This window comes from Rhinolophus ferrumequinum, chromosome 5 (genome assembly GCF_004115265.2).
Source record: "Rhinolophus ferrumequinum isolate MPI-CBG mRhiFer1 chromosome 5, mRhiFer1_v1.p, whole genome shotgun sequence".
Taxonomy (NCBI): domain Eukaryota; kingdom Metazoa; phylum Chordata; class Mammalia; order Chiroptera; family Rhinolophidae; genus Rhinolophus; species Rhinolophus ferrumequinum.
In genome coordinates, this window is record NC_046288.1 from 14,181,436 (window position 1) to 14,325,614 (window position 144,179).

General features: G+C 35.5%; 1 protein-coding gene and 1 pseudogene across 6 annotated transcripts; both read right to left on the bottom strand.

Annotated features, from left to right (window-relative positions):
• Window positions 1-21,258: 21,258 nt before the first annotated feature.
• Window positions 21,259-23,196, bottom strand: LOC117022305 (60S ribosomal protein L32-like; annotated as a pseudogene).
• A 3,070-nt stretch (window positions 23,197-26,266) lies between these two features.
• N4BP2 (NEDD4 binding protein 2) lies at window positions 26,267-98,597 on the bottom strand. 6 transcript variants are annotated; one of them, XM_033106335.1, is made up of 17 exons: window positions 98,368-98,597; window positions 79,061-79,398; window positions 73,991-75,131; window positions 71,096-71,220; window positions 67,531-67,619; window positions 63,462-63,538; window positions 59,099-59,254; window positions 55,092-57,463; window positions 54,357-54,442; window positions 53,785-53,830; window positions 51,948-52,132; window positions 48,833-48,951; window positions 42,356-42,491; window positions 37,232-37,420; window positions 36,120-36,288; window positions 31,313-31,436; window positions 26,267-30,073 (listed from the first exon to the last, which is right to left on the bottom strand). In XM_033106335.1, exons 2-17 carry the CDS (start codon window positions 79,287-79,289, stop codon window positions 30,028-30,030), a joined length of 5,289 nt encoding a protein of 1,762 aa, XP_032962226.1. In that variant the 5' UTR covers window positions 79,290-79,398; window positions 98,368-98,597; the 3' UTR covers window positions 26,267-30,027. The 6 variants fall into 6 exon arrangements, with proteins under 6 accessions (XP_032962226.1, XP_032962225.1, XP_032962227.1 ...); XM_033106334.1 differs by lacking the exon at window positions 98,368-98,597 and adding an exon at window positions 97,508-97,791; XM_033106336.1 differs by lacking the exon at window positions 98,368-98,597 and adding an exon at window positions 76,743-76,839 and having other exon boundaries at window positions 79,061-79,196.
• Between the last annotated feature and the right edge of the window lie 45,582 nt (window positions 98,598-144,179).

Consider the following 144,179-nt stretch of genomic DNA (forward strand, 5'->3'; position numbering starts at 1 on the left):
TTATTGCCACTATACAAATAAGCAAGAGGAATTCCACCCACTACTGAATAGCTGTACTGAAAATGTGAAAGACATATGTAAAAATGGCTTTCATATGTACTCCTGAATAAAGTTCTGGAAGCTGTTACAGACATATACCAATTTATAGAAAAGACATGACACTATCTTCAGAAAATCACACAAGATTAGAATTGATATGGCTTGTCAGTTCATAATCTGAACAGATGGGTCTCTTAAATGAATAAAATACATTTTGTAGGAACATACAACCAATACAAGGAAGTTGAAAACAAGGTGACCAGTAGTGTTTTAATTATGGATAGCAGTTTAAATATTTTTGGCACAAATACTCAGAATACGTGTAGATTTTTGGCTTTGAATGAATGTAGTTTTTCAGGGATTTTTTTTTGTTGTTTTGTTTGTTTGTTTGTTTTTAAGATTCCATTCACAGTATTAAAAAATGGTTAAGAAAATCAGCGGGGACCTCTTAAGCTCAACAGAAAGTAGCAGACTCCTTAAGCTAGTGCTTACTTCAATAGAAAATTTATGTCTGACTTTCCGGCAAATCAAGAATAATTTGGCCATAGCTTTAGGAAGCCAGATGCAGATTACCGATTCCTTCTTCCTTACCAATAACTTCTTGTCTTGGAAATACCCACTTGCTCAAATAACAAATGTTGACTCAACTAAGTAAAATTATGAATTCCATTCACTTTATTACTGATAGAACCTTCATAGAGAGAACTAGCTTGAAACATGTGTGTGAACATTTGTACTTATTTATAAATTGCAATTAGGCCCATAGGTATTAAAGCAAAATGTATTAAAGCATCATGTTATTCAGTTGAGACTTGACACCAGTTGGTATTGCTTATTAGGAAAAACATGCGCTCAGTGAAAGAGAGACAGGTAGGGGAGTAGAGGCAACCACTTTCTTTTAGAAGGCACTGATTTCATTTATGTGCTGCTGGTGGCTCAGTGCTAAGAAGCAGGCAATTTCAGCTCACTATGAATCAAAAAATATTTAATGACATGAGAACATGATCACAACATACTGTCAAGTGAGAAAAAGCAGGATACAAAATTTGAATTTGAATTCAACTTGTTAGATACATATACGCAAATGGTAACCTCTGGGTGACAGGACATGAGTGATTTTTATGTTTTCCTTTTTCTTTTTCTGTATTTTCCAAATTACCTTTTTTTAATCAAATTTATCGAGGAAATAATGGTTAATAACATTATATAAATTTCAGCTGTACAAAATTATAAGTAGATGGCTATATGCTCTATTGTGTGCTCACCACCCAAAGTCTAGTTTCCTTCCATACCACATATTTGGCCCCCTTTACCTAATTCTCCCTCCCCCTATCCCCTTCCCCTATTTGGTAACCACCATCCTGTTGTCTGTGTCTACTGTGTTTCCCAAAAAATAAGACCTAACCGGAAAATAAGCCCTAGCATGATTTTTCAGAATGACATCCCCTGAACATAAGCCCTAATGCGTCTTTTGGAGCAAAACTTAATATAAGACCCAGTCTTATTTTCGGGGAAACACGGTATGAGTTTGTTTTGTTAGTTCATTTGTTACTTTTTTGTTTTATATTCCACATATGAAAGAAATCATACAGTTTTTGTCCTTTTCCATCTGATTTATTTTACTTACCATCACACCCTCAAGATCCATCCATGTTGTCAGAAAGAATAAAATACGTACAAATAAACTTAACAAAGCACGTGAAGGACTTGTACACTGAAAACTATAAGATGTTGAAAGAAATTGAAGAAGACACAAAGAAATAGAAAGATATTCCATGTTGGATTGGAAGAATTAACATTGTTAAAATGGCCATACTACCTAAAGCAACCTACAGATTCAATGCAATTCCTAAAATCCCAATGGCATTTTTCACAAGAGCTAAAAAAATCCTCAAATTTGTATGGAACCACAAAAGATCCCAAATAGCCAAAGCAATCCTGAGAAAAAAGAACAAAGCCAGAGGTATCATACTCCCTGATTTCAAACTATACTACAAAGCTGTCAAAGTAATCAAAACAGTATGGTACTGGCAGAAAAACACACATGGAGAACAATGGAACATAATTGAGAGCCCAGAAATAAATCATACATATAGGGTAACTAATTTATGACAAAGGAGCCAAAAATACACAAGGGAGAAAGGAAAGTCTCTGCAATAAATGGTGTTGGGAAAACTGGACAGTCATATGCAAAAGAATGAAACTAGACCACTATCTTATACCATATACAAAAATTAACTCAAAATGGATCAAAGACATAAATGTAAGACCTGAAACAATAAAATACAAAACACATAGAAGAAAACATAAGCACTAAGCTTCTGGACATTGATCTCAGAGATGTTTTTATGAATTTGACTGAAAAGGCAAGGGAAACAAAAGCAAAAATAAACAAATGAGACTATGTGAAACTAAAAAGATTCTGTACTGCAAAAGAAACCAAGTTAATTTTCTATAATAAGCATCTATTATTTATATGAGCCAGATGGAATAACTATTCTTTTTTTTTTTTAACTGCATTGAGGGAGACTACATAAGTTTTCTCCATAAACCTCGTCACTACATCAGTTGCAATATGATTTGTGCAATAACCAATGATTTTGTAGCAGTTGATTTCGAGGAGAATTACTGAACCACAGCTGAAGCTTGCAAAGTCATCTTCCTCATAATTGAGCCTCTACAGGATCACATTTAGATGATTACAACCAGGTGCAAATTCCACTTCCATATAGACTCCAAAACAAGATTCCAGAGGTTTTTGTGTTCAACCTTATAAGTCCTGTCTTAATTTTCCCTTAAAATGGAAATCATATCTGGGAGAGATATCCTAGGCTATCTAGTAGGCTTATCTTCTCATGGGAAAGATAAAGGAGTACTCAAAAATAAAAGAGTGAAGTTTCCGGGAAACTTATTCAGTGTCTGAGCTGAAAAAAAAAGAGGTAGTGGGAAATGCTTCATGCTTATTAGAGGAAAACATGTTTGTGACAAGTGCAGTCAACGATTGCAAGATTTGGTTTCAAATTAAACTTGCTGTTTTCTTGTTATTATTATTACATAAATTATTATTATAACTGTGCAGTTTTTAATCATTTAGGAGAAAGGGGAGTATTTTTGTAAATGCTCCTTAATAAGAGCTTTCTGTTTAAATGACACTGAGAATTATACATAAAATTTCAAGATTAGTCATAAACAACTGTCTATTTTTTTTACTCTTTTAACCACATAAATCTTTTAAAAAGCAAAATTTCTATTAAAACATTTTTCCCAAATACAAATTTTAAGTTTCCAAATTTTTATCAAAAACAAAATGGTTTTTTTAATGATTTTGAGCAAAACTATCTCTATGGTGTTTATTATTCAAAATATAAAATATTGTTTTTACTCTCTATAATTCCTGTCTTTTAAATTAAAGTAATGAGATTTTTTTAATGGCTTGGGAAGAAAAACCTTAAATTACTAAATTTTCCTTTAACTTTGAATTTTTATTTTTCAGATTCAATTTACAACTTACAAACTATTTTTATGTGTATTATCATATTTGATCCTCACAAGATCACTGTAAAATATCAAAAACCAGTTTTATTATTATTTTCAGCAACCTCATTTTATAAATTAGAAAACTAAAATTCAAAAAGGTTAAACAATTTATATAAGGCCACACAGCCAGTGAATGCAAGAACTCTCTGGATCAATTTACTTCAATAGCATTTTTCCTACCAGAAAATAAACTACTTTTCTCAATTGATTCATCAAAATATGACAAGAGGTACACATTGAAGAGAGATGTGCAAAAAAATTGAGAAAATCTATTATTTTAAAAGGGTCATAGATTTATTAATATAAAGAGTAAGACACAAACCTAAAGTATCTATCCAATAAAATTCTAATTTCATGTGAAAATATTTATTCATATGTCTGAAAGACTACAAATAATTATATCAAATAATAATAGTAATTGTCTCTGAATGGTGAAATTAGAAATAATTTTTTCAGTTATTTTTCTTTAATATTTTGCACTCTGCAAATTTTTAACCATCAGTAATGATTAATGTCTAAAAATCAGAAACATAAACATTACAAAGTATTTTTAATAAAGTGCTATAAACATACCATTTATTCTCTTCAGTGATTCTCGAATACATTTTGTTTCGCTTCAGTTTTTTGGTTTGCTGGGAATTTTTTATTTAAAGAAAAGGCAGATGTGGTTTCGATGTGAAAAAAAAAGAAAGAAAAAAATGTAATGTGAAATCACAGTGCTGTATTTTGAGGACTTGGTTCTCTAGTTTAGCCCATGTAGCAATCTGGGGCAGGTTTTGAGAACCTCACCTGAAAAACCATTTCTGTGGTTTTCTTTGTTTCCGCAATAAGTCCCAATGTTTAACTGTTAATTTGGATGACTACCTTCCCTACTGTCATTTCTTCTTCCTTGCTAAAACAACCTCTATTGGGGGATGGGCAAAGTGTCTTCAATCAGGGGATAAATCATGCTGTCCATTCTAAGATAGTGAAAGAGAGTCTTCTGGTTTCTGGCTTCCCAGCTTCCCTTGCAACTATGGGTACCCATGTGACCCAGTTCTAATCAATGAAATGCTCAAGAATGTATTCCTGAGTGTTCCTGGGAAAGGCCTCAGCAGTCATATCAGGGAGACATGATCAGAAAGCACCTGCCTTCCTTTTATGCTTTGGGTATTATTATGTGAGAAAGTGATGCTCTGAGAACTACAGCAGCCATCTTAGGACAAGTGGGAAAACCAAGAAAACTGCCGAGATGTAGAGCCAGAAGCCTGACATTGTTGACCACTCACCACCTCTTAATTTTTATCAAGGTGAGATAATTAAATCCTGTATTATGTAAGCCACAGTTAATTATTCTAATTACTAATTGAAACTGAACATCTTCTAAAAAATGTAATAACAAATAATGAAAATCTGAAGTTGAAGCTATCAGCATCTCACAAAATGTAAAAAAGTTAACAAATATCCAATCCAAATGGCCAATAGTATAGAATGTCATATAGAAGTGGTTAGGTATAGGGCAGCCGGATGGCTCAGTTGGTTAGAGCACGAGCTCTCAATAACAAGGTTGCCGGTTCAATTCCCGCACGGGATGGTGGGCTGTGCCCCCTGCAACTAAGATGGAAAATGGCAACTGGACTTGGAGCTGAGCTGCGCCCTCCACAGCTAGACTGAAAGATAATGACTTGACTTGGAGCTGATGGGCCCTGGAAAAACACACTATTCCCCAATATCACCCATAAAAAATTTTTTTTAAAAAAAAGTGTTTAGTTATACACAATATTGTATGCAAATATATCTCAATAAAGCTGGAAAATGAAAAGAAATATTTAGGTAGACTGTTTTACTGGGATATTCATGGTCCTTTAAAAATAATGTTTAGAAAGACCACGTGGCCACATGAGATGTTGACGATGTAAGATAATGTGAAAGAAAAAAAAGATTTGGGATTGTATATGCACTGTGATTACAGTTCCAAAGACTGAGGAAACAAACCCAAACCACTAACAGGAATTGTCTTATGGTGATAGGATTGCCAATAGACTGTTTTCATCTGTTCCTCTATTTTCTAAATATTGGGCCTCATAGGTTACAATCTTTACATTAAAAAATATAAAATAAAGTAATTCATAGTGACAGGCAATATAAATCCCTGGAAGAATTTAAATCAAACATAAGAATCTGTTCGGCTCCCTATTGCCAAAATCAAACTTCCCAGCTTGACTTTCAAAGCCTTTGAAAGTCAGCATGGGCTCTGCCTACCTTTCTAGCCCAATCTCCCACCACACATCCTGTTCCAGCCACAGCGAACAGTCTTTTGTGCGTCTGTGTGTGTTCTTGCCTCAACCTGAAAAGCCTTTCCTTGTGTGCAAGGTAAACATTGCTAGCTGTGACAAACACTGATGGTTATTCTCCAAATCCCTTTCCTCAGTAGTAAAAAATAATTTTCAACTGAACACAGTGCAGCCCTGATTAAATACTGTAACTACGTATCAATTCTTTCTTTCAGCTGGATGTAGTCATGTGATTTTGTTCAGCTCTACTGAGGTGTACGCAACCTCCAGGCAATCGTTAGGAGTGTCCTTAGTAGGAAGAGGCGCTCTCTTCTTTGTCTTTTCCTTCTCAGATGCTTATGTTTGAGCAGCCAATTTGGACCATGAAATGAAAGCCGCTGAGTTGAGCTTAGAGGAGCAAGAGAACAGAAGGCTGGGTCCTTGCTGATCGCACTGCTGTCACACCAGCCCTGCAGCACCTACCTCTGGGTTTCATCTGCATGCAAGAGAAAAATAGACTTCTATCTTGCATATCCCACCATTGTTTTGGGTTTTCTGTCACACACAATCTAACCTAATCCTAACTGACGTATTAATTTACGAGATAAGCTAATAGTAAAAGAAGAAGAGAGAGGGGGCGAATAATATGGTGAGAAGCCACGGGCACCAATGACTGATGGGAGGGAGGGGAGATGGTCAAAATTTGGCCAAAGAAGTTTTAAGAATAGAGATGACTAATATGAAATATTGAGTAACTTGTACTCTGTTACAGTGTAATTCCCTAATGTTATCACCAAATCTCTGTAAAAATCTAATACACACAATAGCCTAGAGTGAGCAAGTTTTTTGCAAAATCAAGGAAAAGAGGTCAACACAGAGTAAAACAGTAGCAGAAGTGAAACACCAGAAGGCTGTACACTCAGTGGAAGCTGGAAATCAGAATTTATAATAAGCATAAGCTTCTCCCCAAGCCCCAAGAAAATGAGTATAAATGCTGTATTTCCCACTCAAAATGGAATGATGTTTAGAGCCAATTTTGTACATGTATTAGCATATTGTAATGATATATTTACATACATTTGCATGTCATTTTTCTTTTTAACAGAAATAGAGTCATACTAAACATATTATTTTGCAACTTATTTTTGTTTTCTTTTAACCAGTCACTATGCCATGGATCTTTCCAAATAAACTCATTCTTTACTAACAGCATAGTAGTCCATCATATGGAAGTACCATAACTAATTTAACTAACCCATAATGATGAAAATACACTCTTTTGCTATTGCAAATAATGCCATACTTGTACCAAACAATGTAACACTTGAATGCAATTATGAATGAGCTATTAAGTATTCCAGTGGAATAAATGACAGGAAAAGACTTTGCAGGGTTTCAGAATAGGTATATTATTTTTATCACAGTAGATGTTACCAAATTATATTTCAGAGAAGTCAGTGATGTATAAGACTGTCTATTGGCCTGCACTCTTACCACACTGGATGTTATAAATCTTTTTAGTTTTTGTTAGCTGAAAAGTGGTATCATGCTAATTAATTATTAGTGAGATTCAGCATCCTTTCACATATTTACTGGTCATTTGTATTTCTTCTCTGAAATGCATATTTATATCCTGTGCTTGTTTTTCTACTGAATTTTTTTTATTGTTTTCATATTGTTTTAGAAAAATTGTTTAGATATTAGAGATATCAATAATCTGTCTACATATATTTTACAAAAGATATCTCTAGGTCTGACATTTGTCTTTTAATTTTGTTTATAGTGTCTTTTGCCATGCCCAAGTTTTTAATTTTAGAGATGGCTCAGAAAGACTTTATCACTCCAAAATATAAACAATATTTTGCTATGTTTTAGGATTTGTCATTCTTTCAAAATTACATGGCAAAAACACAGTAGTTAAGAGTTGTCTCGAGCACCAACCTGCATGAGTTCAAATCTTGAAAGTTATTTTCTCTATTTAATAGTTACTGTATTTTTGTGCCTTGATTTCCTCAACTGTTAATGGGGATAATATAAGCATGTATACCTCATAGGGCCGTTGGGAGGATTAAATGAGTTAGTACACGCCAGGTGCTTGGAACACTCCTTGTGGCACAGAAAGTTTCTATAAACATTTGTTACTGTTATTTTACTGTTTCTTAATGACTGTAGTTTTCCAAAATGTTTTAATATCTTATATGACCCATAAATAACCACTCCAGAAACGCATCTAATCCTTATAAATGGTCTTTACCCTTCTGCCACTTGCCCATATCGTAAAACTAAAACTGCAACTAAAGACAGACAGAAAACTGAAGACTGCAAATGAGAAGGGCAGGGTGCCACACAGCAAATCAAACAGAAGTACCACCTGCAAAAATTCAACAAGTTATAAGCAAATAGAAGAGCACTAGGTAGGAATTATGTTTCAACTGTGTGTCTTGCCCGTAGGGCTCTCAAACACCAGCTGCACCAAACTGACTTATCCTATCTGAGGCAAATGTGCCGTTCATATTCAGAGGCAGCTCCTTTCCTATACATTTACCAAGTCTCAGGGACAACAGTGTTCAAACCTCTCAAAAACTTTGTTTAGTCCTGGGCAACTTCGTGTTGTTATGTAGAGAGTGTGATCATTGCCTTTACTGAGCTTTGGAGCTGGAAGACCAAGATAGAGCATAGTTTTTTTAATGATAAAGTGGCCCATGTTTTGTTAATAATCACTGAACTCTATGCAAAAGGCACATGCTACCCTGAGTACTGTTAGTTCTTATAATTCTTTAATCTCTTCCATATCACTGAGTATATTTTTTGTGCCTAAAGCTGAAGGTGTTTTCTTTTCTTTTTCTTGCTGAGTCTTGCAAGAGTTTTCTCTATAACATTTATATTTCTTGAGGAACAACTGTTGTGTTTACTTACCAAATCTTGTTATGTTTTATTTCTTAATTCGTTCATTTCTGATTTTATCTTTCATTTGTATTGACACTGACAGGTGACAAGAAAGATAAAAACTTCTTTTAGATTGTACTCATTTCTGAGCAAACAATTCATCCCCCTGTTACTTTCTTTGATTTATTTTGTTGTTTGTTTTCTGGTTGCTTAAGTAACGTCTTTTTCTTTTTGTTTACTCTCATTTCATAATAAAAGCATTTAGTTGTGGCAATTTTATTTGAATTTCAAAGGACAGGGTGATCCTAGCAGACATCTAGGCTATACATGATTTATAAAAGTAGAATTATCTCTCAAAATAAGGCCTGTGTGCCAGATGACTGTGGAGAAAATGGTAGAATTTAGAACTGGGAGCAGCCTTAAGGAGAGCAAAAGTCCTACATTCTACAAACGAGGGCTCTGAGGACCAAGGTGATGATTTGTTTGATATTATAAAGTCTGATATCTTCTCACTGAGTCTGTGCTCTATCTGAGCAAGAAGTCTTAAAAAGCAAAGCAACAAAGAACTGTCTCTTTCCCTCCCTTCCTTCTCTTTTTCTAACACCAGATAACCCAGTATCACACAAAGAACCTAGTTAACTATTTCCTTTCATTATCAACCCAAATTTGAAATAGCGTGTGAATTCTGTTTTCAAAGTTAAGCTTCAGCTAGGCACTGCCCTAGGCATCCTCCACCCCTCCAGGTTGGAAATTGGAGGAAAATTCTGGAAGACAAAAGAACAAGGCCAACTGTTGGTGATATCTGCTTTGACTGTGAATTCTATTTGCAAGCACAGGGAACTTGAGTAATTAAAGTTAACTCAGTAAAAAAAAGATATGCCACAACTGTTTGGGCCTTTATTATGGTTCCTGTCCTCATATTTTCTCCCATTCACCACAGAGTGATTTAATTGCCTTAATTCCTACAGTTCTTAACTGGAGCTCAGGAAAGATGAGGGCATCCCTGTCAGAATCACCTTGGGCAATTTTTTGTTGAACTTACACACTCTCCACTCCTTGAGAGATAAACAAAATTCTAATCAAAGAATAGGGGAGATAACAAAAGATGAAAAGGAATCTAGGAATCCAGTGTTAGAAGTACTTAGATGGTAGAAGAGGGTAAAGAGGATCAAGTATGTGGTAATGAAAGAAGAACTGACTCTGGGTGGTAAGCACACAGAGTAAGCACACATCATTATGTGATATATAAATGATGTATTACAGAATTGTACACTTGAAGCCTATGTAATTGTACTAACCATTGTCACCCAAATAAATTTAATTTTAAAAAAAGAAGTAATTAGAAATGGGGACAGATGTTCATCATATGACTAACGATGAAAAATTTGATCAGCATGAATGATCAACAGGAAAATAAATTACATTACAATAATCCATATTATGGAGTATTTTTATAACTACTATAATTACTTTTAATAACATGAGACAAGATGCACATTTTAGCTTTCATTGTAAAATGCATGATACAAGAAAAATATATGTAAAATCTGACCTCCACTATTTAAATGTTTTATTTATATGTACAGCAAAGAGGTTGGACAGGAAAATCAAATATTAGCAGATTATTTTGAATGAGCTTAATAGAGGGTTTTTTCATTCTTTTCACTTTATACTTTTTCTTTTTTGTATTCGCAGTGTTGTTCTTACACGCATTACTGCTTTTAAAATCAGAAATACATCAACAAAAGTTTATGGGTAAAAACTTCCAACCTCTACCTTTTATTTTTTGTAATCAGTTCTGGAGAAAGAAAAACAAGAGAAGGTAGGAGGAAAAGGGAAGGGGAAGGAAGGGGAGGGGAGACAAAGGTAGGAGAGGAGAAAGTTGTAACTCGGAGAAAAGGACATATTGCGGGTTCACCAGTAGGGGTGATATTCAAAACATTTAATGAGACTCTGGCCTTGGCTCCATGCAGTGAGAACACAGTTTGACTGTAACTAACTGGTGCACTCACACTGGTGTAGTCCCGCTCAGTACCAGCCTGTTTTCAAGCTCACACAACATGGGAAAGTGTTGCTGGGAATATCCTACCACTTTGAGTCTTTGACTACATTGTCTCCTTGCACAGAACGTTTCCTTCCATCTCCATCTGTCAAAACCATGCTTAGGTACTTTGTCTTCCACGAAGCCTTTCCTGGCTGTCCCAGTCAAAATAAACTTCTTCTTTCTCTGTCTCCCTATAGCCTTTCCTCCATACCTCAGATGTAGTGTTTATCATAAATGCTGCTCCATATTATAGCAATTATGTGTCCTATTGTCTGTCCTGCTATTTCATAAATCCTTGAGGGCAGGGACTGCATCCCCACAGGACCTCGCATGGTAGAAATCACATTTGAGTCCTCATCCAGCTGTATAAAAAGCAAGGACTCTTTGTCAAATTGGGATACTTTCCAGAAAGTCCATGTGGTTAGGGCAGCCAATTATCTTTTACAACTTTGGCTTGCCAATCTGCTCACATCCAGGATCTGAGCAATTTACCGAGGTGTGAAAACAGGTTTCCTAAACCAACCCCTCTGAGGACACAAGGGGCTTAAAGGGGGAGTTCACCTGATTGTAAGGGATGCCCTCTATGGATGGTGAGAATAGAACTAGATATAGGTAGACTGACCCCTTCCTTTGTTCTGGCGTGAGGGCTGGGGGAGCCAACAGGTATCATCAGGGAGGTGTCGACTGGCGTACTCTCAGAGATCCCTACAGGACATACTGGGTGATGGTTTTGCAGAGAGACAAAGAAGTTCTTAGCTTTGGAATATCATCGATTCAATATGATCATTCATTCATTTCGTCAAAACATTAATCCTACCATGGTCAGGCCATGTGCTGGATATTGGGAGATTATAACATATGTTGTTGGAAAAGGTTGCAGTGACATGGTCACTCTCACAGACTTACACACACAGAACTGGGTTAAATTGATCCAGACCCACTAAATTCGTTTGCTACGGTTGCCATAACAAAGTACCACATACTGGGTGACTTAAACAACAGAAAATCATCGTCTCACGGTTCTGGAGAGTGGAAGTCCAAGATCAAAGTGTCAGCAGGGTTGGTGACTTCTGAGGGCTGTGAGGGCAGCATCTGTTCCAGGCCATTCTCCTTGGTATAATTATAGATTATATTATACCATCTTCTCATTATGTCATCTTCTCCTCTTCACATCATCTCCCCTCTACGTATATGCAAATTTCTCTTTTTCATAAGGACACCAGTGTATTTGAATTAGGGCCCACCCAAGTGACCCCATTTTAACTTGGTTACCTCTGTAAAGACCCTACTTCCAAATAAGATCACATTGTGAGCTACTTGGGGTTAAGACGTCAACATGAATTTGGGGAGGACACAATTCAACTCATAATACCTGCCTATATCTTAGGGGGTAATCCAAAGCTAAACCTATATGTCATCAGACAGCTTTGAACTGCTTCTCCGGCCGTGTTGCCTGGGGACTGCCACTCAGCATTAACCCTGACAGCAAAGGCAGCAGAGATGCCAATAACAGCAGCAGGAGGTAAGGTACAAGACGGCACTCCCATCCTGCCAAAGGGGTTGGCAGTCTTCTCCTGGAGCTCAGCTCCTATTTTCCTGTCTAGTTCCTGTCCGCAGAGTTAACCTATAGCAAACACTGACTTGATAGCATGTTCTGGCACCTCACTTTGCAGGGGCTTGCCAAGGGCAGAAAATAGCCTGAGAAAAGTGGAAGCCAGTCCTTTAAACATGCATCCCAGCAAGACAGGTGAAACATATCTAAATGTTTCTACCAAACCCCAACGTCACTGATAAAATCATTAACCTGGACACCACTAAATAAAATATGCCAATCATCTTTTACAAAAATATTAAAACTGAATTATCAAACAAGTTCCAACAAGTAATTAAATCTCTCAATTATAAAAATATATATTTCATACCACTTATTCCCTGTTTTCAATCCCTTTCTAATATACCAAAGGGGAACTAAAGTAGAAAAGACATCATTAAACAAAATGAGGATATTCGAAATACAGTTGCACGTGACACACAATCTCAATTATTTAAGTTAATGCATAATTTGATATAGCTATGGAATAGGAAATGATCTCCTTTTGTAGCATCTGGCCAAAAAGATATAGCTGAAAAAATATATGTAGTCAATAATTTCCCATTAGAGCACAAAAATGTATGAGGCCTGCTGAACTCATGCATGTATCCTTATCAAAAGTCTATCTAGTTAATTTTGTTTTCTTTGTAATCTTTAATTACCACAATGAATATTTACATTGAGATGGTAAGTGTATATAAGTGTGTATAGTGAATAAGTGGGGAAAAAAATTTAAGATTAATGATTGAGGGTGGATTAAAGACTCCAAGTAATCCAGTTGCTAAAATTTGATGTAAAAAAGATACAGGGTTTCCCTTTAAATCCCAAAGTTATCTGGTTAGCATTCTGAACCTCATGAGAAGTGTGAACCAAATAAAAAATACATAAAGTATTACTCTCTTGATGAAATTGTGCAGGGTTCATGGGCTAATTTCTGACATCTAGTGGTAAAGTTGTAATAAGGTCCTCAAATATATGACTCAATTCTGAATTACTGCTAGCATTGGGCAGAGAAGCCATCTCTAAAAGCCATCTCTAAAAGCCATCTCTAAAAGACTAAAAAGGTAAAAAGGTACCCACTGTTTACCTTTAGATTAGAATTACTCTGTCTTCTGAACATGACAATTTCAGAGGGCATTGGTCTGTTTGACCCTGGGTGGTTCCAGAATATTAATGCATTCCTTTGCTAACTTTGCTTAAGCGCTGATTTCAAGCCTTATGCAAGTAAGCCTTATCCAAGTACTCCAGACAAAACAATAGTCCTTAGGTTTGCATTCAGACTCTTTTGTCTTCCTCTCCCCGACCTCTTCAGAGCACTAGTGAATAGGAGAAAAACCCAAAACAAGCAAGCAAGGAGAGGAAAGAAAGGTATGAACAATTTGGTGCCCACGTAAGTGCTAACAAGTGCAGATACATCACTTAATCATACATAATAAAGTGTTTCCCAAAACAGAAAGCAATACTGATATACCAAGAGGAATGTGACATTTAGGTATGTGAAAGTAACCCTTCCACTAACAGTTATAATTAATTAGACTTAAAAATTTGAAACCATAAAGTAGATGTCACTATTCAGACACTAGTCCCACAGGTCAGACATACACCACTAAAGATTGCCAATATGATATCCTTTTTAAAATAATAGCAAAGCAAATGCAAAATTTGGGAGAAACATCCTCATCCCGGAAGCGCACCACATGAGCCAGCACAGGCGGGGGAAGCATGCGAGCTCCGCCAGCAGCCGCACCCACTCAGGCCCCTACTTCTCGTAGATCTTATCCTGCACGACCTTCCTGGCCATGGGACTCAGCGACTAGGAGTAGGTAAAGTGCTTCCGAGGCTGGTTCCTGCTCATGACCACGCAGCATGAAGCCACGGTCAACACAGCCAAGACGCCATAGCTGGGTTTGTTTTTAATCTAATGTGACAGTCTCTGTCTTTTGATAGGAAAATTGAGCTCATTTACATTTAATATAATCACTAATATTGATTTATTCCTACTCTCTTGCTTATGATTGCTATTGAACTTCATTAATTTCCCTTTAATTTATATTTACTACTATGATCAAGAATATTTTATTCCCTTTTCATATTAATTTCAAAATAGTATTGTGCTTTCCCATTTCCACTAGTGGTTGTCTTATTTTTAGCATGCATCATCAAACACATTTTATTATTTGTCTATGAAAAGATATTATTTCCCCTCCATGTTAGTTTATTTCCTGATACTTTCCCTCCACCTCAATAATACTTTTAGAATGCTTTTACTTTCCACACCCCTTCCCTCAACCCCACCTCCTGGGTTTTGCTGAGAAATTTTGCAGCTTTTACTTCCAGGCTTTCATTAGGTAAGTCTCATTTATCTTAGAGTCTTTATTTTAACACATATAGTACACGTTCCCAGTCATTCCATCATTATCCATGTATATTACAAGGCTCATTGTTCACTCACTACTTTTTCCTTTCTACTTCTCCTTGAGATCTCGGTTCTCATTAATTTGTTGTTCGTGTCCACTTAGTTTTGTCAGATGGGGAATATCAGTGATACAGTCTTGGAACCCTTACATTTCTGCATCCCTTCCACCATGGCAGGTGAATGATGCTAGCTTGGAAAGAGACCTCTTAGGTTACATTCTTTTTCTCTCACTAGGTATACATATTATTCCAATGTCTGATGCCAGTCTGATCCTTTTCCTTTGTAAATAATTTCTTCTCCCTGTCTAGAAACATAAGATTTTTCTCTTCAACTCTGGGATTCAGAAATTATGTCAGAATATGTTTAAGTATGTGCCTTTTCTCATCAATCCTGCCTAGAACTTAGTGAGCACTTTTAACTGCAAATACAAATTTTCATTTAGCTCAGGAAAATATGCATCTATTAAATTTGTCTTTTCCTTTGTAATTCTTTCTAGAACTCCTATTACTCACATATTAGATCTTCCAGATCTGTCCTCCCTTCTTCCAGCAGTTAAAGTATCCATTTAAAAATTTGAAAGGTATATTCTTTTCCTGGTAATATTGGATCATCACATATCAGCTAAATTATCTCATTATAACATTTGGTACTAGAAAACAGCCTAAAGTGAAATATCATACATATGTTTTGCACATTAGATATTTTGCACACATGATAAGTCATACTCTATCAAGTATGACATTTTCTACTATATTTTAAAATATGCATCTATTAATTGTGTCTATTAAAAATACTCTAAAAGCAATACACATTTTTTTAAAAATCTGTTCAGACAATGAAAGTAAAATCTCCCTCTTCTATCTCTGACTCCCCAGGCCCACCCCAAGGTGATCTGCTCTTGTTTCTTATAGTACCTTTCAGAAAATCTTCCTGTGTAACAGGTACAAAAATGATCGCTGTGGGAGTATTCATAGTTTATTTACATCTTCCTACCTACTAACAAAAAGTTCTGATGTTTACACCCTGACCCCTTCCCACCTCCTACATTCCTACCTCCCCCTGCCTTATTATGCAGATAGGACAAATGGGGTCGGGGTGGGACTTATAAGTGAAAAACCAAACAAGTTGAGGTAAGAGATTTATATCTAAAAGGCCCAGCCCTATTCACTATATAGAGAGAGGGGGGGGAAAAAGAAATGGAAAGAAAAAGGGAGGGTTGGTAGATGAGGCCTGGCAGAGATATCATGGAGGGTTTTGGTGAATGGAAGAGATTAAGAAATATGGAGTCAGAGACTTTGGAGTATCTACAGGATATGAGAGAGTGGAAGAGAGAAAGACTAAGTGGGAATGCAGAGTTAAAGGGGTGTTTATACAAGCTACCGTGTTTCCCGAAAATATGACCTAGCTGGACGATCAGCTCTAATGCGTCTTTTGGAGCAAAAATTAATACAGGACCTGGTCTTATATTGTATTATATTATATAAGACCCGTTCTTATATTATAGTAAAATAAGACCAGGTCTTATATTAATTTTTGCTCCAAAAGTCGCATTAGAGCTGATTATCTAGCTAGGTCTTATTTTCAGGGATAGAGGGTATGTTTTATATAACTTGTGTTATTCAAAAAATACAAGTGTTTCATATAACTCCTTTGGGGAATACAAATAAAGATTAGAATTACTCTGTCTTCTGAACATGATACTCTCTGAGGTTGTCTTTGGGGCCCAGGATTTTCACCCTATGTGTGGGTCTGCATTTGTGTGTGTGTGTGTGTGTGTGTGTGTGTGTATACACATAGAGATGTATAGCATATAAGTGGATTTATCTATCTAAATATATATATATTTTATATATATATTGTGTATATATATATATATATATATATTCTTTTTTAAAAACACAAATGGGATCATACTGCAAGTACCCTTGTGTACCTTGCTTCTTTTCCCCTTAAACATATATATTGATCTATTTATATCCTGCCTACTAAAAAGATTTGAGTTCGTTTATAATGAAAGCACAGGCACGTGATCTTAAATTATTAACAGGATTCCAAGGACAGGAACCAAGAAATGTAAGGGCCAAGGTATAAACTATATTCAGAAGTTCTAGCAAATAATTTCATTGCATGAGTGTAATAAAAAATTAATAAGATACTTTAAAAATAGATACCTAAGTTACCAAATGCCAGACATTATTTTTGGAAGGAAGAAGTTAATTTTACCCAAGAAAAGACAGAACAATGAAAAGAAAAACTTAGCCCAGAGCTTTTTTAAAAAGACAGTGAGCACTTCTTACATAACAGCTCCATCTACTTCAGAGTTATCACAGAGATTTAGAAGAGTGCTATCCATTCCCAACTGTTTATCTAAACAGGGAAACTGAGATAATCCAAAATAGTTGGTGTAATTTAAGGTCTCTGGTCCCGCTCCCCACACAAGAACGCAGGATATGGTGAGGCCAAAAAGGAACAACAACGGAGCCATAGATAGGGGAGTCATTCCACTGTATTCTCGATGGCGGCTGGTCGAGACACAAAAGCAAACATCCGCCAGTACCCCAAAGAGGCATCTTCCTTCACCCCAGCCTCACTGGGGTGCAAGACACAGGAAGTAGGATCAAGCCATGTAATCCGCTTGCTAACCACACTTGCTAGCTGCAATCCGCCAGCCACTTCTCTACCAACCAACCCACCCCCTAGCGTAGCCGCTGGCAGTTATGTTAGTGGCTAATGGCTAACTGGTAACAGCTGATGGCCACCCAGCCACAGCAGATGGCCATCTGATTACAGCTGATGGCCACCTAATAACCGAGCCTTTCCACGTGAGGCCGAGAGCCTGAAAACTGCTCTCTGGGTCTCTGTCTCCACACTGGGTAACTTTTTACGTGTACTTCATTGGTTTCCATATATTCAGATGGATCAATGAACAGGAAAGAAGTGACTTTAAACAAGTGAAGTGCCACAGCAAAGAATTGTTTCAGGAAGACCTAAGAAACTCCATTTCCCACAGTCATTTCAGCTCCTCCTGATGATTCCATCCATTGCCTCCCTTTAAAACAGAATAATTCTTATAAATCTTTCCTCATAGTGGGGCTGTGTTGAGTCAGGTCCTATCAGTGTGAAGGATGGGGACCATGAAAATTTTTTAAATTATTTTTGACATTTTGGTCTTTCATCTGACTGTCCATATCAAATGTTCCCATTCAAACATTACCCAAAATCATCGTTTATGATCAAATACTCTGGTCCTTATGTCTAATGGCACTTTGAGTCTTTTATGCCATTGTATTGCATCAGTATCAAGAGGATATTATGAAAAATTGGGATTGTCTCCATGACCACAGCTAAACAAATAAAGCATAAACAACCTGCCTTGTGTGTTTTAAAAAGATTAATCTTTTTTTGCCACCCAGGGACTTTGTAGCAGTATGACTGTGTTACCTTACTTGAAAAGCAGTACCCAAACACTTTATTTTAAACAGATTCACATTAACAATTTTTTAGATTCTTCAGGGTTAATGTTAGTTTCTAAGTCAGCTTCCAGTTGTTTCATTTCCTTCACCTGCATTTTATTTGATGTTTGTCTAAAGAGAGGAAAGAGGAAAGCAAATATGAATTGTACTATTTGTAGTAAATCTTTGGGATTTATTGGTAAATTTATTTCAGGGTAGGGGGTTAGAAAAAGAAAAATTTTGTATCTTAGGCTGAAGGTCTAAGTGATTAAAACATTTGACTTGATTACAGTTTGTTCACTCTTTCAAACGAAATTGCTTTGAAAACAAATCAAGAGCAGCTCTCCTCCTCTCCTCCACTAAAGTGTTCAGATGTGACATGCTCAGATGACCCAGCTGGATTCCAGCTGGAGCAGTATGCTACCCTTGTGTTCCAGTGGTTGGTTTGTTCCTTTGTTGTATCCAGCAAAGTGGACACAAACATCCACATGATCCCAAAGACATACCTAGTTAATTCTTGCTTTTTCTGATAGGAATCCAGAAACCTTGAAAATGGATGGTTTGATATTACTGCCAAATAAAAAAAAGGGCCAGGGAATTCTGATTTAGTTTAAAAAAAAAAAATTTTTTTTTTTTAATTCATCATTACTTTCAGCAGACTGACTTTCAATATTCCTCTCCATTCCATTACCTGTCACCTTCCTGGGCAATATATACATAAATGGATGATCCAGAAACTTGGTATCAATTCTGAGACCTTCTCTACTCTTATAACCATCAGCCACAAATCAAACTTTGTTGGGAACAAATATCTACGTCCTAATATCTTGAAATTCTGAAATTCTCTCCTTTCCTACAATCGCCTTCCACTTTCCCTCTCCCTCACACTTTCTGAATCGGGTCTTTCCTTTCACAACACCTTCACTATTCACCCCCATATCTCCAGTCTATCAGTGTCCTCTGGATTCCACTTGACCTCTTACCCAGTCTGTATCTCAATTTTATACACAGCACCTGAAATTCCTTCTCACTTCCTTCCCACACTGACCCTCTGCCATACCTGTTTGTCACTCATTGCTTAATCCAAATGATGTCCCTGTTTCTCCTCCCTGACTCCTGAGAATTGCTGGAGAAAAATTGTTTAGGATACAGATCTCAGTCTAAAATGCGGTTCTGCTATTTATTAGCTGGAAAAGTTTGGGCAAGTGACATACTCTCTCTGAACATCTGTTCCCTAATTTGTAAAATAGGGTATATCCATTAGGGTACTTTCAGCTGTAACAGAAAACCCAACCAAAGGTAACTTAATTGTCTCCTATAACATGGTGGCTTAAGATTGGTTCCATGGTAAATTGAGTGGCTCAGTGACGTCATGAAGAGAAAAGGTTCTTTCCTTTTTATGCTCCACCATCCTTATCATATTGGCTTGGGCCTTGTCGGCAACTGCAATTCCAGGCATTACATGCAGACACAAAGTCTTGGGGAAGAAGGGTGCACTTCCTCCCAGGCGCTTCTCTGTATTAGGGAGGAAAACTTTTCCTATAACCCTCATAGCAGAATTTTAAAGGCCCTGGGGCTTGGTCATATAGCCACCCTTTAACCTGTCACGCAAAGGGAAATAGGGCTGCCAGGATTGCCTTTTTTGACCAATCATAATTCACCCTCTTTGGCAAGATTGGGGTCAGTCTATCCTGGGCACAATGCCACCAGATACCAGATAAGAAAGAATTCGTGTTGGGTAGGCCAGAAACTATGTCATGTGGGCAATAAAACCTACCACACAGGGTGGTTATAAACATTATTTGCATATATTTGCAAAGTACCTAGTGGTCTCTGGCACGTGGTAGGAACGATGGTTTATAAATATGCCCACAAATTCTTTGACCCCCTTTCCTTCAAAAGGTAGAGCTAATTTCCCTACACTTGAATGTGGTCTGAACTTAGTGGCTTGCTTCTAACAAATAGAATTTGGCAGAAATAATAGTGTGAGAACTTCCCACGAGGTGATCAAAGGCATTGCAAGGCCTGTTCTGCTCTCACAGATTGCCCATTCAGGAAACCTGCCATGTTGTAGGGACACTCAAGATGCCTGTGGCGAAGCCTACATAGGGAGAACTTGAGGATTCCCACCAACAACCAGCACCAAACTTACAAGCCATGCAAGTGAATCACCACCTTGGAAGAGGATTCCCCAGCCCATCAAGCCTTCAAACGACTGATACCCCAGGGGAGTCTTGGCAGCAACCTCATGAAACCTCCAACCCAGAACCCCCCAGCCAGGCCACTCCCAAGGATAATAAATGTTTGGTGTTGTTTTAAGCCACTAAATTTGGAGGGTTTTACACAGCAATAGATAACTAACAAATTTTGGTACCAAGAGGGGGTTCTACTCTAACAAAAACCTAAAAATGTGGGAGTAGCTTTGGAACTTGGCAGTGGAGAGAAGCTGGAAGAACCTTCAGGACAGAAGTAGTAATAGACTTGAAGAGACTGTTGAAGCCTGACAGGCTTTGAGGAGACTGCCAGGGAGGGCAATTAAGGGTCATTAGTTTACTGTGACAGCCCAGGGAAAATGTATCTTGGTTTTCTCCTTGATAAATCGTTAAGTCTGAGCTTCTTAGACCGTTGCTGAGGGCGTATGCATAATGGCTCAACGCACAGGCTTTGGAGCCTGATAACCTTGTTTTGAATCCTGGTTTCTCCACCTCTTATCTGTGTAATCGTGGGCATTGCTTAACCTTTGTGCCTCAATTTTCCTCACTGGATTATTCTGATTAAATGTTACTCAATGGAAACTTACAATGGTACCTAGATTTTTCTGTGTCCCTTGGCAGAGTTGATTACAGTTGAGGACCTGCAAACCAGGCATGGGGTAGAAGGCAAGGAAGGCTACCTTGAACAGCTAAGAAAGGGATAAGGTCTTTGTGGTGGGCTACCCCAGTAGGGTAGCATTTCTTAACGTGGCCCACCTGAATCATCTGGGGTGTTAATTTAAAATTCAGGGCCCAACCTTCTGAGATTGATTCAGGAAGTCTAAAGGAGGGCAGAAATCTGTATTTTATTTTATTGTTTGCAGAATTTTATGGTTTTATTAAAACACAATTTGCACACAAGCTGTCTACTCATTTTCTTCACTGCGCAGCTGGGCATTGGGATTGGTGACTCTGATGACTAGTGGGCTGCTCCTTCCACAATGGCTTTGGTGTGTTTTGAGGAGACGATGTGAGCAGTCTCAGCACAGTGAGGTTTGTTGCACATGAGCAGCACTTCAAGCTCCCTTGACTTTGTAGACCAGGAACTTCTGAAAGCCACTGGGCAGCATGTGCTTTGTTTTCTTGTTACTCCCATAACCAATGGTGGGCATCACGACCTGCCCTTGACTCTTCTGTGCACCCTCTTGTCAATGCCTCTGGGTTTCCGCCAGTTAAGCTTAATTTTGACATATCAGTCTGACTGGTGCCCGATGAACTTCTTGGTCCTCTTTTTGACAATCTTGGGCTTCGCAAGTGGTCTGAGGGCAGCCATATTACTGAGTAGGAGATGAGTGCCACCTCCGTAGGCAGCACAGAGGAAGAGCAAAAATTTATTATTTTAACTGAGCATTTTGTAGATTCCTCTGTACACTAGAATTTGAGAAACATTACTCTGAGGAAAAGGGAATCTAGGCAAATAGTCCAGAGATTAATCTGTTTGAACCCCACTATCTTATCGTTAAAATTAAGGCAAAGTTTTCTATTCTTCTCTACAATTTACCATTTTTTATTTCGATATACAAATAAAGTACATTAAATAATATGTATTTGCCATTTAGCAAAATTAATGCTCCTGAAAGATATGCTGCACTTGTCCTGGACTTGTGGTACCCCCTGGCACACCTCTACATACACCAGTTGACATGCAAACCTTTTGTGATACATACATCAACCTATTTTATATCTAGTACCTGGTTTGACAAGTACCATGAGTGTCATAAATACAGACACTTGATAATTCACTCTCTAGCTCCACTTTCTTCTAATGAGCTACTGTAGAGTCTGGAAAGTTTAAAACTACATTTTCTAGAACCCTCTTGCAAGGTGCAAATCTAGATACAAATAGTTTCTACCAATTAGATACTCTCTTACGAGATTTGGGAGGCAGAATTAAGTTGAAGGCCGTCTATCTACTGCTCTGGCTCATTATTCTAAAAAGTCACTATGGAGAGGTGAGGTTTTTCTGCAACACTTTTCTGGTGTCTGGTCACCAGCTCTGGGTATGCTGAGAGCGAGTTGTGGTGATGGTGCCTAGGTGTCCATCTGATTCCTCACCTTTTAGTTATGGCAGAGATGGCAGCTACTGTGACAGGTTAACTCTGCAGTGTCCTGGAAATCATTTCCAGAGCCAAGTCTAGCGTCCACTTCTCCAGATCCTCTACGGACTTTTTAAAAATACTTTTTATGATAAATATTTTCAAAAATAGACATTATAAAGTAATGAACCCCTAGCTTCAACATTTACCAGCTTAGTCCAATCTTATTTCGTAAATACCCCACCCACTTCATCTTATTTTCAAGTAAATCCCAGACATCGTATCATTTTATGTAAATACTTCAGGATGTAGATCTTTTTCAAAAAGTAAAAACTTAAAAAAATATAACCACTGTGAGATAATAGAAAATATATGTTGGGTCTCTGCCCCCCACTCCTCCACTCCCCGTTCCTGGCACAGAGCTTCTGAAACCATTGTAATTTCCTAAGTGTTAAGAACACTAGAAGCATCTCTTGTTCTAATATTTGTCTTTGACACCATCTCTGGCACAGGGCTCCTAAAACCCCTGTAAATTCCTAAGTGGTAAGAGTAGTAGGAGCCTCTTTTATTCTACCGAGGTAAATCTGGGTGGGCTCCTGAATGGGAGCTGGTCACCAGGGACAACTAAAAAGCTTCTGCACAGCAAAGGAAACAATCAACAAAATTAAATGGCAACCTATGAAATGGGAATATCTACAAATTATACATCTGATAAGGGGTTAATATCCAAAATATACAAGGAACTCATACAACTCAACAGCAAAAACAAAACAACAAAAAAAACCATGCAATCCAATTTAAAAAATGAGCAGAGGATTGGAATAGACATTTCTCCAAAGACATACAAATGGCCAAGTATACAAAAAAGAGCTCAACATCTCTAATCATCAGGAATGCAATGAAAACCACAATGAGATACCACCTCACACGATTAGAATGGCTATTATCAAAAAGGTAAGAGAGAACAAATGCTGGCAAGCTTATGGAGAAAAGGGAACGCTGGTACACTGCTGGTGGGAATGTGAATGGGTGTAGCCACTATGGAAAACAGTAGAGGTTCCTCAAAAAATTTAAAAAAGAACTACCGTATGACCCAGCAAACCCATTTCTGGGTATTGATCCAAAGGAAACAAAATCAGTATCTCAAAGAGGTACCTGCACTCCCATGTTTATTGCAACATTATTCACAATAGCCAATGCATGGAAACAAGCTAAGTGTCCATCAATGGATTAAAAAAAAAAAATGTGGTGTATATATACAGTGGAATATTATTTAGCCATAAAAAAGAAAATCTTGCCATTTTCAACAACACAGATGAACCTTGAGGACATTATGTTTAGTGAAGTCAGTCAGAGAAAGACAGATATTGTATGATGTCACTTATATGTGGAAATAAAAATACTGAACTCATAGAAACAGAGAGTAAAATGGTGGTTGCCAGGGGCTGAGGGGTAGAGGAAATGGGGCTAATCAAAGGGTACATACTTTCTGTTATGAGTAAGTTCCAGGGATCTAAGGTACAGCATGCTGACTATAGTTAATAATATTGTATTGTATACTTAAAAGTTGCTATAGGAGTAGAGCTTTAATGTTCTCACCATAACAAGATGATAATTATTTGAGGTGAAGGATATGTTAACTAATTTTACTGTGGTAAACACTTCACAATATATACATGTATCAAATCATCACATTGTTCACCTTAAACTTATGCAACGTTATATATCAATTATATCTCAATAAAAGCTGGAAAATGAAATAACTCCACCACTTCATTTCTTCATCCACCCCACCTCCATACCCTGCAGGTGCTCCTGAATCTGACCAGAAATGGAACTGCCAATTGAGCACGTTCTCTGTTATTTCCCTATCCCAAAATATAGTCGTTCCTTGTATTAAGGGATTTGTTTACATTTTGTTAACTTATTTAATATTAAAATGTTAATAGTTAATTAGCTATTAAAACTCTAAAAAACTCAATTTAAAATGAGATTACTTGGCTTGCTCCAGAACCTATGAAAGGTATGATTGTATAGTTATATATATATATAAGCTATGAATTTGAAGTGTTTAAACTTTTTCCTACATAAAGTCAATGAAATGACTTTCCACTGAAAGTCATTTCAATCAGGAGAGCAAAGTTCAAATTTACTACCTCCAAAAAGAATTACTGATCCCCTCCCTCCCGACCTGGTGCTTCCAGTTCTTTCCTATGCTGTTTCTAGTTCTTCAGTCACATATACATATTTACATATCCCTACCCTGGTTTACCTAGCTTTAAATAACTTATACCAAGTATTGAGATATTACACGTTGGTGTGATTAATAAATGTTTAAGAAAACACAAAGGCAATAATGCAAATATATTAACTAAACAGTATCACTAGAACTAACTTACATACCTAATCTAGTTGCCACAACTGAGTTATCAGATCAAAAGTGATTCCATTAGCAGTTAAGTCATCAACTGGAAGCCCATTCCATGAGCCATGTCTTAGTACTATCAGTTGAATTTTTAAGTTAAAATATATACAACTGTGATTACCTGTGTATTATTCCTAGCACAGAGTAGTCATCAACACAGGTCTGTTGAAGAAATATATCAAGAACTAATTTTTACATTATTTGCATTCAGTGATCAAAAATGACGTGGCAGAGACTGCTGTTCATTCCCCTGATATCCATTCTCTTTACTCCAAGAGAAAGCCCAAATTTTAGCTGAACAGATGGCAGTCTGAAATACAGACAACTTCCCAGCCTCTCTTGCAACTACATGTGACCATGTAACTAAGTTATGGCCAATAAGATAAGTAGAATTGTCCTATGGCAGCTTCCAAAAATCTTCTATAAAAGATTGCTGATTCTTGCCTATGGCTCCCTTCTTCTTTGTACTTCCTCCAAGAGAAGGCAGATGTGATGGTTAGAACTCCAGCCACCCACCCTAGGTTAGGAAAATGAGGCCTACACCTTGAGCAGGATAGAGTGGTGAGCTAAAAGGACCTCAGATCCCCCAAAAATTCATGTAAAAGAGCACGCCCATCAGTCCTAGACTTTATACCTCTGGAATTTTACATTGAGAGAAATAAACTTTTGTCTTTGCTTTTGGGAAAACCCTTACCAGCTTCTTTTGGATAAAGGAGGAAGGCAGATTTATAAATGACAGATTTTCATAGACAAATACTGTGGAGCCACATCTATTTCAGTTGGGGATAATAGGATATTACCTTTTTTTAAGTAATTACTCTTATTCTTATGACAGATGCAGTTGCTCTATACTAGGAGTCTGAGAACCAAGGTTCCTCTGTCACTAACTAGCAAATCCATCAACTTCTCTAAGCCCTTGTAAGATACCTATGTATTATAAGACTCTCTTTAATCTTAAAATAAAACATATATGAATGGGTCCCATAATATAAATCACTATACACCAAATAGTTGATGAGAATAATTATGAAATACCTGTGGGTAGAAACTCTGTCTTACATTGTATCTCCAGTAACAAGTACTAAATAAATATTTTTTTAAAAAATATTTTTAAGTCCTTGCTAAATGAGTGAATTATTCTACTATGGAATTAAATAAAGTTCAAGGGTCTTTAATATTAACTAAAGTATTGCTTGAATCCCTTAGTGACACAACTCTTAATTTGACGGCAGTCAAAAGATATAAGGGTGTATGTCAACTACAATTTCATATATATATATATATATATATATATATATATATATATATATATATATTTACAAGAAGCAGAGTACAGCATTAGGAATAGAGATAATGGACATGTAATGGCTGTGTTCAATATCAGACGGGTAGTGCATGGGGGAGGGAGGTTGTCACTGTGTGAGAGATATAAATGATAAATGTCTATTACATTGTTTTGTGCACCTGAAACTAATAAAAAATGTAAAAAAAAAAAAAAGAGATACAAGGGTATGGGGAGATAAACCTAGCTAATCCATTTATCTGGTTCAAAAGAGGACCCCTACTTGCTACAGCAAAATAATTCAACCTAGAATAAAAGTTGTGGTACAGAAATGAAATTTTAATTTCCCGTTGAAATTATAGCCATAAAATATATTTTAATATTTAAACCACTAACCCTACACATCAAATGAAGGACTTCCTCACACTGGATGGTGGCTAAAGTATTTTATTAAATTAAGCATGTACTTTGCAAATGGTTTCATAAGAAATTTTTTAAAGCAAAGTTATAAAACATTTTCAATAAAAAAGTATAGAGTCAACAGCAAAATTACATTTTCTTTATAGTACAAATAAAAACTTTCGTTTCTGATATACCATCTGAAAATTTTATTATGCATTCTCCAACTGATAGCTGCAATGTTGTATTTTAATGAGAAGTCTCACGGTTAATTCAGTCATTTGCTAACAACAGGTTCATCACTTGGACCATAAAAGTCAACTGCTCAACTTTAAGGAAAATAATAAAATTTGTCATCATATAATGTGAAAGTCCTAAAAGGCTCTTTGGGATGTAGATGTTCTCTAGTCTTGTTTCTCTATTAAATTCTATAAAGAGTCATTAAATAATACTGTAAACTTGAATTACATTATTAAAATAAGCACCATTAACATACATTCTACATAAACTTACTTTACCTTTTAAATGACACTTTTTTTGCCACACATTTAAATTTGTTTAACATGTAAATAAAAATAAGCAATATTTAACCACCACACAGAAAAATTATCAAACTTCACTTCATCGCACAATGGAAAAGCATTTAGAAAAAAGCACTTGGAAAAAACAGCACACATTATTTTTGTGTCTTTTTTATACATTTTGTCATTTTCTTAAATGAGAGCACAGTTAAAACATTGTCAGAGCAATTTCCTGAGTTTCAAAGTTTCCAATTTCTAGCTGAGAAATAACCAATCTTGCTATTATTATGTGTCCTTTTTCTAAGTATATAAAACACTTGAATTTAAAAAGAAAAAGAACAAAATTCTACCATATAATATGCCCTATATTTAAAGGCCGTAGAATTGCAAATAGTATGGAAACACTAATAAATTGAAAAGAACCTCAATTTGAAAATAATATAATCGAGATATATGAACAGCTAATAAATATAAGACAACATGCTTCCATTTCTCAGGTTCAAGGAAGGAAATGTATGGACTAAAAATACTGATAAGAGTCCTCTCAGCCCAACACTACATCCCCTGTGGTTTCACATTAGTTCTCTTTTTTCCCCTGGTACATACTGGTAGGAAACTATTGAAAGATATAAATGTTACAAAAACATTCCAAACTACACAAGAGTTACACTTTTCAAATATGAATACTTTTTCAAAGAGCCATTCTAATGAGTCATTTGATAGCACAAATATACCAACATCTGAAAATGGAAAATCCCCACACTGTCTTTACTTTTGACACATGGGGTTTAGAAATGGGCAGAAGGGAAAAAATCTGATAATCACCAAACTATGTTTACCTTTGGCACATAGGATTTAGAAATGGGAAAAACAAGAAAGGAATAATTACAGAATTTTCTTTCATAATCATGTGGTGCTTAAAGTATGCTAGATGGTGGGGCAGGTAGCAGTTTCAGATTAAACAACTTCATAAAAATACATATAATGCTTAAAATGTGCCTATATACTTATGAATGATGATTAAGAAATACCCTCGATTTACCAAAATAGAGCATAAAATTAAAGTTGATACAATATAAAACATAGCTTTTTTTATTTGGTTTCTGCCCTCAAAAATACCTCACCTCTTGTTCTTGTTGACTGCTCCCACATTAATCATTATTATAATATTGAAATAAGTCTAGCTGAAGTGCTCAAAAGCAATAATGTTTTTTTATAAACTGTGTGAGGAACTATAAAAACAGAAAAAATGAATATGCAGCTGCACACACTCAATTAACTCCAGGTTTTAGTATTGTTAGTCACATTTCTTACATATTAATTTATACGTAAAAATATCTTGTATCATTAACTAATAACTGTAGTTTTGTAAGTTGTTCAACAGAATTGTTTTATTTTTAATGTATACAACTCTTCTACACATTACAAAAAAAGTATGTTAAATTGTTGGCATTTTTTTCTTCTTTTTAACAAATTCTTACAATCTGAAGAATGTGCATAATACTTCAATACCAGTCAGTAACCATTTTTAAATAATAAACATATTTTTATTTTTGCGGAAGTAATATCAACAATATGGTTCTTTTTTTTAAAAGCATGCTTTCATGATATATAAAAACATGTTTTTGAGTTTTATTTTCATTAAAATGTCTGTTCTTTTGGGAAGCCAATCTGTAATTCAGAATTCTTTCAGTAATAGCTCAATTCTATAATTCCTGATCCAAATAAGTGATTTTTTAAGCTTATCAAAAAGCAACACAATTAATTGTTTGTTAACATTATGTATGTTGAAAATATTCTCCGCATCCAAAGTCAAATTTATTTAAGCCATTGTCTCATATTGGGAAATTATACTTTATCACATTAAACTTGTGTAAAGGAAATTACAATTGACACACTTCCAGGACTTTTGAGCTCACTAAAAAACAGAAGTCAATGAAAGTTTTCTTTCAGAAAGTTGGCTTTTTTAAAAAATAGAGGTTAAAAGCTTTTCAGTTGTAAGGATTCCTCTTATGATTATATCAAAAATGTTTTCTATATTTGTTTCTGGTTAGTAGGATTTTCACCCACTACAGTTTGGAAATTACATGCCTCAATATAGAAGATAGCTCTTTAGTACTGTCTTAAATACCACTTACATAGACAGTTTAGAAGCAGTTCTATATATAAATCGGCAACAGTTGGTAGATATCTAATCATGTATCCTTCTCTGAAAACTTTTCTGCCTATGAAAGGTATAAAACTACAATATAATCTCAGACCCCAACTTTCCCCCAGAAAATGCACACACAGAAAAAAGAAACAAAATGTTAAGAGATCAAGGTCATATACAAATACGAAACAGAAGAAAGTGCAATAGCATGTCTTCCTTCCTGTAGGATATGGCAAAATAAAACGTATTTTTTTTAAGTTAGTTGTGAAATCAAAAAGTATTCCAAAGTCTTTTGCTAGCTCTTTCTTTCATTACTGCTACCACTTCTTTTTTTAATACCAGTCTTTGAAAATCATGAACCAGGTCTCAAAGCACTTTAAATACCTCTTACAGACACCTTTAGAACTTCACTAAATGTCAAATAATTAGTACAAAGATAACATTTCGTCTCTCAGAAAGAATCAGCACACTTTAAAACTTTAAAACTGGAGCTGGTAATTTTCTTGGACAATTTGTAATCAATAAAAATTTTCTTTAATATTTTTAACAGACATATTTAGCATTTGACTCAGTAAAAAATTAAATTTCTCTTAAATTTTGAAAAACATCACAATGTTTTTTGTTTTACAACTGGACATTATTTCTAATAAAACACATGTTGACAGTAAAATTTACTAAATTACTGCAAATAAAACTAATTTTAGCCTACAAACCTTCACACTTCTAAGTCAAGGACATTTATTTTACTTGAGCATGACTTTCAAGCACCCTGGTTTAATTTCAGAGAACCTGCAGAAATAAGAGAAGAGTCATTTTAAAGACAAAAATTTCAAACTGGTCAAGGAATATATCTTATAATTAATTCCAAGTGCCTATGCTAAATATAATATTTACTATCAAAGTACTTACTCTCCTTTATTAAGTCAATATCCAGGACCAATGTGTATGCTTATGTTCCTTTTAATCTATTGTCAAAATAAATACAATGCTAAAGCTGAGAGTTACTCCTAACTTAATAGTTATTATAATGTAAGATTTTTCAAAATTCTCAAGCCTTAATTTGATGCTGGATCAAGGATAAGATGATATCTGCATTACATTATTTCTATGCATTAAGGCAGTACCCAAGAAGAAATCTCTAATAGGTAAGTCTGATTAATCAGGCCATGTAATGCTTTCATCTCCCTCACTGTAAAATTTAAAAAAACGCTAGTGTCTAAAATAGATCATTAATCCTAACATGAAAATGTTCTGGTCTAACTACTCCTTTTATAAAAGTACCTCTGAAATGTCATCTGTTTTCATGCTCGGAATTAAAACTACTATTTTCTATAATGTAGGGAAACATTTTATTACATGACATAAACAAAATATGCTACCCTAATTGAAACCAGAAGTAGGGGGAGGAGGGTACTTAATTATATACATCCTCAGGGACTCTGTCAACAGATCTTTATTCTTGGACTTTTCTTGTCATTTCCCGTTATTAAATAATAATCACTTGATGAAAAAGGACATTTCATATTTGTCATTAATGGCATTTTAATTTATGAAGATGTATAAATTCTGGCCGGAATGTTTCTGCTAAAGTTTAAACACATCCAAATTATAACCATTTTTCCAGCACAAGCTCCCAATTCCTTCCAAAATCCACAAATATGTATTTACTTTCAAAGGAACAATTAAACAGTGACCTTAACCTATGGTGTGTGTGATCTAATTATCTTGAATACATTATCAAAGAAATACAAATATACTTATTTTCTTTTAGATTTTAAATTTATGATAGAAATAGTTTTGTCAGATAATAACTTGAACAACAAACACATTTTTCTTTCATTTCTGGTTTACTGGACACCACAAATCCAGCAGGGAATGTTACATCATAATTTAAGCACGACTTTGTGGCTGAAATCAGATGGTTAAAATTTAGTTAACTATTTTAAGAAATCGTTTTGAGCACACTCTTTGTGTTTACTATCAATATATGGGCAATTGCTATTACTGATAACAGAAATCTATACTCACCTGAAGCTATGGCTTGTTAGGTATTTAATGACAGCTGGTTTGATTCGAGCCACTCCTCCCTGGCTGTGGTTTCCTCTCCCGGTAATCACAGAGAGATAGGGCTTACCACCATCCTGCTTAAATTCTGTTACAACAGGAATTGGAACAATTTAACATTCATTTAAATTACATTCTCAATAGAAAACAAACCGTAACTACTCAAACACATATGAAATTATTTTCAAGGGGATTTAGAGATTTTTTTTTTACTTCAAAAAGCCCCAAAATTGATGTTTTTAAATGTACATTTCATCTATGCTGTAACCATGGAAGTCTTATAGTAATGTATCCACTTAAAAGACTTAAGTGAAACTTCTTCCCATGTGGCAAGGGAGATTTCCTTGTGTTATCAGAATTTCTCTCTGAAATAATGATAATTACAATAGTATTAATCATGCCTAAAAATTATTACACACATGGAGCCAGGCATTGTTTTAAGTGACTTATATTTATCATCTAAGAATCTTCACACAACAATCCTATTAATTAAATACTCAGAAGCCAACCAGCTTTCGTCTATTTAGCGGCCGCTAAATGCCATGATATGACTATGGACAAGTTACTTAGCCTATTTGTGCCTGTTTCCTAATCAGCAAAATGGGATATAAAACAACTACTTTATAGAATATTACCCTCAGGAATGCCAACAGCAAGTCCACTAGTTATAGCATGGACTTCAGTCTTACTGTTGAAGATAACCAATTGTTAACTTAAGAAATTCTTCCAAATAGAAGATTTTTAAATATTGAATGAACCTAAGCCTCTTAAAAGACTGCAGCTACTGCTCTGGATATGACCTTGAGAAAATCAAATATATAAATGCTAAAAGTCAATAAAATTTTTTTAAAACCCTGTAAATAATGAGTTGATTTAATGAATTTAATAAATACTTGTTCCTCAGTTACAAATAGCACAAGTTTTGACATTTACATTGAAAACAAATAACATATTATATATATAAAACAAATATATATATATATTCCATATTCTGCTCCTTAAGTTGCCTTAAGACTCCAGCAGATCTACAAACAGATGGTTTTTCAAGCCTCATATTTCCAGGGCAATATTTAGCCTAGAATTTTAAGAGGGTATGTTGCTCTTGCATTTTTAATTCCTTCTTTGCTTAAGATCTCCATTTCTACTCTAATCCATATCCATTGCTTCAAGCAGTATTTTGTTCAAAAGTTCAACTCTCACTGGGTGCTGGCTACACAAGGGTAATCACTTTGTAAAAAGTTTTTATGCTATACAATTATTATTTGTGCATTGTTCTTTGTGGATGTGATGTTACAAATAAAAGTTTACTTAAAAAAAAAAACAACCTTAGATCTCTTAACTAACTATAATTTACTCTCATCACTCCTTCACTACTACTCTCCTCATCAGTTAGGTCAGTCTTTTATACCATCTCACGTTTCAGTAGTTCACTTAGGGCTCTGAAAATGTTCTCTTTGAATCACACACCTCAAGTAAAGTTGGTGTTCAAAGAATGTTTGTTGAATGAATTAACATATACGTTTAGCTTCCCAAATTTCAGGTTTTTCCTGCTATTTATCACCTTTTAAAAATCCTATTTAACTCACTGTTAAGCATATCCCAAATTTCTTATCATTTCAACTGTAAGTATTTCAGTATTTCAGAAAAAACATAACCATAATGTTACCATTATATCTTACAAAATTAAAAACTGTTCAGTAATATCATGTTTCTAAAAATGACTAAGAAATTCCCCAAATAGTCTCAAAAAATGTTTTTACAGTGATTTGTTTGTATCAGAGTTGAAACAAGTCCACATATTGCATCATTAGGTTGATATATTTCTTAAGGAACTTTTCATCTAAAGGTTCTCTCTTCCCCCTGTGTTTTTCTTTACAATTTGTTGGAAAAATTGTATCATTTATCCTGAATTTTCACAGTCTGGATTTTGTTGTGATGGTGCCATTTAACATGTTCCTCTGTTCCCTGTTAAATCCCTAAAAAGTAATAGTCAGATCTAAAGGCTTTGTCTGCTTCAGGTTTATTCACAGGCAAAATACCTTATAGGTGGTGGTGTTATATTTCAATCAGAAGGCACATTTTTCTTAATTCACCCACAATTTTGACAATCATCTTTTATGATTGTCATAAAAGCAATTCAGGGCAGAGCCACAGATTTTCCCCTGGACATATTTCTATTCACAAATACTACCATCTGGTGGTTACTGACAGTAACTACAGGCCACCATAGATGGCAGCAAAATGGGCGTTGGCTTCCAGAAAGGGTTTGTATCTTGAGTCTCACCAAGTTATCACCTTACACAAGTTAAATAACTTTTCTTGTAATTTTTTTTATTGATACAAAATTCACATACTATAAAATTCACGTATTTTAAAATGCACAATTCAGTGGTTTTTAGTATATTATAATGTTGTGCAACCATCAACACAATCTAATTCCAAATTATTCCATTATCTCAACAAGAAATTCTATACTTGTTAGCAATCACTCCCCATTCCCCCCTTTCCGATCACCAAAAATTACTAATCAATTACAAAGGGAGAAAAGTACATTTACATAGAGAAATCTGACAGAGTTCCACCTTAGTTAAGAAATCAAACTTAACATCACTGATAATGGAGCAAAGTGACCGTATAGGTCTCTTGATGTGTTCAACAAGGATGACGTAATATCACCTATGTCGTTATTTTTACCAAGAAAGTTGTAAATTGAATCTAATCATGAGGAAACAATCAGACAAATTAAAAGTTGTAGGACTACCAAACAACTGGCTTGAAGTCTTCAAAACTGTGGATGACATGGAAGACAAAAAGGCAGAGGAACTACTCTATATTACAAGAGGCTACAGACATGGGCAACCAACTGGACCAGGTGATGTTTGCGCACCCTGGATTGAGGGGGATAAAATGACACAACATCTCCATACAACGGGAGAAATCTGAATATGGCTTGTATATTATTGTAATAATGATAAATGTCTTAAAAGTGATAATGGTATTGTGATTATATAGGGAAATGAATTTGTTCTCAAGAGATAAACATGCTGAGGTATTTAGAGGTAAAGCACCACAATGTTTAACCACTTATTTTCAAATGGTTCAGCAAAAAGCAGTTTTAGAGAGATTAAGCAAATATGGCTAAATGTTAACATCTAATCAATCTAGGTAAAGGATACATGGATGTTTACTGTACAATTCTTTTAGCTTCTCTGAAAGTTTTTAATTTTTCAATATGAAAGGTTAGGAAATAATGATAATGATAAGAGCACACATGTTGATATGCAAAATAAAGCTCACTGCAACAATATAACTAAATACCCACTGACAGAGGAATGGATACATTATGATGTATTCACAGAATATTACACAGCAGTTACAGTAAAAAGAACCAGATCCATCTAGATGAGTAGATCTTGAAAACTGTATTGGGTACAAATAAAATAAGTGGCTTATCTGATGACATAATGTGACAGTATATATGTTCATTTTTTAAATCTCACAAAAGGAATACTATAGACTGGTTATGGATGAATGTACATAGAGTAAAGGTTATTTCTGGGCAGGAAGGATGTAGACCAAATAGAAGGATATTGATTTCCACTAGAAAGGAAAGGAAAAAAGAGAAAAGGATTGGGAAGAATACAAAGGGAGGACAAAAATATATATAAAACATTTAGGGTAAAATATTACCACCTGTTACTTGGATTCATAAGTACATAGGTATTTATTATATTACTCTATAACCTTTTCAACATGGTTTTTATGATAAATAGATGAATTTTCAACCTTTTATATCAATCATAATCAAGTATTTAATTAATTACAAGTGATATATGAACTAATAAACCTGTATAAAGTATAGTGTCAAGCTTTCGAAAATATACATAAATTAACCAGAACAATACAGCTGTCAATGACAGGGCAGGGCTATGGAGCCACAAGGTAATAGCTGAGGCACGGGATGCTACGCCTCCACAATAAAAAGGAAGATGAAGAAAAAGCCAAGTTGTGAGTATTCAAAAATACTATAGTAGTAATGAAAGGAGATGACATCTAGTATCAGAGTCTGGGGTGACTAAAAGTGATGGAATTTTTCTATGTGCTACCAACTAATCACGAAAAAGAAACAAGACACTAAACCAACAAGATACTTTAATGTATGTGAAGTACGTAATATGAAATGGAAGCATGAAAAAGAACCTCATCCAAAGCCCTGGGATGAGGTAAAATTTAGGTAAGAGACAAGAAGTCACCTTTCCTACTGACCTGCAAAGACAGAACACAAGCAGAAAGGGAGAAGGGGGTACCATCATAACGCAAACACTGAAAAATCCTGCCTTTGTGATAATTCTGTAAAAATCCTATCACCTGACTTACTTCTGTATTTTGTTAAACATCTATTGAACAACTGACATCTAATAAATTATATCAGCTTTGATAAATGTCTACTGAACAAAGATGTGTAATAGTCCTGAAAGGTCCCATTTATAAGTCTCAGAGGATTCTCAGATTACCCCATGTCCTCCCTTTAACAAATACAACAGAAGAATACAAATATAACTGGAACAGGGAAATAAAAAAGGAACTTTAATGGCCATGCCAATGACTATTCTTCCCCAAGAAGGTTCTCTTGAAGAACAAGCGTAATACAAACATCTCTAAGTGTGGCACAAATCCTCAGCCATACATTCAGGCTCTCTTGAATGTGTAAGTTATGTCAATAGAAGTAGACACATTTTGTATTGAAAATTTGTCATTTTCACGGTCCTACCTTCAGTTTTCTGCTGTAAAACTGCCATCAAATGTTCTATAGCTTCATCCACATGTAGCCCATGGAGGTCTAAAACATTCTGGGGCAGCAGGGAGGCATTGACTTTCTCAAAGATCTCCATGGCAGCAAGGTGATTGGCTTCTTTCATTTTCTGCTCATGGAGACTACCCTTTAATTATAAACATATCACCAGTAAACACTTGTGATATTTGCTATTTACTAGCAGCAATAAGGAGATCAACAGTGTCCCAAATGAAAGGTAGAACAAAAAAGGGAACAACAAATCTAAACAATTTTTAAATGCAACGGGCTAATAAGCAAGAATGCACCAAAACTTAGGTGAATTTCGGTGGATTAGTAATATACTAAATCATCATTGCTAACATATTTTCTGATCCAAAAATCATCGAAAATGGAACTTAAATAAACACTACCCATCTCAAGAAGGAATCCACTGGTTGGTTTATCTTTGATGATCGTGAGTCTCATCCCTTTCAACACCTTGTTGTTACCCCTGAAGCCGTCCCTCAAGGTTTGCCATTAGAGCTTACGGGATGACACCAGTTTGATACCTTTCTCTACTCAATCACAAAAAAGTAAGCCATACAGAACCACAAAACTAAAAAGTAAATCAGACAGGTTTTTTGTAATACCATACCAAACGAGCTCCAGTAGAAATTTTACTTTCCTGAAAGATATTAATATAACTTTCTTTTTCTGACTATAAAAGTGATACATTACTAAAAATTCAAACACGATATAAGGCACAAGGTAATCCCACCCTGAGATGGCCAATATTAACATTGTGCTATCTTTCCTCCAGAAGATTTGTATTTGTTTAGGAGTGGTATTGAGTGAGAAAATCTAACCTAAAAGAAATTATGGATTGTCAGAATAAACTGCAATTCACGTAAGCCGCTAAAGCAAACACAGAAAGTTATGTGTTTCAAAGTACGTGAAATTCTCAGAACCATACATTTCTCATATATTAGGATATTTTATGTCATGTATATAGTCCACATTCCCCAGCTTAACTTAATCTAGTCACAATATGAGTATCATCTGCTTCAAGATTATTCAGACATCGTAAGTGACAACGTTTTCCTCTTTACCTGCTGGGCATAAAACGTGGCAACGTTTTTTTTCCCCATTCGATATGCTTCTTTTGCCTTGCTGTAGCATTCTATTCTCTTCTGCTGGTGCAAGAATGCTTCTGCCCTATAGTCATCATACTCTGGATACTCAAAATCCTGGAAGAATGGTTCACCTGGTATTTCTTCAGACTCTTTCGATTTCTTTGCCTATGAGATATTACACAATAAGTAAAATACTAAGAAAGAAAATAAAGGCTTTACCTATAGAAAATATATATGCAAACTAGGCGCTCTACTATTTTTTCATCTTTCTTCTCAGAAAACAGAATCTTCCCTAGTAAGTCATGCACTTAGCGACTATCATCAATTTTTTCATGCCATTAAGGGTACCCTCCCTTCTTTAACCATCCTTATCCTAGAAGCTGTTGAAGTTTTCTAAAATTATCAAACTATAATTAGGTCACCAAATCAAGCCAAGGGAGAATATAAAATATTGAAAAAATTTAACTAATGCAAAATTTTTCAAATTTTGTTTGTAAATCCATTCACTCAAAGAGTCCAGTCTGAAGGTAGTGATGGCATACTTCAATCTATATTTTTAAAAAAATAGTCAATAAAATTGAATAATATTATTTTTAAAACAGAAGGGCATGTGGAGTGACCATGCCTGGTACGTAGTCAAAATCCTAAGTGGGTCTGGAGCGGTTTTCAATCAGTTGACTACCAATTAGCTACTATGGTTGTATTGATTTTTTTAAGCTTTTTGAAAAATCATCTATCAAGTAATTGTTATCCAGAACAGACCCTTAGTTAAAGAAGCAAAAGTAACTAATTTAAAATACAAGCTAACGGAAATAATAATTATGCAAATTTCCCTCACTGCTCGCCACCAAATAGAAAATTCTATTTTTCTGAAGAAAATTCTTATATGGTATATCCAGATGTCATTAAAATATCAAAAGTCAATGTTAAAAAACAGCAAAATATAGTGACTTCTATAACCAGTTTTGCTTTTCATATATCCCCATTCTCCAAAGCAGTTTGCAGAAAACTGCTCACAAGCAGCAATCTGATGTTTCCTAGTGTGTCTGTCACTGGGTTGGAGGTAGGTGGGAGATAAAAGACTATGATTAAGTTAACTTTCTTAAAAGTTTAAAAGAATTCCAAGTATCAGGTACCATAATCAAGTAATTTAATTAACATTTTATGAACACTCAATCCCAAAAATACCCCCCAAAAATATAATTTTCAATTTCTTAAACAAATCATATTTTTCTGATATAATTAACTGAAAGTAAGTATAGGTTACTTGTTAAATTTCTAAAAACTGAAAATTGTCATTAAATTAGAAATATTATGAAGGATTATAATTACAATGTACTCTATAATACAATCCTTAATAAAATGCCAATTAACATTTTATGTAGTATCATATATTAAAATTATAAAACATTTTATGTATGTATTACATAATATATATAGCTAACTGATATATATTTTTTCAAATTTCCTGCCTGCGAATGGAGTTCAGAAGCCAAGAAAGGTTGAGAAAAAACTTGTCTAATATATAACAGTAATCGATTGTATAACTTTTCACTCATTACATTTTGCTTACTTTGTCCCTAGAATCCTAGAGGCTTGAAAAAGTTAAAGATAAGGGGGGGGGAAATAAAATAAAGGCATCACCATTCTCCTAACTACTCATTACCAGAGTCAAAAAATCTATAAACATACAATTTGAATACAGTTTACTTTTGTAATAACTATCCAGCTTATTTTATGAAAGAATACAAGGCTCCTTCTCATAGAAGAATATTCACAGGACCTACATCCTTATGTCATTCTCGCCAGTACTTACTCACAAGCTTGTTTCATATTAATGCTTTAACATTCAATGAGTGCATGGTTTGCATTCCTGATAAAATTAAAGATTTTGCGGGGAGGGAATAATAAAAATGCTTTTTTATGACTTTCAAAAAGCCCACCGTGCCTAACACTATGAACACAAATATTTCACAGTATTAGAGTCTCTGTTGGTGTTCATACTAAAAAATGCAAATCACATTTGGTCCTCTGGAAAGAGATCCTTTATTTCTAATTTTTAAAAAGAAAAAAAAACAGCATATAATGAGACGCTTTCTCAAACAGCTACTTTCTTTTAAAATAAAACTTAAGATTTATTTTTACATCCATTTCATAGTGATGTGGTTTACTATAATTTCACCTAATTATTGCCACTTATTATTCTCTGGAAAGCATGATGTACTATAATACCAAAACCATTTCCTATGGTAACAAACTCATAAATTTTATGAAAGGCTAAAGGGAAAAAGCAGTAGTATTAATAAAAGAGTTTAACATGGTAGTTTTATGAAAACAGATAAACAGATAAACGTCACTGGTACCATGATATTCCCCTTTAGTATCTGTGGTCCCTTAGGGTCCTGGGATATCAAACACAGACTATTCTGCTCACAAATCTAAAAAGATTTTTATCAATATTATGATACCTGCCTACATTTTGTGAGAAAGGCTAAAAATAATCTCCGAATTAACTTAAAGTTTACATTTTGGCCAAAGTTTACCTAACTAACAAAAAATCTCCTTTTTGATTCCAACATTTTTCAACTATCTCCCACTTTAAGCAAGCACACCTTCTCCCGATCACCTCTCTCACCATTAATAGACCACAGTGCCTTGGTCTATTAGCAGGAGAGAAAAGAACTAATCTTCCCAGTTTGGCCTTGAAGGTCTCATCATCATCTTACATACTCTCTGCATCTTATAGCGCACCCATCTACCCATGACGAACAAGGCATCAGTGGCACCACTCACTTGGTTCCTGCCCCATCAACAGCTAAGTCCCATGAATGCCAAAATCACCTAAATCCTATGTACCAACTAAGTGATGGTGAAATAGTCAAAGAAAAAAGGGTCTTATTAGTAAGAATGGTAAGAATAGCAGGATGATAAAGTTCTGTTAAAAAAAAAATCCTAAAGTTAATACAAGATTAATATACAAAATGAATTATATTTCCATGCATTTGTAATATACAGTCCAAAAATAAAATTAAGAAAACAATTCTATTTACAATAGCATCAAAAAGAATAAAATACTTAAAAATAAATTAAACAAAAGACATGCCAAACTTAATACTCCAAACTATTAACACACTGTTAAATGAAACTAAGAAGACCTAAATAAGTTGAAAGATACTCCATGTTCACAGATCGGAAGGCAATATTGTTAAGACGGCAATACACCTCAAATTGATCTACAGACTCAACACAATCTCCATAAAAATTCCAGCTGGCTTCTTTTCAGAAATTGACAAGCTCATCCTAAAATTCACATGGAAATGCAAGTGGACTAGAACAGCTAAAACAGTCTTGAAAAAACAAGAACATAGTTGGAAATTCATACTTCCCAATTTCAAAATTTATTACAAAGCTACAGTAATCAAGACTGTGGTACTGGCGTAATGATAGACACACAGATCAATGGAATAGAATTGAGAGTCTAGCAATAAATGTACAGTCAATTCATTTTCAACAGGATGCTAAGAAAATTCAACGAGGAAAGAATAGTCTGCAACAAGTGGTGCTAGGACAACTGGATATGCACATGCAAAAAAATGAACTTGGACCTGTCTCACACCATATACAAAAATTAACTCAAAATAGATCAAAGATCTAAATGTTAGCACTAAAACTATAAAACTCTTAGAAGAAAAAAATAGGTGTAAATCTTCATGACCTTCGATTAGGCAATGGTTTCTTAGCTATGACACCAAAAATATAAGCAACAAAAGAAAAAAGATAAATTACACAACATTAAAATTAAAAACTTTTGTGCTTCAAAGGACACCATCAAAAAAGTGAAAAGACAACCCTCAGAATAGGAGAAAATTATGCAACTCATATCTGATAAAGAACTTTAGTATAAAGAACTGTTACAACTCAAAAATAAAAAAAAAATTTAATGGACAAAGGATATATATTTCGCCAAAGATATACAAATTGCGAATAAGCACATGAAAAGAGTTCAATGTCACCAGTCATCAGGGAAAAGCAAATCAAAATCACAATGAGATACCACTTCTGTGTTAACCATATCTTTTATTTCCTGTATTCTGTCGGGGACTTGCTAATAGCTCCTGGAGAAACAGCACCACCACCCTAAGGCTAATTAAATCCTAGCAAACAACTCACCTGCTCGTGTACCTTACATATGCAAACCAACCAATCTAGAGCCCATTCTCCCAATCACCTCCTTTTGGGGTTCTCACCATTTAGGCCACCGTCCACATACCCTAATTACCAAGCCAGGTACCAGAAAACTAGGGACAGTTCCCATGCCTCAAAGCCTACTGAAATTATTCAAATTAGCCAATCCTAACCCTGCTTACCCTGCCTCACCCATTCCTTCCCACAGAAACCACAAAAAAGGCTCTTGCCCACATTTTCACCCTACTTCCCCTGCCTCCTGACCAAGCCTGGTACTTCCTCACGTGGCCCTGGTGCTACACCATGCATCTTGTTTCTAGGGATCTGTGCATATAATAAACTTCTTTCTTCATGGCATTTCCATATCCGGGTGTCACCATAACTGATTAAAACAAATTCCAGGTTGTACACTTAAAACCTTCACACTCACTAGGATGGCAATAATCAAAAAGACTGATAATAACAAGTGTCAGAGAGGATGTGGAGAAATTGTCATCTCATACACTGCTGGGTATGTAACATATAAAACAGTGCAGCCACTTAGGAACAAAGGTTGGTAGTTTCTCAAATGGTTAAATATTTCTGCCCACATGTTTATAGCATAAGACCCATCATATTACCATCCCATTGCTATTAAATTAAGCCTCATAGTCTACCATGTAGAGTCCACACAAGAAAAATTACAGAAATTCAAGTGCTTGCCATTCACAATGACAATGACATTAAAGGAAAAGACATAATCAGCTACAAATTCATTATTTTGAGTAGACACATTCTAAACCAAACATGCTAGTGGTGGTTAACTTTGCAATCTAGTCAAAATGGTGAGAAATAATCATTAAATTGCCTAAATAAACAAATTACATTTTCATATACAATATTTACCATTGTAGTAAAAAATAAGTAACTCTATACCTTCTTCTCCTTAGACTTCTGTGCAGTATAAGTGACATTCTCATTTTGGTGAACAAACTCTTGCGCTACAACTGTTTTTACAGGGTCTCCTTCAAGAACACAGTTTAGAAATTGCACTGTGTGTTCTAATGAATAGCTGTAGAGAGTTTAAGTACAAATATAATGTCAATAAATGAAAATTAAAGTTATGTGGAAACAACATAAGCAATCCTTCAAACATTTTAGAAGAATATAAAAATTGGCTCACATTTAAATTTTAAACATTGAAATTAAATGCGCACTGGTTATCTCAGACTCAAGAATGACCAGAGGGAAACTGTCAAGTAATAGGCTCTCAAAAACTAATTTTAAAAAAGAATACCAAAAGGTAACATATTGAAAATTAATTCATTTTCTGATCTTTTATTCCAGGTAGATTATCCATAACAAATCTTTGTTTCATCTTATCACCTATATTTCTTAAGTCCTTTATCGGATTCATATATGGTTTCAGTTTCCTTCAAATATCAAACACAGACAACAGATCTTTAAACAGACATTTTTTATTTTGTCAAATGTCACTTTTTACTTATACCATGAGGTTTTAGTCAAAGAAACTAAACAAGGATACAGAAAGGAAAATATAAAACACTATCCCACTCTCACTTCTACATTATTTAGGCATGTTTTCATGGTGATACTATATTATCTGCAGTATGAAATTCTACAAATTGACAGATTATCAAAACACTCATGTTCTAATATCTGAAGAAATTCATTCCAAAACAAATTATAAATGATTTTATACTGCTCATTATTTCAGACTATTTATGCCTCTGATTTCTTCCAATGGCCAGAAAATGAAGAACTGACCACTAAGGAATACTTTTGAAAATGTGATAACTAGTTATCTAAAATAATGTGATATTTTGCCATTTTTCCAATTATTAAAGATAACCCTCGAAGAACCACCATTTGAAACTACCAGTTCCACTTTAGCCCTCTCATCTTCCTGTCAGATACGCTTCAACATACAGGGTTTTCTAAGGGCTGGAAACTACCATCCTACCCGCATCCTAACGGCATCCTAACTAGCCGTTAAAAATCACCCAGCTTATCCACTCCTGGGGTTGGAAACCAGTCTCCATCACTGGTGTTGCTCGAGGGGCACAGCGCTAGAAGACTATATACCTCAGGCATATATTGCAGTAACTGAAACCATCTACCCTTCTTACCAGGATGAAGCTGAAGCTACTGCTAACTAAGAAAATGACCCATCTGTTGGCCGACAAAAAGAGGCAATCAACCACTTACTTATGCTGAGGGGCCTGGCTGACCAATCATACCGGGCATTCCCAGGAAGAACTCACTCAGTCCCCTTACCTTGTTTAGGGAACCCCAACTGAGCTGTCTTACATCGGGCCATCTTGCCCCAGGTCCCCAAAGAAGAGAGTTCCCAGCATCCACCCCTAACCCCCAGACCCTTGTGAGATTTTAACACATAACTCTAAGAAAACAGCAAGTTACGTAGCAAAAAATAAACAGGGAAATTGTGGATTGGAACAATACCATTAAAAACTTGATTTAAGTGACATATTTAGAATTCTGCAGAGAATATTATTTTTTCAAAAGCACTTTCATGTAATATTTATAAAAACTAATCATATTAAACCACAAAGAAAATCTCAAATTCCAAAAAAGTATAATTCTTCCTGGCTACATTCTCATACCCCAAAATACAACAACAAAAAATAAGTAATAACCCGCCCTCTACCACCATCATTAAAGCCATCAAGCCACTTACAAAATTAAAAACTCTTGGATAAATGAGAAGATCAAACTGAATTAGAAAATAATGAAAATGAAAGTACTGTATAACAAAATCAAAACATTATACAGAGAAAAGGTCATACCCTTAAAAGAATTTGTTATTAAAGACTAAAAGAAAACAAACTAACCAAAGAGTTGAAAACATATCAATAAATTTTAAGAGAAAGGAACCATCAAAAATAAAAGGGACAATCCTTTTTGCGCACACAATTAGAAAACGCCGGCTATAAAATTAGGCAGAATTAATGGGGTCGGGGGGAACTATTAGAGACTGCCTCAGAATTTAAAAAGGCCTTCTCCCCTAAGCTAACATTAAACTATGTAAAAGGATTTAGATAAATAGTTCAACCTATGATGTCATTTAGGGGTCAACCCAATTCTTTGAGGTATTAAAAATGGCTGTCCTTACTTTAAAAGGGGAAGATCATTTGGAACTTACATAGACAAATATAAATTGTAAATGCCTCCAGGATAAAATTTGAATCCATTGTTCCTTTATAAACTAGTGAGTTTTTCTCATGGCTAAACCATCTCTGTGTCAGTGTGTGTCTACATATATGTAATGTTGTAAATGTGAGATAATTTTCTACCGCCAGATAATATTGTTAAAATTAATTTAAAGGCAAGCACTTGTAAGAATTGGGTATTCTAAAATTCTTGGAAACGTAAAGTGACTCAAGAGCTTTTCAAGTTCACATGATCTAAGATTAATCCTTAATAAATAGAAGCTAGCTTAAGTTTCTTGGTTTCAGTAAAAGAGACTTTATTTTGCCTAGGTTTTACAAAAATAAGTCCATGTTAATAATTGACTTTTATGCCTATGAAATGTTTCTAGAGGTTATAAAATGTCTTCATTAAGTCTGCCAAGCTAAAGAATGCTAATTGCTTACTTCTTAGTTTTCATTAGACATTGAGGTTTTAAGGGTTAAAAATCTCGATATATGTCGGAATAATTTTGCAGTGTTTCAGAAGGGCTTCTGGAACACCTCAAAAGATTTGAAACTGCATAGGAAGCATTGTAAAATAAATGATGAGAACATCTAGGGTATATTGTATGGGTGAACAATGGTTGTAAATTAAACAAATAGTCAGGGCTATGGGAAACCCAAGACAGCCGCTTGGTTCTTCCCTGCTCCCTGGCTCCCCATTTTTTAGGTTTTGCATTCCTTCATGCATCACAGTGCATTTAAGCTGGACTTACATGCACTGGAAGCTGACATTATTGAAAGGAGACATCTTACACTATTGCCAAAGTTTGATAGAGTCACTTCAAGAAAATGCCAAGTTGGTAACTACTTCCTTTCACAGCCAACACCCAGGAGACGAAGACTTTAAAGGCCATTGACTACCACCTGGCGATTTTGTTTATTGGAAAGGACATCAAATAAATTTAAGACATTCTCCAGCCTCAATGGAAGGGACTTTCTCAGCACCTAACTGTGAAAGGACATTTAACCCTGTGTACAGATATCAAAGTCTCCTCGAAGACAAGAAGCCGGCCACACGAGAGACCGACAGCTATCCCAAGGGATTGACAAGGACTGTATACCTATGAATTGATATTGAACTCAGAATCCATTTTTGATTGTCTTTACCTATCTGCTAATGATATTAGTCATCATAATAGTTATATTTGTTCTTTGGGTTTTTCTATATCGTCCAACTGTTTATGATTACTGAACATGTATAAGATAACTATTCACAGTCTTTTATGGTTTATGTAAATGTTATACTAGATGCCAAATAAAGAAAAATGAGACAGAAAGCAAAACTCAGATCATGATAGTTTATAGCACAGGAATGATCCAGAGTGTTTATTCCCAGTGAAGTTCATAAGATCTGACTGCCTTCCACTCACCCATGTAATGCTCTTCCCATTTTGGGAAAATTCGGCCTCAACTTAGATCCTATGTTTACAAAATGCCCCATCTCCAATGGTCAACAAGACAATATAAACACTGAGACTTCCTAGGAAAAAGCATTCCTAGAGCCTTCCTAGTGCTATGAGACCACACTATCCGATCAAAAGGTTGGTTATCGATGCATCCTTTGGATTGATTTATGACCAAAACAGGGAACTGTGGATGAAAAAAGGGGATCTATGGAAAGTAACTTCACAGGGTGATCTGATCATAAATTCCTAACTGGGAAGGTCATGGTAAGTAATCAGATCCCAGGCACATACCCTTTTAGTAAAAGGTTTAGCTTTGCCTTAAGCAAGCTCTGTCCATTGTTTCTGTGCATCTAGGTTAACACACTTTTGAAATAAACCATAACCACCCTCAAGAAAGCCCATATCTTGCTATCCTACAATCCAATCCCCGCCTTTCTTTTTCCCCACCTCCACGTACTCTCTTCCTTAAGTTCCCTCCTTAGTTTCAAATACATAAAAGAAGCTGCAAAACTGTTACTTTCTGGAGCATTTGAGATCTTGCTCCCAGAATATCTCATCAGTTTGGCTAAAATAAACTCTTAACAAAAATTCAAAAATAAATATAAATAAAAAGGAATCATAAAAAATAAAAGCAAAAATAAATGATCAGAGATCATAAAATAGACTCTGATCAATAAACCAAGAGCTTGCTCTTTAAAAGGACCAATCTGATAAAGAGCAAAAACTGAAAATGGAGAAAAGACTATTAGGAAAGGAAAAAGGAATATGACCAATTACAAAATAATGTTTTCAACTACAAAAGAGTATTATGCAACTTAACAATAATAAACCTGAAAACCAAGGTAAAACTGATGATTTTCTAGAAGACAAACTACCAGAAAAGACTGAAAAAAATCAAACATCTGAATAAAGCAATAACCTTATAAAGATAGTAAAAGGTTCTCAAGGCCTTTTCCCTGAAAAGGTACAATCCCAGAACCTTGCAGGTACTAACTTATTTTAACTTTCCAGAACATAGAGAAAAACAACAGTCTTGCTAGGTTATTCTATTAAGCCTAAAATCAAATAAAACCCTGAAACCAAAATCTGACCAAGATAGTACAGGAAGAGTAATCGCATTTAATTACTGTTGCAAAAATTCTGAAATCAATTCCTACATTGCACTAAAAGAAAAAAAACAAAACTAAAAATCTAAAGGTAAAGTAGATTTTATTCCAAAAATCTATTATTGTGATTGACATGAAATATACTAATAAACTGAAGAAAAGATCTATATAGAGTTTCAAAAGATTCTAAAAAGGTATCTATTTAAAACAACTCTTGCTAAAATAGTAATTTAAGAAATATATGAGATCGAAAGTATGTATTATTCAAACCAGAAGCATTCCTAATATATCAAACATCTAAACATACTATAACACTAAAATAATTAAAACAATATGGTGGAAAGCCAGACCCAAACAAATAGTTCAGTGGAATCGAAGAGTCTTTAAAAGAAAATGTACATTTAGCAATGTAGTAATTAGTGGTATATTTAATATCAGTGGATAAGTATGATCTGTTCACCCAGTTAATCACTTGGAAAAACAATTAAGTTGAAATCTCTAGTTCATACCATACACATAAAAATGCTAGATAAATTAAAATATTTTATCAATTAAAAAACTGAAGAAAATATTTTTATAAGATTGGTATAGGACAGAATTCCTAAAAAAACCGTAAAACTCAGAAACAATAAAGGAAAAGATTTTCTGATAAAACATAAGAAGTAAAACAAGTATATGACCAAAGAGACTATACTGGGTTAATAGATAAATATCATAGCAGGAAAGATAATTATAATCTGTAACAGACAAAGATTACTATACATAATATATAAAGAGCTCTCACAAATCTAGAAAGAAATATAAACAACCAAAAGGAAAACAGGAAAAAAGTAACTAAGTAATTAATAGAAAAAGAAATGAATGAAAAAATAATTCAACCTAGTAATCAGGAAAATAAAAATTTAAACAACAATGAAATATTTTTCCCATCAGATTGGCAGACATTTTTAAGAGTATTTTTTTAATTTTTAAAAATTTATTTTTTTAATTACCATTGACATACAAAAGATTCTTATTATCCAGGGCAGGTTACATCATCAGTGCATGTAACTAGTAGAGAAAGCATTTATCAAAGGACATTTGGCATTAGCAATAAAATTTTAAATGCACGCACTCTGAACCAGCAATTTCACTTTTAGGAGCTAGTCTACAATAGTATTTACCCATGTACCCAAAATTGTATGTTCAACGATGCTCGGTACAACAGAGTTTCCAATTTTTCTCATAGTCAAAAAGTTCCTAAATAGAAGCACATTTAAATAAATGACAGTAATTTAAGAAATCACTTTAAGAATACCATGGAATACTCTGTAGATTTTTAAAAGAAAAGAGCAGATCACTAAGTATGGATAGGAAAAATAAATACCAGCAAAACTACAAAACAGTACATAAAACATGACCTCTTTTTTAGTGAAATATATATTTGTATGCAGATACAAAAACAAAGAGGTACACGTGTATGTACACACATTAGTATGTACAACTGCTATGAGAAAAAAATGGAAGCATATGAACCAATTGCCAGAAACTGCTTACTTTCTACATTATGCACATTGCATTAACTAGTTTATAATAATATATCTATATTATTTTTGTTATCAGAAAAATATTAAAATGTATGGCATAGTGTGACAGCACAGTAGAAACTACAATCGTTCTAGCACTCACTTGTGGTCCTTGAAAATGTCCACCAGAAAATTTTGGTTAATGGCTGGAAATATCTTAAAGAGCTGCTTCTCCTTTAGTTTAATGGCACAATCTTTTTCAAACATAAGGGGCTCTCTTTTCTAAAAAAAAATGATAAAAGTCATCCTTAAAAATTGAATTTATAATATTATGTTGATCCAAAAGCATGGTTATTTTGTTGCAAAAAGACTAATAATTTAAAAGCAATCACGGACTTTCTTCACTGATTAAAGGCTAAAATTAGTAATATAAGTATTTTGTACTATTTATTTATATCCCATTTTTACAAAGTATTTGAAGCTGTTCATAAATATATACACATACACACACAATCACATATATACAGATATAAGTGTGTATGTGTATATAAATATATACATACATACTCACATATACACACCAACACATTCAATTTATATTATATAAAAAAGGATGAAGAGATATATATTTGAATAAATAAACAGGATATAAATAAATGAAGAAGTCAGAGAATAGAAAAAATAAAGGTAAGAATACAGGATATAAAGCTAGCAAGTAAAATTAGTATATAAATGCATGCCACAAAATCCTGTATAATTGCTAAAGGTGGGCCACAAATTCAGTTCTGACCTTCTTAGTGGCCAAAGCAAAGGGGGAAACAAAGATTCTCAGTGTCCATAAAATAAAAACAAACCAGTTGCTCAGGAGAAGTACAGCTTTTTCTGGTACTGAGACCTGAGAGAAATTTCTCCCATGGGTCCTCATAAAAGGGACACTGTGTGATGCTGTGAACAACGTCCTCAAAAACATATTCTCCTCAATGGGCAGAAACTACAATGTACAAATAAGTTGCAAATTCAGGTTGACAGAAAATCTTAAAATTCACAATTTTTTAAAATTTCAAACATATTTACTTCAAAATAACCGTATGAGAATTGTTACTAATTGTTATTTTTTCACAAGTCATATTTGGAGCTGTTCAAATTGCCAAACCAAAAGAACTTTTATAAAATGTGCTATTTTAATTCTAACCTAGGGTTATGGTAAACATTCTGATAGTGATTTCTAACTCTAAGACAATTTGCTGACATTGTGATATAACTAAATAATACTTTTGTTTGCTACAAAGATCCTAATGTCTGAAAAATAACTTCCTATCACATTTCAAAGGTGACTCTGAAAATTCATAAAAATAAAAATTATATAAATCTAGGACAATCCTAGAATAGTTACTGGTTTTGAACCCTAACCATATTTAGGCCATTTAGAACACCAACTAACAATAAAAGAGGAACCACTAGGGGTGACCACCTGACCACTAAAAGAGACTCGTTCAACACATTACACATTATAAAAGTGATAGACATAGCCACCTCAAGAATTAAAAATATTTCATGTTTTATTTAAAATATGCATTACGATCTGAACTTACAAAAAAATTCAGCGATCAGATTTACTAGCAAACTACCAGGTTATAGAATTTCTAAATTTCAAATTCAAAAAACTGAAAACTTACGACCTTAATCATCTTAAAATTAATTATTTTATTCATGCATTATGCCTAAAGCTTATTTTAATATTCTTTGCTTTAAAAAAACACAAAGTATTTTTCTCCTTTGGGGACAGAGCGAGGAGAAAGCATAAAGAAATTCTCTTACTGAGGGTCTGCCTAAGGGGGAATCCTTGGGACTAAAAAAATACAGTTTCTATTACCCAACCCATAGAAAAACAAGCAAAATCACTGACAGAAAAAAAAGTGCATTAAGTTGGGAAGTCAAAGATGCTCATTTGTTTACTAATTTACTGAGAGATTAACAGGCAGGTTAGAATTATAAAGATAAGTTTCAGTAGTGGAAAATGGCATTTCAACAAAAATGTCACATCGTTTGGGCATAAGTTCTAGGCTTTCCCAATTTTTTTAAGAAAATCCATTTTTCCAATTTGTTATATATATAAAGAGGATGTTTGAAATACTAATTATAAGATCCTACTGAAGAGATTGTTCCTTGAATTATACAGAGGGTGCCAAAAAAATGTATACACATTTTAAGAAAGGAGAGCTGTATTAAAATTGTAATACTCAATATATACCGATAACAAAAGATGCATACAAGTCACGTTTGACTTGTGCAATTATAAGAGGTGCTCAAAGTGGTTACCATCAGCATCCAGACACTTCTGATTACGGCGAACTACTGCTTGAGCAACATTGACCAAGGTGTTCACTTGTGTACATTTTTTTTTGGCACCCCTGGTATAAACATGCAAAGATGGGAATGGTAGCATAGTTCCAATTTAACCAGAAAATAAATATGAAGGTGGAGGAATCCCATCATTGCCCTTATGCCCCAATTCTACATATTTCAGCCAAATATAAAGGTGTCCCTTTGAGCAGACAAATGAGTAAAAAAGAAAGTAAAAATGTCTTGCTAAGAGTTATTTTTTTACTTGAGAATTGGACTAAATAACCTTTAAAGTTTTTTCTCCTTATTAATTTTAAATTCTGTAATACAACTTTTCAGAATTTCAAAAAAGGCTAAGAAGAAATGCAAAAGAAATCAAATTCACTATGGCTTCATATAATTAGATATATTGAATAATGAACAAAAATAGATAAAGTTCAAAGTAAAGTTTCTGTTTCAACTTGTTTAATTGAAAAGTTAGATAAGAGTATTTAATTTTTAAATTCAAATTGTTAAATTTCTAAAATTTTTTCCAAAAAAATTTTGTTTCAAAGATGGATACTTCTTTAATAACAACAGACATTCTTATTGCTAATTTATGAATGAAATTATCTTTAAATGAAAGATTTTCATGTTTCTAGAATTTGAAAATTACATAAATGTTAAAAGCTAAGAAATATGCAGCTCGATCACCTGAAAAACTAAATCTAAAACAACAGACTGGTTTACCGTTATAGAATATCAACTAATTTCCAGAAGCAAAAACCTCCAATTTAAACTGTGTTTAAAACATTTTTCAATTTTAACATTAAGTTAATCAGGTTAAAAGAAGATTCTAGACTAGGAAATATATAATCAAATGCAAATCACAAAGTAAACATACACGATCAACCTCGAGTCAGAGACAAAGGCTTAATATTTATACTAACTCATACCAAATCGTGTTTTTCCTGTAAGGCAATTTCTTCTGACATTATTTCTCTGAGTGAAACTTTTTTAGTTTGAGTATTCCAATGATCGATTTCAGATGCTGCTAAAGTCTTCAGTAATTTTTTGCCTGTTCTCTGAGATGATTTTTGTTCAGTATTATCAAGACCAATATGCCCAAGCAGGGAAGGATCTACAAAAGCAGTATAAATAGTGTCAGACCCTCAACAAAAAATGTACAAATTCAGTATTATACACTCTCTTACATCTACTTCAGAAAAACCCAATATGGTTTTTCACTTTTAACTTATAATGCACCTCTCAAGTTTCAAAATACATCTTTACATAAGTGCAAGCAAGAAATGACATGCAAATGTAAGAATATTTCAAATGAGCAATGATCTGGGTATCATGGTAAATCAACTCAATTCTTCCCCCTCTTTTTCATATCACATCGACACACAGAAAATAGTGACACACGTATACACCAGTAAACAAAGAAGTGGCAGCCAGCTGGAAGTGACCACCTAGAGCAGCTCTGGTCAGCTCTGCCCAGCCACTCCAAGGACTGAAAGGATCAGTATTTTGGCAAACCCACTGGAGGCACACAATAAAAAGTGAGCAAATGATATTCAACATAAGGAACTGAACATTCTAAGAAGTTCACAATAACAGGATTTAATGTGCGACATATCTCTAAGGGATATCAACACATTCTGATACATCCCTTTGCTTTTCTAGAGAGAAGGGGGGGAAAAAACCAACCAGCAGATACTATCATTCACCTAACTCCCATACCCTTGGGTATGTCCAGCTCTCAAACACCTTTAGCTCTCGAAGCTACCTTGGGAGCACAGGTCTGAACTAAAGCACTTCCCAAGAATCTTCAACCTGCAGTCCCAGTGTGGAGTAAAGAAAACAAGTGTATGTAGGAATTCATGCACAAAAGGAAGGCCCTTATGAACAGGTCTGCCAACCTGCACTCATCACTGAGGACAATATTATCTAAGAGAAGTCTTCTGGAATCAAATATTTTCAATTTGGCAGATGTACCAAAAAAGCAGGCTGACTTTTGTGCTCTAGTAATACGAACATCAATAGAATTTTAGAATAACCAAGTTTTTTGAATCAATTTTGAATAACCAGTATTTCTTAATATTTCAGTGATGCTCTCAAACAAACACATGAACACTTGACTACTCTCAAAGCAGAACAGATTTCTTTCATTCAGAGCAAAATCTTAACAGAAAACACCTTGACTATATGTATTATATTAGCATATCTTATGTGTCCCACAGCACTCGTGAAAGCTAAATAGTATTATAGGGTATTTTTTTCTTCTATATGAAAATAAAATAAAACATATTTTTGAAAGAACTTTTATCTGCAAATCAAAATGCTTAGGCAACATATTTTGTGGGAGTGTTAGTTAGGACAAGGGTTTCAAGGTCTGGGCTGTTTTTACTAAATGCTTTCTTGCTAAATGTTAAAATGAAGCACAGTATTTTGCAGATGCAGCAGTAAATAGGATGAGTTTGACAAGAACCCAACCAGATAAGTGTACCAAGAATTCAGCATGTAATTGACCAAACAGTGCAAATGCACGCAAACAATGGCTAAGCCTCCCTTCCAGGAGAGGGAGCTTTGGATGAGAATCCCCTCTCATTTTCTTGCTGCAAGTAAATAAAACTACCTAATGACAACCACATCTCATTCTTGAATAGAACACCCCAAGGGCACCAGTTTGGTAACAGAAGAATATTTAAAATAAGTTAAAATTCATACACATACACACACGTTTCATTATCAAGACAAGATCATTACAAGTAAAAACACGTGCTTTACCTCCCATAAACTTGCCACAGGATACCTCTTCTTGTCTTTGTCTCTCCTAAACACAAATGCAGAGCTGGATTAACAAAGGATGCTTTAGAAAACAAGATTATATCATTTTTCTTTAGAAATCATCTCTCCTTGTAAAATTATTAATCGTTCTTGCTAAAATCTAAGTAAAACAAATTAGATAAATAAAATTACAAATTATGAGTACACCCACATATTTTTTCCACTTATAGAGCTCTTATGCTATTTTTTTTTTTTTTTTTTTTTTTACTGTTTTTGAAAATTAGTCACTACTGCAAGTCTTAAATTTAGGGAGTAAAAGCTATAGTATTTTTTTTTCCCTTAAAAAGATCAATATATTGAACTCGATCGATCATTAACTATATAATTTAGTCAGTCTATAAATAATCTAAAGTACTGGACAGAGGAAAAAAAATCAGTACTTTGTTAAGTGGTAAAAGTTCATTCTCAAAGACAAAATGCAATAAAACTCTTTCCTGTAACAGTATATTTTATTGAAGGAAGATGACAAAATAGACACAAAGATGCTCTTTATAAAAAAGAATCCTACCAACCATTATAGATTCTTTCCATTTCTCATGAATCACTTTGGCCAGATTCAGATCTATATGAACCACACAATCCTCAACTGTTAGAGACCCTTGTAAGGGGAAAGAAGAAAATACACTCATTACTCATTATACATTTATAGAAAACGTACTCAACTACTTTATGCATCATAATACTAACTTGTATTATTAACTACTAACCTATGTTTCTAGTTCTAAATCTCTTGGAATATTTTTGTTTATGCACTATATCATTGTTTTCACACTTCTTGGCTGACGCAATTATACAATGCTTCATATATTTAAGTTATTCATGTCCATTAGTCTAAATAAATTTAATTTAGTCATTAGTCAGACTTTTCAGTAAGTTTGTTCTAAGAAATTTATCTTGCCTTAAATGTATCTGGAATAGCACCAAAGATTCAAAAAGGTTCATCTGTGTAAAGAAGTAAGAGGTAAATACCAGAGGAAACTTGATACACACACACACACACACACACACACACACACACACGCACTCATGCACATTATGGACACAAACAAACTCTATATAAATACTCTAGTTCTTCAAATTACATTTTCAAAAATCCTCTCCAAACACGCTGTGTCAAAAACAAGGTCGGCAACACAAATTACTTTTACATTTCAGTTAACATATAAAATAACTTTAAATTGAAACAGAACTCTCTATATTCTATTCACATAAAAACACGCATATAGGTAAATTTACTTTTTCCTTACCTGAATCAATACCAACAGGGCCAAACAATTCATTGAGCTGAAAAGCCAGTTCAGGGGGTAATGCCAGTTCCAGACAGTCTATGGTCAGAGATTTGGCCATCACTGGCGTGGGATTCAACATCTCAGTTTTGTCATCTTCACTACCTCCAGCTGACAAAGTATTCCCTGCCATTAGAATATTTTCCATTTCCTGTTCATCTTCATTCATGAATTCTTCCATGTTTGGAAATTTCACATAATCTTTTGGAAGACTTTCATTTTTCTTTATTTCAAAAGAGTCAGTAAAATAAATTTCTTCATTTAATTCAAGATTTGAAGTGCTCGATACAGAGTTTAAAATATCAGGTAAGTTCAAAGAATGAATACTATCTCCAATTTCTGTGACTTCTAGATTCTTCTCAACTTCACTCACATCTTGAACAGTAGTAGGTTTTAATGTACCTGAAAAAGACTGGTTAATGTTATATAAACCTGAAAGTTCTGCCTTACTATCAGGAAGTACTTCATTAGTATTTTTCAGATCTACAGTGGCATGAGGAAACACACTTGTTATTAATCCAGGTTTTTCAGTAGTTATAGCTCTTATTTCTGCCTGCTCTGAGTTTCCCTTTTCGGAATCACTGGTAGACTGTACATTAGTGTCAGTGATAACAACTGCATGGCTAAATTCTGGCACAGAAGAATTAGAACCATCTAAAGTTCCTCTTTGGCTAATAATTTCCTTCAAATTCAATCCCAGAGAAAATGGCCCAGTTTGTGCTTCATCGTATGATTTTTGGATATTTTCAAATTCAGTATCCTCACATAATTTAGTTTCAGAATCCAACAAAAGGCTTGTGGCCCAAATAATATCTTTGTTACACCTCTCATATAAGTCTTTAAGGGCTTCTAATGAAAAGGATCCAAATAGTTTACAAAGAATGTTAAGATTTTCAGATTCATCAGCATTGGTAAGCTCACTTTCTTCAACAAATGTGCTCTTATCATACATTACCCTATATGGAATTGTTTCTTGAACATCTAATTTCGAGTTAATACTGAAATCTTTTGGTTTAAATCCATCTAATCTTCCTATTAATACTCTCATAGAATCTGAAACACTAATTTTATTCTTTTCTATTTTCCATAAGAGAGCAAAATCCTGTGGTTCAGTCTGTGTACAGATGTTTACTTCTATTCCAGGGACTTCTTTAGGCTTTCCTTCTGGAAATTCAGCTAAAGTTTGTGGTTCTACTACTCCAGGAATAGTTGGAGCACTATTGGTAAAAACAAGAGACAATGTGTGTTGTCCATGGATCTTTTCACCTGGACAAGTCTTATTCTCACAGGTCATTTCACCGGATAGCATTTCAGAACTTCCTAGAGTATAGCTACCCAACGTTTTTAGGTCTTCAGGGCTTGTGCCCCAACAGGCCTCATGTGCTGTGTATAAGGATATTTCATTCATATTGTCATTAGTTCCAAATTCTAGGTTGGGTTCATTTAAGCCAACCTTTGGCACTCTTGATCTGTGCTCTCTCTGAGCTAAAGAATCAGATGAAGGCCAGTCGCCCACAATGTTGAATGAGTTTTCAGTATTTTTATAAGAATCATAGTTACAGCTACCGAAAGATTCTGAAGCATCACACTGTGACCTGTCATCCTCTACATTTTCATGTGGAGATCCTCGTTGCTGGATATGATCTCTATTCATAGATAGACTATCACCTAATACTTTGTGTGATGGTGGGCAATTATACGTGTCACTTTGTACAGATAAAGCTTTTTCAGTTTTTCGGTTCCTTTTTGTCCTCTGACCAATAGTCTTCTCAACTGGCCAATCACCAACAAAATTTGATAGCTCATGTTGTGGGCACTTTTCCAAAGTTGATTTGCTTTTTTGTTTTCCAAAGGTGTTTTTCTTTACCACTGCTCTTTCTTCCAATATTTCGCCAGGTGAAGAGTTTTCATTTTGAAGTGGTATAGTATTTGAAAGATCACAGACTTCCTGATTATTTTCACCATAGCTATTGCTAGGTGACACTCCTTCTATAAAACTATCTGCATCAGTTTTACTATACTCTTTTTCAGATATCACTTCTACTTGTTCTTCTTTTTCACTTTTGTCTGTTACTCGTACTCTGCTTTCAGAATCAGAAAAATACATTTCTGGAACTTTCTGAATGAAAGCACTCTGAATGTTAGGATTCGTATCACTTATTTCTTTTCTTCCTTTGTTTAAATATGCATTAGGAAGACATGTGTCATTCTCAGGTAACATAGTTTCTTTGGTCACTTCAAGCTTCTTCTCTTCAATGAACTCTAACTGCTTCAAAGATGAGGATAAAACATTTTCTTCTTTTTCAGAGGTAATATCTTCATTGTCTCTTGGGCTGTAAGATTTTTTTTTAAGTATTATAAGGAAGTCTCTTAATGTTACCATTAATATTATGATTTAAATTAAAGAAGCATTTAACTGAAAGACAGGGCACTTAACATTTATTTATTCTAAAAAGTACAGGAAAAAACTACATTAAAATTATAAAAGCTAATCTTGAGCTTTCCTTAATACACTATGAATACATCCCTTCCTTTGCTGTAACTCCAACATCTAGCACTATGCTTGGCATATAGGAAGCATCAACACTTTTTTTGAATTGAATAAAAAACATGAGATTTTTCAGGTGAGGTGTTTCTTATGCATAAATATTAAAGTTAAGTTTCTAAATTTGTTTCCAGATGAGGACACTCCCTCCCTGGCTTCTTTCCTACCTATTTAAGCTTTATATATGTGAAACTAAGTATGCTTCTATACCACCTATCTGTCATTTGCTACAGAGGAAAATGCTTAAGCTTCATTTACAAAGTTAGAGTCAACTAACTTGGTATGTACAATTAAGAGAAATGAGAGAAAGGGAGGAGAGCTCTCATTAGAGATGCCGTTTATTAAATTTTTTAAAACTATCTGTGATGTTAATTTCAGACTCAGGGCACTTTTACCTAATCACTACACTTTCAACTTCAATGCCTTTTCCTTATTCAATTTGTCAACTAATCTTCCTTCCTTTCTTTCTTTATTCCAGGTACTCTCAGAGCCCCATCTCTCTCAAGAAGCCTTCCTACAAAATCACATCTAGCACTGAGTTTTCTATACGCCAAATGCTATTCTAAGTTCCTTAAAAGTGTGAATTCATAATCCTTATGAGATCCTTACGAGCAAACTATTATTATTGCCATTTTAGAAATGAAGAGATGAAGTATAGAGAGATTTTTATAAAGTTACACATTACAAAACTTTGGGATTTGAAGCCAGAAAATAGAGCTCAAGAGCCCATGCTCTTCACCACTATGCAACACTGCTCCTCAATGTAAGGGCATTTATACATTTTCTCTTCCCAACTCCCAACTCCTTTTTAATAGAGCTTCTCCATCCCTTATTGTCACAAAACACAGGAGATTCAGACCTCTCTATATATTTAAGGTTCTTCTTTACTCATTTATTACATTGTTTATATGTCCTAAATGTTTAACAGAATCAGTACTATCCTAGTATCCTAGATTGCAAATTTTCAAAAGGCTATGACTTGAATTACTTAGTAAAACTATATCATTAATAATTAAATTTTACGAGACTAGTTTGAAAGAGTATTTTTACTAATACCTAAGGAAATTAAGTGATGTGACTTATACAAAATAATGACAGAGGAGATAAGGTAACTGATAAGTACTGGAATAGCAGTAAGTTACATAATGAAGACAGGAGTATTCATAGTATAAACATGGACCCGCAAAACCCTGAGGACAATGAAAAAAATTCCCATGTCATCAGTCATATAAACTTTTACTTCTTTTGCTAATCATATACATCCTGCTTCAGGTAAGACTATATATAAGCCCTACAAGTAACAAATATCTAATCTACCTTATTTTTAAAGTTATTTGACAGAGATTTCACAAGATCCAAAATTATCACATTTTTAAAAATTAAGTTTCCAATTGAATGTTAGTACATAGAGACTTTAACCTACCTAGAACTTCTGTCCTCACAAGAATATGCACACAACTCAATACGTTCAATTTTCTCTGGAACTGAAGAACTCATGATTATTGGCACTGAAACAAAACGTTGATAGTGTTCCGACATTCTTGTTATTTTTTCTTTGCTTACCCCATGAATATTACGCCTATTTCAGGGGAGAAAAGGATAGAAGGAATATTGGTAATTAAGTTTAAAAAAAAAATCACAACATATCATGTCAAGAAAAACAATAATATATTTCTAACACAAAAAATATCAAAACTGGTTTATTTTAATTAACAATATATGCTATTTGAATCTAATTTTCATTTTATTTAGGATGACTTAAATTACCATTTTCTTAATTGTTGCATATAATCTTTTCTAAACATCTTTAGCAACTTGGGAAAAAATGAGCAGATCCTAGTAAGTTTAAGAGAAATGATTCTCAAGCTCTGAAAAAAAAAAAAAATCTCATAAGAATATGACCATTGTTTCCAGGCTTTAATTAGTTTTAAATAGCAAGTAAAAAAATCCCCCTACAAAGGCTTCTACTTATGCCAGTATGGCAGACTAGAACAAAGGGTCTTCCTGTTGCAATAAAACTGAATCCTAAGTGAATTAAAGCAAACATACATTTTAATATTTTAAGTTCAAGCAAAGAAAAAAAAATTCCTAGTACCTGAAGTCTCTGGATGTCCAAATATGAAGTTTGTTATATTTGTGCTTTTACTCATGATGGCTTATTTTTTTGTGTGTTTTTCTTCATTAGCTTACATCTAGTGGAACCTAATATATGGGAATCTTTAGGCCTTAAAGTAGGGATGCTTTCATTCATACAGCATCTGGATTTCCATCTTCCAGGAGGCCCAGTGGTATGCTTTATTCCCTCAAGGGTCCTGTCTTAATGAAAACATCTCAGTTGCAACTCTTCTATCTCAGGATGGACCAAGGCTTAGTGTCTGGATCCCAGGGTTATTATTAGCATTTGCCACCTGGCAAATTTGGCTTTCATATATACCTACCTCGATCTTGTCTGGGTTCAGATCACAGAGAAGCAAAGAGATAGAAAATATGAAAGATAGGTTAAGAGACATAGACATAGAGGACAGAGCAAAAAGGTCTAATGTCTAAAGGTCTATATGTCTGATCCACGTCCCAGAAAGAGAAAAGAGAGTAAATGGGACAGAAGCAATTTAAAGAAAAATAGCCGAGAATTTTCCAGAACTGATGAAAGAAATCACACTGATCTCAGAAGTCCAACAAATCCCAAACAAGGTAAATAATAAGAAACCTACAACTAGAAACATAGTAATGAAATTATCATTCACCAAAGATAAAGAGATGATACTAAAAGCAACCAGAAATTTAAAAAACATAAAACAAAAAACTAGTCGTCTACAATGAAACCAACTATTAGAATTATAGCTGACTTAACAAAAATGGAAGTCAGAAGAGAATCATAAACTGTCGATCTCGAATATATATAACCATCAGAAGTATCTTAAAAGAATAAGGGCAATAAAACATAGTTCAGGTATTAAACAAAAAAAAAAGTTTGACATGAAGCAGGCCTACACTGTAAAGGAAATCCTAAAAGATAAATGTTAGGCAGAAGGAAATTCCCAGATGAAAGGTCTATGATGAAAGAAAAATTAAGCACAAAGCAATAACTACATGAGTGAAAACAAACACTATCTATACATTCTGGACAATCAATCACAGCACGTAAGTTGGAAGGGAAGTTAAGCGTCAGAGTTAAAATGTTTAAAAGTCCTTGTATTTGTGAGGAGGAAAGTGAAGAAAATGGTTTACCTTTAAAGTCCACATAGCAAAAATCTTAATGTAACCATTAAAAGAATAAAAATAGTATATAATTTCCAAATTAGCAAAGAAGGAAAAAATGAGTAAGAAGATTTTCAGTCAATCAAAAAAAAATCCAAAATAAGGCATAATCGGAGACAAAAATTCAAATACATAATTTTCTGGGATAGGAAAAAAAAAATCCCCAAAAAGGTGAGATACATAGAAAGCACATAGAATTGGACAGTAAGAAACGAGACCAATTATATGCATAATCAAAATAACTGTAAAAGAACTCAGCTTATGAGTTAAAAGCCAAAGATGAATAGAATGGATTTTTTTAAAACCCAGCCATACTGGTTATAAGAGATACACCTACACATAAAGATAATGAAAGGTTGAAAGCATGAAAAAAGAAATAACACTCAAATACTAACTAAAAGGAGGCTGGTGTAGTATTAGACAAATTAGACTTTATAATAAAAATTAATATTAAGGATAAGAGAAATCACTAGACAAGGATAAAATGTTCAATTAATTAGAGTGATATAAAAATCTTAAACTTCTATGCACTTCAAAAAATATCCTCAGAATATATAAGTGAAAATAGGCAGAATTATAAGGAGAAACTGACATATTCAACACAATACAGGGAAATTTCAACACACTACCCACTTAGATTTCCTCACCTTTCTCTTAAACATTAAGCAAACATTAAAAAAAATATATAGCTACAGGAGATGTGAGCAACAGAATTAACAAGCATGATTTAATGACATTAACACAATATAACCAGTATATATTCTTATCAAACAAACATGAAACATTTCTTAAAAATCTGACAATGAACTAAGCCATAAAAAAGTCTTTAAAAATATCAGGAAATTAGTATCACACAAACTGCACAATCTTACCTACTGCGGTTAAGTTGAAAACCAGTTTTAAAAAAGATAAAGTTAAAAACCATCTGTTCAGAAATTTAAAAGCATAATTCTAAATAACCCAAGGGCTAAAGAATAAGGTTAATCATAATATAAGTTAGAAAATAAGTAATTTTAAAAAGTATTATATTAATATATTAAAGTTCTGGGAGAAGCTAACATAGTATCGCACCCAGGAAAATTATAACAACAAATTCTATTAGAAAATTACCTAAATTTTCAGGTAAAGATTTTTTTAAATAAAAGAATAAACAAAGGTATTTTTTTCTTGAAAAGCCAAGAAAGTATAATAAGAGAGAAGTAGACATGATTAAATATAAAACAAACTTACAGCAAAAAGGATCAACAAAGCAAAGAGTTGTTTATTTGAAAAGGCTAATAAAAAAGGAAGATACACATAAACATACTAGGATAAAACGGGGAAGGTAAGTATGACGCAGCAGAGATGTAAATGGTAAGAGAATACTATACTTATTAAGCATTAATAAATTTGAAAACTTTCATGTAATGGAAAAATTTCAACTAAATCTTCTCAGAAAGAAAAGAAGCAGATCCAGACAGTTTCATCAGTAAATTCTATCATTCAAACTTACATAAATTCATAAAAGAGGAAAAGAAGAAATACTTCCCAACTAATTTTATGAACCTAAAACCATGATACCAAAGCCAGGCAAGGCAGGGCAAGGAAGAAAAACTTATAGGTCAATCTCACTCATTTATACAGATAACGTATCAAAAGAATCAAAGGGATATAGTACATAGGGATATGCTACAACATGGATGAACCCTGAAACATTATGCTAAGTTAAGATTCCAGACACAAAAGGCCACATACACTATGACTCCATTTATATGCAAAGTCCAGAATACGCAAATCCATAAAGAAAAGCCGATTAGTGGCTGCCAGGGAAGGGGGGAATTGGGACTGACTTATAGCAGGTTCGGGGTTTCTTTTTAAAGTGATGGTTGCACAACATTGTGAATACATTAAAATTAGGTTGTCCTTTAGTTAGTATAGAAATTAGTTAAAATTACCAACAAGAAAGTACCCTGACCAAAATTAAGTTATGGCTATCTCTGAGGGAGTATAGAGCACAAAGGAAAACACATTGTATGTCCATGTCCTCAGTAACATTTTTATTCAAGTCAAACAATCAAATAAAGAACGGTAGGAAGGGTGGGGAGGTAGGCTGAAATACCTGGACAACCGGACATTTGGTACCTTTTTATCTATTTATAACTCCTCACTTTCTTCCAGTATTCTAAGTCACTAGGCAGCTACAATAATTTGTTCCTCCCAGTAGCACATGGTTCAGGTATGCCAAACCCTAGGGTTTGTTCTAGTTTCAGATATTGACATTATATTATTAAGTAATAAAGTACGGACTATGTAAGACAATTGGAATTTTTCTGTTAGTTAACTCAATTTTGGAACAAAAAGATACAAATTCATAAACTGAAAAAAATGGCCTATACGCAATACAAAATTTGTTATCAAATTTTAAATGGCAAAGTTGCAATCTAATCCATTTTGTTTCATTCATTATTCATAAGGGGAAAAAAATCTAGATAGACTTTCTATCACTATAATGAAATAAAAATATATGTTAGATACTCTCCAAGTTATACCTTGCAAGTTCCTTTGGTTTGAACTTCCACCATGTGTCCGGTTCCCGGAAAAGGACTTTATATTTATGTTTTTGAGACTACGTACAAAAAAGACAAAAGCATTTAAAAATAATTACTTTTATGAAATTAAATTCAGTATATCCAAATTCATAGCATGTTAAAACTAAAAGAACCTAAAAGATTATCTAATCTTGAGGAGTGTGTTAAACTTTGACCCAGCAATTAACTTTTAGAAATTTATGCTACTGATGAAATACTTACGTAAGAGTGTGAATTTATATATATACACACCAGGATACCCAGTTCACCATTATTTGTAACAGCAAAAAAATGCAAACAACTCAGTAGCTTATGGAACTAGCTAAATAAAGGAATGAGCAACCATGCAATGAAAATATATGGTAATTTTTAAAACTGTATATAGATTAATGAAAAAATAACCTTAATATAAATTGCTAAGAAAGTAAGATACAGAATTTTCAGCTGGGTAAAAAGGAATTACACATTTGCACATGTATAGAAATCTTCTGGAAATATTCTCAAAAACACTATTAGAAGTATCTACCTCAAGGGAGAAATATTTTAGGACATCATTTTTAGGGTTTGACATTTTTATGCGTGACTTTTATAATTTTAAAGCTATTTTAAATAATATCTCATTTTATTTCTCAAAACTCTAATATGACTATAATCTAAAAAGCCAAGCCCTAGACTTATGCACTAGATTCATCTCCTCTCCATTTCAAGGATAATTTCAGCAATTTTCCCCTTTCTGAGGCATCATTAATTTTTCCCTCCCTCCTGAATCAATCCCATCACATTCAGTTCCTTCTCCCATCTTACTCTTAACCCCACTTCCCCTGCCAGCTATCTCTCCATTTTCCTGTCCCCCTTTGTAGAAAAAAATGTCTCAAAATAATTATATTCTGTGTCTAATTCCTCTCCTTCTAGCCCCTCTTAAACCCACTCGCAATGGCTACTCCACTGAAACTGGGCATCAAAACCATGAATTACTTCCACATTGAAAAAAATGCTGTGGTTAATTCTGTACTCTTTTACTTGACTTTCAGCTGCATCTATCACATTTCATCATCTCTTCTTACACTTTTCATTGCACACTATTGCTCTTCCTCCTATCCCACTGAGCGGGTGTTCACAGTCTTTTTTGCTGGTCCCTCTTTTTCACCTAGACCTCTTCTCACAGTGGGATGAATGCCCCAGACTTAGTCCTTGGTCCTCTACTCGTGATCTACACTCACTTCCTCAGTTGCACTCCATTCGCTGGCATCAGATATTATATCATCCATATGGTAATGACTCTCTAACTGTATCATTAGCCCAAAAGTCACTCTTGAACTCCAAACTCGTAGATCCAACTACTCAGTCCAACTACCTATGTTTGAATTTAACATAGTCAAACCTAAACTTTTTGAAATCCATTATCCTACAACCACCCCAAATCCCATCACATGACTGTTTTTGGAGACAGGGCCTGTAGGGAGGTAAATGAGGTCATAATGGTGGGGCCCTGATCTGATAGGATTAGTGTCTTATAAGAAGAGACCCCAGAGAACTCACTCTATACTATGTGAGAACACAGCAAGAAGGTGGCCATTTGGAAGCCAGGAAGAGAACTCTCACCAGAAACCAACCCCAACGGAACTTAACCTGGGACTTCTAATCTCCAGAACTGGGAGAAAATAAATTTCAGACATGTAAGCCAATCTGTGGTATTTTGTTATGGCAGCCTGAGCTGATCAATACAACTTCCATGTCACTCAAGGTAAAATCCAAAGTACTTAAGTGATCTATGAGCCAGCGCATAATCTGCCCTACCATCTTCCCAACCACCGTCACAGCTCTGACCTCACCTCCTACTACTGATCCTCTCAGTTTTATGACAAGATGCCAAAAGTGGTCACTGCTACCTTCTGTCATTAATGACAGAAAAACCCAAACGTCAACCCAGGAAAAGTAGGAAGTTACATAACACCCAGTAATGAGCGTATTCACGTCCATCTCCTCACCTCAGCACCAAATTTCATACAAATGATTCCAGGCCTAGCAACAGCCTGGTCTCTAATTACCTAACAGGTGTCATGCAGTTCTTAGGATCTATTAACTATAAATGCACACACAGGATAAAAAAAAGGGAGAGAGAGACTATGAATTTAAAGACCTTTTCGATTCCTACATCAATAGGCAAATCTTAACATGTTATATTAACTGAGAGGATTCTGACTTATATCAAGTTCTATGCTAGCCCACAGGGAAGAGATACATATTTAAAGCAAAGTGACAGTTTTGTCAGTTGCCACTAAGCGTACTTGACTGCTCCTTATTGATCCCCAACTCACTACCTAGCTACTTTTGTAAATGATAGTCAAGATAGGAATAGTTATCTCCAATCTATTCCACTCCCCCACAACTTTCTTTATCTCTCTACCAAAGAAGCAAAAGGTGATCTTCCTTCTCCACAGTAATTCCTGTTATCTGAAAAATGAGTTTGGCACTCTATGACAAGCAGGAGTCCTTTATACTTCTAAGTAGAGTTGGGAAGAGCCAAGGAATCAATGCTGAAAAAACAGCTTTATACGTAAGAAAAAAGGGAAAGAAAAACATAGAAGTCCAAAGGCTAAATGAAAAATCACAAACATAACAATGTGGGGTTTTCTTTGTTCTGTAAGCAGGAAAACAAAGTGTTAAAGAACTTTGTAAGATGACAGTAGGAAGCTAAGGAAAACCTACAAAGAAGTCAGTAAGGTTAATGGGGAAAGCGTGTCCCTGTGGCGACTATATTAGTCTAGAAATTAGGAACTCTTCAAGGCCAGAAAGCAAACCAAATTTCAGTTCCCAATACACTAAAAACGAGTCTTTTTGTTTCCTCTACTCCCCTGTACAAAAGTAAAATCTCCTTTGTTTTCAAAGGACACATAATTTTCTTCAGAAAGGTGAGGAATCAGACCTTCAAAATAGCACAAAAGCATTAGGCACAGCAAAGGAGATGTGTTGGCTAGATGTATTGAAGACATAAAAGAGGAAATACTATTAATTCACTAAAGAAGCATAAATTGAGCTTTCATCTGCTGGCCATGTGCTAATCTTGAGGGAATAAACCAAACAATACCCCATACTCACAAAAGCTCCATTCATCAATTTACTCAAGGAAAATATATTTACTATATGCCAACCATAGTGCTACACCCTGAAGATTCAATGATGAATAAAACAATGATCCTACCCTCACGAATATATAGAGGGTGCCAAAAAAATGTATACACATTTTAAGAAAGGAAAAAACTGTATTAAAATTGTAATACTCAACATATACCTATAACAAAAGATGAATACAAGTCATGCGTATACATTTTTTTTGGCACCCCCGGTAGATGACCTAGAGCCAAATGTAGCCCATCAGCCAGTATTTGTACAGCCTAGAAGCTAAGAATAGTTTATATACCTTTAAAGTTTTATTTTAAAAGGAAAAAAAAAAGGATATGCAATATACTGTATGTGGCCCCCAAAATCTAAAACATTTACTATCTGGTGTTTTATAGGAAACACTTAGCCAACCCATGGCCTACTGATAAAAGCAGTGTGCTTAGTGCTATGACAGAAGTAAGCCAGGGTGGCATTAAAGCAGAAAGATTGCCCAACTCAGCTTTTTAGTAAGTTAATGTATGCTATCTTCCTGGAAAAGGTGACATCAAAGCTGGGCAAAAGAGGAAGCTGGCAAATTGGGAGAACTGAGAATAGTTGAATTTATAGAATTCTGAATCTCTCAAAATAGCAAAATTTCAAAAGAAATTTGGGGAATAACAAAGGACCACCAAATTTTTATCCTGCCAAGTAAGAGAAATAAGAAATAAATATTTGAATCCCTGGACGTAAAACCCAAAAAAATTTAGCTTTATAGAAAAACTATTCCTATTTTTCTCATTTTGTTGAAGACCAAAGAAAGCTGTTACAGACCATCCAAGGACACTTTGCTTGAGATTCACTTATGTAATTAACATCCCCAGTAATTTCAAACCCATTATTATAGACTTATGACAATTATAGTACAAACCAAAGCAACATATGGCTTCATTTCCCATGCCTGTAGGTTTGTATTATCTATTATTATCGGAGATACCTTCTTCTCAAATGCTTCTTTTGCTGAAAAACACAAACAGAAAATAATTTTTAATAATAATATTAAGTGTTGCCTTGATATTTTAAAAATTTGACCTTTTCATACTTTGAAAATCATAGTATATGTTAATTTTACTCACAGCTCTACTTCTTAATAGCACTTATGAGTATATGAAAAATTAAAGTACAAGTAAATATTATATAATAATTTGAATAATACTAAATAAATACTAAAGTTATAATCAGAGAAAATCTATATGATCTAAGTTTTATGTGTGTGTCACATATATAAAAGCACAAATGAAAAAAAAAAGTTATCAAAAACAGTATCATGCTAAAAGCAACAGGGTATCCTAGATAACATTCTGGAACAGAAAAGGACTTTTGTAGAAAAACTAAAATCCAAATAAAGTCTGGAGTTTAATAGTAACGTACCTGAGATACTGTGATATATAATTAGAAATATATATTTGGTCTTCATCCTGTTCCTAGCACAGAGCTTCTAAAACCCTTGGAATTTCCTAAGTGATGAGAGCTTAAAGATATTTCTTACTTTAATAAAGTGACTTTTGGACAGGACCTACGGATTTGGGGTTGGTTTTCAGTGCTAACCTAATGATTACAAGGTTGGAACTTTCAGCCTCACCCCAAGACTGCAGGGGAGGGGCAAGGGAATGAAGACTGAGTTCAGTTGTCAATGATTTAATCACTCCCGCCTATGTAATGAAGCCTCCATAGAAACCCAAAAGGAGAGGGTTTGGAGAACTTTTGGGTTGGTAAACACACGGAGGAGCACACCTGGACTCAAGGTCACAGAAGCCCCACCCCTTTCCCCATACCCTGTGTGCATCTCGTCCATCTGGCTGTTCCTGAGTTATACCTTTTATAATAAATCAGTAATCTTGTGAGTAAACAAAGCTTTCCTGACTTCTGTGAGATACTCTAGCAAATTAATCGAACCCAAGATGGGGGTCACTGGAACCTCCAGTTTGTAGCCCATGAGTCAAAAGCAGGTTTGTGACTGACAATTAAAGTAAAGGGCGGTCTTGTGGGATCGGGCGCTTTACCTGTAGAATCTGATTCTATCTCTAGGTAGATAGTGTCAGACTTGTCCTAGAATTGCTTGTTGGTGTGGGGAAGCCTCCACACACACATTGCAATTGGGTCTAGGAAACTTTTTCAGTACCAATATTAATTTCTTAGTCTTGACAAACGTACCATGGTTATATAAGATGTTAATATTAGGGGAAAATGGGTGAAGTGTATATAGGAATGCTATACTGCCTTTGCAACTTTTCCATACATCTAAAATTATTCCAAAACAAAGTTTAAAAACAAACAAAAAATAAAAACACCAAAAAAAACAAGATATAATGATTGAAGTAAATATTATTATATACTATTGTGCAAGAGATTTTCTTATAAAACTACCTTTTTTCCAAGAAATTAAACAATTCAGGAAATTAATAATGAACCACAATAAATAAGCCCTATAAGAAAATTATTTGGAAGTTTTAAAAGTTTTGTATACTCTTACAACTCAATAATAAAAAGACAAATAATCCAATTTAAAAACGGCAAAAACTTAAACAGTTTTCCAAAGATAAACAAAAGGCCAATACACACACAAAAAAATTCTCAACATCATTAGCTATCAGGGAAATGCAAATCAAGACCACAGTGAGATATCATTTCACAACCACCATGATAGCTACAATCAAAAAGTCGGAAAATGATAACAAGTATTGGTGAAGATGTGAAGTTGGAACCCTCACAAACTACTAGTGGGAATGTAAAATTGTACAGTTGCTTAATAGAACAGCTTGGCAGTTCCTAAAAATATTAGACATAGACATGCATGTTCACAGCAACATTATTCATCATAGCCAAACGTTGGAAAACAACCCAAATGTTCATCAACTGGTGAATGGATAAATAAATTATGGCATATCTATAGGATGGAATATTACTCAGCCATAAAAAGAAATGAAGTACTGACACATGCTACAACATGGATGAATGTTGAAAACATTATGCTAAATGAAAGATGCCATTCACAAAAGACCATGTAGTATATGATTCCCTTTATATAAAATGTCCAGAATAGGCAAACCTATAGAGATGGAAAGTAGTTTGGTAATTGTCTAGAGAGAGGTTGAAGAGAAATGAGGAGTGACTGTTAATTAGTACAGGACCTTTTTAAGGTGATAAAAATGTTCTAAAATTGATTGTGGTGATGGTTGTACAACTCTATACTAAAAACAATGTGAATTATTTCTCAATAAAGCTGTTTAAAAAAGAATTCTGCCTATAAATTTAATATTATTATTGCTGTGGTTGTTGCTATAGTAAGGGCATGTTGAACCATTGCTAAGCATTTTTCATTCTGATTTAACTTTAACAACAGTCCTGGAGGTTAACTATTATTATGTCCTTTCACAGATGAAGACTGGGCTTGGAGTATAAATAACTCGCACAAGATCGCAGTGAGTAAGTGGCAAATCCAAGATTGCTCTTTACCATACCATACGGTTTCCTTTATTTTCAGTTGTGTTGACTTTTTTTTTGCATATTCTTGAGTTCTCTCTTTAATATTTATTTCAAGAAGGAATACAGAAAATTTTAACAATGTCTGAAGACAGGAAACTCAAGAATCACCTTCACAGTGCATGTATCATGAATGGCTAAGTAAAATATTGTCTATATGTCTTAATAAGAATTCCCCATTCGAAATCCAAAGTATTCATATAACTAAACACTTACTGATAAAACCACCTTCAGTGAATAGACAGTTACACTAATAAAGATTTTAATGTTTTACCTATGATCTCCCTGCAGATTCAGTTTGAGGAGAGCCATTTTTACTCTTACACTAACTTCCATAAAAATTAAGCCAACCTAGGGAAAACTAGTGGTTAACAATGTAAATTCCATTTTAGGAACAGGGACCAGAGCATACCAGACAGCTATACTTATCTTGAGTTATTCTGAAACCCAAGTAGAAAATACGATTTATTTCTGACAAGATCCCCATTGACTAAATGAAACTTAAACACGACGTGCAGTGTTCTAAGCATTTTACAAAAATTAACACGTTTAATCCTCCTAATAGCTCTGAGGAGATAACAGTACGTTTTTTACCTTTTATTATGTAAAAATAAGATGTGTTATAATTTTATGTATACGTTATATAGTTATATAAATTAAAGTTAATTATAACTAAAAGCTACATGTCTCTCAAAATATAAATACTAAGAAAATGTTTTCTGGGGTCAACCCGGTGGCTCAGGTGGTTGGAGCAGTATGCTCCTAACGCTGAGGTCGCAAGGCTCGTAATACCAGCATGGGCCAGGGAGCTGTGTCCTACACAACTAGACTAAGGAACAACGGCTTGAACCGGAGTAGTAGTGGGGGAGGCGGGAAAAGGGGAGGAAAAAAAAAAGAAAATGTTTTCTTTATATTACTTTTAATGTTCTCTGGAATCTGATATTTATTCTTACCACGATTCTGGTTCCATTCATGTGCTTCTCCTAAATACTTTACATCAAACTGGTACTGTCCATTTATGTAAAAATAATCATCAGTACTAAGAATGACTCCACTCGGATTATCCTCTTGCAAAGTCCTGTGAATGATAAATGGAATTATTTTCATTAATTTTTCTTCTAAATTCTCTCTCCTAACTTTTACAAGGTCATAATCCCAATAAAAAATTCAAGTATTATTATTTAAAAGCATGAGAACATGGTCATATTCAAATAAATCATACTGGGAATCCTCTAAGCAGAAGTTTAATTCCCAATAGAACTGACCTAAGACAAGTCTATTTTTCTTTATGTAAATTATTTCAGAAAACATTTTTAATGTTATAAAGTCCTTCATCATCAGCTATAATATAAAGGTTTGAAAATTAACAAATTTTTAATTATCAAGAAAACCTGGTAACTGAAAATGTTTTGGAATCTCACCAGTCACAGGCATCCCCCTAATCTGGTCACTTGAGACACACTGATCTACTTCACCTCCTCTAGTGCAAGGTCTCTTCAAGGTAGGCAGGTACCTTGATATTCAACAGATCTTCAAAAGTAGATGAAACTCTTTGTATATTGCTGTAAATTAAGTGAGTATGCAAAAACACCCACTATAAAATGTTAACAGACTACTAACTTAATCTGTAAAATTATACAAAGTTAAGATAGTTTTGGGGGGTTTTTTTGGACATCTCTCTTTCTTGATTTTGGAATTTATCTTCTACATAATTGAGGTACATGTAAAAACGAAACAAACAGAATCTACGAAAACAACAATGCTACTTACTATTCTTGACCATTTGTAAAATATCATTATTTATCCTCTCCTCCTAAAATATGTATAAACATACCTAAAGCTAAAATATATCTTTGGAATTTAATTTTTATTAGCATCTACTACTAAGTGCCAGGCACTGTTTTAAGCACTGAGCATACATGAGTGAACAAAAAAAGTAAACATTCCTGCATTCATGGAGCTTACATTCTAGCGAATGCTCACTTGAACACACCACCTTCTGAAATTCCTACATTTATCCTCTTTTATCTCTTTAAGTTTTCCCTTCCTGACACTTCCTCTTTTCCCTTTAAACATGAATATCTCAGCTATCTTTAAAATTTTTCACCACACTTTAAGTATACCTTTCAACTATTACCCAGCTGCTCCCCTTAACTGCTTTACTATCAAAGTTTCCTTAACCCTTTGTCCTCTACCTTCACAGTGAAACAAAATTGTTTTCAAGACATTTATTCATGACCTTCTTTCCAATAAATACAAAAGCCTTTTTTCACCCCATTTTCCTTGGGCTTGCACACTAATTTAACACTGTGGACCATTCTCTCTTAGAAAACTCAGCTTCTATGTCTCTGAACTTCCCAATTATTTCCCTCTATTCATTCAAAAAACATAAGTAAGTTCCTACTTTGTGACAAGTGCTTCTTTCTCTTCCCATTTTCTAATTGTAGCTGCCTCTGGCTCCAAGGCCCATGAAACCTAGTTCTTCAAATCTGTGTCACATTTCGATTACCTTTTAAGGTACCGCCTTTTGTTCCAATCTCTATCACAAAATATAATATCATGACTGATTGCAAATATCCATAATATAAAGTTAAAATGATTTATTTTTGTTATTATTAAACCAATGAGGAAGAGCCTATAATATGTCTACAGAAGAACATGCTTATAAATCTATAAGCAGAATATGTGGAAATTTACTGGGAGATAAATATGGACAAAGAAAGCATATCAAAAGTCAACTGAAAATGAGCTCATCAACGACATTCTCAAGTATATATATATACATAGTCACTAAGACTAGATACAACCAGAATCAAATAAGAAAGACCCAGTTAAGAATACAAGAGGGAATCAAACCGGCAGCCTTTGGCGTTAGGAGCACGGACCCTGCAACTAACAATGGCAGCTGGACCTGGAGCTGAGCTGCACCCTCCACAACCAACATTGAAAGGACAACAACTTGACTTGGAAAAAGTCGTGGAAGTACACACTGTTCTCCAATCAAGTCCTGTTCCCCTTCCCCATTAAATCTTTAATAAAAAAAAAGAAAAAGAAAAGAAAAAAAGAGGGCAAAGAGTTAAAATCTGAGGAAAACAAAAGAACTGGCAAATAAAATAGGTATAAATTTTCTGGAAGTTAAATGGTGAGAGGTGTGGGAAACACTTTGAAAAACAATGCTCTTTAACAAGTGCCACTGAAAACACAACAAAGCTGCCCCTAATCCTGACTCCAGTCTCTCAAACCAATCTACCTTAACTACAAATCCACAATCTACCTTAACTACAAAAGGTACACAGATGGATATAGAAGATTAAAATAATTGAGGGCACCATGTTTTGCACAAATAAATCACTGAAAATTGAAGTTCTCTGACTAACAGTGACTCCTTTTATTCTTTCTTCAAATCATACATTTCTAAAACCATTGTTTAACATGCTACAACCCAAAATTTCCAACTACCAATAGAATACTTATATTTAAGACTTCCTTGAATTCAAAATCAATTATGGCTCTTTAACCCCAATCAAAGATGAACTCATCTTTCCCTCCACTCAAATAGTTTTCTTTCACATAAATCTGTTTCTGTTGATTTCACAAATTCACAATCTTGGAATCATCTCTAATTTTTTCTTCTGTCTCTCAAATTATCAAATTATCTAAGATGAAAAATTCAATAAAAATGGTGAAAAAATAGTGAGATTAGCCATAAAGTCAGAAAAAAATTAGTAAAATGAACACTTTAGGGGTTACTAAACATCTCTATTAAGCAAAAGCACATATTATATTCTCTGCTATAAATGTTCAGGTTCATGCATTATACTTTGTTGTAAGTCAATTAAACCGCATACCTTGCCAAAAAAGATTTTCCTGATCCCGGGAGCCCTCTGAGAAGAACAAGAACTAGTCCAACATAAGATGATGTCTTCTTTCTTACAGTCTGAGCAACTGGAGCTTCTTGTATTTGATAAGCACTTGTTCCCTCTTTATTTCTCCAAACCTTTGTTGGGGATGTGTGAGAAATAACTGGGGGTGGAAATGTATAGTTGACTGGCCTCCAGTGTGCAGCTGTGGTTACAACAGGAGCTACAAAGCCATGGTTTCCTTGAAAAAGGTCAAAAGCAGGAATCATTGGATTCCACATCGGTGGAGGTGGGGGAGGCGGCAACAGTAGGGGGAGAGGGGTAAGTACTGGGCAGTAATTCACATCCTTCCCCTTTGGTGGCAGTTCACTGTGTTTGTGTGGCTTGAAATTGAATTCTTCAGAAGGTACAAACACATCAGAGATAGAAGCAGATTTCTGATCCCCTCCTGTACCTAGTAAACCAAGTCCTGGATTTTGCACAGTAAGGTTTAAAGAGGCGTGAGGTTCACTGGCATCCAAATCTACAGGGTCTTGAGAGAACGGAGCCTCAACACACTCAGATTCTAAAAGCTCTTTCTCTCTTTGACTAAGATTGCTACCACCCACCACAGTGTCCTGTACTACATTTAAAGAACTACTAAGAAGAGAATCTTCCAATGTGTTATTCTTTATAAAACTTTTGGACTCATTTGAAACTGAATGCAAAGTTAAGGGGTTTGAACTTAAAGGAGAGGCAGAATTCTCGAAATTTTCACTGTTTAAATCCATATTTTGTGTAGAAAGAATGGTAGTCGTCGTACTACTTGAATCTGAATTTATAAATGTGCTCGGGTCACTAAAACTATTAACATCTTGCAAAGGCAAAAATGAGTACCCTTGGTCATGAGAAGAGTTTAGTTTGTCAAAAGCATTCTGTATTAAGGAATCCAAGTCTTCAGTTAGCTGCATGTCCAAAAATGAATCCATTTTGGAATCTTCACTCTCTTCTTCAAGAGGACACTTTTCCATTATTTCACGTCCTGCTGCACTTACTTGGTTCTCAGAAACAATGAAGCTTTCTGAAGACGATTCTTTTATCTTGGTATCAGTGTCAGATAATTCTAATAAACAATCCATGGCATTTTCAACTGTACAAGAATAACAAAATATATACATATATGTATTGAAAATAGTAAAATATAATTTGATTAAAATATACATATAATTATATTGGATTTTGCATTGAATAAAATATAGAAAAATTTATAAATATTCATTTTTTGATGAAGATTTTACTAATATACCAGTCTGTATTAGTGAAAGGTCTGAAAAATGGAGACATGCAATATTATTACTTAAAAACAGTAACAAACTAAGCTAATAAACTGTCATCAAGCAGATATTCTGATGAATTTACTGATCAAATGTAAAAACACCTGTAATTGTATGTTATTTATAAAGATCCCAAAATTAGTTGATTTATTTAACATTTACCTACTACATATCCCTTTAAATATTAAGGTTTTGAAGTAGTCTTCTAGTAAATTTAATTTGTTTATGTGGTCCACTTAATAAATAAAAAAAATATGTAGGAGGAGGTACTACATTATCAGACATAACTTGTACAAAGATGAGTAAGATATTATTTTACTACACTTAAAGGATTTTTGCAGATTAAGTAGTACAAATTGCCAGTTATAAAGAGAGTCACGGGGATGTAAAGTACAGCATAAGGAATACAGTCAATAATATTGTAATAACTATGTATAGTGCGAGGTGGGTATTAGACTTATCAGCGTGATCACTTTGTAAATTATATAAATGTCTAATCACTATGCTGCATTGTACACCTGAAACTAATATAATATGTCAACTGTAATTGAAAAATAACTTTTTAAATAAAAAAATTTAATTTTAAAGGATTTTTGCAGTCTAATGCAGGCAATTAAAGATAATTACATTAGAAGACAATACAATATAATATAGATTAAATAATGAACGCTTTTAATAATATACAAATGCTATAGAAGCTTCACAGGAGAATAAGGAAAGGTGACACGTGAACTGGGACTTGAAGATTAAAAAACTTGTCAGACACAGAGTGGAAAGGCAAAGCCAGTCTTGAAAACACAAAGTGTGTTTAAGGTATTAACAGAAGTTGGTTGGAGTGAGGGCAAACAGTAGTAGGGTGGATAAGAGGAGATAAAATTAGAATGGGAGATAAGGTGAAATTCGGAAAAGTCCTGTATGTCATGCCACGCAATATCAATTGTATTTTAGAAGGGAACTTGAAGAGAAACTACCTTTCATAGCATTGGGGCTAGAAGCTTTATATGTATCACTTCACTGAATCCTCAAATACTATTATGAAGTATAGTATTCCTAGCAAATAGATAAAGAAAATGAAGTTCAAAAAGTACATTAACTTGGCCCAAGTCACACAGATAATAAGTGACAGACCTAGGACTGGTATGTCTGACTCCAATGCTGAGCTCTGTTATAACACAACTAGGTAGCCATTAGAATTGTTAGGCATTTGAAATTTGGGGCTTTTGTGTTTTATTTTTGGGTTTTGTCTTGTTTTCTTTTAAGGAAGATAAATATGGAAACAATACGGCTCAGGAGGCAAAGCTCTCATCTGGAGTTAGAACACAGCATTTAAAGCCCTACTTGCTGGCTCTGACACTTGCAACAAGTTACTTAACTTTCCTAAGCCTTGATTTTCTTATTTGCAATATGGGGATAATAAAAGTACCTACCTCATAAGGTTGTTGTGAGGATTAAATGAGATAATCCATGAAAAAGTGCTGTGCACAAGGAAGGATTGGCACCTAGCACGCACCCCATTAATGTTCCCTTAAGGAGAAAAACAAAGATGGATTGGAGGGGGCAAGCCTGGCAGAGACCAGTTAGGAGATTATAGCAATGCTACAAAAGCTAGAAACCCTAACATAGAAAAAAGAAAAGAAAGAAGGAAGGAAGGAAGGAAAACACAAGAGGTATTTCTATGATAAAAATATATATATACATGATAGAAAAACCACAAAAGATCAACCAAAAACAATGTCTATAAAACAAAAACATTATTATGTTAAAATAAGTAAAAGGTCAAGATATAGATCACATAAAAGAAAAATCCTTACACAGATTGTTGGAAGAAATTAAAATAAAACAAAACACATGAACAATTCACACAAGAATACAAGAATGAACAATACATACAAAAATATGTTCAACTTCCCTTTTTATTTAAAAAAAACACAAATTAAGAAAAGGTATAATTTTATTCCTATTAAAATCTTAAAATAATACTACACAGTGCTGAAAAGGCTATGATGAAACCACTATATGTAAAAAGTGCTGGTGGTATTACAAATTGGCACACCTCCTTGGTAGGCAATACAGCAGTGTTTCCAAGAATGGAAAACTGTTCTTACCCAAGACATAACAAATAAAGCTTTGAGACTAAGAAAAAAAGCCAAGAAAAGGAAAAGATTATTTGTACCAAGTCATTCTCTGAAATATTAATTATTCATGAAAAACTAAAGATATAATTAAATAACTTAGATCACAAAATCTCAGTGGAATATTTGAAAGCTATTAAAAACAAATATAAAGATTGCAGCTACATTAGAAAAATGCTTATGTTAGGTTAGGTTTAAAAAGCAGAATACATGACGTGAGACAGACCTGGGTCCAAATAAATAAATAAATAAATAGCAGAATACACAATTTCATCAATGTTACTATTCAAACTACTCAAAATATCAGTATATATGAACAAAGTGTAGAGAAGATACTAAAAAATAGAAATATGTCTTTTGTTAGGCTTGGGGATAACATATTTTTATTGCAATTCCTCATTGCTATATTAGTATATGTGTAACAAATAAATTTTAAAAACATCAAAATTAGGAAATAAATATTGAAGTCACACATAAAATTCTATATATCATCATTTCTGAGCATCATGTAGATTTCTGAAAAACAGTTTTCTGCATTTACCTAACAAGATAAATAAGATATGCTCACATCATAGATTATGTAATGAATAAAAATGGAAGCTTATCATGTATTACCAAAACTTCCCAAATCTAGAATAATTTTATCTTTTACTACTAATGGCCAATAGCAATACTAGCAATAAACATTTAATTTACTCACCCAGTCAACTTTGGTAATTCCCCCTGAGTCTGCAAATATACTTCTAAACAATTTATTACGAGTCATAATAACTTACTATATTGGAGACTTTACCAAACATACACACACCCCCTTAATCCTCACCAAATAAGTAATATGGTACATATTATCATTTTTCTCATTAACAGATAAGAAAACTGAAACCCATAGAGGTTAAGTGGCAGAGCTGGAAATCCAACTCAGGTTTCTTGACTCCAAAGCCAATGTTTTGAAACCATACTATTCAACTAGCCTCAACTCTTATCAGTTCTCATTCCCAAAATTGTAATTACCTTTTTCCTTAGTAAATATTTACTAAGGTCCTATCAGTCATTTGCTATTTTAGGGGTTGTGGATACAACAGTAAAAAAAAAGTTTTTAAAATATCTGCCTATATGAAGCTTACATTCTAGGATAGTTCTCAACCGGGGATGATTTTAACCCCTAAGGGGACAGATGACAATATACAGAGGCATGTTTGTCACAGCTGAGGATGGGAGCGTGTGCTACGGGCATCTAGTGGTTACAGGCCAGGGATGTTTGCTGAATATCCTATGATGCACAGGAGAACTACTCACAGGAAAAAGTTTTCCAGCCCAAAATGTCAATAGTGCCAACCTGTTCTAGAAGGAAAAAAATAAAACATAGACGATGATATCTATACATACATCATACATTAAGAACTGTACATTTCTTAAAAGCAGAAACTATGCTTTATTCTTCTTCATATCGCTCATACTTGCAAACCTAGAACCTTTCCCCACAGCGGACGCTAAGTGATGAAGAAAACAGAAATACGGCAGTTATTTTGCTGTATTACTACTGGTCATGGCATAGTACTTCATATGAAATCTTCTTATAAGATGCAAAGCGTTCAAACTAAGCTTTTTCTCACCTTTGAAATCACATTCAGAAAGCATCAAATACACTACATCGGGATCCAGATCAGAAAACATCTCTGAGAAACTTGTGAAGAGTTCTTCCTGATGGACTTTCGTCTCACACAGGGAAGGAAGAGTCGGAGTTGGTGTCTCATGACTAGCAATACTGGATACAACAACTTCCTTAGAGTTTGTAGTCTTCCGGAAAGGATTTCCCCCAAGATTTTTCCTTTTCCTTGGCATGCTGACTTCCAAAACTAAAATGTTTCCCTTTTCTAAGATGTTTAATATTTAAATCATACCTCAAAGAAAACAGGGTTAAATATCTTGCACAATCCAGCAGTAATAGGACCTAAAATAGAAAGCAAGTATAATCACTCAGACTATATAGTTATAGTTAAATTTCTAAAATCGGAATATCTTTACTCAACTCTAAGGAAGATTTACTCAACTCTAAGGAAGAACTATCAACTCTGGCAGCAAAGCCAATGAGCAAACAATTTCTCCCTCTCCAAAATATTCAAGTTTTGCCAGGATTGAACATGTTAATAATTAAGATATCAACAAAAGTAACATATCTTCAGAACAGTGAGTACACTGCTTTTATACCATTATTTCTTTTAAGGAATAAACCCGTAAAACAGTACTGAAGACCCATATCTGGATGTCTAATAGGCAAACTTAACATGTCCAAAACCGAACGATCACCTCCTTCAAATCTGCTCTTCCCAGGCCTTCCCATCTCAATTAATGCAACTCTATCCTTCCAATTGCTCAGGTCAAAAATCTCAAATAATTCTCGACTCCTCTCACCCCACATCAAATCAGTAAGCCAAGTTTGTCAGTACAACCCTTAAAATGTATCAAGAATATGATCACTCCTCACCATCTCCATTGCTTACCACAGCCTCTTGCCTGGATCACTGGAATAGTCTCCTATCCAACCTTCCTGTTTCCACCCTTGCCCCTTCAGTCTATTTAGCACAGAGTGCCTAAGTTAAGCCATAGGTCAGATCATGCCTCTCTTCCACTAAACCACCCACTGACTTCCTATCTCACTCAGGGTAAACCAGTCCTTAAAATGGCCTATCACCCAGACACTTGTTACCTCGATGCTGCATCCCTAACTCTCTTTTCATTGCTCATGTCACTCCAGCCACACTTCTCCTTGCTCTTCTTCAAACACACCAGCCCCGCTCCCACCTGGGATTCTTTACATGTTGGTTCCCTATACCTGAACTACTATTCTCCCAGCTATTATTTCCTCCTCACCTTCCTATCATTACTCAAATGCTACTGTCTCAGGAAGTCACTCCCCCAATACCACATCCTTTCTCCCTTATATAAATTTTCTCCATTAAGATTAATCACCTTCTAAAAGGTGATAAATTTGGGTTTTTTGGGTTTTTTAAGGAGGGCGCAGCTCACAGTGGCCCACGTAGGGATTGAACTGGCAACGTTGGTGTTATTAGCACCACGTTCTAACCAATTGAGCTAACCGTCCACCCCAGTATGTGTTTTATTTATTTGTTTTACTTATTTATTGTGAGTACTACACACATTTCAGTAAAGTGTAAGCCCTACAAGGGCAAGGACTCAACTATCTGGAGAATTCCAGTCTACTTGCTTTCTCCACTTAACATACGAGGTCAGACAATTAAGTTCGTGAACTCATCCTAGAAAAAGTGCTACATACCTCATTGCTGAATATCACTATGGTCACCTTCGAAGTCCTCCCCTTGGGAAGCTATGTACCCACGCCAGCACCTAGTCCACCCTTCAAAGCAATTTTGGAACTTTTTTCCTGGAATGGACATCAGAGCTGTCATTGGATTACCCTTAATGTCCTGAATGTCACCAAAATGTCTTCCTTTTAATATTTCCTTTATCTTCAGGTAAAGAAAGAAGTCATTGGGGGCCAGGTCAGGTGAGTAGGGAGGGTGTTCCAATACAGTTATTTGTTTACTGGCTAAAAACTCCCTCACAGACAGTGCCATGTGAGCTGGTGCATTGTCTTGATGCAAGACCCATGAATTGTTGGCGAAAAGTTCAGGTTGTCTAACTTTTTCACACAGCCTTTTCAGCACTTCCAAATAGTAAACTAGGTTAACTGTCCAGTTGGTACAAATTCATAATGAATAATCCCTCTGATATCAAAAAAAGGTTAGCAACATCGTTGCAACAAGTTCACGAATTTAATTGTCAGACCTATAACTAGAAAGCCCAATTGTTTGGAAATTAAGAAACACACTTCTACATACGAGTCAAAGAAGAATCCACTATGTTTATCAGACTATATTTTGAACCAAATAAAAATATTATATATCCAAACTTATGAGATACAACTAAAGTCATGCATAGAAGAAAATTAATACAAATACATACTTAGAAAAGAAGTTTGAAAAATCAATGATCTAAGCATCCAATCCAACCAGTTGGGGAAAAAACAGAAACAAAACAGCAAATCACAATCAAAGAAACTAGAAAGAAGGAAATAATAAAGAGCAAACAGAAAATAGAAACTAAAAAGATAGTACAGGGGATCAACAAAGTCAAAAGATGGTTCTTTGGGAAACAAACAATTCTTTCAAAAAAAACCAAAACACTATTAATGATAAATCCCTGGCAAGAGTGATCAAACAAAAAGTGGGAAGGCAGAAATAACCAATATTAGAAATGAAGAAGAGGATATCACTATCAAGCCCACAAATATATTTTTAAAAAGCGACAAGAGGATATCATAAACAATTGTATGCCAATAAATTTCAAACTGTAAATGAAGTCAACATATTATTTTTTTGAAATACAAGTCATACCATATCTGATATAAGAACCAACATCTGATCGTTCTATATATCTATTAAAGAAATGAAATATGTAACTTCAAGTCTTCCCACAAAGAAAACCCTAGGTCTATATGGCTTCATCAATAAACTCCATGAAATAATCTCTAATACCAATCTTACACAAACTTTTCTAGAGAATAGAAAAAGAGGAAACATTTCCCAACTCATTTTTTGAGGCCATCATAACCCTAACACCAAAACCTTACAAAGATATTAAAGAAAAATTACAGGTATATAGACCAGGTCAAAATGGCAGAATAGGTATACGCTGGGCTTACCTTGTCTCACGACCACATCAAAATTACAACTAAACTACAAAACCACCATCGTTGAGAATCTCCTGAAATCATGCCTTACAAATAAGGACATACAAAAGAAGCCACCTAAAGACTGGTAAAAGGGGCAGAGATGCAGAACAGGCTGGTCCCACACCCGTGTGTGACCATTAAAAATCAAGAGGGATATCTCGGCTGTGGAGGTCCCTCCCAGAGGAGCGAGGGGTTCCAGACCCTCCCCGGCCCAGGGTTCCAGTGCCAGGGAGAGAAGTTCCCATAATTTCTGGTGAAAACCAGCAGAGACTGTGGCTCTGTGAAACAGAGGACAGCTGGAGTCCCAGGCATTGCTCTTAAAGGGAGCAGCATGGACTTACCGATGGAATCACTAGCTGTGAGCTCTAGCACTAGGGCAGCAACTGGAGAAGCAAAAGGGACACGTGGCGGGGAACTGAGTTGTCTGGCTTCAAGACAAGGGCTAGAGGGGCAGCTTTCTCCCAGACTGAGGAGCTGGCAAAAGCCATTGTTTCCTTCTTGAGCCCTTCCCCTTCCCAGCGTGCAGACCCAGGTAGTCATATCTGAGTCTCCATCAAGATGGTTAATGTGGTTCTTTCACTACACCCTGGTGATTCTGAGATCCCACCTACCCAACTTTCAGGCACACCCAAACTTCTTCCAGTAGTTGTTGTTGTTGTTGTTGCTGTTGTTTTTTATTGCAAAAAACAGTGTGCCTTGGCTCGTGCTGCAGACTTTCCTAAGGTCTCTCAAAGGTTTGCAGAACCCACACAAGCAGCATCTGGCTTTAGAATGTCCCGTATCTCTGGCTGAGCAGCATTAAGCCCAGCACTAGCAGCAGCCAGCCTTGGTTCAAGGCTTGGCCTCTCCAGGCACTTCCAAGCACGGCATGGGCAGTAGCCATCTGTGGATTATTTTGTGACTCCTGCTGGGTGGCCCCAGATGGAGCACAGGCTGGGGTTGAACTTGACCTGCCGTGGGTCCCCTCCAAGGTGGCCCTGGGGCTGGCACAACCAGTGGCCAGCTTTGAAATGAGCAGGAGCATCACCCAGCCACCTCAAGGACGACACACCCAAGGGACAGACTGGGCAGGCACCAGAGCTCTGCTGAGGCAGATTCTGCTCTGTAGAGTCAGCCCAGCATTACAACTCCTCCATTGCAGTCAAGTCCAGTCCTCAAAGCCAATGAACCCAAAAGTCAATCCCTCTCACTGACGTGCAAATACCAACCAAGGCTCAACTCATGAGGAGGGCACACACGACCCACAGAAGGAACACACCTGGAGTGTGCAACTCAGGTGACAAGATAGACTGCACCACTGAGCCCCAGAGCACACCTACTATATAAGGCCACTCTATTAAGATCAGGAGACATAGCAGCCCTACCTAATACACAAAAACAAACACAGGGAGGCAGCCAAAATGGGGAGACAAAGAAACATGCCGTAAATAAAAGAACAGAGCAAATCTCCAGAAAAAGAACTAAACAAAATGGACACAAATAATCTGTAAGATGCAGAGTTCAAAACACTGGTTATAAGGATGCTCAATGATCTCAAAGAGAATTTCAACAAAAACATAGGACACATAAAAATGGAGATAGAAAACATAAAAAAGAACCAGTCAGAAATAAAGAATACAAGAACTGAAATGAAGAATCCAGTACAGGGAATCAACATATTAGATGAAGGAAGAAAGGGTAGCAAAAAACACCCAACCAGAACAGCAAAAAGAAAAACCAAAAAAAATGAGGACAGTTTAAGGGGCTTCTGGGATATCAAACGTACCAACATTCACCTCAAAGGGATACCAAAAGGAGAAGAGAAAGAAAGCAAGGAATTAAAAACCTATTTGAAGAAATAATGACTGAAAACTTCCCTAACCTGGTGAAGAAAATAGACACAATGTCCAGGAAGCATAGAGAGTACCAAACAAGGTAAAACCGAAGAAGCCCACACCAAGACACATAATTAAAATGCCAAAGGTTAAAGACAAAGAGAGTATCTTAAAGAGGCAAGAGAAAAGCAGTTAGTTACCTGCAAGGAAGCTCCTATAAGACTGTCAGCTGATTACAACAAAAACTTTGCAGGCCAGAAGGGACTGGCACAAAATATTCAAAGTGATGAAAAGGACCTACAGCCAAGATTACTCTACCCAGCAAGACTATCAGTTAAAATTAAAGGAGAGATATAGAGCTTACCAGACATAAAAAAAACTAAAGGAGTTCATTACCGCCAAACCAGTAATACAAGAAATATTAAAGGGCCTTCTTTAAAAAGTGAAAAAAAAAAAATAATAACATAAATATGAATAATAAAATGGCAATAACTACGTACCTATCAATCACTTTAAATGTAAATGGCTTAAATGCTCCAATCAAAAGACAGAGGGTAGCTGTATGGATAATAAAACAAGACCCATAGATAGGCTGTCTACAAGAGACCCACTTCAGATCAAAAGACACACAGACTGAAAGTAAAGGGATGAAAGAAATACTTCATTCAAATGGCTACAAACAAAAAAGCTGGGGTAGCAATACTTATTTTAGACAAAACAGACTTTAAAACAAAGGCTATAATAAGAGACAAAGAAAGACATTTCATAATGATAAAGGGATGAATTCAAAGTTATATAACCCTTGTAAATATTTATGCACTCAATAGAAGCACCTACATTTCTAAAGCAAATACTGACAGACATAAAAAGAGAGATAGACAATAATATAGTCATAGTAGGGGACTTCAACACCTCATTGACATCAAGCATATATCTTCCAGAGAAAATCAACAAGGAAACAGCAGTCTTAAATGACACATTAGACCAGATGAATTTAATTGATATTTTCAGAGCATTTCACCCCAAAGCAGCAGAATATACATTCTTTTTAAGTGAACATAGAACATTTCCCAAGATATACCACGTTAGGCCACAAAACAAGTCTCAATAAATTTAAGATTGTAATCACACCAAGCGTCTTCTCCGACCACAATGGTATAAAACCAGAAATCAATTACAAGAAAAACACTGAAAAACACACAAACACATGGAGTCTAAATAACATGCTACTAAAACAATGAATGGATTAACAATACAATCAAGGAAGAAATCAAATAGTACCTTGAGACAAATGAAAATAAAAACAAAACAACCAAAAATCTACAGGACACAACGAAAGCAGTCCTAATCAGGAAATTCATAACAATACAGACCTACTTCAAGAAACAAGAAAAATCTCAAATAAGCAATGTAATCCTACACCTGAAGGAACTAGAACAAGAACAGCAAACAAAGCCCAAAGTGAGTACAAAGAAGGTATTAATAAAGATCAGAGTGGAAATAAATGAAATAGTCTAAAAATATACAAAAGATGAATGAAACCAAGAGCTGGTTCTTTGTAAAGATTAACAAAGTTGATAAACCTTTAACCAGATTCATCAAGGAAAACAAAAGAGAACCCAAATAAATAAAATCAGAAATGAAAGAGAAGTGACAACTGACACAACAGAAATACAAAGGATTATAAGAAAATACTACACAAACTGGACAATCTGGGAGAAATAGATACATTCCAAGAATTATGCAATCTTACAAGACTGAGTCAAGAAAAAAATTGAAAACCTGAACAGACTGATACCTACTAACAAAATCGAATCAGTAAGCAAAACTCCCAACAAACAAAGTCCTGAAAACAAACAAAAAAAAGTCTTGGCCCAGATGGCTTCACAGGTCAATATTAGCAAACATTCAAAGAAGTAATACCTATCCTTCTCAAACTATTCCAAAAAATTCAAGAGAAAGGAAGGCTTCCAACCTCCTTGTATGAAGCCACCATTACCAAAACCAGACAAAGACATTATAACAAAGAAAATTATAGGCCGATATCCCTGAGGAACATAGATGCAAAAATGCTTAACAAAATATTAGCAAACCGAATTCAGCAGTACATTAAACAGATCATACACCATAATCAAGTGGGATTTATTCCTGGGATGCAAGGTTGGTTCAATATCTGCAAATCAATTAACATGATTGATTATACTACATACATCACATAAAGAAAATGAAGGATAAAAATCATATGATGATGTCAATAGATGCAGAAAAAGCATTTGACAAAATTGAGCATCTATTTATGATAAAAACTCTCAGCAAAGTGGGAATAAAGGGAACATATCTCAACATAATAAAGGCCATAAATCACAAACCCACAGCTAATACCATATTTCCCTGAAAATAAGATCTAACTGGAAAATAAGCCCTAGCATGATTTTACAGGATGCTCGTAATATAAGCCCTATCCCAAATATAAGCCCCAGTTAAGACTGTGAGCCAGACGGACGCATTTAGTATGTCCATTGCAACACACGACAGACGTGTTGAATTATAAAATAATATATAATTAAATATAAATAAACACTATTATTGACATTAATACTTAAATGATAATATAAATTATAATTAAATATTTGTAAATACCCAAGCTGGTGCCTTTGGACGAGAGGTAAATGCCTATGTAAACAGATGAACTTGAGACTTATTGCCGAATGACCAATCAGAGTACAGACACAACACATGAATAACGTGCGCACTTGACACCGAATGGACGTGGTTGCATCTAACATGAATATTCATAATTCAATACATCGTGTGTTGTAACAGACATACTTAATGCACTCGTGTAAAATAAAGAAATGTTTTCTGAATTTTGGTGCCTGCAATTTTCCATCGCTTTTGTGTGAACCATCATTCTTAACTGTCATTTTTGTTGCCATTCCTGTCTCATAAGTCTTCAATTAATGCTTGATTTAATGGTAGATTTAAAGGAAATAATATTTTGACCCCCAGACAAGATGAGTGCAAAAAGAAAAAGCTATTCCATCAAATACAAGAAAAGAATCGTGAAGGACTCCCAAGGCAAGAATCTTATGGCTTTCTGCAAAGAGAAGAAGTTGGATCTTCGAATGGTCCGAAAATGGTGAGCAGAGTACGATAACTTCAGTCAACAGGTGGACAAGGGAAATGCTAAGAAGCGCAAGTGTGGGTCAGGTCGGCAACCATTATTTCCTGAGCTGGAAGACATCATCTGTGAATGGATTTCTGACAGGAGAGCAAAGGCTCTGGTTGTGTGCAGGGCTGATATTCAAGCATTTGCCCTTGCAATGGCATCACAGTTAGAAATATCCCCAGAAGAATTCAAAGTATCTCAACACTGGCTGGATGGCTTCCGACAGTGATATGAACTGTCTCTAAGATCGACAACACTGTTCAAGCTGGAAGATACTGAAGTTATTAAACGTGCACTTGCATTCAAGTTCTTTGTTGATGGTATCGACTTTTCTAAAAACCAACTCTCCAATGATTGCTATGGATGAAACTGCAATGTTTATGGAAATCAAACAACAATTGATCAGAGGGGTATCTCGTCAACCTACTACATTCCTCCACTAGTTACGAAAGTGCACGTGTTACCTATATTTTGGCAATTAGTCTCGATAGAAAGCCCCACCTTTAATCATCGCTAAGGGCAAGAAAGATAAGGTTGAACATGCTTTGGGCATTTGTGTTCTTGAAACTGAAAAAGCCTGGTGAAACATGCAGTTATAAGGAAGTGGGTCAATTTAATGCTGCCACTTGTTTTGCAAGGTGGCCAAAGAGGTCTGCTAGTCTGGGATTCAGCCAGCACTCACCGCGCTACAGGCATGAAGAACTTCCTTGCAGAGAGAATAGATCAAATAATGATTCCCGCAGGAATGACTGCCTATCTCCAGACTCTTGACATTGCAATAAACATTTGCGCACGGAAATCAATGACTACATTGAAAATAGGATGGAAAGAAATCAGCATGGAAACTTTGTGAAGCCTAGCCTGCAAGAGGTTGTGACTTGGGTGAAGAATTCATGGGATAAAATCACTGACAGCTGTGCTGCCAATGCACTATGAGCAGGCTACATGGACAAGAAGTGCTCATTTAAGGAGAGCTCTATTGCTGGACATGAGAGATTGGGGCCAATCGTTCTACAGGAAATGGAGTCGCAAGAAATTCAAGCCGGAATTCAGGGTATGGAGAGTTACGACGATGTTCCAGAAGAAGATGACATGACTGTGTTTGAATAAATGTAGATTTTGTACGTGAATAAATGTAGAATGTCGTACACGATTATTCATGTAGGTTGTTGTACATGGAAAAAAAGACATCGCCTGAAAATAAGCCCTAATGCATCTTTTAGAGTCAAAATTAATAAAAGCCCTGTCTTATTTTCGGAGAAATACAGTATCATACTCAATGGGGAAAAGCTGAAAGTATTCCCTTTATGATCAGGAACAAGACAAGGATGCCTATTTTTAGCACTTTTACTCAACATAGTACTGGAAGTTCTAACCACAGCAATCAGAGAAGAAATTAAGGGCACCCAAATTGGAAAGGAGGAAGTAAAATTGTCATGATTTGCAGATGACATGATACTACATACAGAGAACCCCAAAGATTCCACCAAAAAACTATTCGAACTGATAAAAGAATTTAGTAACATAGCAGAATACAAAATTAATATCCAATAATCAGTTGCATGTTTATATACTAATAACAAACTATCAAAAAGATAAATTAAGAAAACAATCCCATTTACAATTGCATCAAAAAGAAATAGAATACTTAGGAATAAATTTAACCAAAAAGTAAAAGACCTGTACTCAGAAAATTATAGGACACTGAAGAGAGAAATTAAAGATACAAATAAATGGAAGCATACCATGCTCATGGATAAAAAGAATAAATACAGTTAAAATGTCCCTCCTACCCCAAGCAATCTATAGATTCAACACAATCCCTGTCAAAGTACCAATGGCATTTTTACAGAACTAGAACAAATAATCCTAAAATGTATATGGAATCATAAAAGACCCTCAATAGCCACAGCAATTCTGAGAAATAACAAAGCTGTAGGTGTCACACCACCTGATAATCAAATTATACTACTAGGCTATAGTAATCAAAACAACATGGTATTGGCATAAAGCAGACACATAGATCAATGGAACAGAACAGAGAGCCCAGAAATAAATCCATGTCTGTATGCTCATTTAATCTGTGATAAAGGAAGCAAGAATTTATACTGGGGTAAAGACAGTCTATTTAATAAATGGTGCTGGGAAAACTGGACAAATGTATGCAAAAAATAAAATGAAACTGAACCACCTTCTTATGCCATATACAAGAATAAACTCAAAATGGATTAAAGACTCAAATGTAAGACCAAAAACCATAAAACTCCTAAGAGAAAATATAGAAAGTAAACTCTCAGACATTAACCTTAGTAATATTTTTACTGATATATCTCCTTGGGCAAGGGAAACAAAAGAAACAAATATGGCATTTCATCAAACTAAAAAGTTTTTTCACAGCAAAGGAAACCATCAACAAAACAAAAGGACATCCTACTGAATGGGAGAAGATATTTGCCAATGACACATCTGATAAGGGGTTAATATCCAAAAATTATAAAAAACTCGTATGACTCAACATCAAAAAAACAAACAATCCAATTGAAAAATGGGCAGACGACATAAATAGAATTTCTCCAAAGAGGACATACAGATAGCCAACAGACATATGAAAAGATGCTCAACATTACTGATCATCAGAGAAATGCAAATAAAAACCACAATGAGATACCATCTCAATCCTGTCAGAATGGCTATCATCAATAAACAAGTGTTTGCAAAGATATGGAGAAAAGGGAACTCTTATGTACTGTTGGTGGGATTGAAAATTGGTGCAGCCACTATGGAAAACAGTATGAAGGTTCTGAATGGCAACTATTAATACTGAATGTCAACTATTATATATATATATATGGTCATGGGATGTAAAGTACAGCACAGGGAATATAGTTGGTATTGTAATAGCTGTGTACGGTGTCAGATGGGTAGTAGACTTGGTGGGGTTAACATTTTGTGAGGTGTGTACATGCCTAATCATTATGTTGTTTTGTACATCTGAAACTAATAAAAAAAATAAAAATAATTAAAAGAAAATAAAAAGTATTTCAGTACCTGGAATACTCAGATCCACAATACAGGGCATAAATAAAGTACCTGAAACTAATTTTATAATCAGAAGAGTAGTTAAGAATTATAATGGATATTCTCTGTGTCTACTCAGAACTCCTTCTCCTTCCCACCCAATTAGTGGTCTGTTTTCTGCTAACAGAACCCTGGCCATATAAATGAGCACATCACGTGACCTAGGCATGTGAACTAAGCATAGTACCTCATCCCCCTCAGCTGCAGGAATTTATCAAGGGATGGATATGTGAGCAACTCTATCTAGAGCCTCTGACATGAGGCTCTAAGTAGATAAGCCTGTGCTGCCAAGAACCAGGTCCCACTATGTAAAGAAGCATATCCACAGTAAAAGAAATGACACCAGTATGCATAAACTGTAAGTATAGGAAGGATGTAACTATGGGCAAGTTTCCACCTTGGCCATAGTTACACATACAATTTGTTACGTATATGGTTATTGAACCAGCAACTTTTCCCTCCATAGGATATCTCAAACTGTATCTGTTACTTGCAATCCAACAAGTCCTAACTAATAAACAGAGAAACTGAAGAAGTGGAAATTATACGTCAAAAGATGTATTTCAATGAAGCTGTAAAAGTTCAGCTTCCCTATTTAGAAAACTTTCATCTATTAGATATAATGCCCCTTTCCTTTCTCTACTAGGTAAATCCCAAAATTACTATTTAATTCCCTTTTTAATATAACTGTGCAAATCACATCATTTTTTAAGATAGCCAATTTACCTCTTTCTTTCATTTCACCTTAACAAGTACATGGTGAGAAGACAAATAAACAAGAAATTACAATGTGATAAGAGAATACAGAGTTGTAGGGAAACAACTAGGAGCATGTAACCCCCCCTTGAGGTACTCCTCAAGGGGGAATACCTCAAAGAAGGCTTCCCCACAGAGATGTAAGCTCAGCTGAGAGCTGAATGAGAAGTATGAGTTAACAAAAGCAAAGGGAGGAAAGAAGGGAACTCCGGAAGGCATTCCAGACAGATGGAAGCTCCTGTATTGAGGCCTAGATTTAAATAACTTGGCACCTCAAGGGAGAAATGCAAGTAACTGAATACGATTAGTGCATTAAGAGCAAAGGGAGAAAGTGACTCAAGGATGAAGAGGTAAATAGAAGCCAAATCCTGAAAGCCAAGTTAAGTGCAGACTTTTCCTAAAGGCAATGAAAATCCACAAAAAACGTTTTTAGCAGGGGAGTTATAGGCTAATGTGTTAAGACATTACTCTGGCTACAGTGGGAAAAATCGATCGGACAAAAAGACTGGAAGCAGGGTAACCACTCCTGTGACTACTGTAGCAATCTAGGTGAGAGATGTTAACCATGGAGTAGGACGGTCGCACTGGGGATAAAGAAAAGGCAGAGATTCAAGACATATTAAGGAGAAAGAATCAAACAGGGCTCAGTGATCCATCAGAATGTGAAAAGACAAGGAATAGCCCATGTTTCTGCCAAGTTATTATTAGCAATGTCTACTATTCACCGAATGCTTATCATACATACAGTATCTCGTTTAATCTTCCCTTAGAAAGACAGAAAAGTTTTTTATATTTTTAATTTAAGAATGGGCAAGGAAAGGTTGATAATGACTACAGTTTCAGATATGCTGAGTTTGAGGTATGTGTGCATACAAATGGACATGTCGTGAATACAGATGCTGAGTCCAGTTACCAGGAAAGAGTTTGGGGTTAGAGACTAGAGAATTAACATACTCTAGAGACTAGAGCATACAGACAGAAATATTTTTAAAAGTAAAATATCTCCTTTGTTCATGCCAATATTTATTTAATACCACATACACACAGTGTTGGGACAAATGTAAGATTCAGTGAAGCTTGGTTACTAGAGGGAGGAGGTAGCTCAATATGAGGGGTGCCAAAAAAATGTATACACTTTTTAAGAAAGGAAAAAAATGTTATTAAAATTGTAATACTCAATATATACCAATAACAAAAGATAATATAAGTCATGTGTATACATTTTTGGCACCCCCGGTATAGTGCAGGGGTCCAGAACAAGTCACCCCAAGATATGCTTCTGTGGTATGTGCATTATTTTGAGCTAAAGGTATATAGATGATGTATGTATTATAGATGCTGTATTATTGAAATGTGCACTTGAAACCTATGTAATTTTACTAACCAATGTCACCCGAATAAATTTTATACAAAAATAAAAGCAGCTGAGACCCTGCAAGCTCAAGAGAAACTTCTGCTCCCGCCCCCTTCACTACCTAGAAGAATTTGAATTAGGGAACTTGCCCATGATAAAAGATTATCAGAAATAACCTCTTCTGACCTACCTATATGGCAGGGCAAACTACTACTTAAAGCACGTTTGTTCTTCTTGTCATCCTGCAATGACCTTCTGAAGCTCCAGGAGCCTTACTTCATCCTTAGCTCAGAATGTCATATATACCTCATTTTTCCTTTCTGTCACTGAACCTCTCATGTATGTGGGGTCTCTGACTCGCTCATGTATATGGGGTTCTCATGCACATGAAATTAAATTTTATTTTCTCTTGTCAATTTGTCTCATGTCGATTTGATTATTCAACCAGCCCAAAGAACCAGAGGAGCAAAGGGGGGATTTTTCCCTTTTCCCACAATAGCAGTAAGTGCATAATGAAAATACATCAAAGATTCAGAGGTAATACAAAGAGTAAGTGATTATCTCTTCTGGGAAAAGGAAGGACGACTAACAAATACCACCTAAATCTTGAAGTAGGTTAGCAGAGAGTTTAGGGAAAGGAAGACAGGGAAAACAGTGAAGACACACTAGACAGAAGAAACAATAAATTCAAGGGCAGAAAGGAATTTTAAAAACCAGATGCCCTGCTTCAGAACAGAAAAAATAAATATTATTCATGTCAGTATCCCAAGCTAAATCTTAAATTTAATGAGAAGATGTATAAAAATGTTAAAAAAAGAAAAAGACACATAGGGGAAATTCACCCTACTAAATACCAGAGCATATTATGAAAGTAACATAGTAACATTAAATAAAATTAAGTGGTACAACTACAAAAATACCAATAAAAGATTGAAGAACTATTATAATAAGCCAAGAGTCAAGAAATAGTCTTAACTATATCTCAAAATTCACATGTAATAAGATAGGTTTTCTAAAACAAGAAGAGAATTTTTTAATATTGTTAAAATGACTTAACAGTAACTTGTAAAAGTTAAGGTGGTATCATACTTTATGCTAAAATAAATTCTGATTACAGTTAATTTTTTTAATATTGTTTTAAAAACTGATTATCACATCTGTAGAACAGTGAAATTTCTTAATTTGGAAGTATGAAGCAACGACAAAGAAAACGAATGATAGATTCACTTATGAACATTTTAAACTTCCGACAATTAAAAGTAACCAAAAAGTAAAACCATAAACTAGAGAAAAATACTTTCTAGGAAAAAACCATAACGATATGCTTGGGTCTTGCTCAAAGGTTTAAGAAAAAGTTAGACCCAACAGATGATTAAAGGATATGAACAGACAATGCACATTTAGAGCAAGAGTGCCCACCATCAGTTTATTATGGTTTAGTGAAATGGTACACCCAGAGCCAGTGCTGAGGCAAGCGCGACATGTGGGTTCTTTGATCCAGTAATTCCACTGATTAATAGTCATAAACATCTAGCTGGCTTAGCCAGTTTATTCCCTCATGGAAGTTAATGAAACGCTTTTAATTTCGGAAGTTATGCGATTCTGGGTAGCACAAACTGATTAACGTCAATCTAGATGTACTAGTAAAATAATCTCTGGAGGACAATGCTAAGATTCTTCCAACAGCGTGCCAACCTTCCATCTAACCATATTTTAAAAACTTCAGTACAGTGGTAAGAAGGAACTTAAAAATAAATTCAATAAACCAAAATTCAGAGTAACGTTAAAATCTGTATATGGTTTTATATAAGCAAGTTGAATTACTCCTTGTAATGTTTATACAAGCAAGTTGAATTACTCAGGTAACAAACCAATATAGTAGTCCTCCCTGAGCCACAGAAGATACATTCTGAGACCCCCAGTGGATGCCTGAAACTGCAAACAGTATCAAACCTTATATATGCTGTTTTTTCCTATACATACATTCCTATGATGATCAAGTTTATCAATTAGGCACAGTAAGAGATAAACAACAATAATAATATAGAACAATTATAATATACTACAATAAAAGTTGTGTAAATGTGGTCTCTCAAAATATCTTATATTGTACTCGCCCTTCTTGTGATGAGATGACAGAATGCCTACATGATGAAATAAAGTGAGGTACTCATAATGGCACACAATTTAAAACTTACTATTTCTGGAACTTTCCTTTTAATATTTTTGGACCATGGCTGACCACAGGTAACTGAAACCTGGGAAAGTGAAATTTCAGATAAGGGGAGACTACTGTACAGATATATAAATGGCAGCCATTTTTATTACTATGAGGATGGGGGTGATAGGATGATAATGGCAGTCTGGCTTACTCATTGCCTGGCATGGCAAATTTAAAATATATATATATATATATATATATATATATATATATATAATATATATTATGTATATATATATATTATATATATATATATATATTTTTTTTTTTTTTTAAAGTTCACTTTTTTTAGGCTTGGAGGAGGCAAACGTGCAATTTTTTTTAGCCATCCAGAAATCTGGGTTCGTTGATACCAGCTGCTTCCACCATTCCCCGAAATTCAACCCCAATGAGATAAAAGTCGTGTATCTGAGATGCACGGTGGGGAAGTTGGTGCCACATCTGCCCTGGCCCCCAAGATAGGGCCCCTGGGTCTCTCTCCAGGAATGTGTACAAACCTGATGTCATCAACAAAGCAACCAGTGATTGGAAGGGTCTGAGGGTTACAGTGAAACTGATCGTTCAGAACAGACAGGTCCAGATTGAGGTAGTACCTTTTACCTCTGCTCTCATCAGAGTCCTCAAAGGACACATTAAGCACAGTGGAAAGAAATAACACTTTTGATGAGATTGTCAACATTGCCCAATAGATGCAGCACTGATCTTTAGATATAGAGAACTCTCTGGAACCATTAAAGACATCTTGGGGACTGCCTAGTCTGTGGGCTGCAATGTTGATGGCCATCACCCTCATGACATCACAGATGACATCAACAGTGGTACAGTGGAATGCCAACCTAGTTAAGAACTACAAAGGCAAATATTTCAATTAAAGATCATTTGACAACCAAAAAAAAAGTTCAATCTCTTTTTTAATTCCTCATATAAACTACTTCTAAAGGCATTTAACAATAACCTGTTAAGATTTGATGCTTGACCTTACAAATTGAAATTCTTCCCCAGACTTACAAAGTGTGTTTGCTGATAAAAAGCTGAAGGGAAGGAGAGGAAAGGTGGTAGCTATTTTTTAAAATTCATATTGACGATTAAGTGGTTACTGCTTTGCTTATCAAAAGATATGCAGAATCATAAATAATCATGAAGAAGGAAACAGATTTTAAAACAAGGAAAATCCTCAGATAGTTCTTAAAAGAATGCACCTACACTGAAAATATTTAGCCCCCGTTATGTACAAGATATTATGTCTAATAAACAAAAAACATTCCAATACCATAACTTAAACCACTTTTTCTATGAAGTCCAGTACACCCATCCTGTTTACTCTTCCCCTCAAAACTAAAGTCAACAGGTACACAAATTGACATTCATAAATACTACATGCTGATTTGTACTGGTTTGTTTTATACGTTAGCCTTTTTTCATGAACTAAACTGTAGCCTCCTTGTAGAAAAGCAGCCATTACTTTCCCATGCATTACACCTTCTCCACCACTGCAGCCCCCATCATAGCACAACCACTTAAATAATAAAGGTTCTGCCATAACAACTAAAAATTGATTTAATTTATGATTTTTAAAAATAGACAAGGTAAGAAAATTCAACCATGCTGATTATAAAAACACAAAACACATGACGTTTACATTTCAAGTGTGTAAGGATTCTTTATTGAAACTGAAGGACGAGAGTTAAAACGAATTACAAAAGAGAGTTTGGGGTTTGAGAGAAAAACAATGAATAAAAACGGGACGAAAAGGCTGACTGCTGGAATGAAAAGATAATATTTTTAAGAAGTGGGAGAAGAGAGGCAGCTGCAAATCAGTTTTGTGAGAGGTCAGGTTGATCTCCAGTATTTTCTTCTCTGAGCTCAACCAATCCCCACCTATTCTGAGTTTTAAGCAGTCTCCAGGCAAGAAGCGCTTCTTGATTGGCTTAAAGATGTCGAGTAGAAAAACCAGCCAATCCTGCCTTTCAGTCACAACTGTGCTATGGAGACATTACAACCACTGCAAGTCGAGAATGTGTACAAACCTGTCAGTGCCATAAATATCAGATCCTATAATAGTTCTAAAGACTGTTGCAGAGAGGAAGATTCTTTAAAGACAATACTTGAGCGTGATCTGGCATCTACACTTCTGTTTTTATTACTCTAGCTCTTTACGTGGGGGGAAAAACTGTTTTAACCAAAAGAGCATAAAGAATAAACTGTCCCTGGTCACATGACTCACTATGGAAAACGGATTTCCCAACGGACATCTGAGAGGATTTGGATGACAGTAGGGTTCAAGGAGGGTCCCGGTGAGGATCTAAGTTGCGCTAGGGGAGGAAGGTGGGCACCAGAGTCAAAGAGGCACACACCAGGACGGGGAATGTCGCCCTGCGATATCCAAAATCGGAACGTGTGGTGTGAAAGGCTGTGTTTGGATTTGAAGAAGTGAGTAAATAAACGGCTTTGCTAGGACTACGTGCTCTGGAGGTTGGCCCGAAGTTCCAAGAAGGCTCTGCCTGAGAAATGCCAAAGGTGCTCAGAAGGACGCGAGGTCAAACCCTTGTGGGAACCGACTGGGACAAAGCCCGGGGGAGGGGTGGGGGGGAGAGAGGGGTGTGTCTGGAGCCTGGAAGCCCGCCAGGGACTGGGAGGCCGAGGAAACGGCCGGGGCCCCCGCCTTTGCCTGGATTCCGGCTGTGCGCCAGGGCCCGCCTCTCGCCGACGCCTCACTTCCCTTAGGTTCGAGTCGCCGGGCCGGCGGGCCGAGCTGGCGGTGGACGGTGCCGGTCCCCCACGTTGGGGGCTTTGGATATCTCTGGCAGCGCCGCCCGCCGCTGCCTCGGCTCTGGGTTTCTGCTCCGCGCCCTGGGATCTCTTCCCTCCCGGACCCTCACTGCGGACCCGCCGCCCTGCCTCCCACCCGCCTTTACCTGCTCCTGGAGCGGGCAGAGGGCGTCGAGGCCGGGGCCGCGTCGTCGAGTGCGCAACGTTGCGCAGTGGGTCCGCAACCTTTTCCCGCCGCCGCCACTGCGCTCTCCCGAGCGGCGCTGGGCTGGCGAGAGCCGTGATCGCGCGAGCGGCGGGGGGGGGGGGGGGGGTCGCGCGATGAGAGCCGAGTGGGAAGACACTGCCACTCTCTGTCTGGCCCGGGAAGAGCAGCCTTGCAGCAGCCAGCCGCGAGAGGGCGGGTGGGCGGCCGAATGGGGAGGGGTCTCGGGGAGTAGGGAATGGCTGCCACGTCGCCCAGGTGGATCGCCGCCCTCGGCCTCCCCGCCGCGACCTCTAGTTCGTCCCGGGACTCCGCCTTGGCTCATCGACCCGCCCCGCGGGGCCGGACCCGGCGACCTGGGCCCGCGGGCGCCCTCTCCTCTCCAGCTCCTTCAGGAGACTGAGTCGGGTCTGTCGGGTTCTGCCGCACTGATCCCATTCCCTCCTGCCCACTAAAGCTCGCCCGAAAGCCTGACTAGTTTCTCCCTTCCCTTGTGGGGGAGTATAACGTGGAGGAGCAAGCCCTTTTCAATGTGTCGGGTTCCTGGGGAAGGCGGGAGCCGTTTTGCGCTGGTGAACAAGGCGAAACGGGGCCCGAAATGTCTGCCTCAATAAGCGGCGCAGTAAAACCACAGCTGCTTCTAGCCCTCCTTACTCTCTCCCAAGCCCAAAAAGCAAAATAAACACAAGGTCGTACTCGCTGGTCAAGGCAGGGGAGGAAATGGGAGCCGAGGCGGGAGGGCCAGCGCGCGGGTCCCGGCTCCAAGTTGGGAGAGACCACACGGCCTCAGCGTTACCTAACTGGGCTGCTGACTCCGGGCGTGCAGAGCCTCGGCGGCGCGCAGAGCTGCCCGGGAACGCGGCCCTCGGCCCCTCTGCGCGCTCGGGCGGCAGACACTGCGCGGCTGCCTCCAAGCCGTGAGACAATGGGACCCACTGTGGCTGCGGCACGGTCGGAGAACGTCAGGTTCCAAGCCGCGCTGCCAGTGTAAAGTGGCGGAAGCATGAAAACGTGCGCATGTTGAAGCGTGGTCACTGACCTTTGCCCCACTGAGAGTTGCAGTTTTCAGATGCCAAGTGAAAGCAAGGATGTTTTCTTCGTTTTTGTGATCACTGTTTTATTGGCCAGTCCCCCAAGCCTGCTCCATTTTATCTACATTTTATTTACCTCAACTCTGCTTTCCTTGGTTTGTTTCTTCTGTGTTCTGAAGTGAAATATTCAGTATTTATAGGTACACGAATTTTTCACCCTTGCTTTCTGGTGTTACGGAGGTGGTGGGTTGGCTTCTCCGTTTTTTCCTCTGGTCCCCTCCCTCTGCAATTTTTATTCCACCTTCAGTGTTTTTCATATAAAAATGAAATAGCTTCCTGACAAAGTATTCCTTTGCATCTCAGAGAAACTAGCTGTCAATTTTATTAGTAATTGCTTTAAATTGAGTGGAAATTTAGGAAAATTGCAAATGCATTTTTATCGTTTAGGTCTAATTGAAACATCTACTCACACTTCATGAAAACATTCTAGTGGTGTTTTGTTTTGTTTTGTTTTTAGAAACCAGAAAAAATTTAAGCAGATACCTCGGGATCGTAAATTTTCTGATGAAACCGACCACACAGAGAAAAATTCAAAGGAAAAGGGGTTTTTTCCTTTTGTATGATTTGTGTGTGTGTGTATTTTTAAAGATCCTGAGTTCTAGTGTTAAGAAATTACAATGCAAACACCTTTATTAGTGATTTTACTAATTTTAAAACAGCAAAAAACTTAACGAAGTACCCAGAATCTCAAGATATAAATACTATTGCTGAGGACCTAGTATTAACTCTACCTTTGAACAGCCATTAAAAGAGACTATCTGCCACTTTACAAATGAAAGAACCTGTCCAAGTTTCAGAAATAGCCAAAGTAAAACCAATGAATCTTGAAGTAGTAATTAGTAAAAAGTTATGGCACACACACCAAAAATACATTTTGCAAACCAGGAGCACTCAAGCTGAAACTTAGAATGAGGCGAAGGGATATATTGTTAGAAAGCAGCTTGTACAGTGAGAAAACAAGCCACCGTTTATTCTGCACAGTGATTGTTTACAATATTAGAATTTTCAGTGGTTACCTCACATCAACCTTGGAAAACAGTTATTTGTTTAGGATTTCCAGAGGCATAAGCAAGAAATGACCAAGGTCAAGTTAGTCTTGCAAAACAAACTAAATTAAGCTTTATCTGTATGACTAAATTGGTTCTGTCTGCTCAGGGAACTTTCAAGGTTGACCTCTGTTTTTTATTTTAACAAACCCTACTAATTATAAACTTCAAACAAATCTAGCAAATTAATATTAATTTTGTTTACCTGAATTATGTTCACCATGGCCATAAAAACTGGCATATAAATTCTTGATTTTCCTTTGAACATTGTTACTGATTCATCCCATCTTAAGTCTGAACAATAAGAAATAAAGTTGTTAACATTGGAAAATATATTTCAAACCACCAAGACATCACCCAGGATGAATTTTTTTTCTAAGTTTGCTTGCTACACCATAAAAGAAAAACATCAATACTATAAAGTTCTGAAAGACTGACTCAAATGAAGAACAAAGGAATCTTTACACAACATTTACAATGCCAGCCTGCCTTTGTGAATATAAAGATTTCCTCCTTCCTTATTGGTTTAAATTCTAAGCCAAAAAAGAAAAGTACAACACATCTTTTAAAGGATGAGATATCAGCATTAGGTTGAAACATGGATAAATGTATTGTTTATCACACTCATTCTCATTCAGGACCATGCATCTTTCAATTTCAAAGAAGAAATTTAAGAATCTTTGGATTCTTCAGTATCTTTACACACGTTAAAAACCATGTGCTACTCCTGATCACACTCTGCTCTCCGTAATCTTCCAATTGGTTATTTACAATTAATATTTAATTTTCTAAAATGTCAGATGAATCTGAAGAATGACAAAATGCCTTCGAGTTAACACTTTAAATAAGATGAAACTTGGCATTTCTTTAGGTAAACAGCTGGCCTTTAAGGGAATAATAAGTTTTTGTTTTGGAAAATGTCTTGGATTTTTTTAAATAAAATAGCCAATGCATTATAAATAAATCTTCTGTGTCTGTCTGAAGCCATCTTTGGTCTATTCAACAGCTAAATTCTAAACATGATTATTTATGTTTAGAACATAACTATGATTTCCTCCCAATCAAACTAATCTATGCCATCTTTGCATTCCTTTGATTTTGACTTGGAGCATTCTGCTTAATTATGATTATTTACATATTTATAATCTCCCTTAGTAGATCATCAATTCCTTGAAGATAAATTCTGTTTCCCATTTAGCCTTGTATTGCTCACTGCCAAACTCAGAACCTTATACAAAATAAACACTTCATGGATATTTGGTGAGTGAAAGAATGAGTAAGCATTACTCTATGACACAGCATATGGCAAACCAAAAGTAGATCTGTCTCAGGATTTTTTCCTCCTCTACATAATATCTGATAAATATTTGTTTTCATTCTTAATTAAACTTAGAATAGCATTGTGCAAAAACTTTACCAAAAGAAAGTAGGACCAACATATGCTGGAACTCCTGTGTTTTTCAATTTTAAATCGGGTAGAAACTGGATAGTGGGTAATACTGCTGTTATCTAAAGTAAATAAGTATCAATGGGCTTATCTTTATAAAAATTGCTTTACTACACTCAACAATTGCTGCAAGCTCTGTGGCCTTGGGAAAATTAAGCTCTCTAAAACTCAATTTTCCCTTCTCTCAAATGCATTCATTATATCTGCTTTCTGAATAATTAAAATAATGAAAGCATGTAAAAATGAGTTTGAGTAGATGTTAGGTAGTTATTACTTGCAGGTATTAGTGGACTCAAACATGAAGAAAAACTAATTTTCTTTGTGCAGTTATTTATAAAAGGCAGGCAAAAAGTGCTGTTTAAACAATAAATAAACATCCTGACGGAATGAATTAGATACTGAAAACCTCTACCACGTGGAGACAACTTTTAAGAATTGAATAGATCTTACGTGTTCTTAATACACATATACATACAAAAGGTGTGAGGCGATGGATGTGTTAATCGTGATAATCATTTCATAGTGTATATCAAATTATCACATACACTTTAAATATGTAGAATTTTGTCAATTATACCTAAATAAAGCTGGGGGGGCAAGAATGAGGGGAAAAAGTCAGTCTGCTATTGATAAACCAAACAACAACAAAATAAACAGGCAAACAAAAAGCCTAAAACAAAAAAAAAAAAATTAGGACAATGACACAATAGCTAAGACATGGAAACAACTGAAATGCCCACCGGTAGATGACCGGATTAAGGAAATGTGGTACATTTATACAATGGAGTATTACGCAACCATAAAGAAAAAAGAAATCACCATTTGCAACAACATGGATGGACCTAGAGAACATTATGTTAAGTGAAATAAGTCAGACAGAGAAAGATAAGTACCATATGATCTCACTTATATGCGGAATCTAAAGAAAAGAATAAGTGAATGAACTAATCAGAAACAGTTTTGGAGACAAAGAGGAAAAACTAAGGGTTGCTAGATGGGCCGGGGAGTGGGGGTAAAGGGGAAGGTGAGGGGATTAGAAAACAATCAGTAACCACAAGATGGCCACGGGGTTTTGAAAATTAATCTGGGGAACGTAATTTAGTGGTTACCAGAGGGTAAGGGGGTTGGGGGGTGGGAGATGAGGGTAAGGGGGATCAACTATATGGTGATGGAAGGAGAACTGACTCTGGGTGGTGAACACACAATGTAATTTATAGATGATGTGATACAGAATTGTACACCTGAAATCTATGTAATTTTACTAACAATAGTCACCCCAATAAATTTAAAAAAATTAGGACAATGATGTCATTCCAGGCTGAGTGAAAACTTAACAATAAACCAGATCTGACTGTGTCTCTCTCAAAAACTTTACGGTTCCCCACAACTTATATTAGCTTTTCCCAAAATTGTAATAAGCATACCGTGTTTCTCCGAAAATAAGACCTAGCCGGACCATCAGCTCTAATCCCTTTTGGAGCAAAAATTAATATAAGACCTGGTATACATTATTATATTATAGTATAGTATAGTATATAAGACCCGGTCTTATTTTACTTATTTTACTATTATAGTAAATAAGTCTTACATTACTTTTTGCTCCAAAAGATGCATTAGAGCTGATGGTCCGGCTAGGTCTTAGTTTTGGGGAAACACGGTAATATGAGAAAGTACATTAATGAGGGGTAAATAACTTATATATTTCTTTTAAACTGAAGGGCTTCTCAATGCATTGTTTGTTTTTTTTTTAATAAATTCTCAGAGCTTTTAATATGACAATGTGCATTATGAACTCTAAGACAGGGATATAGTATTAAATATTTCCAAACTTACTTAACCAAAAATCCTTTCTCCATGGAGAGTATATCTCAGGAGATATAATTTTATATCATGCTTTCGGAGGAAAAACTTGTCTACATGTTTGAGGATAAAATCCAAACCCTTCAGCCCATGCTTCCAAATCCTCCACCACAGGAGGAGTGCTTCCACCACTCCTCCTACAACGGGGATGCTCTTGAGAAATTTATCTTTGTTTTACCCAATTTTTTCATAAGTGAATGGGCAGGCATGAGGCTATCTCCAAACTTGACAGGGAAGGATAGAAATGGGATTGGCAAAAAAAGTATTAAAAACAAACAAACAAAAAAACAACAAATAAAACACCTAAGAAAACTAGAACTGCAGAATGGCAAGAATAGCTTCCTCCTGCCTAGGATAATTATTCTGTGAATATGATAGCAACATAGCTCTGTGTCTTTGTGAGGAATTGTTACAGGAAGTCATCCTTCAGTCCAGAAGCATATTGTGGTAGCTCCAACTTTATGTAACTATAAGATTTCATGTCATTTGTCAGTAAGGAAGCCTACATCCTATAACCATATCTGGTGACATCTTTCTGTCACTCATATTACTCTTCCATTTGTGACAATCACACATTTCCCAATACATCCTACTTCCAATGAGGTTGAGCCATGGCCCTAGTCATTCCTTTTCACTTTTCTGTATCTTTACAAACCCAGCTCAAATGCCCTTTTTTTAACAAAGTTTTCCCAGATGTCCCAAATATAATGAACTGCCTCTTCCTGTATGCACACAGCAGTTTGTATATACACACCTCTCTTACTCATTTGCAATGATGACTATTTGTTGGTGTATATCTTCACTAAAACTATGAGCTCTTTTCCCCTAGACAAGGAGAAAATGTTCTCTATACACTGAATTGTTATAAACCCCTTTTAGGGTACCTCCTAGCTCACAATTTCCCCTGTAGTTTTACTCACCCCTATTCCATTGGGGGGACTCCAGGGTACTAAAAAAATGACTCCACTTCCCTGGCCACAGTTAGTTACCAAAGGTGGGTATCTTTATCCAATTAGCCCCTTCCTGGGAACTTTTAGAATGGGAACAAAGACAAAAAGCACCATTAGTAAAATCAAAAGAAATTATATACAAGAAAAAATGCAATTCATACCAGAGACAAAGAACTGATTCCTCTAATATACAAAAACCTAGAAATCAATAAGAAAAAGACCAACAACCCAATAGGAAAAATAAATGATTAAAGCATAAAAAAGATTGCTCACAGGAAAAAAAATTACTCTTAAAAATCTATGTACATTTTTCCTGGTTTTTTATTGCAGAATTATTTGTAATAGCAAAAAATTAGGGGGGGGAAGGCTAAATTTCTACCAGTAGGGAACTGGTTAAATGTAGTATATTACATCTAAACTTGGGATTCTATAATATTAAAGAATGATGGCACTCTCTAAGTGCTGATACTGTACAATCTTAAGGATAAATTGCTCAGTGAAAAATGTATATGTGGTATACTTCCATTAGTGTACAAAAATGGGGATAGGAGACTATCTATATAGACATATTTTATCACATATATATAAATTATCTCTGGAAGGAGATGGAACAAACTGGTATCATTGGTTGCCTTTGAGAAAGAGAACTGGGTAGTAGCTAAAGGAATGAGGCTGGAAAGACTTTTCACTGAACTTTTTTTGAACCAAAAGAATCTGTTTGCTATTTTTTTTTAAATACCATTTAAGTAAGAATAAAATATTTGGGATTCTAGAGAGATTCAGTTTCCTTGTGCAATTAAGTCTCTATGAGGTTAACTGCGAAGTTGGGTGAAGTTTATTCTGCGTAAAGCCTGAGGAGCAAAGGAAGTTGTCCTAGAGAGAAGACTGAAGCAAAGAAGCAGAGAGATTGAAGAGATGGAGAGAAAGTAGTTTGTAGGTTCTCAACAATTTGGTTCTAGTCTTTCCTGGGGCCAGCTGCATCCCTCCCCTTGGTTTCTTTAAAACATTTCTATATTCTTATAATAAATGTCCCCGTTTTTGGCCTGAGCTAACTTGAGTTGTGTTCTCATAGGGGCATCCAAAGAGTTTACCTATTATAATAGGTTTTCTGTAAATGCTTGTTAAAATGAGATGTGAAGTTCTTTATAATGAAATCCATTTGGGTTCTGAAAATTTGTAATTTTTTTTTAATCTCTCACGTGAACACACAATGTGATTTATAGATGATGTAACACAGAATTGTACACCTGAAATCTATGAAACTTTATTAACAATTGTCACCCCAATAAACTTTAAATAAAAAATAAAAAAATCTCTCATGTTGAGAGAGGGCAAGTAGGCAAGTTCAAGGGCATTCCGAAAGGCATGTACTCTAAGGTAAGGCGGTGTTTGCTGATGGAAAATATAAACTGGAAAATATAAAGCCTCATAGTACATTCCACCTACTAGACTTTCCTCTCAGTCCCTGCCTAAGAACTGAGACTTTTCAATTAATATTTGGTGATGGCCTTGCCTGAGAGACAAATTCTTGAATTTTGCTAATTAGGATAGAGTTTGAGGATTAGAGAACATTTTTGTTGGTTTGGTTTAGGCTGGTTTGTATCATGAGAGGAAAGGCATTAGGGAATCCTAGGATAAAGAGACTTTGGGTGATAATCATTTGAGTATAGTCAAATATGAGTTTCCAAGACCTAGTGCTAGTTAACACTTTGAGGCTAACCCTTTCACAAAGCAGTGTTCATGTCTTTGTCCATGTTTTTGTATCTTTGCCCATGTTTTCAAGTTCTATGACTTATTGTGTATCATTCTTCCTAGTACTGAAAAGATAGGAAGTGTCTAGTAGGAAATTTCTAGAAGGCCCAGGATGGTATTTGTAAATTAAATCCCTTAAACAGTCTGCAAATGAAGTTAAATATAGTTTGTATGAGCATAGTATCATAATGCACATTCCAAGAATTGCAGCATAGAAGCCTCATATATAAAAGGTTTAGCACCTTTTATATAAGATGAATTTAAACAGGACGATGAAATTATCTCTAATGTGAAATAAGTCAAAATAATTGCATGTAAATACTAAGGTATAGAAGAACACAATTTATTTCTATCATTGAAATCCCATTGAAAAATTAGATACCATTATATAAATACTAGGAGCTATTCTTCATTCAACCAATATTTCTTGAGAATTTATTATTAGAAATATTGTAAAAGTGTTAAGAGCTGGTCGCTGTTCTTCAGGAATTTTGTTGTAATTTTTCTGAGATAAGATATACAGGTGCAAATCATTATCATGATTATTTTTACTAAGAGGAATAGGATCATGATGTGGAAAATAATATTGGCTTTTAAACTTAGTTAATAGTTTTAATTCTTCCATGTAATGTATGAGCTCTACAAAGGCAATTAACTGTTCCCAGTCTCAATTTCCTCAGTTGTAAAATGGAGATAAGGACGCTAATCTTAGAGGACCATTGAAAGGATTAAATGAGACAATATGGATGAAAATAACCTAGGTAAATGCTTGATACATATCAGGAGCTTGATAAATATTAATTTATTCTCTAACTGAATTGAATGGATTATGTATGTTTTCTAATTCATTTCTGTTCATTCAAAAATAGAAATGCTTTAATTCTATTATCAGGGAATTTTAAAATTGAAGTGAGTTAAAAACTTCAATCATTTTAAGAATCAAAACTTTTATAGCTTTAAAACTGAAACTTAAAGAAATATCCAGGGTTTTAATCAGGTAAGGGAAAAATTAGAATATAATTATTTTCCTAGAAAAATGTTATTTGTCATTGCAACTTGCTATCTGAATGTAATAATATCATGTAACATAAGTGACTTTTTAATATGTAAAACAGTGCCAGATTTTGCTTTGGGTCCCATATAAATATGTTTCGAAATATGTCCTATGTTGGACATTTGTTTGTGGTACGGAATAAGAATTTCTCATTGCTTGCTTGGATGGATTGCTGCAAACAATCTATTCTAAATCAGAAATCAATCATGATTTGTAGGCTGATGTCAATGAGCTTCCTCATTTTTCTTTTGACTAATTCCAAAACATAGAAGGGTTTGATCTGCATGTTGCATGGAAAAGGGAAGTTAAATAATATTTTGTCAGAGATTGACTAGCATTGATCAGAGTAGCCCTGCTCAGTACACAAATTCTCTATTCTCTTTCAGTTTGATTCAGTAAATATATATTCCTGTGATTTATGTTGGGGTTTTGAGGGATTCCAGTAAATAGCATTGTTCTTCTCTGCCCAAACTGAGAATAAAGGGCAAGCATAAGGTAAATAACAGCTCAAATATCACCTTGAACTGATAGGGGCTAACTGGAAGATGTAATTCATCAGAACCAAACTGACCTGTCACCTGAACCCCTGAATTAGATAGACTTCCCCATCCTGTTCTACAGGCAGCACAGGGCCACATTGTGTCTTGTGGGGGGCCACAGGCACTTCTGCCTTTATGGGTCCCTTCCTCCATTAAAAAAAATAAATATATATATATATGTAATATATATTCATATATATTTTTTATTTTTTTAATATTTAATAAATATATATTTAAAATTATATTTTATGACAGCATTGATACAAATAAAAATATATTAATATTATATTTTTAAATATTTTCTTTGACCTATGAGTTCATTTTTTTTCCTTCTGATTTTAAATTAAAAGAAAACATCTTAAGGGCCCCTAAAAGTATCCTGGACCCTAGACACTGTGTCCCCTGTGCCAAATGGGGAAGTTGGCCATAGGCAACACACGGGACCAAGTAAATCTTAAATCCAAAAGAAGTGTGTACTCTCTGAGCGCAGTCTTACTTAAGAAAGAGAAAAGAGAGGAAATGAGGCAAGATGCCTAGGTTGTTCTTCCTGAATTTACCAGTCAGATGTCACTCTGCATGTGGGATGGGTAAAGGGATAATGAGAAGCTAAGAGTTACACCATTCTAGCTCAATCCACATGAAAGAAATATCAGTAGAGAAAAAGCAACCCTCTCTTACCAAGTCTGTCCTTACTACTAAAACTTTGCATTCAGTTATCATAATTTGATAATCCTGGCCTTTAAGATTACCTAGCTAACTCTTCTTGCTCCAGATTCCAGTTTACCAGAAAACTTTCTGATTATAACTATATGTCTTCCCATATAAATTTTCCTACCAAGAAAGAATGTATCAAGCCGCGGATAAGAATACAATATGCTCTCTGGTTACATTTATCACTGTAAATTAATAAATTAACATTCTGGCTTATATATTATTCTTACAAGAAATTGGTTGGCATGTGACGCCATGAATTCATTTAACTCATTCATTTAACTGATTTGACCATGTTACTGAACCAGAAAAGCTGAGGTTCAAATTCTGAACCATTGATGGCTTAATCGAACGTAAGGAGAGAACCTCACCTCAGTGGTCAGCATTTTTGTTAGCTGTAGTTCAGTTTTCCCATTCCCTAGCCACAACACAACCCTCTGCCCTCACACTGCTTCTAATAATAGTGTGTTCTTAAATTAGATGGGGATTGGGGGGGAAGGACACTCTGGCAAAATTTTTTCACAACTATTATTTTCTTCCAGTTCTATCCAGTGTCAGGGGATTAAGAATACATTACTTTTCTCCATTGCTCATAATTAGGGAAGCATTAATCATTATCAGTTAGTACTGTATAAAACAAATCATATCCACTACAACAAATTATTCAGTGAACATTTTTATTTGGTCTTAACCATCTCCATGGCCAGACAAGATGTCATCTTGGATCAAGATCAAAAAGAACTGGTGACGACAAAGTTTATAATGGAACAGGTCGATGTTATATTCTTTCATTAAACATATATTAAGAGCCAAAGATGTACTGTTCAGTATGTACCTAACATAACTGGAGGCTGGGGAGCATTATCTAGCTGTGTGCCCAGGAAAAAAAGGAAACAGATTTTGGTGAATATATATTAATTTCTAGCTCAACAACTGGGATTATTATCCCCATTTTCAGAGGAAACAGAGGACAAAAAAAGTAAGTAACTTGCCTAAGGTCATATCTAGAAATCATGATAAAATCATGTTGTAGTCATGTCTCGAACCCAAACCTGTTCGGTTCAATAGCATTTATTGAGTCCCTATTCTATGGCAGGACCTGTGATGGGTACTGAGGGTGCAGACATCGACTTCTCTGGAAGAATTCCATCAGCTTCCTGCCATCAAGCCGGTAAACCTACCTGCATGACCACTCATGCTTTCTGCCAGCCCTCTTGGTTCCGTGGGAGAGGCATAGCTCCTCCTAACTAAAGCTACTTTTCCCCCGTATTCTAGAGCCCACCCCTCACCTGTAATCTTTTTTTTTTTAATTTTTGTTTTGAAATACTTTAACTTCAGAAAAGTTACAAAAATAGTGTAGATTTCATGTATCCTCTTCACCCAAGCTTCCTCATGTGCTCGGATTAACAATTTGCATAACCATAATACAATCAAAACCAGGAAGTTATAATTGCTACAGTACTATTAACTAATTCAGATTTTACCATTTTACCCCTAATATCCCCTTTTCTGTCCCAGGATCTAATCCTGGATCCTATACTGCTCTTAGTTGTTGTGTTTCCTTAGTCTCCTCCAAACTATGACAGTCCCTCAGTCTTTCCTTATCTTTCATGACCTTGATACTTTTGATGAGTATTAGTCGGCATTTGGTAGAATGTCTCTCAATTTGATTTCTCTGATATTTTCTAATAACTAGATTGGAGTTATGTGTTTTTGGCAAAAATACCACAGAAGTGATACTATGTTCTCAATACATCATATCAGAGGGTCATGAAAGCAATACATCTTATTATTGATGGTATTAAATTGATCACTTGCTTAAGTTGATACGTACCAAGTAATAAAGTTAGTATTTTTTTCCTTTGCATTGATAAATATCTTGAGGGACTTACTTTGAGACTACGCAAAAATCCACTTTCTCCTCAAACTTTCACCCATTGATTCTACCATCCATCAATGGATCTTGCATGCAACAGTTATTACTGTTGTATTTGCCTAGCAGAGATTGTATATTTCCCTCACTGATTCTACACCTATTAATTGGAATTTTTCTGTGAGGAATAGTCATTCCTTCTCTCTAATTTATGTGTTTAATTACATTTATGTTAGTATAGACACATGGGTATTTATTTTACTCTATGGCTTATAATTCAATATTATCATTATTGATTGGTTATAATTCAATATTATCATTCTGATTTTGTTTCTCAAATTGTTCAACTTTGGTCATTTGTAGCTCTTCAGGCTAGTTTATTTGGTGTTTTGACATGCCCACTTCCTTTTTTGCGCACTTCCTTATTTTCTGGTACTGCATGATGTTCCAGGTTCATACTGCCCCAGTCCTGAAATCAACCACTTCTCCAATGAGCCCCTGCTTACTTTTATTATTAAAGAATGTCATTTAGGAACCAATTTGGGTGTTAGATGTACTCATTGGTACTGGGGTATCATTGCTCCTAGGCCCTCTTAGTGAACAGAGCTAAGGAATTATATGTATGCATGCATGTATATATGTATGTGTGTATGTATGTATGTATGTATGTATGTATATTAATGCACACATGCATACATATTTATATTTATTTCTATGATATATGATAGACATACATGTGGATGAAAAAGGGGTTGTACAGTAAGTAACCTCACAGGTGATCTGATCATAAATACCTAACTGGACAGGTATTGGGGACAGGGGAAGTGTTAGGGTGGATAGAATAACTATTGGGGATCGGTAGGTTGTTCATTTTGTGCTTTCGAATTGTCATTTGATTTTTATGTTGTTGGTAGATGGGAATATCGTTAAGGATATGGTGTATGTTAGTCATATATAGAAATACAGGTTGAGTAGGGTGGTAATGGCATTAGGGTTGGGAGGATAATGCTGTCATTTGTCAGGCATATAACTTTTTAGTAAAAGGTTTATCTTTGCCTTAAGCAAGCTCTGTCCATTGTTTCTGTGCATCTAGGCTAACACACCTTTGAAATAAACATAATCACCCTCAGGAGAGAACATAATCTTGTTAACTATCCTGTAATACAATCCCCTGTTGCTTTCTCCCTTTTTGTGTAATCTTCCTTATGTTCCCTCCTTAATTTCAAATGCATAAAAGAAACTGCAAAACTGTCATTTCTCCGGAGCTTTTGATATCTTGGTTCCTGGCAATTGTCGTCAGTTTGGGCTCAGGTAAACTCTTACAAAAATTCTTTACAGGTTTGAAAATTCTTACATCGACATATATAAAAAACCATGAATTTATTCTGACACCATTGATTCCAATCAACACCAGAAGGTTTATTCTAGCATTTTCCTTTCCTTATTTATAACTTCTTTCTCCAACAGTGAGAAACCTGGCTCTCATTATCTGCAATATATTCACTCATTTGTTCAATCCTAGCTTACACATAAAGTAATTAGAGGATACTAACCCATACTAATCTGAGAAACAAATTTACTAAGTACAGTATTTGTGTAGGTTTTTTTGTCTTTAGTCTTACAGAATCTAATCCATATACTGTTCACTTGTATTTTTAATATCATTTTATTGCCTTATTATCAGCATTTAAATACCTCAGCCCTCTCCCTTATGAAAAACAGTTCTCACATCCCATATTGTCCTTCCACTAAAGCACTTGAATATTTCTATATTCACTATTTCCATTTCCTCCTCTTATATTCACTCTTGAACTCACTACACTCTGACTTCTTCACTACTCTGCCTCTTACTAAGATCATCTCTAATCTCTGTATTCCTATAATCAGTAGACAATGTTTTACTTGATCTCTCAAAAAATTTTGTTCCCATTGTTGAGCTCTCTCTTCTCTTGACATTTGTTGTTTGGACTCTCCCAGTTTTCCTGCTACCTCTCTGGCTGATCCTTTTTATTCTTTACAAGTTCCTTTTCTTATCCCTAAACCATCGATGCTTCCCTGATCTTTTTTTCAGTACCCTCTTCCATTCTTACTGTATAACTCCTGAATGGGAGTTACGATTTTTTAATTACTCACTGTATGAAAATGACACCAAAATCTAGAACTACAATTTAGATATTTCCAGTGGGCACCAGAATCGTATATTCAAATGCCTTTTAGCCAATCTTCACTTGACTATTTCATATGAACTTTGGACTCAACATATTCAATTATCAACCTGTCATCAGACCTGGCTCTCCTCAGTAAGTGTGTTTTCAAACACTTTTTAAAATTCTTTCCCTTCAGTCTAAGACTTCAGATATAAATGAATTAATCCTTCTTCATATTTTGTTTCATATTTTGTTCAAGGATAATTCTGAAATGTGACACATATTGCTAAAAATAATACTTGTATTTAAATCATATTTGTCTAAAATCAAATGGAAATTTACATTATAACAATTTCAGAGCAGGAAAACACTTATTTTTTGTAGCAATGAATTCTTTGCATTCAAACATCATCTCCCAGTTTCTCTCAATATAAAGTAATTAAATATATTTATGCTCCTTTTAGATTATATTCCTTTCAGTTCTAGAAGTTAGAAATTTATATATTTAAATTTTCTTTAAAGTACCAACTATATGAGGAAAATCCATCTTTAGTGTTCCTTTAGTTTTACTTGCAATGTGTCCTGAAGTTACCCAACCCAAAGATACCGAGGCTTCATTTATGATTTTTCTCTCTTGATTACACCCTTTGTACTACTCCTCATCAATAGGTAATCAATTTCCAAGTACCAGACATTCTAGCTCCTACTAAACCCCATGGCTCTGTGGTCTTGCACTAAGCTGTATTCCAGGCCACCTCTCTCTCTTTCTTGTATCACTGCAATTGACTCCTAACTGGGTTTACTTCTCTATTCTTGCTCACCAACAAACAATTAGCTATATTTCAAATAGAGCATTCTAAAATGTAAATCTGGCTAGGTCACTTTCCCATTCAAAACTCTCCCTTTTGTGCTTCAAAAGACATCAAGAAAGTGAAAAAACAATCCACAGAATAGGAGAATTTGTTTGCAAATCATGTATCTGATTAAGGACTTGTAGCTAGAATGTATAAAGAATTACTGCGATAATAATAAAAGAACAAATAGCCAATTTAACAATGGGCAAAGGATCTAACCAGACACTTCTCCAAAGAAGAAATACAAATGGCCAATAAGTACATGAAAAGATGTTCAACATTATTAACCATCAGGGGAATTACATTAATTATGTGTTTCTGATACATACACATTTGGGGGCCTTGCTGTCTCTGAAGCACCTGCCCCTCCCAGGGCGAGCCAATTCTTAGAAATAGTAAAGGATTTGCCTGCAAGCATGTCTTTCATATGCAAACCAATCAATCCAGAGCCTATACCCCTAACCACCACCTTTATTAGGTTCTTACGTTCCAGGCTACTATTTCCTTACCCTAATTACACCAAGGTCAGGTACCAGACAAGTAGGAGTAGTCCATATGCCTCAGAGCCTGTGGCAATATTCAACCTAGCCAATCCTAACCCTGCTTACCCTGCCTTGCCTATTCCTTCCCACAGAAACCACAATAAGCTCTCGTTCACACTCTCCTCCCCTTCTGACTAAACTTGGTGCTTCCCCTTATGGCTCCCTCTACCATGGCATGGTGTGCCCACTCCTCTTGGGATCTGTGAGTATTACAGGTATCTTTTCAATGGCAACCTGATCTATTGACTTTGGCACAATGGAATAATAACAAAACCTACATTGTAAAACAGAAATGAAAATTAAAAACACAACGAGATGCCATGTCACACCCACTAGGATGGATGTTATCAAAAAAACAGACAATAACAAGTGTTGACAAGATGTATAGAAATTGTAACCTTTATATATTGCTAACAGGAATATATAATGGTATACAGCCACTTTGGAAAATAGTCTGGCAGTTCCTCAAAAAGTTAAATATACGAGGTCTGACAAGTTCCCAAACTTCCCACTGTGCATTTACATTGGTAGCACTGTACAAAGAGCTTGGTAAGATTTCATAACCTTGGTACATCAATGTATCACAACTGTGTTCATGTTGATATGTAGCAGTGTCTTGCTGAGTGGTGTTCATTATAGTTGTTGCGTGTTTTTGTGTGCCATTGAGAGAATGTCTGAGCTTGAATTAGAGCAATGAACAAACATTAAATTTCTTGGTAAATTTGGCAAGAGTGGAACTGAAATCAGAGACATGTTAGTCCAAGTTTACGGGGATAATGACGTGAAGAAAACAGCAGTGTACAAATGGATTAAACATTTTTCTGAGGGGAGAGAACGCATCATTGATGTAGAGAGGTCAGGGCAGCCAGTAATGAGCAGAACTGACGAAAACATTGCAAAAATTCATCGAATTGTGCATCAAAATCGTCGGCTGACTGTGAGAAGCACAGCAGACCAAATAAACATCAACAGAGAAACAGGGAAATCTTAACTAAAAAGCTTGGCATGAGAAAGGTATGTGCAAAAATGGTCCTGAAGGAGTACACTGATGAACAAAAACAAAGGAGAGTCGAAGTTTGCCAAGACATTTTGGAGAGGCAAGATGATGTTTTGGGCCGTGTTATCACTGGTAATGAAACACAGGTGTACCAACAGACCCTAAAACAAAGTGTCAAAGTGCACAATGGAAGTCAGCCAATTCTCCACGACCAAAAAATTTCTATCAGTCCAAATCAAGAGTCAAAATGATGTTGCTAACCTTTTTTGATATCAGAGGGATATCAAACATTATGAATTTGTACCAACTGGACAAAACAGTTAACCAAGTTTACTATTTGCAAGTTCTGAAAAGGCTGCGTGAAAAAGTTAGATGACCTGAACTTTTCGCCAATAGTTCATGGCTCTTGCATCACAACAATGCACCAGCTCACATGGCACTGTCCATGAGGGAGTTTTTAGCCAGTAAACAAATAACTGTATTGGAACACCCTCCCTACTCACCTGATCTGACTTCTTTCTTTATCCAAAGATAAATGAAATACTGAAAGGAAGACATTTTGATGACATTCAGGATAGCAAGCGTAATCTGATTACAGCTCTGATGGCCGTTCCAGAAAAAAAGTTCCAAAATTGCTTTGAAGGGTGGACTAGGCACTGGCATCAGTGCATAGCTTCCCAAGGGGAGTACTTTGAAGGTGACCATAGTGATATTCAGCAATGAGGCATGTAGCACTTTGTCTAGGATGAGTTCGCAAACTTAATTGTCAGACTTGGTATGGCTATCATATGACTCAACAATTCCACTCTTAGGTACATAACCAAGAGAAATGAAAACGTATCCACACAAAGTTGTGCATGAATGTTTATAGCAACATTGTTCATAATAGTCAAAAAGTGGAAACAACCCAAATATCTATCAACTGATAGATAAAATGTGGTATATCCATGCAACGGACTATTATTCAGCCATAAAGAATGAATATTGATATATACTGCAACATAGGTGGAACTTGAAAACATCATAAGTGAAAAAAGCCAGTCACAAAAGACCACGTATGATTCCATATGTATGACAGGCCTAGAATAGAAAAATCTATAGAGACAAAAAATATATTAGTGGTTGCCTAGGGATAGGAAGGATGGGAGGTAACAACGAAGGGATGTGGGATTTTGTTCGGGGGTAATAAAAATGCTCTAAAATTGATTGTGGTGGTAGATGTACAATTCTGTGACTATACTAAAAGCCATTGACTTGAACGCTTTAAATGAGTGCACTGTATAAAGCTGTTAAAAAAAAAAACACAAAAAACAAACAAAAAAACCACCTTTTCAATAGCTTCCCACTGCTCTTAAAATAAAAACAAAATCACTAAAATTAACAGGGCAATTAGGAATCTGGCTCTAGTTAATTCTCCCAATGTCATCACTCACCAGTTTTCATCAGTCATCATTCTCCTCCTTTCACTCTAATTATATCCGCGCTGAACTTTTTTGTCATTTCCTTAACCATGTGTGGTAGTTTTATCATTTCCTTAAACATGTGTGATACCCCTCCTTTCAAAAAGTTGAGGCCTAATTCTGCTCCCCTTAAGATGGGGTAAACTTAGTGACTGACTTCTAATCTACTTGTAGAATGTGGTAGAAGTGATGATGCATGACTTCTAAGACTAGGTCATAAAAAGCATCGTGGCCTCCTTGCTTTCTTTTAGATCACTGCTTTTGGGGAAGCTGACACATTTCAAAGATACTCAAGCAGGCCCATGGAGAGACTCATGTGGTGAGGAAATGAGACCTCCTGCCAACAGCCATGTGAGTGAGCCATCTTGGAGGCAGATCCTCCAATCACGCTTTGTCATGCTTCCAGATGCCTGTAGCCCCAGCCATATCTTAATGGCAAGCTTGTGAAAGACCTTGAGCTACAACGACCTAATTAAGTCACTTCCAAATTTCCTGACCACAGAAACTGTGAAATAATAAAAATTTGTTTCTCAAGCCATCAATTTTTGGAGCTTAAAAATAGAGAACTAATATAATATGACATGCTACTCATTATTTCCAAGCCAAACATCATAAGATATTTAATCTACCTCAATAACCTCCAGTTACCCTTATCCTTATCAATTTCAAAATCATTTTTCCAGGCAGCCTTAACTATTGATTATGGCCTCCTGTTACTTGCTACTATACAACATATATCCATTTAATTAATTGTTTGTACACTCCACTCATTTCGGTGGATCCCATATGGGACCTGTCTTTTTGACGTTGTGTCCCTAACAACTGCCACATGCCTGACATATGGTAAACTATAAATAAATATTTGGAGAATGAATAGTTAAATGAATGAATGACTAAATTGGGGGAGATATAAGGAGATAAAATAAATGTAATGGGAGAAAGAACCCATGTGTGAAGAGGCTATGAGAGCACGAGGAATGGCATTTCATTCAATCTGTGTCACTCCCTTCCTGTGTGACTTTTGGAAAATTACTTAATCTCTCTGTCTCTTGCTCTCTCTAAAGGACAGTTTCCTTATGCATAAAATGAGGATAATAACAGTTCCTACCTTATAAGTTTGTTTAATTAATAAGCTAATACCTAGTAGAAAAAATAATAACAACTGGAAATTTGGAGAAAAGCTCCATGAGAAATTAATGCCTGGGTAGAGTCCCAAAGCATGAGTAAAAATTAGGCAAAGAAATGTGAGAAAAAAATCTAGGCAGAGAGGAAAACAGAAACAGGTTCAGAGCACAGAGGTAGCAAAATACATGCAGAAAACATCATGAAATTCGGCATCACTAGAGTATAAATTGCAAAAGAGGGGAGGAGCAGAACATGAGGCTAGTTATATGGAAGGCTTCCTATTTTTTAACACACCTTTGGAATTTATTCTGAAAAAAAAATTGGAACCATTGAATGGTAATGAGTTGGTCATACTTGCATTTTGAAATAGTGTTCTGATTGACTTAAAAGTCAATAATCTGCACACCCACTAAGATGGCTATAATAAAAAAGATGGACAATAACAAGTATTGGCAAGGATGTAGAGAAATTGGAACCCTCATACATTGCTATTGGGAATATAAAATAGTGCAGCTGCTTTGGAAAATAGTCTGGCAGTGCCTCAAAAAGTTAAACATAGAGTGACCATTGGATCCAGCAATTCCACTCCCAGATATATACCCAAGGGAAATGAAAACACATTTTTTCATCTCAAAAATGTGCACGAACAGTAATAGCAGCATTATTCATAATGAACAGAAGTGGAAACAACCCAATATCCATCAACTGATGAATGGAGAGATAAAATGTGGTATAGCCACACGAGGGAACCACAAAATTTGGCCATAAAAAGGAATGAAACATTGATTCATGCTACAACATACTTTGAAAACATTATGCTAAGTGAAAGAAGCCAGACACAAAAGGCCACATATTATATGATTCCACTTATACTCATTCGTAAAGTCTAGGATAGCACATCTGCAGAGATAGAATGTATAGTAGTGGTTGCCTAGGACTAGGGCAGGGTGGAATAGAGTGACTGCTGATGGGCAAGAAGTTTCTTTTTTAGAACATAAAATTCCAAACCTAGATTATGGTGATGGTTGCACAACTCTGTGAATATACTAAAACCACTGTATATTTTAAATGGGTGAATTGTGATATGTGAATGATATCTCAAAAAAATGTTTGTTTTTTCTTAAAAAGCCAATAGTCTTTCCAATAGGCTACTGTGTTGCATGGCTATTTCCATCATTATTATTTTATAGCTTTCTCTAAATGCATGTGACATGTGCCATAAAAGGGTTATACATTTTGATTTACAATACTGCTCTTTAAAGCATTAAATTTTTATTTTTTCATCCATTTTAATATAAAAATTTGCAAAACAAAATGGTTTTTAAAAGTTTCCAATCTACTCATGTTCTTATTTTAGTATTATTTCCATCATAGTGAAATTGTAACATTTCCCAGGGCACATTGCAACTATAAGGATCATTGGAGATGAATTTTCCATGTACATTTGGTACTTTAAACAAAACTTAAAATAGATAAATTTCTGACTTCTCGAAACAAAAGAAATATAATCGGAAAAGAATAGGAATATGTTGTTTTGAGTTCAGAAAACATAATGTATGTATGCAAGAAGTTCATTGTTACAAAAATGTTTTCTTGCTCTTATAGTGTTATAACAAATTTTTATTTAATTTTAGACAAATACGGTTTAAATACTAGAAGGAGTATTGCTTTTTGCGATATGTGTCTATTTCAGAAATATTACTAAATAAATTTGGAGGAGTAATTCATTTATATCTGAAATCTTAAACTAATCCAAGGAAAAAGACTTTTAAAAAGAGTTTAAAAGTAGTGCATCCCTGCTCATTAAAAAAACAAATAAATAAAAAACATTTGAAATGGAACCAAATAAGTAATGTGACAACTCTTGTAAAATGCAATAAAAATTAATTATTAGAAAAGGAATTTAAAAACAAAGACATCAAAAATATAAGCTGACATTTTTATTATTAAATTCAACAAATTCTATAGCAATTCTGTCAAATTGCTATAAACATTTCTAAATGCTTGTTCTCAAGTTCCTTGCTTATCTAGGTAGAGACTGGTAATACTAGTTCAAGAACTAACTCTTGTCTCATCCACAGTGTACACTCTGAGACTTTGTAATCTGCCTCAAGGGCATGATATGGCAAGTAAGGTGAGGTAACCACTGTGTCTTTATTCAGCCACGGTACCTCTATGACTTCCAGACAGAGCATCCCCAAATGGTTAGGCCTTTCATAAACACACCAGGACTGAGAGTGCCTTCAACACGACTGTTCTTCACTGTGGCCGTGCCCTGTGGTCTAAAAGAGATAGTTAAGATAAGAATTCAAAAGAATTTAAAAAATTCACTCTCCTTGTATCATAGTGACCCACCAAAATCTTAATCATTCACAAGGGAGGCTCCTTCTGTGACTCCACCCATGTGTTATCGTGGGTGTAGAAATACATGAAGAATTTTTACTTCTTTTACTTCATCTCAATGTTGTTAGCAGAAAAATCAACACCAGAAGAATGTAGAGGAAATGCTTATGATTCTGTTGATGTCACATCATCTTAGCATGAAAAGCGATAGAACTGAATATTATGGCAACGCCACACCTGTCCTTTTACATTTTACAACATGTTATCAATAAAGCTCTGGCATCTCAATTATAGTGGGAGAAACTCACAATAGAACCCAATCTTATATTATCCTAGAAGAGACCAACTCTTGCTATGAACAGAGAGGACGCAGGAATACGTATGTAGGGTCTCTCGGAAAAGCAGACTGGAAGGGTGACCGGGATTTGTCTTGAAGCTGCAAGTTTGCGTACCAAGCAAGCTGCTTTTTTTTTAGATTGTATGTTTATTTATAGTGGTTTACCTGGGGAAGGAGATGTTGCTGAAGAAGAATATAATACCATCCCCCCAGGACCAGGATTAGGGTGAAGCAAGTAAGTCACCCAACTCAGGTGTAAAATTTAAGGGGTGCCAAAAAACTCAGTCATCAAATTAAATACTATTTTAATGCAATATTTTAAAATATTGGTGCTAAAACCCCCCTACTGAACAAAATATCAAAATTTTAAATAAAGATTCAGTATTACTAATTTTCTTTTGTGTCTCAGGCTCCACGATAGCTAGGCACAGCACTGCTTGGCACTGCCACTGAGCAAAGAGAAGGGACATACAGAACCGCTTTCAGGACACACTCCTGTATTTTTTTCCCCCAAGTGCTTGGACAGTGATGATCACAGCAAATGCCAGGATGTCACCTCCATAATTTCCCGGATTAAGATGGCTAAGCATTGACCTTTCTAACCTTTTCTTTTGAAAAAAATTTCCTCCAAACACAATCAGATGGAGAAACAGAAACACAAACCCCATCTTCAACAAACCTGGATATATCTGTACCCGGAAACCCACAACATATGAAGACAAAAGCAGGTGGAGGAATGGCGACTAAAGTAGAAGAGCAGAGGAAGGACAAACTTTATTGGAGCACACCCTCAAGAAGCAAGACAACTCATCCCGGGAAGGATTAAGAATTGAAGCCTGTACCCTGAAAGGAATGGGCGTTGAAAGCAATGAGGGGTGTCTGAAAAGACTGGAAAAGCAGCATGTCGCCCTCCAAGGCCCTCCCCCACTCCCATCAGTCGAGGCAACCACCCCTCTCTCACCCCCACAAGTGCTTTATCTGGGGAGAAACAACCTGAGAGGCTTCTGGGGAGCACCATGCAGGAAGAGGGCAGGGGTGAGGATTGAATGCAAGTCTGCATACCGAGCTGCGAGATTCGTCAGTACCTCACCTCACCCTGTGCTACACCGCCAGCAGCTAGGCTTATCCTTCCCCAACAGCAGATTAGAGACGCTCTTTCTCTAGACACACTAAATTGCTACACAGAAAATACCTACACACACTGATATTTGGGGGACCACACCCATACCCACACGCTGCCTAACTACCTCCTCAATCTAAAAATAAGCCCACAAACTGACAAGACCTGCCCGGGGAATACAGAACTTTCAATCAGCTTTGCAGTGATTCATTTAAAAAATCTGAACAAACCAAGGATCCCCACATCTTTGAGGAAAGATTCCAACAGTAAAGACAGAGACCAAAACAAATAAGCCAGAAGGGGAAAAAAAGAACTCAGCGGGAACAGATAATGCAGACAGTAGAAGAAAATTTCAAAAAGTAAATTAATATTCTTGAGATAAGATTTTACACCCATGAAATAACACTAGAATTCTATCAGGAAGGGAGGAAGGAAGGAAAGAAACAGAAACAAATGAAAGGAAAAATTAGAGAACAAAAGGTGCTTTTGGAAATTAAAAATGAGGGTGAAGTAAAAAAAGATAATAAATTTAAAAGATGTATCTAGGAGGTCCAACATCTAACTAAAAGTGTTCCCAAAAGAGAGAACAGTGGGAACAAAATTATCAAGGAAATAGCACACTATTTCCCAGAAATAAAGGCCAAGTCTCTAGTTTAAAAGAGCATATTGGATATACAAATAGGGAATCATTATGCTTTACACCTGAAATTAGCACAATATTATATGTCAATTAAAACTCAAAAAAGAAGAGCATATTGAGTGCCCAATGTAATACATTTTAAAAACAGGAACACCAAGACATATCAATTTGAAATTTCAGAACACCAGAAAAGGAATGATTCTAGAAGTTTTCAAAGAAAAAAAAGACCACATGCAGAAGATTGGGAGTTAGAACGCTATTGAATTTCTCAACAACATTGGATGCTGAAAGACAATGGATCATTGGTCTTGAATTTTGAGGGTCTCAAAATTCAAATTTAAAAAGCGATTTTTAACTTAGATGTATTCAGACATGCATAGTATCAAAATGTTTATCTTCTTTGCACCCTTTGTCAGGATGCTATTGGAGGATGCACTTCAGCAAAATAAGAGAGTAAATCAAGAAAGAGTAAGTGGTCAGATCGAGGAAACTGGGTAGTCCAAGGATAACTGCAGTAGTTCTAGAAAGAAGTCAGTACAGATCCAAGTAGGAGGGCAAACACCTCCAGGAGGGAGAGCTACATGGGAGGAAACGGCAGTGACAGTGGAAAATAAAATTCACAGGCATTTTACAGAGGGAGGGTGTGGGAGGAGGTTCTTTGAACCTAGTCAAAGGTTCAAAGAAAACTAAGCAGAGGCGAGGAGGGCTGTGCGTAGGGAATTCATATCATTATTCTATACCTTTAGGCTCAGCACTAAACAATATTTACATGGTAGTGGTACTGAAAACTCTGGAAAATCAAGGAGGAATCGCAAATTTTCCTAAATAAGAAAAACTTTTATACATAAAGATGTCTTTTACAGTAATTAATTATCAAATATTGAAAACAAACAATCTGAATATCCAAGAGGGGAATCGTTACATTATGACATATCACTTGATGGAATGTACATGATAACATTACAGTCTTTTCTGCACATCAAGAACTCATTACAGAACCTGCTTTGAGAGCAGCTTGTTAGATTGAAAGGAGGAATTGAGAAGAACATGAAAGCTGCTTGTGTGTTACTGTCATGGGAAACTAAAACTGCCTTGTAGAAATATCAATCGATCAGGTAAATCCCAAAACAAGCAGCCTCAGAGCCCCACAGTGTTAGTATTTAGTATTGTCAGTATGCAGTAAGAAAGAGAAGGTAAATGTTTTGGTAAACTTGTGTCTGGATAGCTTTGGGAAGAAAGACACAAGTGTCAGTAATATAATACCACGATCTCAAAGTGGTACAGCCTGGAAAGAGACAGGTGACTAGGGTAAGTAACATTGACCTACCTCAAGAGTGACCTGACTCGTTGTGCAATAGGCGACAAGTGGGCAAAGATCTTGGAGAAAACTCACATTCCCCTTTACTTAGGAAAAGCTCCTCAGCCAATCAAAGAAGCTACCCTGCTACCCCAGCAGCTCCAGGCTGCTCCGGAACAGGGTCAGGGAGGCAAGGAGCCAGGGATCCTTGGAAAACCTGCTGGTGCCTCCAAGCCCCAGAGCCCCAAAGTCATCTGCCAGAACTCTGAGCCTTATGCTGATAGATGATTTTAACAGAAATGCCCTAAATGCTTGAAAGTCTGATCAACTTTGGCTCTACATTACCTCCAACCCCAAAACAGGGCAAAAACATGATATGAGAAGTACAAGAGTTTATATTACACTTTCTTGTCTTAATTAAGACTATTTTGAAACAGAAACTGCTCCAACTCCCTTCAGTCAAAGAAGAAAATTAACTATAAGGATACAGGGGACACTCTTGAACCCATGGGTTGGAAATGTAGCTGGGGGACCCAGAACAGAAAGCTATCACAAACCAGATCAAATCCTTCTTAGTCTGTCTCTTAGTCTCTCTCTCTCTCTCTCTCTCTCTCTCTCTCTCTCTCTCTCTCTCTCTCTCTCTCTCTCTCTCTCTCCCCTCCCTCCCTTCCTCTCTTTTTCCTTCCCTACCTTCCTCCATTTCCTCCATCTCTCTCTTCCACCTCTTTCTTTCCTTTCCTCTCTTTCTTTTCTCTCTCCCTTTGTTCTCTCCTTGGCTGCACCTCATTTTTTTCCTTCTCCCACCCATTGGCAGACCCTGAGAGGTTGTTTGTCTCCTGCTTAGACTTCTTTTACTTAAGAAAATTGTACCACACTCTGTCCCCAATTCTGAATACAATTCTCCATAGTTTATCACATCAACCACTTTTGGCCAATATTTTGAATTCACTCACTCAATGGAACTTCCCTGGCACCAGTCTGGCAAAAATCCCAGCCTGTATCACTGCAATGGTTCATATTATCTATATGTGTACCTGTGCTGCTGTGGACACCAGGAGAAAACCATACTGTGCCAATGGTGTGATGGGGACCACTATGAATTCATGGTCTCCAGTCTCCACTGGGGCCTCAGCACTGCCCAGGAATTCTGTGGCTCTCCTTCTGCTCACACACCTATTCTTCATAGATCATGGACTTCGCCAGTGTTCTGGTATCTCCAGTCCCACTGCCTCACCCTCACTACTAGCAAATTCCCTCATCATTAACTTCAGAAAGAAAAATAATAATAATAGAAGATTATTAGAAATAATAAAAGATAGGAGTAATAGATAATAACAGAAGAGATACACCTAAAATTAATATAATATTGAATGTCTTAAATTAAAAAAAAAAAAACATTGTAAATAGAACTCTGTTAACTCTCACCTAGTAACCATTCTTTGATATTTCTCCTATTATACAGACGGCACGTCTTCCCTACCTGAAGCTAATCCCCTTCCAGTCTCCTTCGGCCTCCTCAGGATCTCACCCCACTGATGATCCCTGTCTTAGGATATTACTTGCTGAAGACACACCCTCAGCCTTTCAACCCCTACCAGCTAACATCCCTTTTAATTTTTAATTTAAGTAAAAAAAGAAAACTGTGTCTTAAGCACAAACTGTTTTAGACGGTGTGCTGGAGAATATTGTGATTATTGTGATGAACCAAACAGACGTGGGTTCTCTGAACTTTCCAGCCCAGACAACAGTCTTTGAACAAAGAATTCCAATTCTGATCTGTGTTACTTCACGGGAAGGACAGCGTGCAGTGTAATACATAGCAAGGAAATTAAACCTTACCTCGTAAGGTAAGGCCTTCTTGAGGCAGGTGAAATTGAAAGCTGACACATAAGGCAAGTATAAGAAGAACTCAATAAGAAGCAAGAAGTATGAATTCTATGAAGTTCCAACCAAAATCCCCAGAGATTTTCATGAAACTTGACAAGCTGATTCTAAAATTGGAAAAGAATAAGGTTAAGAAGAGCCAAAATAATTTGAAGAGAAATAAAATGGAGAAACTTGTCTTATCAAAAACCTATTATAAAACTATAGTAATTAAGACAGTATGATCTTGGCACAGAAATAAAATTAAAGCAATGAAACCCTCTCTGGCTTTGTTTGTGCTTTCCTACTCATCCTTCAGAACACAAAATGAGTATCTCTGCCTCGAAGAAATCTCTGAGAGAAGAAATCTCTGACAGCACCCTCCCTAAAAATCTTGACTAGGTTCCACCTTGTGGTGCTTCTGTAGCACTCTTACTTCCCCAATACACAACACATCTACTCTAATACCTGCCTCCCTCACTATTAGGACAATTACTTGTTTTCACTGCTATTCTCAGTCGACGGGCATTCCTTTAAAGGAAGACTTAAAGTATTACCTTAACGGTAGTATGAAGACAGTACCACCCACCCCCCACCCACTTCTTGACTTCCCACCCACTTTCCCTCATTTACTGAAGACTTTAGCACTTTTGACTGCAGTCATATTCTCCTAAAGCAAGCCAACTTTCAGGGTTTTAACATCTACAAAGACAATCCATTCAAAAATAGTCTTTGCAGTTTCTTAACATCCCCATTTTTCAACAGACTTCCTCACTCCACCTCAGCCTCTCACCCTGAAGGTCATAAGTCTACCTTCAAAATCATAAATTCAATCTTTCTACTGTGGAAATAAATGAATATTGCCCTAATGAGAAAAAAAAAGAGGCTATTTATTCAGAGCTTGCTATAGCAAAAGAGTCAGTCACCATCATTTGCTTTTGGCAGAGACTCAAAGGCAAGCAGGAAAGCTTCTTATAGTAAGAGAGAGGGGAGAGAGAGAGAGAGAGAGAGAGAGAGAGAGAGAGAGAGAGAGAGAGAGAGAGAGAGGAGGCTTCAGGTATGCCCTGGTGGTTTTTGGAACAGGGAAGCTCGAGGCAGGCTAACTAGAAATGGGGCATCTTATATGATTGATTTAGGGAGCATATTTGGCTTTCTCTTGTTCTGAGATGGAAAGGAGGGCCGACAGATAGATGATAGATAGATAGATAGATAGATAGATAGATAGATAGATAGATAGATAGATAGATAGACAGATAGAGAGATAGATAGATAGATGATAGAGAGAGAAAGAGAGAGAGATAAACTGGCAGTCATTGACCAAGTCCTGATCATACACGGTTTGGCCATAGTCCTCTTGTATATTCAGTCTTTCACTATTTATTAACAATAACCTTCACTCTTTCCCACTTACCTGCTCAATTATTTCCACTTTGATGATTCTTCATCTTACATTTGGACTTATTTATCATCTCTCTTACTGGATTTTCAACTTCTCCTACTGGGTATCTTCCTTCAATATTCAAATAAGTTGTAGTCTTTTCCAACATAAAAAACAAAACCAAACAAACAATAAAAACCCCATCTGAATTCCATCGCCCAATCTCCTAATTCAGGTCCCGTTTCTCTACTACCCTTTGCAAGCAAATTTCTCAATTTTTCTATACATGCTTTATGTTACAGATCCACCAGAAGCCTCATTCCATCTTTTCTCTGTCCCTACCCTGAAGCAATCATTATTCTAAACTTGACGTGTATCATTACTATCCTTGCATGTATTTAAATTTTACCATTAGGTTTAACTATATAAAGTTTTAATATTTGATCATTTTGAACTGTAAAATAAACAATTTCATTTTGTTCAAGCTGATATAAATGTATGTAGCTCTAAACAATAGATACACTATGATTTTTTGTGTTAAAATTTTACATAAATATGTCATAACAAATATATATAGCAAGTAAGTTATGAAGCCATGATAAATATAGGCATTCTGCTCTAGAGTCTATGCTTCAAAAACTCTACTATGGGGCCAGTCCAGTGGCTCAGGCAGTTGGAGCTCCATGTTCCTAACTCCAAAGGCTGGCAGTTCGATTCCCACATGGGCCAGTGGGCTCTCAACCGCAAGGTTGCCTGTTCAACTACTCCAGTCCTGCAAGGGATGGTGGGCTCCACCCCCTGCAACCAAGATTGAAAACGGCACCTTGAGCTGAGCTACTGCTGAGCTCCCAGTTGGCTTAGTTTGTTGGAGCGTGGGATCCTGCAACTAGCAACGGCAACTGGACCTGGAGCTGAGCTGCGCCCTTCACAACTAAGATTGAAAGGACAACAACTTGACTTGGAAAAAAAGTCCTGGAAGTACACACTGTTCCCCAATAAAGTCCTGTTCCCCTTCCCCAATAAAAATCTTTTAAAAAAAAACACAACTCTACTATGTTATATTAACAACAGGTAACAAGAAACTTTTACAAAGGAAAAAAATGAATAAGCTTTAATTTGTTCTAAAGAAAAATATTTTCAAGTACATTTTCCTGGTATTCAATTAATATTCAAATATATAATATACATAATATTATGTATAATAAACATAGTAATGTTTAAAAATATACCTTTGATTCACTAATCTCACTTCTTCTTCTTCCTTAGTAAAAAAAATCTCTGATTTTATCTGGACACAAGGCCACCCAGAATAAAGACTACATTTTTACAATCCACATACAATTAAGTGTGGTCATCTCTAAACTCTGGAACAGTGAGAGATGTAAGCAGAAGTTATGTGTGCAACATCCAGAAAGTGTTTTTGAAGGGAGGGGGTAAGCATTTCTCCTTTTTGTCCTTTCTATTGGCAGGAATGAGGACATGATAACTGGACATTAAGCAGCCATCTTGGGGCATGAGGTGAAAAACCACATCTTAAGTCTAAGTAGAAAGATAACCACATCTTAAATCTGACTAAATAGTAAGATAAGAAGAATTACCAGTCCAGGAATACCTGCCTCCAGACTTTTTCTACATAAGACAAAAACGAATTTCTCTTTTCTATAAGCCATTTTGGTTTTTTATTTGTCACAGCTGAACTTAATCCTAATTAATACTCCTTGCCTTTACTTCCCTTCCTTTAATCTTTCTGCATATGTATTTCCCTTATTCCCTGGTATGTGCCAAGCAAATCTACTTTTCTATTTCTCTCCATTACTTTCCTTGCTTTCTTGTCCTTATTCCAATAAATGTTTATTGGGCAATGCTATCTACTGACAGATCTCCGAGAGATTGTGGGTTTGATTGTAGACTACCACAAAAAAGTGAGTCATAATCATTTTGCTGGTGGAAGGTCTTGCCTTCAATTTGTAAAACAATGCAATATCTGTGAAGCACAATAAATCAAAGCACAATAAAACAAGATATGCCTGTACTAGATTCAGGAGAAACAAAACTGCAAAAGATTCCAACTCTACTGTTTCGGTATTCATTGTCTAATTAGGGAGCAACTTGTAAGCAGGTGCAATACAATGCAAAAAATATTATAAAGAGGCATGTACAAAAACCTTGGAGAGAACCTGAAGCCTCAACTCATGTGTAAGCTTCCCTGAAAGCCTTCCCTGACATGATTAAATTACCCTTTTCTGTACCCCTTAGCAATTACCATACTGAATAATCCCCCAGGATTTTTCTGGAACTAAGTCTGTATATTTCAAACAAGAATCTTTTACCTTCCTTTTTTTCCCTTTATATCAACCTTAGAGAGTCTTTCTCCTTCTCTAATATGTTCAATGTTATAGTGGTGACATAACAAGGCTGACATGAAATGGGTAATACTAGTTCCATGGGCACTCTCTTTTCCTTTTGGACTCAAAGACCTTAAAAACGATGTGGATGTGAAATTGATGTTTGTAGATATCATCAAGAAGCCTTAAAATATTGCAGGATGATAGAAAACTTGCAAATGTGAAATGCGAAAATGTGTAGGTTTAGAATCTTCTAATTTTTAAAATTGTTTGCTGTCTATGTGTGCCATGCATATGTCATCAAGTACTCAGAGGACCAAAACCTCACCTAGGACACCATCTGTGCCTTCATGGAGTAAATGTACTTAATAGATTACAGTCGACTATAGGGTGAGGGCCAAAATAGAGGTTAAAAGTGCTCCTTGAACAGGTGATGGCACATTTAATTCTGATTTTTGAAATATATTTACTTACATAATTGTTAAAATGATAAAACGCCCTGGAAAGTTTTAATTATTTTATTATGAAATATTGCAGACATAAAGAAAGGTACAAATATAAAGAGCATACATGTACCTCCTACTCAGCTTAAGAAATAAAATATTACAATGTTGAGACCCTCTGAGTGCTCTTGCCTATTCTTAGAATTTCCTACTCTACCAAAAGGTAGCCTCTATCCTGAAATAAATGATTATCATTGCCATATATAGGTTTATGTTTTTACTACATTCATGTGTCTCCAAAGAATAATTGTCATTGTTTTAAGTTGTATATGATTTATATAAATATATATCTTGTATTTTTCTGCAACTTGTTTTTTTGCTTATTACTATGTTTTTGAGATTTATTCTTGTTGATTCATGTAGTTATACTTCATTCCACTTACTTGTATTTTGAAAGATCCTAACATCTCAAAACTTGGTTGCAGTGACAGAAATCAGAAGAATGGTTGCCTCTGGTAGGCTGGAGCAGACTGGACACAAGGGTATTTGAGGAAGATAGGAATGTGCTTTATCTTGTTTTGGATAGTGGTTACTGAATGTATATTATTGTCAAAATTCATTGAATTTAACACGTAAGATCTATGCATTTCATTGTATGCAAATTTTATCTTCAAAAAAAATTAAAAACAAACAAGCGAGAACAATAAAAAGAAAGTCTAGTCTCAGGGATTCTAATTCAGTAGGTCTGTGGTGGGAACCAGCATATGTACCCACCTGGCACCAAACATAGTTTTTACAACATTATTGAATATATTCCCTATACTGTACTTTACATTCCGTGACTATTTTATAATTACCAATTTGTACTTCTTAATCCCTTCACATTTTTCACCCTGCCCCACAACACCCCTTCCATGTGGCAACCATCAAAATGTTCTCTGTATCTCTGAGTCTGTTTCTGTTTTGTTTGTTCATTTTGTTCTCTATTCTACATATAAGTGAAATCATATGGTATTTGTCTTTCCCTCCCTGACTTATTTTACTTAGCATAATATTCTCTAAGTCCATCCATGTTGTCACAAATGGTAAGATTTCGTTCTTTTTTATGGCCGAGTAATATTCCATTGTATAGACCCATGTACCACCTCTTCTTTATCCACTTGTCTATTGATGGGCACTAAGTTGCTTCCATATCTTGGTTATTGTTAATAACACTACAATGAACATAGGGGAGCATATATTTTTTCAAATTAGTGTTTTGGATTTCTTTCAATAAATATTCAGAAGTAGAATTGCTGGGTCATAAAGTAGTTCTATTTTTAATTTTTTAAGGAAACTCCATGCTATTTTCCACAGTTGCTGTAACAATTTGCAATCCCACCAACAGTGCACAAGGATCTCCTTTTCTCCACATCCTTGGCAACAATTGATATTTGTGGATTTACTGATGATATCCATTGTGACACGTGTGACGTGATATCTCATTGTGGTGTTTATTTGCATTTCTCTGATTATTAGTGACGTTGAGAATCTTTTCGTATGTCTATTGGCCACCTGTATGTCCTCTTGGGAGAAATGTCTATTTAGGTCCACTGCTCAGTTTTTAATTAGATTGCTTGTTTGTTTGTTTGTTTGTTTGTTTGTTTGTTTGTTTGTTTTTGGTGTTGAGTGAGTTCTTTATAAATTTTGGATGTTAATCCCTTATCAGATGTATCATTGGCGAATATCTTCTCCCATTCAGTAAGTTGTCTTTTTATTTTGTTGATGGTTTCCTTTGCTGTGCAAAAACTTTTTAGTTCAATGAAGTCCCGTTTGTTTATTTTTTCTTTTGTTTCCCTTGCCTGTGGCAACATGTCAGAAAAAATATTACTAAGAGCAATGTCAGAGAGTTTGCTGCTTATGTTTTCTTCTAGTTTTATGATTTCGGGCCTTACACTTAAGTCTTTAATCTATCTTGAATTTATTCTTGTATATAGTGTAAGAAGGTAGTCTGGTTTCTTTTTTTTTTTCATGTTCAGTTTTCGCAACATCATTTATTGAATAGACTATCTTTACCCCATTGTATATTCTTGCCTGCTTTATCATAGATTAATTGACCATATAGGCATTAGGTTTATTTCTGGGCTCTTTCTTCTGTTCCACTGATCTATGTCTCTGTTTTTATGCCAGTATCATGCTGTTTTGATCACTTCAGACTTGCAGTATAGTTTGATATCAGGTATTGTGATACCTCCAACTTTGTTCTTCTTTCTCAAGATTGTTGTGGCTGTTTGGGGTCTTTTGCGGTTCCATATAAATTTTAGGATTATTTGTTTCAGTTCTGTGAAAAGTGGCATTAGTATTTTTATAAGGATTGCACTGAATCTATAGATTGCTTTGGGTAGTATAGACATTTTAACTATATTAATTCTTCCTGTCCATGAGCACAGTATATGCTTCCATTTACTTGTATCTTCTTCAATTTCTTTCTTCAATGTCTTATAATTTTTCCAGTACAGGTTTTTTACCTCTTTGGTTAAATTTATTCCTAGGTATTTATTTTTTGATGCAATTGTAAATGGGATTATTTTCCTACTTTCCTTTCTGATAATTTGTTATTGGTGTATAGAAATGCAATCAATTTCTGAATATTAATTTTGTATCCTGCTACTTCACTGAATTCATTTACCAGTTCTAATAGGTTTTTGGAATCTTTAATGTTCTCTATATGTAGTATCATGTCATCTGCAAATCAGGACAGTTTTACTTCTTCCTTTTCAATGTGAATGCCTTTTATTTATTTTTATTGTCTGATTTCTGTGGCTAGCACTTCCAATACTATGTTGAATAAAAGTGGTGAAAGTTGACCTTCTTGTCTTGTTCCTGATCTTAAGGAAAATACTTAGCGAACATTGAGTATGATGTTACCTGTGGGTTTGTCATATATGGCCTGTATTATGTTGAAGTATGCTCCCTCTAGTCCCACTTTGCTGAGAGTTTTTATCATAAGATACTGAATTTTGTCAAATGCTTCTTCTGCATCTGTTGATATGATCATATGATTTTTATCCTTCATTTTGTTTATGTGGTGTATCACATTACTTGATATGTTGGTATTGAAATAACCTTGCACCCCAAGAATAAATCCCACTTGATCATAGTGTATGATGTTTTTAATGTATTGCTGAATTTGGTTTGCTAATATTTTGTTGAGCATTTTTGCCTCTCTGCTCATCAGAGATATTGACCTATAATTTTCTTTTTTATAGTTTTTTTTTCTGGTTTGGGAATCAGGTTAATGTTGGCCTGGTATAATGATGTTCAGAGGCTTCCCTCCTCATGAATTTTTAGGAAAAGTTTCAGAAGGATAAGTATTAATTCTTCATTGAATGTTAACTAAAACTCACCTGTGAAGCCATCCAGTGCAGGGCTTTTTTTTTAAGGAGTTTTCATATTACTTACTTAATTTCATTAGTAGTAATCAGTCTGTTCAGATTTTCAATTTCTTCTTGACTCAGTCTTGGAAGACTGTATGTTTTTAGGAATTTATCCATTCTTCCAGATTGTCCAAGTTTTTGACATATAATTGTTCATAGCATTTTCTTATAATCCTTTGTATTTCTGTGGTGTCAGTTGTCATTGCTCCTCTTTCATTTCTGATTTTATTTATTTCTGCCCTCTCTCTTTTTTTCTTGATTAATCTGGTTAAAGGTTTATCAATTTTGTTTATCTGTTCAAAGAACAAGCTCTTGGTTTCATTTATCTTTTGTTTTTAAGACTCTATTTCATTTCTTTTTGCTCTGATCTTTATTACTTTATTCCTTCTGCTCACTTTGGACTTTGTTTGCTGTTCTTCTCATTCCTTTATATGTAGGGTTAGATTGTTTAGTTGAGATTTTTCTTATTTTTTGAGGTAGGCCTGTATTGCTATGAATTTCCCTCTTGGGACTGCTTTTGTTGTGTCCCATAGGTTTTGGGTCATTTTGGTTTTTATTTTCATTTGTCTCAAGGTATATTTGGCTTTCTCCCTTGATCTCATTGTTAACCCATTCATTGTTTAGTAGCATGTTATGTAAGTTCCATGTGTTTGTATGTTTTTCAGTGTTTTTCTTGTAATTGATTTCTAGTTTCATACCATTGTGGTCAGAGAAGATGCTTGGTATGCTTTCAATTTTCTTAAATTTATTGAGACTTGCTTTGTGGCCTAACATGTGGTGTATCTTGGATAACATTCCACATGCACTTGAAAAAAATGTATATTCTGCTGTTTTAGGGTGAAATGCTCTAAAAATATCAATTAAATTCATCTTGTCTAACGTGTCATTTAAGTCTGCTATTTTCTTGTTGATTTTCTGTCTTGAAGATCTATCCCTTGTTATGAATGGGGTGTTAAAGTCTCATACTATGACTGTTAATATATCCCTTTATGTCGTTTAATAGTTGCTTTATTTAGGTGCTCCTGAACGATGGAAATATCCTGTATCTTAATAATGGTGGTGGTTACATGACTGTTTACATTTATCAAAGCTCACTGAATTAAAAACTTTAAGTCAGTGAATTTTATTATATTTACGTTGTACCTCAATAAAACTGATGATACAAAGTGGTCTGCTGTTAGTATGTTCCTTGCAAAACACAAAAAGCTTCTCTGGAAGTACATACCCTTAACTCAAGCTTCACAGGATTTCCAAAAATAAAGCCCAGCTGACCATGAGATTACCACATAAAAATTTCAAAACATTGAAGGGAACTATTAGCCTCCATTAATTTAAAAAAAGACTAATCAGCAAAAGGAGACTCACTCGGATCACAGGTAACTAGACTGTTCAGTAGACATTATAAATTAAGTATATATTAAAATTATAAAGATATGTAATAAAGAATTAAAAACATTAGAACAAAAAAAAGACATTATTGAAAAAAGACCAGAGCTTTCAAAATAACATTTTCCCCTTAACAAAAGAAGAAGGAGGAAGAAGAGAAAAGATCATAAGCAGAATTTCTAGCAATAAAAAAATGATTGATTTGTAAAATTGATTTTTAAAATTATAGACAGGTCTAACAGCTGATTAAATTAGCTAATGAGAGAGCTAAGGAATTGGAAAATTGATCTAGGGAAAACATATAGACTATAGCATACAAAGTTGGTGAATGAATAATATAAAACTTTAAGAAACGTGGAAAATAGAGTAAGAAAATCTATTTCTAATGGTTGTTAAGAAGCAGAGACTAGAACAAAATAGAATATTCAAAGAGATAATGACTCAGAATTTTCCAGAATCAATGGATGACAGTGAACAAAGACATTTTAATGTCTTTCAAGACTTCAAATAATAACCCCTCTTAACCTTCTTAATTTTTTCCTGTCATCACTCCTCCAACTTTACACTTCACTCATTAACTAGGATAAACAATACAAGAGGAGAAGCAGCTTGCTTGTGGGAGTGTCAGGATTATATTCTTATTGTAATCAGTTGCAAATCAGTGTTTTCCTTTGAACCCTTAACATAGTGCATGCCGTTGCCTCTGTCTGAAATATAACGTTTTATTGATGTGCCACTACACTGGTCACATTTTTTATTCAATATTCTAATGAAATAGCCAAAGCCTCCATTTTGTGGTTAATGGATAGTTAATTTTCTTCCAAGAGTTTCTTTACTAATGATACATCCAATTATCCCAGGAGTTTACTCAGGCCTGAGAACAGTGGCCTCAAAGAAACCAGAAAGCCTGTTCCATTTGCTCTTCATGGGTTGCTGGGCCAGCCATAGAGGGACCCTGGAGATTCCCAAGGAATCTTGGGGGCTGAACCTCAAATAACCACCCTTGAAGCCGAAGGTCTGCTACCACTGCCATAGCTACCTCTCTAACTACTACCATGGGTCAGCAGAAAGGCACTGGAGGCTCAGAGTTGCGTTTGTCTGGGTCTGTGCCCTAGGACATGTTACCCCTACCCCTCTTCCCACAATCTCAATAGCTGTTCCCCACAACCTTCCTGTGCATTTCCTGTATGACCCTACATGTGTGAGGGTCAAGAACAAAATGAGAAGTTTCTTTCACTCCTCGCTATAGTTGGCCCAAATCACCACAAACCCAGACTCCCAACACTTCATTCTTCACACACACACACACACACACACACACACACACACACACACACACACACACACAACACAGAGAGGGCCAGGATTTAGCCACTAAATCCTGATAATTCTATTTCCTGCTTCTTCTTCTAAATTGTACTGTTTTTCATCCCTTTTGTAACCACCTGGCCTCAGATCCTAAACATCTCTTATCCAGACTGCCACAAGAGTCTCCCTGCCTTCACTCACCACTCATACCACCCTGCTCACTTCCTTGTCACCGCCATACCCCCTTACTCTCCTCAATTCCTTTCAAGCTGTCACTAGGGGGATCTAAATTTCAAAACTGATTATGTTCTTCTCCTGATTAAAGTCACAACATAGTAAATTAGAAAGAGCCTGATTTAGAGCTGGCATGTCTTGGTTCCATGGCTTACTAGCTACTTAGCATCTCTGTCTTTTAGTTTCCTATCCTATAAAACAGATAAATAATAGTATTTATCTCATAAGATTGTTTTTAGGATTAAATTATATAATGTGTGTGAAGTTCCTAGCACAATGCCTGGCATTAGTGAATACTCAAAGTAATGGTAAGTGTCTGCATTTCCTCTCTTTTTTTCCTAATCACCTGTGATTAAGTCTGAACGTATCATGACATAAAAGATGTCTGTAACATCCCTAGCTCTAAAATGGAGCCGACTCAGTCACACATAGTCTTCCTATCTCTGGTGTTCACCCAGAAAATTCTTGTTCTTGTTGTCCAAAGTGTTTTTATTCTTTGACTTCTTACCAAATTTACATCAGACTTCTGGGTCTTTTTGACCTGGTTGGAATCATTTCACCACCCAACTAATCTCAGGCCACCTTCACTTGATTTTAATCCTGCATTTTTATGTGATTTTTATGTATTTGAAGCTTGAGATTAAGGTATTCTCATGAAACATCACTGTCTGGGTGTAATCTAGACTGAGTTCCTCTCCTTTCTCCTGACCCCCAACCTCCACACCCCCAGCATGTCCCTTCAGTTTTGCGGATTGGACATAAAGACCTCCAGTATCCCTTCCTGCCTATGTCACACTGTCCTTACCTTCTATCTGCCAGTGATTCTTTTTGACGTTTTTGTATATTTATCCATACCATTTTCTCCCTTGCCCATCCAGTAAACTCTAATTTAAGACCTGTTTCAAACATTTCTTCTTTGATAAAGTCTTGCTTGACTCTCTCCCTTTTTCCTCCCCTGAAGGACAAGCATCATGTCTGATTGTACTGGGCCAGGAGTGTAGTTGGAGCTCAGTGAATATTTGTTGAAAGGCAGCCCCTGAAAGGATTGATCATTAGTCCTGGTTCCTGGATCTGTCCTTGCTGCTATCTTTTCAGATACACAGGTCTTCAGTTTTTTCCTTTGGTTCTGTAAAGAACTCTGATACATTTGACAAATTCTTTGTTGTTGTTGTTGTTGTTGTTGTTTTGCTTAAGTTAGTTAAACTTATTTTGCTTGCAATTATAGATTCCTAATGATGTAAGCATATACTGCTTTTATAATGAGAAAAAATGTTTTTTACAGTGAAAATATAAATAGACTCCATTTTAATCAATTAGTCTTTGGGCAGCTGTTTTTGAGGAAAGTGAGACTCTTCACATTCACCTACTATGGGAGAGCTGCAATTTGAAGAGGGTTTTCAATAATGAAGTGAGGGCATAAGAGATAGGTGGCACAAGACGTCTGGCTAGGTCACTGTGGTGAAATGCACACACGGAAGGCCACACTGGGAGCCTCTCTGCAGAGAGAGTACAGCCAACTGCTTTCAGTCCCTCAGTTGGCATCATTGGGCGAGAGGAGGTAGCTCTCCCTGAATTTATGGGAAGCAGGCCCATCATCTTTAAAAATCATTCGTGCTCTGCACAAAACAGCTTCTCAAAATGTTCACTAAAAATTAGATTTTAATCAATGGAAAAGACTAGAGTGTCCAGAAATAAACCCATGCCTATACGGTCAATTAATCTATGACAAAAGAGACAAAAATATACAATGGGGAAAAGACAAAAATATGATAATAACTATGTATAGTGCCATGTGAGTATTAGACTAATCAGGGAGATCACTTCGTAAATTATATAAATCTCTAACCACTTGCTGCTCAAAGTAATATAAAATAATATTGAATGTCAACTGTAATTGAAAAAATTTTAAAGGGAGGAAAAATGGTGAAGTGGAATAAGAAGTTCAAATTTACAGGTATAAAACAAATAAGTCATGGGGATGTAATGTACAGCATAGGCAATATAGTGAATAATATTGTAATAGCATGGTACGGTGACAGGTGGTTCCTGGACTTACCACGATGACCACTTCTTTAGGTATGTAAGTGTTGAATAACTATGATGTACACCTGAAACTAATGTACTATTGTATATTAGCTATATTTTAATTAAAATCTTTTTTAAAAAGAGAGTATTTCCATCATTCAAAAAGTTCCTTTGTGTCTCCTTGCAGTCAATCTGTTTCCCCCGCTCTGGCCCCAGGCAATCACTGATTTGCTATATGTCACTATATTTTTTGCTTCTTGTAGAATTTCATATAAATGGAATCATACAATATCTAGTCCTTTGTTTCTAATAACTTCATTTAGCATAATCTTTTTTATACTGTTCTATGTTGATAAGTGTATTAGTAATTTACTCAGTTTATTGATATTCTACAATTAGTTTAACTATTCATCAATTGCTAACATTAAGGTTCTTTCCAGTTTTTGACTATTCTAAATAGAGCTGCTATGAACATTTGTATATAAGTCTTTGTGTGGACATTAGTTCTCATTTCTCTTGGGTAAATACTTAGAAGTGAAATCCCACCAGCAATATATATACACGAGGTCTGACAATTAAGTTCACGAACTTGTTGCAATGATGTTTTTAATTTTATTTTTTTTAATTTATTTTAAATTACTTTTTAATTTTTTTTTTAATTGGGAACTGTGTTTCTTCCAGGACTCATCAGCTCCAAGTCAAGTTGTTGTTCTTCAATCTAGTTGTGTAGGGCGCAGCTCAGCTCCAAGTCCAGTCGCCATTTTCAATCTATGTGGTTGCAGGGGGCACAGCCCACCATCGCATGTGGGAATCGAACTGGCAACCTTGTTGTTGAGAGCTCGTGCTCTAACCAACTGAGCTAACCGGCCGGCCCTGTTGCTAACTTTTTCGAATATCAGAGGGATTATTCATTATGAATTTGCAACAACTGGACAGTTAACCAAGTTTACTGTGGAAGTGCTGAAAAGGCTGCGTGAAAAAGTTAGATGACCTGAACTTTTTGCCAACAATTCATGGCTCTTGCATCATGACAATGCACCAGCTCATACGGCAGTCTGTGAGGGAGTTTTTAGCCAGTAAACAAATAACTGTATTGGAACACTCTCCCTACTCACCTGGTCTGGCCCCCAATGACTTCTTTCTTTACCAGAAGATAAAGGAAATATTGAAAGGAAGACATTTTGGTGACATTCAGGACATCAAGGGTAATCCGACAACAGCTTTGATGGCCATTCCAGAAAAAGAGTTCCAAAATTGCTTTGAAAGGTGGACTAAGTGCTGGTGTTGGTGCACAGCTTCCCAAGGGGAGTACTTTGAAGGTGACCATAGTGATATTTAGCAATGAGGTATGTAGCACTTTTTCTAGGATGAGTTCGCAAACTTACTTGTCTTCTTATGAGAGTTCAGTTGGTCGACATTCTTACATTTGGTATTGTCAGTCTTTAATTTTAGCTACTCTAGTGTAGTAGTATGTCATTGTGATTTTAATTTGTTTTTCCCCTAATGATTAATGATGTTAAGCATATTTTCATGTGCTTATTAGTTATTCATATATCTTCTTTTGTGAACAGTCAGTTCAAACCTTTTGCCTATCTTTTTTTATTACCTATACTGTTTGTTTTTTTAATTAAGTTGTAAGAGTTTTTAAAAATGTATTCTAGATACAAGTTCTTTATCAGATATATATTTTGAAAATATTTTCTCTATGGATGTGGCTTCTTTCGTTTTCTTAACAATGTTTTTCAAAGAGCAACCATTTTTAATTTTTATGAAGTCCAATTTTATAATTTTTTCTCTTTTATGAGTTGTGCTTCTTGTGCCTATGTAAGAAATATTTTTCCCAACTCAATTTTCCTTTTGAAAAACTTAGGTTTAAGTCTATGCTCCACTTCAAATTTATTTTTAATATGATATGAGGTAAGAATGAAGTTTTATTTTTTGCTTATGGATATTCAACTGTTCCAACACCATTTGTTGAAAAGACTATCCTTTCTTCCATTGAATTATCTTGGAACATTGACATACAAGTGTGGGTCTATACCTAGACTATCTATTCTGTTCTATTGACCTATACATCTTATGCCTATATCACACTCTCTTGATTATTGTACATTTATAGTAAATCTCAAAATCAAATCACATGAGTTCTTCCAACTTTGTTGTTTTACAAGATTGTTTTGGCAATTCTGGGTCCTTTACATTTCTATATAAATATTAGAATCTGCTTTTCAGCTTCTATAAAAAATCTGCCAAGATTCTATCTGGTATTACAATGAATCTATAGATCAATTTAGGGAGAATTAACATTTTAATAATATTGAGTTTTCTGATCCATGAGCACAGTATATCTATTCACTTAGGTAATTTATAATTTTCCTCAGAACAGTTTTGTAATTTTCAGTGTACAGGTCTTGCACATATTTTGTTACATTTATCTCTAAGTATTGCATGATTTTTTTATTCTACTATATGGGGCTATTTGGAAATAGTACTTTAAATTTTAATTTCCAATTGTTCATTGCTAATAAAACTGATATCTGTGTGTTGACCTTATGCCCTGAGAGTTCGTTGAAATCATTTATAGAACTAGTGCTTTTTTGTAGATTCCTTAGGATTTTCTATATAGATGATTATGTCACCTACACACCACGTTTTATTTTAAATTCTGAGAGTTTCCTGACTGATACTAGTATCCTGATGATATACATTCAAACTCTAAATCTCAGTGACATCAGATCAGGCTAGTAGTTATACATTCAAAAAGACTACTTCCTTTTTACTGTCTAGATCCCAGGCCAAGACAGGCTAGATTTCTTATCCTTTCCTTATGCCAGGGAACAGAGGTTTTTTTTTTTTTTTTTTTAGTACACGTGTCACTTAGAGTAGCCCTTGAAAGTCTCAGCTTTATTAAGGGGACTTAATTCCAGCTCCCTACCTCATGAGATGTAAAGGCCTTATTAAACCTTCATCAAAAAGGGAAAACCCCTTCTAACTTTGACCCAGGGGTACCTGAGTGAAAGCTACTTGCTTATTGCTCTGTTGTTATTTTCTTTGTTTTTTGGCCCCCAAGTGTCAGTTATTTACTGCTGCATAACACACAACGTTAACTTAGTGGTTTCATGCAGCAATAATCTATTATATCTAATAATTCTGTGGGTTGAATGAAGGTTTTCTCTACTGGTTTCACCTGGGGTCATTGATGAAGCTGCAGGCAGCTACACGGTCCAAGATAGCCTCACTCACATGACTGGCAGTCAATGCTAGCCATTGGCTAGTGCATCTTAGTTCTTCGCTACATTCTCTACATCCTCTTATTCTCTAGTAAGTTATACCAACTTCTTTACATGGCAGTCTTAGGGCAATGTTCCAAAAACATGAAGTGGAAAACTGTAAGGTTTCTTAAGGCCTAGCCTCAGAAGTTTCATAACATCATTTCCACCACATTCTATTGGTTACAAAGTATTGTATAATATTATACAGAATGTGACTAGCCTTTGTCCATGGTTCCTGGGAGAGAGACTCTAAATCCTCGGCATTGCCTGAGTAACACTGTGTATCCCCGAAAATAAGACCTAGTCGGACAATCAGTTCTAACGCATCTTTTGGAGCGAAAATTAATATAATACCCGGTCTTATAGTAAAATAAGACCGGGTCTTATAATATCATATCATATCATATAATAAATATAATATAATATAATATAATATAGTATAATATAATATAATATTAATATAATACTGGATCTTATATTAATTTTTGTTCCAAAAGACGCATTAGAGCTGATTGTCCAGCTAGGTCTTATTTTCGGGGAACCAGGGTAGAAATATCTTTGTTATTCATGAGCCCTTAAAATAATAACTCAGTTTATGCTTTGAGAAAAAATGACTCAGGATGGGCTTGGTCACCACAAAGATAAACTATGTGATTACAGGGTTGGGGCCTTGAGACAGCCCGATACCCAGGAAGGGGAGAGGAGCTGAATATTGAGTTTAATTAATCACATGGTCAATGACTCAATCAATCAGGCCTATGTAATGAGACCCCAATAAAAACTCTGGACACCCAAGCTCAGTTCAGCTTCCTGGTTAATGAATACATTGATGTACCAGGTGGGTGATACAACTTGATTCTACAAGGAGCGGGCATGGATGGTCTACATTCAGAACCCTCCCAGACATCATCCTGTGTCTCTTCATTTGGCAAGCCCTGATTTGTATCCTTCATAACAAAATTCTTAAAACACATAAGTATAGTGCTTTCCTGAATTCCATGAGTCATACTAATGAGTTACTGAATCTGAAGAGGGTAATAGGAGCCTCCCTATTTGTAGTTAGTCAGAAGTGGGTGGCTGGCAGACTCCACTTGGGGTTGGCATCTGAAGTGGAGCAGTCTTATTGGAAATCATGCCCTTTAACCTGTGGATTCTGACAGTAACGCCAGATGGTTAGCATTAGAATTGTACAGCAGCACACCAGTTGGTGTCAGAATACAAGGGCAGTCCAGGTTTAAAGGGTGAGGGAATAGACTAGTTTTTGAGATAAGCAGAAGCAAAGTTGTACTGCTAAGGGATGTGCTTACTGGGATGGGAGAAATTTGTGGCTATTGCAGTGTATTGCACTTACTTTCTTGCTGGCTCAGATCTTCTTTTTAAAGAATGTTTTTTGTATTTTATATAGTACTTCTAGATATTTAATAAGGTTTTTCCAGTTATCAGTTCACAATATTACCAAAAAGGGATCTCTCTTTATTACTTACTGTATATACTCAAATGTGGTAGTTCGAGGCTAAGAAGGAAAGGCTGAAAGGAAAAACCCTTCCAATAGCACAGAAAGATCCATTTCAAAGAAATCTAGAGAATAATTAGAGAAGATGATGGGATAGGAAGCAGGAACCACTAGTTAAATATGTGAAAAGAATGAATTATCTAAGAGACTTGGATGGCATATTGACTTAGAGAATAAAAAAAAAAGAAAACGAGTATAAAATAAAAAAATATAGCAGAAACAAAAAGAATGTACAGTAAAATATGAAAAGTCCATAGAAACCCTCTCTGGAAAGAAAATTTCTACAAGAAAGATAAGTCCCTTCTCCGAAGGGGGAAAAAATGCCTCAAAATACTATCTTTTTAACCTACAGAAATAAAAATTCACTGAAGACTGATATTCTAAATACTGTTATGTTTGTATAGTGTTGTACTTCAATTTAAAGTCAAGATTCAGTGACTAAAATTGGAATAATTAGACAGAGATGCATATGGGAGTAGCCACTGATTTTCCATAGCAGGCCTTAGCACAGGAGTTGTTTTAATGCTGTGACTGCTTCTGTTGAATATGCAGATACACTAAAAGTACCATGAGTTATACATTAAAGCTAGAGTTACAGATCACTGCTATAAGATCAGTCCTTTGAGGGAAGTTGAAAGCGACAAGGGGAGGTAGGATTAAGACCATTTGGCAGGGTTAAAGAGTCCATTAGGTACTCTTATGGATTAGTTATGGATTCCTGTTTAGACTGGAGGGTGTAGACGAGATCAGTTCCCCATCTTCAGGCATCAGCAAGAAACCTTTCCTACCTGGACATCTTCCATCTCAAAGCATGGTTCATGTATCAGATGTTGGTGATGTGGAACTCAGGCCAGGCTGCTGCTGTGTCCGTGCTGAATTACCTAACCCAGGTCTACTTATCTGTAGATGCTAGAACCCAAGTACCTTTATGAGGTCAACAAAAGATCAGGTAGGTATTGAAATGTTCTTGGCACTTTTATTAAAACTTCTCAGCAAAACAGCATATTCTTGCTTCTGTAGTACAGTGAGGTGGGAGAAACAGTGAACTAAAAAAAATCTCACATCTCTTGTACAAGAATGTTCATAGCAGCTCTATTCATAATGGCTGAAACCTGGAAATAACCCAAATGTCCATCAGCAGGTGAATGGATAAATAAATTGTGTTATAGCCTTACAATATAATAATGTTCAGCAATAAACACCTATGAATACATGCAACAGCATGGATGAAACTCAAAAACATTATGCTTAGTTAAAGAAGCCTTATACAAAATCATGCATGTTGTATACTCTAAATTTCATTTATATGAACTTTTAGAACAGGCAAATTCATCTGTTGGACTCATTCATCACCTTCCCACTGCTTATGACAAGCTAGCTACACTGGCATTCTTTGGATCCTTTGAAGTCAATAAGTACCTCCCACCTTAGAGCTCTTGTTCATACTCTTCCCCCTGAGTAGGATAGTCTTTCTTCCCCCTTTAATCTGGTTTACCCTTCCAGTTTACATATTCTTCTTCCCCAAGGAAACTGTCCCTAAAACCCAGACTTGGGGTAGCTCTGAGCTTCTTGCACTTCTCTTTTATCACAATCATCTTAATTATACATAAATAATTCTTGATATGATTACTTTGATGACAAATATATCAATGTCATGGACAATCTGTGTCTATTCACTGTTCTATTCTCAGTCCCTAGCATCATTCTTGAAAATACAGTAGTAAACAATAAATATTTGTGGATAAAATAGCCAAATGAATGAATCTCACCATATTTTCATATTATCAGTTTCCAAAAATTTGGTGATCTTTGATCTCCTTTTCATATGACAGTGATTTTGTTATATTATTTTCTATGTAGAGAATGAAAAACAGTATTTTCTCTACTCTGGTTATTTCTATTGCTAGTTTTTAAAAGTTTATTTTGGCTCCAAAACTTGTTTTAGTAACATCACATAAATTTTTAGGATCATCATCAAATTTGGGAAACCGCTCATCAAGTTTCTTTCATGTATGAGGTAGAAGATTACAAGGCATATGAAGAGCTCATGTGTAGTGACAAAGCTTAAATACTCTGCATTGTCAACATTCATTAATAGTTTGCAATAGGAGAGTTTCTGGAAGCCATTCCTACACTGGGACAACTGGCAATTACCTAACGATACACAAAAATTATTGCAAACTACATAAATATACTCCACTAAATGCAAACTAAATGTACCAAATTCAATTTCCCCTCAACTGGA

Bases quoted from the DNA above. Each gene is read 5' to 3' on its own strand.
- N4BP2 (XM_033106335.1), bottom strand. From the start codon at position 79,289: ATGCCAAGGAAAAGGAAAAATCTTGGGGGAAATCCTTTCCGGAAGACT. The intron at 75,132-79,060 runs GTGAGAAAAAGC...ATTCTTGTACAG, and splicing joins TTCTGAATGTGATTTCAAAG to TTGAAAATGCCATGGATTGT. The intron at 57,464-59,098 runs GTAGGTTAAAGT...AAAATCTTACAG, and splicing joins TGTGAGGACAGAAGTTCTAG to CCCAAGAGACAATGAAGATA.